Below are 141,664 nucleotides of genomic sequence, written 5' to 3' on the forward strand. Positions count from 1 at the left end.
ATGCCCTGAATTTTGAGCCCACTTGGAAATGTTTCTAACTTCAGTATTAGCACACGCTTGGAACTACTACTATGCGCCAGGCACAGTCCTCCGAGCTTTGTGGACATGAACCCATGTCATCCTCTCACTCCTCTGTATGAGATGGGCACTAACGATCCCCATTTCACAGGGGAGGAAATTAAGGTTCAGAAAGTGCCCCAAGGTCACAAGCTAGAAAGTGGCAGAGCTGGGATTTGAACCCAGGCCATCTGGTTCAGTCCATGCTCTTAAACGCTATGCTTTATTGCTTCATATTTTAAGTGAAAAATGCTTACCTTTGATCTACATATTTCCGAACGTTGTATTAGAAATCATTGTAATCGACTCTTTGGCTAAACTGTGTTTTAAAACAAATGCCTGCTTTTACTCATCAATTTGAAGCTTGTATTAAATCATTTATTGTCAAATAAATACAAAACTGACATATTCGTGTTTAAATATATCTATGAAAAACACAGAAACTTCTATCATGAGCTGATATTTAGAATACTGGTCTTTTACATTTTTTAAATTCAGTATTTTTTTGTGGTTTTGTTTCTTAAAAGCAAAAGAATGGGTTTTAGGCTGCTACTTGCAAGCACTTCTCTACGACGCATTTTGTACGTGGACCGTCTTTATTTCCAATGAGTAAAAACCCAAACTGATATAATCTTCACTACATTTTCCGTTATAATATTGCCAGTGGCCCAATATGGGTATAAATTAAATAATATGTGATTAAGAACAATTAAAACCGCTTACGTTTCCAAACCAACGCGCAGAGGTACTGAATCATGAGCAAGCTCATCTGACCCCTCCTGGATTTTGGCCTGGAGATGGAGGTACAGGTAGATCTCTTAATGGGGCAGACAGAAGTAGCAGGGGCAGGGGGCACCAGGAGAGGCCCTGAAGCCCTGAGTATCCCAAGATAGGAAAGGTGAGAACGCGGAGCCCTGAGGTAGAGAAAATAGAAGCTCAGACCTCCTAGACATCTCTTCATCTATCACCTCAATTAATCTCCGCCACCCCAGGGAAAGGAGGAGGAGAAAAGGAAGAGAGATTAAGCAACTTGCTCAGCAGAGGGACATGTCCACAGTATGGCACGCAACAGGCCAGGGGAGGAGAAGGGACCTGAGAGCAGCGGGTCGGTCTCCCCAGTGAAGACCAGCCACACCTGCAGCAGCTGGGGCAGCTTGGAAACCAAGCCCCCGCCCAGGTTATGATCCTTCTGGTCAGATTTCACTAAGACCCTGACCCACTCCCCAGCCGTGACTCCCAGACTGAGAGGCCCCCTCTCCTGACAGCCCGCACGGCCTCCCACTGGCCCATAACCTCCCTGGCTGGTGAGAAGAGCACTCTGCTCACCTCCATTCCTGCTCTTCGCTGCTTTGTGGAAGCTCAGCGGGCTTCCCCAAATGCCCGAGTATTTCCAGGGCCCCACGCCTTTCTGCCTGCCACTCCCTCTGGGGGATGGTGCTAAACACACCTGCCCCTCCTGAGTCCCACTCCACGCCCCCACCAGCCATAGCCAAGCTAGTCTATCCTTAGTTCCCTCCACACTGTGCCTGCCAGTAGTGCCGCCTACCCCAGGGGTCGGTGACTATGCCAGGGCAGTCTTCCCCCTGGACCAGCGCCTCCTCCAGGCCAGTACTGTCTCCACAGCGCTGAATCCTGACCCTGCCCTCATTCACATGCCTCTCCAAGCCTTAGTTTCTCCACCTACAAACCACAGGTGACCCCAGTACCATCACCCACGCCTGCTGGGGGGTTAAGTGCATCCCAGTTTACAAATGGGGGATGATGGGGCACCAACCATCTCTGGATGAGACCCCAGCTGAGCGTACTCCCTGCAGAAAGATCCTTCCAAGAAATGTAAACTGCGACTGCTGGGTTAAAGCTTGCTCTAGTCCAACACTCCACAAACCAAGAACAGAGGACCAGGTCTGCGAGGGATGCAGCCCGCACACCTGAACAAGATGAAAGGTAAAGAGGAACAGGAAGTGTTCACATGCACTCAAGAAGATCGCCATACAAGCAGGACAAAAAGCTGTTCGAAAAGTTATCAAAGAAATGGGCTTTGAACACGAGTGAGTCAGAGGAAAGTGGATTAGCCCCTCTCATCTCTCCATCTCCCTGGAAGGCGTAGTTGGAGAGCTTCAAGCAGCCGGAAATTGCTGTTCAGAGACACACGATTCCACAGTGACCACTCACCAATGCACCAAGTTTTCCTGTTTTTGTGTTTTGGAAAGATCAAAAATATGACTTTTCAGTTCTTCGTGACTCTCCTCATTTTCACATGGTGGTTATTTTTAAACATTTTATCTGCCAATAATTTATTAGAACAAAATGTTTAAAATATATTTCTACTAAATTCCTGTTTTGCTTGAGGCTTTCTATTACTAAATATATTTTAAATATATTTATTTCACTGATTTTTCTTTCATTTTGTGAATTCCAGATTTTTAAAAACAAAATATACTTATATTGGTATTTCAATATCAGGCAAAATGATGACCAAAAATACTGGCATTGTTCACTTTCTCCAACGTTACCATTACTAGTGATAACTCCTCTGGCCTCCAGTTTACTGATAACAAATTCAGGTGCACAGAAGTCAAGTGCTTCACCCAAGGCCACACAGTATGTGGGCAGCACAACAGGAGAGGACCGGTCTACGGACGTCCAGCGCCTCTGCTTGTACCTGCTTTACTCTAAGGCCTGGTGGGAAGCCTTGTCCTCAAATACTAACTGCCATCAATCTCGCCGCACCGCCAGGTCCTTCTTGAGCACTTCGCTGACAGTAACTCATTTATCGTAACACAACCCTGCGAAGAAGGAATTAATGTCATCCCTGTTTACGGATGAGGAAACTGAGGCACAGAAAGGTTTGTAGAATCCAGCTAATCTGACTGCAAAACCACGGCTCCTGCCCAATCGCCAGGCTGCTGGGGAACAGCTGAGCCCACCCGGACTTACCCACTTCACAAAGCCGTCCACAGACACTGGGTCTTGCTCGACTGTCACCAGCACCAACGAGAAGCTGGCTCTATCATTCCACGGAGCAGGTGAAGAACCCAGAGCACAAAACTAAGAGCCTCGCTCAGGAGCCCAAGTGGCAGATGCCGGTCAGAAGCCCAGGTCTGCCTGGCTCCAGAGCCTACCCTGCCCTCGAGAACAGTATGGGGTGCGGGTCGGGGGTTGACAGGCCACCTGGTAAAGAAGCCCACACACGTCCAAACTCTTACGGCTTTATTATTTGAATGATCTCCAAAAGCACATTTCCTGGACCTGCGTCTGGAACAGAGAGCAGAGGCAGTGAGGTGGAATAGGGTGGCTCCCTCCTCTAGGCCAGGTGAGACTCTTCCCTCCAAGGGCAGAGAGGAGGGCACGAGGGAAGTTCAAGGATATGGCAGTAGAGAGGCGAGAGGTGACGGCGACACTCCTGCGGTGGGATGCGTGGGAGGCAGTGGGCTCACTTGAGGCGGTAGAGAACCTTGCGCTGCATGCGATGCTGGACCTCGCCCCGCCGCAGCATGAGCTGCAGGACCTTGTGAATGGCGTGCTCTGGGTATTTCTGCAGACACAAGCTCAGATGCAGGAGCATGCCTCCCAAAGAGACCCCAGAACACCCACCAAGCCCCACTTGGCCCTGCAGAGCCCCCAAGAGAAACCACACGTCCCCCATTCACAGGGAACTGTCCGTCACACGTCTCCTTTGATCGTAAGGAGGGCTCACACTTCCTGAGTGCCCACCAAGTGCCAGGCATTGTTCAAAGCCTTCACATACACCAGCTCATCCCATCCCCACAACCACCCTATGCAGCTGGAACTGGGATCATTCTCACTTTACAGGAGAGGAAACTGAGGCATGTAGAGGCTGTCACTTGCTCAGTCACACAGCAAGCAAGTGGTAGAGCCAGGACTTAAATCAAGTCCATCTGACTCTAGTACCCAAGCTCTTGACATCCCCAAACCTCTCAGCCTCAGTCTGCTCGCCTATAGAATAGGTATGGTACCAACTACTGCCTAAAACTACTCTAAGGACCAAAATCAGATGATGTACACGAAAGGGGAGCCGAGACCAGAAACTAGGATTGTTCCTGAGATTTTAAAGATGATAAGTTCTCCATAGCATCCAGAAGGCCAGTTCCTCTCTATGGGGTCAAGAGCACTGTCCCCAGTGAGCTGGGAAACTCACCTTTCTGGCTGTCCCTCCCCTACCCCACAAAAGCCAGGCAATGGGAGGAAGGGGTAAATGGGAAGGGCTGGGGGAAGCCTGGGTGTGGTTCCATGAGAACCTGTCCCCTCCCCCTAATGGGATAGGGAAAGTACCCCTGCCCCAGACTGAAGCTGTCCCAAGGGAAGATGGACCAGGTCTAAGATGAGGAACAGCTGCCCCGCAGCCTGTCTGCTGAGCAACCAGGCACTGGTTGCTAGGTGGGAGGGCAGCCACCAGGACACCCCCTGCATCTTTCCTACCTCCACCCAGCCCCCAGGAAGGCCCACCTGCTTGGTGAAGTCCTGGATGATGCTGTGCTCTGACACCTGGGAGCCAATGGCAAAACGGCGCTTGAGCTGCTTCTCGATGCGGCTCAGCATCTCCTGGTCCTCCTGGCTGGTGAAGCCCTCCACCCCTGTGGGCACGAGGAGGGAGATGGGTGAGCAGAGGCTTGGAGACAGAGGCCTCTAACCCAAGCAGAGTGGCCGGAGCCAGGCCCAGAAGACAAAATTAGAGAAAGAGTGTGCCGGGGAAGGAGGGCCTAGACAGACAACTGAACAGAGGCTTGAAGTCAGGGAACAAGACAAATACGCGAGGAAGGATGCTCCAGATCTCCGCATCCTCCCACACATCTGGCCTGCTGGGACTCTGCCCTCTGCACTGTCACTCCCTGAACTTGACCTGTTTGCTGCTTTGCTGTCTCTCCCCACCTAGAACGAGAGCCCCACACACGGGACTTTTGAGATCTGTTTGCTCTTAGACTCTCAGCACCTAGAACAGTACCGGCCAAATAGTAAGCACTATGAAATACCCACTGGGTAAAAGAACGAATTTATTCCAGAGAGCCTGGCACGTGATCAGTGCTTCGAAGAAATCTACAGAAAGGCTGAGTCTGTAACAAGCAGTATGACTTATGGCAGTATGGCCTATGCTGGCCTTGGTGATGAGACCTGCATGCTAGCTAAGGAATGACCTTGGGCACCCTGAGAAGGCCTGAGTATCGGTTTTCTCATGCCTAAGATGAGAAGAGCAAAGTGCCCAGCCTGGCTGCCAGGGGCCAGCTGTGATACAAGTGGAAGAGCTTTACAGTGATGCTGACTACTGTTCCTAACCAACAATAAAACTGGAACTATTCATAATGAACTGGCTCAAGGCGACTGTGTTCAAGGGTCTGGAGAGAAGCCATTTCTTCCCAACCTGGAGGAAAACATCCTTGGGGTGAAGGGCAGTAAACGGGGGGAAAGCAAATGCAGAGAAGCAGCACACACCCAGCCCACGGGGTCCCCAGCCTGTGTCCCCACACCTGCCCACCTGACAAGGTGCCCGACAAGGCAGCATCCAGCGTGGACACCTGGAAGAGCCTCAGGGCCTCCTCCACGTCTGCCTCTGTGGCGAAGGGCTGCAGCTTCATCTTGCTGAGGGCCTCAGCGATGCGCACGATGGCCTCCAGCTGCCTGTGTGGGGCACCAGGGAGGCCTCAGCCCATCTTCCCTTCCTTGCCCACCCTGACATCAGGGCAGTACCTGCCCGAGATAGTAAGATAACTGGGGAGACTGCTGGCTGTCCCATGACCTGTCTCCATTTCCTCCTCAAGACCAGAACCCCAACTTTTATTTCAGCACATGGCACCCAACTAAAAAACACTTCATAGCCTCTCTTGCATCTAGGTGTGCCTGTGTGACTAAGGTGAGGCAAATAATTAAATTCAAACAGTTTTTGGGAATTTTAAAAAGTGTCTTTAGAAGGTGGACCTTTCTTTTCCTTCCCCTCCTGTCACCTGGAATGCAGAGGTGAAGGCTGAAGTTTCGGCAGCCATCTTGGACTATGAGGATAAAGGTGAGCCTGGGGGAGCCAGGATGCTGATGACTGAGGCACCATCGTACCAGTCCTGGACCACCTACTCTCAGACATTTTTACCTGAGAGAAATAAACTTCCAATTTGCGTAAGCTACTTTATTTGGGTTTTCCATTACATACAGCCAAATCCACTTCTAACTAATCACTACTGAAGACAGGATTCAAACCAAGTAGGTCCACGCTCTTAATCACAGTACTCGGCTGAATAAACTCACAAGAACACAGAGTTAGGAGCTAAGAAAACTGAGGTCCGGAGACGGGACAATTTCTCCGCAGTCATATAGTGGGAGAGGGGAGGACCCAGGACTCCTGACTTCCAGGCCTAGACCTTCCCTCACCCTCGGCCTTCCCCTCAATGGGGGAAGCCAGATGAAATTAAGAAAAGAAGGTTCTAGGGTTTCTTGGCATTGAACAAACCAAGAAATACAGATAATCAGGGCGACAACTATTCACACTCCAAAAGGACTGCTCCCTGCCCAGTGGGCCTCACCCAGGGTTAGCGATGGCCCCAGCCAGGGCCTGCCAGGCACGCACACCCGGTGAAATGGGGCCCATGGGCCACAGCCCTGCCCGCCTGCTCACCGCACAGTGATGGGGATGCTGGAGCGGCGGTCGCTGTCCCTCTCGTGCTGACGGGCCCCGCTCCGCATGATGATGTACCGGTTCTTTAGTTTCTCTGCGGCCTCTGCCGACAGCCGGGGGCCACATTTCCTGCAGGAAGAGGAGTGGCTGCCATGAGGCCAAGAAGGAATCTTGGGGCAGTCCCCCAGACTGGCGCCCTCTGCTGGCGTACAAACATGGGTTGGTGCATCATTTGGAAGAGATTAAGTAAAACCTAGGGCGATGGGCAGGTGCCACAGAGATCAACATCGGAAGAGAAAAACAAGTGCTTTTGTCAGAAAATAGGTGGAGAAAAGCCAGGTCCCATCGTAGGGAGTGAAGATCACTCCTTTCTTACTGTTGGATGACATGTGGTTCATCATAATGTGGGCACATACACAGTACAGAACAAAGGCACCATCACAAGGCACTAGATGGCAGGCTCACAGCAGTCCTCTACCCAGAACTTCTCTACCCAAAACATCTGAGGATGTGATATGCAAAGATGCCCACAGGGGGCTGGGCACTGACTACTGTCCAGGGGCAGGGAGCCCGTCAGACTCACCCAGGAGGGAGGGTGGGCAGCAGCAGTGGCTGATCAGATCTACCTGTCCTACCCACTCCTGCCTCCCTTCAGGTCAGCTGTCACTGGTTTACACAAAGCCTTTAGATCACCTAATCCAACTCTCATCCTGAGGATGAGGACATCAAGGCCAGACGGAGTAAGCTCCCCAAGGCCATGAGGAGCTCGGAACCACGATGAAGACCCAGGAACCACTGGGCACTGCTCCACCCATTACCCCAGGGGAGGTGGTGAGCCAGGAACCCACCCAACTGCAGCACTTCCCCACCCACTGGAGGGGCACCAGAAGATTCCTCCACCTTCTGGTTTCAGCTCTAAAAGAGACAACTGACGTGTATGTCAAAAATCTTGGCATAGTGGCTAAGAGCACAGCCTCTGGAACTAGGTACCTGGGTTCAATTCCTGGCTCCAGTAACTCCTACCTATGACCTTGGACAAGCTAAATTTTCCTTGCCTCAGCTTCTCTATTTATAAAATAAAATGATCATACATCATAGATTTTGGGGAAGATTTTGGGGAAGAGCTCAAGTTAAAGTACTCAGAATACCTGGCAAATACGATTACTCTATGTATGATTACTATTATCGGCAATCTGTGAGAATAACAATAATTAAAGTTGCAGCTGCCATTAACCGAGTGTTTACCTGATGCAGGGCTGTGCCAAGCACTGACTCATCGCCTGGTACAGTCCTAAAAAAACCCAGGAAACCCCAACCTAGGGAAAGCGAGGCTTAGGACAAATGACTCACCCAAGGTCACACGGTGGGGATGTGCGCTACCCAGAGCCTATGTCCACAATGACCGCACTGCCCTGCCTCCCTGAACGTCAGTCCAGGGTGGGTCTTTAGCACTAACTAAATCCTACACTTTCATTTTGGAGACAGGAAAACTGAGGCTGAGAGCCACTGAGTGACCTGCGTAAGGTCAGAAAGACGCAGAACAGATTCAGCAGAGCTAAAACCCAAAGAATGGCATCATCTCAGGCATCCTGTGTGAAGACTGGGCCCAGGGAACAGGGTTCTCTCCCACCCCAGGGGCGCTGGGCAGAGCCAGCACCCAGGACTCACGCGCGGCAGTAGGCGATGAACTTCTTCAGCTTGGTGAGGTCAATCTCGCCCTCCACAGCCTGCATCTGTGTCAGCGCACTCACGTGCAGAGTGATAACATGTTTGGCCAGCATCTGGGGTGTAGAGAGGACACTGGGTCAGCCTGCAGGCCATCAGGAGCCTGGGTCCCAGCACAGAGGTCAAACAGGCAGGGCAGGAAGAGCTGGTAGGGCTAGAAAAAGTAGAAAAGGCTCCCTTTTTCCCTGGGGGCTGCTAGCTGCTAAGAATATCCTAGGCCTACTCTGTCACCCAGGGGGAACAGCTGCCCCAAGAACAAGTCTCCCCCAAGGGAGGCAGAGCAGAGCAGCAGAGACAGAAGGAGCCTGACGACACCGAGACCCAGATCCAACTGGGACTCAAACCTCTGGGCCTGTCCATTACATAAGCCACTAAGTTCCTTTCAGAAATTTACAAACCAGAACTGGGTGGGGTTCTATCACTTGTACCTAAATGTCAACTCTGCATTTCATGTGGAAGGAACTGAGGCCCAGGGGAGAATGATTTACCCCAAATCACCCACACGCCTAGCTCAATGCTCTCTGCGGTCCCCAATCACAGCCTCCCTGGCTACCTGCTTTCGGGCCTTACCTGATGGTCAGGACTTTGGCCACGCCCCTCGTTCACCCTCCCCCCAGTACCATGGGTCTGGCTGGAGCCTGGCCCCATGCACCCCACGGCCCCCAACGTACCATATCCCTCTCCTCATTGTGCTCGTCCTTGACAATGAAGATCATGTCGAAGCGGGACAAGATGGTGGGCATGAAGTCGATGTTGTCCTCCCCCTTCGTCTCATCCCAGCGGCCGAACACCGAGTTGGCAGCAGCCAGGACGGAGCAGCGGGAGTTGAGGGTGGTGGTGATTCCGGCCTGAGAGGGAACAGTGAGGGGGAGCCGATGACAGATCAGAGATGAGAACCCCAGGACACACCACTCCTGCGTGAATGCACGCACACAATTCTAGGCCCGCTGCTGCTGCCGGTAGAGGCCTGGGCGGACAGGACTCGGCCCCAGCGCTCAGAGCACCCTGGGCACGGCTGGGCCAGGCCGGATGCTGGCCGAGTGTGCTTGCCAGGGAGGACTGCTCACCTTAGCAATAGAGATGGTCTGCTGCTCCATGGCCTCATGGATTGCCACACGGTCATCTTCCCGCATCTGTGTTGGGGAGAGAAATGTCCATGAGAGCCAGGCAAGGGAGTGGCAGAGCAGTGGCAGACAAAAAGATACAGCAGCAACCATTCCCAAGTCTTGACTCCATGCCAGGCCAATGGCAGAAACCGGGTCATCTCTAATCCTGGTGACAACTCTGTGGGGCTGGCTCTCCTCTCCCCACTCTCCGCATGTGAAAGCAGGCTGGGAGAGATCAAGCTACTCCCCATGGTTACCAAACAGTGACAGCCAGGGACTGAATACAAGACTCCAAGTCAGAGGTGGTTTCTGCTGTCCAAAGCCCTGAGACCACTAGGTGCCACCACCTAACAGCCACCGCCTCACCGTGTCAGCCTCACCTTGTCAAACTCGTCAATACAGACGACCCCACCATCGGCCAGGACCATGGCTCCACCTTCCATAATGAAATTCCGGGACGAGGGGTCCCTCATCACTGAGGCTGTCAGGCCAGCTGCGCTGCTGCCTTTCCCAGATGTGTACACCTGGGCGAGGTAGATTAGAGCAGGTGTCAGGGCCAACACAGCTCCATCTCCATACTCTGACCCCAGTAAGTCAAGGAGCCCAGAGAGCTGTGGCTTGCCCAAGGTCACATATCACAGCTGACTGCAGAGCACAGAACTCAGGGCGCCTCCTCTTGATAAGGAGGCCACCCCGGCCCCAGTCTGGCCTGAAAGTTCACTCCTGGAAAGGCATTCACATCCATCACTCACCTGAGCCCTGCCACAGCACCATGAAGCAGCGCTTAGGGGTCCACTCACACAGAAGCGAACTGAACCCCGAGGAGAGGCGTGACACACATCTAGGGGCCTAAGAGCTGGGTGGACTCCTGACTCCTAGGAAAAGGCTCCCCTCACCCCGAGTCCCTTGTCATTTTTATACAGACCAGCACAATACATGCTGCCACTGAGCCCTTGAACTGTGGCACGTCTAAACCAAGAAGTGCTTAAGTATAAATACAAATTTCAAACTTAGTGCTTACAAAATAAGGTAATGTACCTCCATAATACTTTTTCATATTACGCTACATGTGAAAATGTTTTAGACATATTGAGTTAAGTAGACTAAAATTAATGTCACCTATTTCACTTTTTGAATGTGGCTACTAGAATGTTTAAAATCACATGTGACTCGTATCTGTAGTTTCACATGCATTTTTACTAGACAGCCCTGGTATAGAGCACTGGGCACACTTCAGCCCTATCCGGAGACCACGCCTCCGACCTGTACCCATCCCACTGACCACGGTAGGCGTCCTCACCCTGCTCTGACACCCCAGACACATTCATCACTGCACAAAGGCCTCAGCTTACCAGACACTTGGGGGTTCAATACACTGTGCCTGTGCTTACTAGCTGTGGGACCTTGGCCAAAACACTCAGCTATTCTGTACCCCAGTTCCTTCATCCATAAACGGGGTCACAGTACCTACCTACCAGAGTTGTGATGGCATTAAATGAGTAAATATATGTAAAGTATGCTCTTCAAACAGTGCCTAGCCCTTGACTTCAGCCATAACTTTTATCAATGTAAAGATTTAGCGAATGGAAAAACTGAAGCTCAGGGACCTTAGGTGACTCACTCAAGGTCCACAGCCATTTACTGGCCAGGCCGAGATCCAACCCCATCCTGCCTCTCAGTCCAGTGCTCCGCCCACGACCCCAAACCTACACCCACTTGTTGGTTTCCTTCCTCTTCTCCTCCTGTGCCACCTGACCACACTCAAGAGGAATGAGGAGGAGATTCTGGGTGAGCCTACCCACTGAGAGGGTCCCAGGGACCTGGTGGCCCTGCCCTGCAGCCTTCCTCCCTGCTGGGACGGCCAGGGAGAGAAGCTCGTCCTGGCACTCACCCCAATGGGAGAACACTTCTCCACAAACTTCAGCAGCTGGGACTTGGCTGTCCCCGGGTCTCCCAGCATCAGCAGGTTGATATCCCCTCGGCGAGTGAGTCCATCGGGGAGCCTAGGAGAGGACGGGCACATGGGCAAGGCGAGAATCTACCAGGGGCTGGGACTCACTCAGGCTGGTCACGATGATGGGCTGGCTGGCAGTCGGTCCCCTCCGACCTATCACAGGCCTCAGAGCAGGCAGGGGCTCTGGGCTGAGACCACATTCATACTCCACTGTGTTCCCTCGCCTCGCCCGTGGTAACTTGCCTCCCAAGGAGGGGAGGGTCAAAGGAAATGTCGCCTGGGGCTGGGCACACAGTGAGCATCTGATAAGCAAGCATCCCTCACCGCTGAAAAGGAAAGGAGGGGAGCCAGCAGGGGGCTGTGCACGAACACCAGGCGGGCAGGCTCCGGGCCCACGCGTGCCTATGACGAGGCCCGTGCAGTCTCTATGCCTCAATTTCCTCATCTGTGAAACGGGCATGACCCTAACTTTCTCACAGGGACTGACTGGATTTCAGGACACACAAAAGCACTTAGAAGCAAGCCCGGCACATAGTAAGAATTCAGTAAATGGTAGCTGTTGCTAATATTTTTTATACCCCTATTACTTTACAGTTTCAAAGAACACGTGATGTTCTTTGTTAGGTTTTTCACCCGTCTTATTTATGTGGAAACTTGGACTCAGAATGGTGGCATCTCTTGCTCAAGGTGACACAGTTAATAAGCGGCACAGCAGATTTAATCCCTGGTCTCCAGGCTCTGAGCCCAGAGCTCTCCCCACTGGCCCTGTCAAGTCCACCAGAGTCCATCCCTGGCCAGAGTCAGGGGTCTCCCTGGAGAAGAAAGCATGGATGAGCCCCTGGCCAGCTGACGGTGAGCCCAGGAGCTGGGAAAGGTGCCTGGGAAAAGTACCAGACGGGGATGCAGGTCCTGGGGACAGGAAAAGGACATTCAAGACCTGACCACCTGGCGGCTGTCTTCCTGCGGGCCAAGTCTCCATTCCCTCCCCAGACCTGGGAAGCCTGGACTCCCACCTCTTCCGGGAACCCCCAAAGAGCAGGCAGGCGATGGCCTTCTTCATGTCTGTGCCCCCGAAGATGGAGGGGGCGATGCTCCTGGAGATGACCTCGTAGACATTGGGGAGGGCGGCCAGACGCCGGAACTCCTCCTCCTCCTGCGGGGTCACCGCCCCAGCAAAGCTGCGGCCTGGGCGGGCAGGAGAGAGAGCCGTGTGAGAGGGAGCCTCTTCCAGCCCGCTGCCCCGGACAGGGCCTGCAGGGTCCGGACAGCAGAGAGACAAGAGACCCCGGTTCTTCCCCTCAGAAGTGGGTCTGTGTGGGAAGGGCGGGGGTCTGAGGAGCTAGGGGACCAGACCATGGAGGCCCTTGAGCCCCTGGAAAAACTTCCATCTTGCAGAGAGAAGTGGACTGTCATCTCAGCTGAGTGACATGCTGTCTGGTTATGACAGCATCGCTCGCCGTGGCTGCTGTGCAGAACACAGAATGTAGGGGCGAGACCACGGAGACCCAAGTATAATCCAGGCGACAATGGGGACTCGGCCCAGGGCACAAAAAAGCCTGGGTCCCAACGTCCCAAAGCCAACTCACCGGAGCCATCTGTGTCCACCTGGATGCCCAGAACACGAATGTAGGAGCTCCGGATGCCCACGCCCACCCTGTCGCGGCCCTTGCTAGAGGTCAGGCCAAACTTCTTGATGGAGTAGATGCCCATGATGGTGACCCGATTCCCGGTACGACCTTGTCACACAGGTACCTGAGAAGAGGACAGGGAGGAAGGGTAAAAGGTGAGACCTGGTGGGGATGGCAAGTTTTTGACTTTACACCCTTCATCACACAGTAGTCCGCCTTAGCATTTTTACCAGAGGCCTCACAAGCTGAGCTGGTTCCAGACCTCTCCACCCCCAAAGGCCGGATAATGGGTCCCTCTCCCCCTCACTATGGCCCACTCACTGCTTGCAGGACAGTGTTAACCATCCTTGGTCACGGTGATGGCCCACAGCTTTCACAAGCTCATTGGTTATGCTGCCTGGGGCAGAGGCGGGGCTCAGTGCTGGCCCGCCCCAGCCTCGGAGGCCCAATCTCCATCTCATCTGCTGTCAGCCTCAACAAGGGCTCCCCTTGCCATCTCGGGCGAAGCCTTCTTCCTCGTGCCCTCTCAGCCTCTTTGCCAGGGCCACTCCCTCTTTCTGCCTCTTCATGCTCCATGAGTTCAGCAAAGTCATTTTGCCTCTAAACTTTCATTTCCTCTTTTAAAAAATAAGATGGTGAAACAAGGAAGTCTCCAAGCCCCTCTAGCCAGAGCCACGTGACATGGAGTGAACACTGGGACATCTGTACTCTGTGACGTCAAAGAAATCACTGCACCTCTCTAGACTGGCGGCATGATAAAGTGATCTGACCTGCCTTGACTGCTGTGTAACAGACACAAGTGCTTTAAACACCAGAGTCACATCAGGACCATGATTTCACTGTTAACATTCCAGGACAGGATTCTTTGACCCCTCTTCCCATGCCCCATTTCTTAAGCTTTGTGGATCACAGACCATGTGTACAATAATCTAATAAATACCAAATACCTAATTTGTATGAAGGAATTATGAAAAACATCTGACAAACATTTTCCAGTTTAAACCTCATAGCAGCTGGACAAAGGATCAAGGACTGTCATGATTGCCATTTTACTAATAAGGAAACTGAGGCTCAGCAAGCTCATGTAACCTGCTCGAGTGTCTGACTTCTACACTTTCTGCTGCCACTGATAAAACTAAAGAAACCTATGGCTCCTCAGTAAACTTACATGTGCAGAACACCTGCCCATTGTTAGGGTGTGCAAGCCCCAGGTAAGATCCTGGTCAATGCCTCCAAGCCTTTTACCTGGGTTCCCGTGGGGGTACCAGGCCCCAGCCTAGTACCTTCTCCCCTTTCCAATGACTCAGCAAAATCTAAGGAAGACTCTTAACAGAAAGCTCAGGGCAGGGGCAGGGTGTCAGGCTGGGAAGAGGCTCTCTCAGCTGCTGGTTATCTAGCTGTGCTTCCCAGTTCTGGGAGGGCTGGAGAGATCCTCCCAGGAAAAACACAGGCTCAAAGCCCGGCTCCTCCAGTCACTAAGTCAGTTACATGTCCTCATCTGCACAATGGGGACTGACGTGCCCCTGCAGGTTACGGGAAGACAAAATGACAAGAAGTGTATGTGAGGCACCAGGCAGAGGGCACGTGTCCTGTAACCAGTCATCCTCTCCTCCCCCACTCACTATGCTGGACGGTCCACACCCAGCGCCAGTTCAGGGCCACAGCCAGGGATACCCAGCCCTGTAGACGCCCACCCCCAGCCCATGCCCGCCTCACCTGTCGCAGTAGAGCTGCGTGTGTCTGGGCATCTCGCCATGGGGCACGGCGTCAGGCAGCTCCTGCAGCTTGAGGGTCTGGAAGTCCACGCATTTGCACTTGTCGGGCATGATGAAGTAGGGGTCCAGTGGGCACTTGGGGCGGCCAGCCTGATCCCTGTGCAGGAGAATGAGAAAGGGTCACCAGAGCTACCCTGAGGACTCAGGGCCTGGGGAGCCCATCCCAGGAGCCCAAAGACGTGGCCAGCAGCAAATTAAGGGTCTTGAAGATAAGCTGCGGAAAGGCTCTGAAAGGGGGTGGCTCTGAGGGGACCACACACCAGGCTAGGAGTGGGGAGAGCTGCTCCAGGCCTGGCTTTTCAGTGCACTTGCTGGGAGGCAAATGAGTCACACTCTTAGCCCCTTTGTGAGGTCTGTGTCCCCATAGGTGAAGAGAGGCCAGATTGCTCATGACCTTGCTAAACCCCGACTCGAATCCCAGGATTTCTCAGTGAGGACCTGGGCACCTCCAGACCATTCTCAGGGTCTAGGTCTCTATGTACCCCTATGGAATGAAGGCATCATTCAACTACTACAGCAATAGCACAGCAAAGCACCTACTGTGTGCCAGGCACTATTCTAGGTGCCAGGGACTTCTAGATTGTTTGGATGCAAAAAGAAAAGAAACATTATGAGACCAAGGTTTCGGTCTGACATCTGAAAAGATGGCATTTCCATTTGGGGGTGGGTTGGGGAAACTAAGGAAGGACAGATCGAGGGATAGGATGGAATCAGTTCGGTGTGGGATGTGGTACATGTTCAAATCTGCGATGCCCACACACGCCTTCTCAGAGGTGTCTGGCAGGCAGCTGAATTTGAGTCTGGAGTCCAGTGGAAACACACATATGAGTGTCTGTGGACATGGACAGTATTTAAAGTCCGAGGTCACCTAGGGAGTGCGTGCAGAAAAAGGGGCGGCTGAGTCCGGCAGCACGGCGACACTTAGGTCAGGAAGCTGAGGAGGAACCAGCACCGGAGGGGCCAAGAGCAGCCAGGGAGAGAAGGTGGGCCCATTAGATCCGGTTGGCAATGTCTTCTGTAGGGCCCAGACAGTAAATATTTTCAGTTTCTGGGCCAAGAGGCCACACATTGCCTTTGCAATGCAAATGCGATCTTGGGCAATATATAAATGAATGAGTGGCTGTGTCCCTGGGCCCTCAGATCCAGCCCAGCAAGCCACAGTTTGCTTCAGAAGACTCTGGACAGACTCACTGCCCTGGACTGCTCTTCTCTCCCAGCCCTGTCTGGCTGTCCTGGTGGGAGAGGAACTCACCAAATGCAGAGGGACACCAAGCCTGGTTCATAGCCTTGAGCCCCGGGGCGTCGGCTCCGCATGTTCCCACTAGGTGCCCCTGCCCCAGCCCTCCGCCCCCAGCCCCGCGCTGTAGCATCCTTATCTTTCACTTCCCCACTCAGAGGTCAGCTCCTTGGTCTGTGGAGGCCGCTCGAGACCTACTCACGTGTTGCACTTCCTGGGCAGCGCGTAGCCCTCCAGGCCGGGGCGCATGGCGATGTTGGTGAGGGTGTTGCGGCAGCTGCGGCACTGGATGGAGATGCGGGTGGCCTTGGCGCGGACCCCAGAGGCCGCGATGATGATGCCGGGGATCTTCACCAGGTGTGACATCATGTCTGACTGTAACAGAGCCATCGGAAGGTGACCGGTTAAAGGGGGCCGGGGATACAAGAATATGCTTGAAAATCTTTTAATGCATACTGAAATATTTAGACATAAAGTGCCATGTCTGCAACTTACTACAATATAGGAAAAAAAGAGAAAGCAAATATTACAAAACATTAACAACCATTAAAACTAAGTAAAGGTATATGGGACTTGTTACACTATTCTAATTGTGTAATTTTTTATAATAAAAAGCAAAAACAAACAAACAAAAAAAACAAGAGAAGTTCCTCCCATCACCTTTTCTTCCCATTCCCAGTAGGTTTTCTAGGACAGACAGGCAGGCTACAGGTGCATGCTGATTCCCCCCACTCCACCCCTAAGCCTGAAGACAGGAGGGGAGAAGAAAGCAGCAGCACAGGAAGGAGGCTGGCCCCTCTCTGAAGGAGGTAAGAGCCACGTGTGCCTTCCATGACCCAGAGGACACTGGAACTGTCGAAACAATCAGAGCACGTTTTTGGAAAATGGTCTACAAAGCTGCAGGTATCCTGGCACTCCAGAATTTCAGAGTTGGAAAGTTATTCAGCACATACTGGCTGCGACACTCCAGGTGCTGGGCTAGACCCTTACTATGAACAGACAGGACTTTCCCATGGATCTTACAGGGAGAAACAGACAAAGAGCGTCGAGATGATTTCAGGTAATGGGATATAAGTCACGGAGAAAAGAAATCGGGGGCAACGTGACAGTGGCAAGTTGGGGCTGCCTTAACCCCTCCCTCTACGGTACCCTGACAAGTCATCCTTCTAGAGCAAGCTCCTCCTCGTTATAGGAAACCCATGGCCGAAGCAGGCCCAGGCCTAAATAAAGGGAGAGTATCCTGCAAAAGTGGTTTGACTCCCAGAAAAAGTGATCTCTATTTTACTAAAAATAATTTTAACCTTCCTCTGCTACATAAATCCATTCATTGTGTTTTCCCATGAGTCTGAAAACAGGAAGCTTGTCCCTGGGTGGAGCTGAGGCTGGCCTCTCTGATGAAACAGCTGCCCCACAAAGCAAGTCCAATGCCACTTTCACAGACAGGCAAAACGTGTGAAACTCATTCTGGTCTGAAACAGGGTCCCCAAGCCCCTCCCTGGTGCTGGCAATACACAAGTGAAGCCGAAACACTACTCCACCTTCAGAGTCCACAACCCTGCTTCTGGGACAGATCTGCCATTGTGCTTACCAAGGAAGGCTTGACAAGACCCCAACAGAGCCAAAGGACTGCAAGGATCCGACCCAAGACCAGAGCATGGCCTCGTGGGTACAGTGCCCAATGAGATGGTGACAATAGCTGAACGAGCGCTACCTGGGCACCACTGTAGAGCTCGCCAAGCACAGCCATGTGCATCATTTCATTTGATTCTCACAATAACCTCATGACAGAACAACTGTCACGACTACCGCTTCCTTTCACTGCTCTCCTGGCTTCCACTCCTGCCTACTGTATAAATTCTCCCTCCACGTGGCAGCCAGAGGGACCTTTTAAAAATGAAATCTGGCTGTTTTATGGAACCCTCCACAGGTTTCCTATTGTGATTCAAAATCCAAGCTCCTTTCCACAGCTGGAAAGGTCCGGCCATCTGGCCCCTCCATCTCTTTCCTCCCTTCCTTTCCCACAACCCTCACTCCCTGGGCTCCAGCCACACTGGCTTCTTCCTGTTCCTTGAAACATGCCATGCCCCCACCTCAGGCCTTTGCACCTGTCTCTCCTTAAGCAGGCAACGCTCCTCTCTCAGGCTGCTCATCAGACTCGCTCCCACTCACGTCTTCAGAGGCCTTCTCTGACCACCATCCGCCTTCCTTGCCACTGTCACGTTGCCCCCGATTTCTTTTCTCTGTGACTTATATCCCATTACCTGAAATCATCTCGACGCTCTTTGTCTGTTTCTCCCTGTAAGATCCATGGGAAAGTCCTGTCTGTTCATAGTAAGGGTCTAGCCCAGCACCTGGAGTGTCGCAGCCAGTATGTGCTGAATAAGATAAATTAATGACTAGATAATAGGCTCTACCAACTTCTCCCGCTTCTTCATCAATCTTCAGCCATGCTAGCTGGCTTTCGACATGGCCCTGAACATTCCATGTCCTCTTCAACTCTCAGGCTTTGCAGTCTTTGCACTAGCTGTTACCACTCCCCGCCCCCATCACGCTCTCTTCCAACTGTTTAAATGCTGCTCATTCTCATCCTCAGGTCTCCACTCAGATGTCACCTCCTCAGTGAAGCCTTCTCTATCTTTTCCAGAGAACCACCCCCTACTCATCACTCTCTTGATTTCTTCCATTGTGCTTACAATCACCTAAAATTATTGTGGGTGATGTTTTCCAGTCTAAACTCCACGAGGACAGGAGTTTGCTGTTCAGCTCACCGCTTTCTCCAGGAACTCAACTCAATACCCTGCCCGCGAAGAATTCAGTAAACATCTGTCCAATGAGTTAATGTTACAGAGGAGGAAACAGGCTCGGCAAGGTCGAGTGAGCAGTTCGGGATCACACGGCTGGCACGCAAGTGTGTCTGACTCCAAAGCCCCTCTGCACCATGCGACAGCCACCACTCCCCTCCAATTGGCCTCTAAGCAAACCCACCTTCAGGCTACGAATGCTGGATGGGCTGGCGTCTGACTTGAGCATGACCTGGATGTCTTGGAGCACCTCCTCACCAACAGGCCGGGGCCGGGTCACCTCATCAGCCACCTCCTTGGCAGCTTCCTCCAGCTAGAGGAAGAAGGGGACAGGCTGTTAGTGAATGCAGCAGGGCTAAACCTGAGGGGTTCGGAGAAAGGGTCCCACTCACCAGCTGCAAATGCTCGGTTGGCTGCTTGTATAAGAACTCAGCCAGGTCCTCATCAAAGCTGGCCAGGTCCTCCATCTCCACCTCGATCCAGTACTCCCCCAGGTTGTAATGCCGCTTGAGTTCATCCCTGGAGTGGGCGGGGGGCAGGGTGAAGGTAGGGACGGGAGCAGAGAGGAGGAAACCAACACTGGGAGAGGTGCACCCGCACCCCGGATCAGCCCCATCATCGCCAACACTGCTCCACCCCTTCTGTTCCCAGACACACATCGAATTCCAGGTGGTTCGATGCTGCACGGTCCCTACTGCCAGCAGAGGCGTCCCCCAAAGCAAGCTCTGTGGAAGGACGTTTCAACGCTGAAAGACGGCGTTCTGCACACAAGTCCGTTTGGGAGACTCATTGCAAATCAATTTTCACTGTAGGGCTCTCTTGGGAAACTAACAAGGCACACACCTCAGACTTTGGAGACAGAGGACAGTAAACATCGTGTCTGTCTTGTCAACCACCACAGACTCTTTCCGGGGCATCTCACGGGACTACTGTCCCAAAAACACATTTAGCGACCACAGACCTATACAGAGGGTGTTCCCCAGCCTCATCTCAGGCCTCGTCCCCATACATGTGCCCATGCGACTGCCATCTGGAATGCGTCCCATACCACAACTCTTCTCTCAGCTCAAGGGTCACCTCGAACTGTGGCTCCTCTGGAAGTCTCCCCCAACTCCTTTTACATTCCTTTGAGGTGATTACCACTTCATAATTTATTTGTTGGTCTCTGCCTTGCTCCCACTGACCTCTTACAGGCAAGTTGTATAAATCTTTTCAGGTTTGTAGCTCGGTGTCTAGCACAGCACCTGGCACACAGGTGATCAATGTCAGTTGGTACAGGAATAAATGGAAAGAATGGCCATGCCCATTTTACTGATAAAGAAACTGAGGCCCAGAGAGACTGTCACTTGGAAGCCGCTCCATCCAAGCTTGGATCTGCAAACTCACGTCCTCTGCACTTGAAGGGCCTATGATGATTTGGCATGATGTCAAAGGTTGTACAATGACTAGGAGCAGAAATCTTGGCCAGCACATTCAGTGCTGGAGCCCAGCACCTGAAACAGTGCCTGGCATGCAGCAGGTGCTCAGTCAGTAGAGGCTACAAGATTGGAATGAATGACTTAGTGAAGTAAGTCATAACTCCCACTTCACCTATCACTCCCATAGAAAGCTTGAGTTTACCTGGTATCTCTGATGTTACATGGAAGAACAATAAGAAACAGACAAATACGACCTGGAAAAAGAACCAAAGGGCTCTAGCTGCGTTGGAGGTGGCCCACTCAACAGGTGCCTTACTCAAAACATAACTTCAAGGATAAAATATAGAAAACGATATGTTATATGGGTGCAGGGCTGATGAAATACTATTGGGACCAAAATCCTTAGACCCGGGACAAGCCCCTTCACCTCGGCCAGGTTCCCCGTCTGTGCCCCGACTGTCTATGCTACTAAACGACTCTGCGTGGAGACGTGCGCCCAGCTCCTCAAACAGAGGAGTTTGTAGGCACATCTCCCCTCCCGCCCCGCTGCAACCCGCACCTGTATTTGAAGGTGAAGCCGGTGCGGTCGGTGCCCACTCGGTACTGCCGCAAGAACTCCTTGAAGCGTCTCTGCAGCTGCGATTTGCGGGCCTGCCCCTCATCGCCCCCGGTGTCGCCCCCGAAACTGTCGCTGTAGAAAACGCCGGGGTCGTCGAAGCCCGACATGACTGTACCTGGCGCGGGGACGAAGAGTTGGAGTGGACTGGGGGCAGCGCGCGGCCTCCCCTGCGCCCCGACGCCTGGGTCTTCGGCTCCAAAAGAGAGGCGGGGGTGTCCCAACTCCGACTCAGGGGTGGGGGGCGCCAGTTGTCGCAGGACAAACCCCTGCCCACCCTTACTACGCCCCCATATGCAGACGCCTGCCGACCTCCCGTGGTGTCGGCTCCCGGGTCCCGGCCCCCACTACCCAGCCTCCCTGGCCTCACCTCTCCCCGAACTCCAATGGACCAGAAAAGACAAGAACCACCACAGTCGCCGAGTTTCGCGGGGAAAACCAGACGCCGCGTTCGGACGCAGCGGCCGCTGCACCCTCATTGGTTCGCCAGGGCCCCGCGACCAGCGATTGGACCGTTCTGCGCCCTCGAGCCCCGCCTCCTGGACCCGCAGCCGAAGCGGATTGGCTGCGCAGCGCATAACGTCAAGGCTCTCGACCTGTTTCCGGGCTCCATTTTGTGTGCCGGGAAATTTGGCGCGAAATTTCTGCCGGGGGGCGGGGGGATCGGGGCGGGACGCAAAGATGGCCGAGGGCCGAGGGCCGAGGGCCGGCGCGGACTTGTTGAGGACTCTTGTGCACTCTCCTCAAGCCTTTCTAAAGGTCGCGCTGGAGAACAACCCCTTTCAGAGCCACGGGGTTAAGGAATCAGGGGTTCAGAAGCCATAAGTTCCTAAGAAGTGCACGCTTGCCCCGTGCGAGCCCGCTGCCCCCTAGCGGCTGGGAGGACGCGGCCCCCTGCACCCCTCCTTGGTGTTCTCACCGTCTATCACACTCTTCCAAAAGTTGGAGACTAATTAGATGCGAGACATCTCTGGTCTCCCTAATACCTCTAGGGCCAAACTCGGCCCAAAGTTGGGACTCAGGGATATTTTCTTAGACCCAAATGGGGATTTTTTTTTTAATCGTAGAAGATTTTAAATTATTTGGAAATGCTTTCAATTTGCAAAAATTCATGACCAAACACCCAACGTAACTTGAAAAATGAGAAGATTTGGGAGAACTTGACGTGTTCTCAAGCAGCAATAAGGGCTGCGTTATCTCTTTTATTCCCACCCCCCAATATGAACTAGAAACTTCTTTTTGCCACATTCACTCAAACATATATTTGCAGAAAGTGTTTAAAATGTGTTCTTTCACAATGTATAAAAATTACATCAAGTGATTCTGAAACTGGCTTTTCTCATTAATACTTTATGGAAGTTCATCTGAGTTGAGACAGATTTAACTCATTCTATTTAAGTTATTTAATTTTCCATAGTGTGAGTAGGATGTAAATTTTTCAGCTATTTTCCTATTACTAGAATAAAAGACAGTTTCTCTCTCCCCTCCCTCCATTCCTTCCTTTCTGTGTCACTATAAACAATGACTCTCCATGCTCCCTTCACAGAAAACTGGAAACTGAGCCCAGGGTGGGAAGAGCTATCGTTGCTGTTTGGATGCCTACTTGTTGCCTACGCAGACTCATGAACAGTGGCCCCTGGACCTGGTTGCACTTCAGAATCTCCTAGGGAGCTTGTTGTAAATGGGATTCCAAAATCCAGTCCCAGGTTTCCAGAATCAGAACCTCTCAGGGTGGGGCCCAGGATTCCCCCGTTGATTCTGATGCCACCATCCAAAGACTGCTGTTTGGACACCCCTGGATCCTCCCACTAGCCGTGGGAGGTAGGTATATTGTTCTCTTTTTTGCCAGTGAACAAAAGGAAACCTGAAGTGGCTTGCCCAAGGTTCCAGACTTAGTGACACAGCCAGGACCAGGGACAAAGGACCTTCTGACTCTCAGTCTTCACAAATAGTTGTCTAAGGAAACTTCACCTTGTACCCTGCTTCCCGAATACACCTTCAGCAAGGGGCTTTCACTTTCCCACATTGAGAGCTTGCATTTTAAATATTCCAGCGACCTCCCTGACTTAGGGAGAAGGCTTGGGTTATAGAGCTGGACAGACCTGGTTTAAATCCTTCCTGCCCCTCAGAGTGGTTCCCCTCCTCACAGATTTGCGGTGACGATTAAATGAGATGACATGAGGTGAGTTGCAAGAGTCATTTAGCAAGAATCACAAAATCCTGATCTCTGTTTCATAATAGGAGCTAATGTACAATGTTGGCATTTTACATGCATCTCATCTGCTTCTCAAGACAGGCATGTGAGGGAGATCTCACTGAATTCATGTTACAGGAGACAGGACTAAGACCCCAGAGAGGTTACTAGCCAACCTCAAAGGCAGGGCTATGAAGCAGAGTAGCAGGGACTTGAACCTAGGGTTCTAACTCTAGTCCCTAAGATTCACTGCACGGGACTCATAAATTTTATCCCAGAATCTGCTTATTTCAGCCTAACAGGGCAACCCCATCCTCAGTAAAGTTGAATCTTGCATCAAGCAAGATTCACCACAAAGATTCGCCCATCAACTGCTTAAAGCTCACCCCTCCACAAATTCTCAAAGCACAACATCCAAAACGGGCTTTTGCCACCTGCACCTTCACCCCTTCTCCCCACCAGACATTCAAGAAATAAGTGAAGAAAGGGTCAATTCTCCAAGAGTCACAGAGCCCAAGAAAAACACTTCAAGTTACTATCAGGCAATGTAGTTTATTATTTTACACAAAAGTCAAGGACCAAGGTCACAGTGCTATTAAACATTTCCCCCCATCCCCCCACCCACTTCAACCCTGCTATAAAAACAACTGAACACAACAAAACACCACAGTCCAGGCTGGGCCGGAAACAAAAAGTGGCTCCAACAAAAACAAGACAAACGCAAGACACAACATCTTGGCACATTTATACGAAAATTGCCACGGCCCACAGGAAAAGCAGTCCTGGCACGTCAACAAGGGGATCGCAAACCCAGGGCTTTTGGAGGTTCAAGATGGCTGCTACTTCTGGCCACATCTTCTGGGCTCTGGTGCAGGAACGTGGGAAGGGAGGGGAGGGTTCTGAGGGCTGAGAAGTAACCCTCGTCCCACTCTGGAAGGTCAGGTCATCGGCTGGATGTGCTTTTGGTTTGGAAGACACGGGAGAATCTCTCCTTTCCAGAGAGGGATGGGGGGCTGGCAGGCTGGCAGGCCCCCATGCCCAAAGGGAAAGAAGCCAGCCGAGAGTTTCCTCCTCTAGAAAGAGGACCCTCCGCTGGACAGAGTTCATGGCCCCGGGAGCCAACACGCGTGCATTCACATGGCATAAAGCCCCATGGCAACCGTTGCCACCAGAAAGCTGAAGGTGAGGACCCATCGGACTAGCGGCACCTGGGAGAGGATGTTGAGCTGGGACTTCCCTCTGGGAGTCTCCGTGGGAGTCGAGACTGAAAGAGAAAGAGGGTCAATGTCAACAACAGGTGGACAGCGGTGGGGTGTGTCTCACACCGCAGAAAAACACAGCAGAGGAGCCTCGGCAGTCTCTAGTACAGACCCGCCCAATGCCAGGATCCTGCTACAGCACAAACAGGTGGCCCTCTAGGCACTGCTTGAATACCTCCAAAGACAGGATGCTTACTGCCTCTCCAAGCTGTCTAACGCCTCCCTTTTCAGCCAGCCCACACTGCGAGACCATGCCCTCCATGGGGACTCCAGGGGACTAGACTTTGAGAACTAGTGCCTTAGGGCAACATCACCTCACTCCACCAGGTAGCCAATCCCATGAGGACTGGCCACATCCCATGCTCCGAGGCACAATCCCATGAACAGAGGGGTCCACATGGTCCTGGCGCACGTGGAAAAGCCACAGGCAGGTGGGTCAGCGTGGCACCGGAGCAAAAGCAGCTCGATGGGAGCTTCACCTCTCCACTCCCCCGCACTCCCAAAGCCACACACCCGCCCGCGTGTGTGTCAGGCTCAACGAGCATCATTTTGGGGAGCACTTTGGTCTTTCGGGAAGTTTCCCAGGTATTCTCTCCCAGCACAGTCACAGCCTCGACAGCTGTCTGAGGCACACGTGGGAGGGACTAACACGCGACAAGACCCAGAGGCTGCATGTCTTCCTAGCGTCCTGTGGCAGGGAACAGCTAAAACGGGTCCCGCATCAGGGCATCTCAGGAACTATTAAAGGGCCCCAAAAAGAACCCAAGTTAAGAGGATGACTTCGCCCCTGACTTCCCAGGTTCTTCTGTGTGTAAGTCTCCACTTCGAGCCCATGAATTAGAACTAGCTCAACCACTCTTGGTTTTGGAATTAGGGAAACTGAGGTAGGGAATGGTCACATGGCTTGCCCAGAGTCACACACTGAAGGTTGACCCTGTGTCTTTTTGCCTACACCCCAACTTCTCATTTACAACATTCAGAAGACAGAAGCGTCAGGAGATACTGGAGTCAGACATCTGGGCCAGGTGTCCCCTCCATGGAGCCCAGAGGAGACGCTGTTCCCCAGAGGCCCTCACCTTGCACCCTGCTGCCAGCCCTCCGGCGAAGCCCTGGTGCCTGCGAGGGGTTCTGGTCCTCAGCTTTTCGGGTCAGGCACTCCTGCAACTCCTCAAACAGCTGAAAGACAGAAGACACACATACCCATCTCCGTGAGGGATGGCGCTAGGCCCCAGACAGCAGTGGAATCTGAAGTTTTGTTGTGATATATTAAGGACATAACAAAATCATAAGAAAAACATTGAACGTTTGTGTACTTTAACCGGGCTTAAGAGATAAGATATTACAAGGGAGGGGCTTTGTCTCCTAACAAGTGCTTGGACCAGTCTCTGCTGGTCCAAGGCTGGGAGCAGGGAGCCAGAGGCCATGAACGAGAAGCCCTGGTTCCCATAGTGCCTCCAGGTATGGGGAGCGCAACAGGAATCTACAACCTCTGGGTGCCAAGGAACCATTCAGAACGCCACCCCCCAGCACCACCCAAGAATTCATCCTTCTAAGCTTTCTCAAAACCCGTCTTTCCCCTGGACTTGAGACACTTGTAGAAAGATACATCCCGCCTCTCTGGCTAGGCCAAGAGGCCCTAGAAAGCAGAGGCCATGTCTGTGGCACCTGTAACCCCTGCAGTGCCAACCTGGCTACACGCAAGCGCGCACACAACTTGAGTGCTGTCACAGAGGCTACAACTGTGACACTCACGCCCCTGTAAAAAGTGACTAGTAGTAGAGGGCTGAATTGCACCAGGCCCTGCTATGGAGACTTTACAGGTATAAACTCATTTAACCCTTACGACAACTCTAAGAGGTAGGAATGACTATATCATTTTACAAATGGGGAAACGGAGGTACAGAGAGATTAAGGGATTGGCCCAACATCACCCAGCCACTGAGTGGCAGAATAGGAACGCTGGGGCCTGCATCCCTGCATGTAACTGTGACCCTCTGCCCCCTCCCCTGACGTAAGAGACAAGTCCCTTGGAGGACTAGCTGGGGGAGGCGGCGGCCCCCCTGAGGGGCCAGACCCTCACCTGGATGTTGAGCAGGAATGCAGTCTTGGCTTCTTCGATGACCCTCTGCCTGACCTTGGGGGTCATCTCCAGAGAGTTCATGCGGGAGCGGTAGAGCTGCTTGAACTTGGTGGCGCTGTCGATGTTGGGGAAGGTGAAGAAAGCGAGGCCCTCACCGGAGCTGGGCAATTCCAGGGCCTTCTGAGCAATCTTCTTGAGGACCTGGCCCCCGGACAGGTCGCCCAGGTAGCGGGTGTAGGCGTGGGCCACCAGCAGCTCGGGCTCCGTGCGCCCCACCTCATGGAGTCGCTGCACATAGCGCCTCATGGCGGGCGTGTAGGGGATGGCCTCCTGCCAGCGGGGCCCGTACCAGAAGGCCAGGTCCTGCTCCAGGGCAGCCCTCCGGTGCAGCTCTTCTGGGAAGTAGAGGGGAGCATAGACTGGGTTCTCCTTGTTGTGCTCGATCTCCTCCTCCAGGGCCTCATAGATGTGGAACAGGGAGGCCATCACCAGCTGAAAACCAAAGCGAGCGGGTCAGGCCGGCCGAGGAGAACCACCCCCCACCGTGCAGCGCCTTCACTGCTGCCCTCGTCCCCTCCCCAGGCTGGGCTCCCACCTCCTGCCGGCCCCTTCACGCAGCAGCCAGAAGGAGTGTCGCACGAGAAACACTCGATCACGTACTTTTTGAGCCGAAAACCCTTTTATCTCACTGGGTAAAACACGTGGCCTTAATCCTCATAAAAATCCAACACAGTTGCTATCCCCACTTTACATAAAAGCAAACCAAGGCTCAAAAAGGACATGGACACTTGAGGTTGCACAGCTAGTTAAGAAATGAAACTGGAGTCAAGCCCAGGCCTTGCTAGGGAGCCAGCCGTCATGACTCGGAGGCAGGGGAATGAAAGCGCCAACAGGAGACAAAAGCCTCTGGCCTTTGACCTCTGGGTGACTGGCTGCAGGGCCTAACTCTCCTTCCCAGAGGCCCATTCGGAACCCTGCCACCTCTGGACGCTGAGCTTGCGGGGGACAGGCCCAGCATACCTTGGCTCAGGTTACTCCTGTTACACATTAATATTCTAGTTTGAGTTCTTAGGAGGATAAAGTTTTCAGTTGAGGTTTTCGGGTTATAAACCTTCACAGCAGCCCCATTTCTCAAAGGGGCAGAAAGCCAGACATCCTGGTACAGAACAGCCTAGGCTGCTAAGCGTGACCGACCTGCTTCTAACCTCAGCTTGGCCGGTCGGCAGCTGTGTGACCGTGGGTGAGCCACACACCCTCTCTGGGTGATCTGAGGTCTGAGCGACTGTGCAAGTCAAACCTTGGTCCCCGCCCCTGCAAAGGGGATTCTCCGACCACACTATAAATGGGCTTGGTGTGAGGGTCCAATAGGATGACACAGGTAAAGCACTAGGTGCAGCCTGGCACTCAGCACGCAAATCCGAGTCTGGTGATCAAATGCCACTTCCTTCAGCATAATCTAAGTGAACCCTGGGTCCTCTCAGGGACTTTGAACTCTGGCTTAGAGGCGAGATCCAAATCTACGATGGCCAGCGATGGGCTATTCCAGCAGTCACCTCCCAGCTCCCGCTGCCTCCAGCCACATTACAGCAACTGGGTATATGTCATCTTTTGGGGTTGGGGAGGAGCATGAAGAAGGGGCAAGGGCTAGACCCAGGGCCCATGGGATGTAGCCGAGGGCCCCAGCTCCCTTAGAGCTACATGTTAAATCTCCCTTCACTGGAGCACCTTCTGGGTCGGACATGGGGAAGCGCCCAGACTGCAAAGATGGTGGGATATGGCTCCTCCCCCGCCCACCCGCTCTGTTCAGCCCGAACGAGCCTCTCCTCCGCTGACACTTTCATGCCCACGCTCGTCTGGTTCTTTGTCAAGTGTCTCTCTTCCGTTTGCGTGAACTTCACAACAGCGCTGGGAAATAGCAAAGTCAAGGCCTGGCCTAAGGTGAGAGCTTCGGAAAACCCTTCTGTTGAAAGCTCTCTCCACGGATGAAGGAAAGGTGCCTTTGACCTCTCAGAAAGGTTAGGTGACACGTCCACAGTCTTTTTATGAGGAAAAGGTTGGGCTATGGCTCAGACCCACACTACCCCTTGCCTTCAGAAGCAGATTAGAATTAAGTCAGGAGCACAAGCTTTGAAACAAGACCAGCCTTGGCTCGGTTTTGGCCTTTCCCACTTACTGACTGGCTAGGTCCTTAACCCCTCCGAGCCTTTCTTCTTCTTTATCAGGGTTGAGGCACAAATTAGAAAACAAATGCATAAAATGCCCAGCGTGGAATAGGTGCTCAGTTGACGGCACTACCGCCCCAGCCCTTCCAGAACACCACATGCGGGCTGTGAATTTGTTGTGTGACCTTAGGTAAGTCACCTCCCTTCTCTGATCCTCAATGTCATCATCTGTCAAATGACCCTCTCAGACATGCCCGTCTGGGCCCTCAGCATCCCTAGTCCTAGTCCGCACTAAAAGCACTGGCCTGAGCCTTGGACACACCCATACCTGTCATACCCTCCAACAGGACACATACCTTAAAGCCTTCTCTGGTCACCTGACCCTTCTGAAAGTTCCTCATGAACTCAGCATTCTCCGCCTGGGTGTGCACCTCCTTGGTGGCCTCCTTCAGGGCCTCTGACAAATCCTGGGGCATGCTGGAGGAGGAGAAACAGAGTGACCGTGAGCAGGGTTCCTCCCGACACTGAGCTGAGCCTCCGAGGGGGCTGCTCGCCTGCTGGCAGGCCCTCAAAAGATTTTGGCTTTATCAGGCTTCTCTGCAGAAGTAAGTCCAGCCTCCCATCTAATACACAGGCCATCAACACTCTTTGATAACTAAAATACTATATAATACGGTCCCCAAACCAATGGGGGAATCCTAGCAGCAGTTTTTCTCAATGGAGAGGAGGCAGCACAACCCAGCGAGAAGCAGCAGAGGGCAGGGTGAGCATTTGGATTCAATACCGCAATTGCTGTGATGCGCTTTTAAACCCAAGATTTAATTCATTTATTCTGTTGAGGTTTCAGGTACAAACCTCACAACCCCCTATAATGTTATGCTCATGGTAAAAGCATTTGGGTTAGAAAGCCTGAGAAAAAGTTTCTTTCCAGAAGTACGTCTGCCATGTGTCTTTATCACACCTCTCACATAATTCTCATCTCTGGTTTCTCTCCTGCACTCCTTCCAGAAATATCACCCCCCCGTTCTGTACGTGCAGGTCAAATTCTTGGTAGAAGGGAAGCAGCCAGACTTGGACATTGACAAACAACCAAGATTCAGATCCCAACTCTGACACCTGCGAGCCTGGCCACCCTGCGCTTGCTGCCTCCTCCGTCTGTAAAATGGGGACACAGTGGTGTCCCCACTGACGGCTAATGAGAGATGGACTCTGCTAAGAGTGGGCTCTGGAAATAGAACCACACACTCACCCCGGCTCCCAAGGAAGCAGAGGGCACCTCCAAGCACACTCAGAAAGGTCCAATACCAAAAACAAAGCGACACTCCCAGAAGTCACCCGCCCCGGGGCCAGGGAGCCGGGCGTGTAAATCACCTTTCATCTCTCTAACTACCCGCACGGGCACAAGCAGGATTAGAACCCAGCTCGTCCTGACTCCCAAGCCCAAGGAACTGGCGGCTTCTCGGCTCTGTCCGGCGGGTCGGGAGGGCAGGGGCTCCCCCGCCGGCGCCCCCGCCCCACCGCCCCGCGCTTGCCTGTCGGGCTGCGGGCGCTCCATCCGGCCGGCGCTACGGTCGCTCGGTGCTGACTTCGGGTCTGGATCCGACGTCTGAACACGCGCGGAAAGAGGCAGGCGAGTGACTGTGCCGAGAGCCAGGTCGCTCCGTCAATTTATCCCCGGGGCGGGTCACGTGCAGCCACCCAACAGCTGATCTCAACTTTCTGGCCCGACGTTGCAACACCCAGCCCGGCCGGACCACGCCTGCCCCTAGCCGGCGAGGGCGGAGGGGGAGTGGTCACATGAGCCCTGGAAGACAAAGCTTTTTAAAACAGGACGTTAAAAAAATAAATAAATAAAAGACTCATCTGGAAATCTGAGCAGCTGTGTGATTTTGCCCCTTCCAGAACCCTCCAACCAGTGATCCGACTTGGAACGCCCTAGGAATCTGAGGGTTCCAGGGAGCTGGGAGGCAGTGCTGCTTAAAGCTGGATTTACCCTCCCCAGCCCACTCCCTAAAAGTCACCTTCTCCTGAGACCTTAGGCTGACAGCCTGCCTACTCATACTCCCTTTAGAGAGTTAGGGCCTGTTATTTGAGGACCTCCTAAGTGCTAGAGACTACACTGTTTTCATGGTTCATCCCTACAACTATCCTGTGGGGGAGATCATTCCCATTTACAGACGGGGAAACTGAGGCTGGGGGGAAATGAAGTGGCACGCCGAGGGTCACACATAAAGTAGGAAATTGGGACCCAAGTCCCAGGTGAGTCCAGGTCTCTGCCTGCCTCCTCAAGGCTCTCTTAGGACTTGGTACACAACTTGACAGGGACAGATGCTTGTCATACAAACTATCTCTCTGCTTAACGTAGGGTGCCCTTCCAGGGCTTGTCAGGTCTGGCTCATCTTATCGCCAGTAGCCCCTCCAGGCCGGGACCACATCTGGCCCTCACTGATCTGAATTAATTCTGCATGAGATTGATCCCTTAGGACAGGGGGAAAGACGGTCACTGGGTGAGCCCAGAGGACAAAACAAACGAACTGGACAGTTCCTCTAGTCCCTTCCCAATGCCACAATTCTGGGTTCGAGATTTAAAAAAGAAAGAAAGAAAAGAAAAGAAAAGAAAAGGTGATTTGGCTCATTACAAGGATATTCTTTGGAAATGCAGGTAGCAAGTGCCCTACTTCTGAAGGAACGCAAGGATAGGCTGGAGGATGGCCTGTCAGGCATGGGTTCCCCGGTTGGCGGACTGGGCTGGCCGAGTTCAGAGAGCCCTTCCACTCATGCACATCAGGAGTCTCTGATCCTTGGAGACAGTCTAGGGGAACTAGGCAGGTACAGGTGGGCAGTGGGTCCGTCCAATTCAAGGTCAGAGTTCTGGCCCATGATCTACCCCCTTCCAAGGTCACTTATCTGAGTTTCAGTCACCAAATCAATCCAATGACCTGTGAGCTGCTGAGCCTTCCAGATAGATGGGCGACAGCAAAGAATTTTGTCCTTTGCATAAACTATATAACCACCTTTTGCTTCTATGAACAACGATAACAATACTAATAGCTAATATTCACTGAGCATTTACTGTGTGCCACATACTATACTAGACACATGTATTAACTCATTTAATCCTCATACTAACTCCCTAAGATTTGTATTATTATTATCTCCCATTTTACAAATGAGGAAACTGAGGCAGAGAGGTTAAGATAAGGGTGCCAGGCAGTCTGAAACAAAGATTTCAAAACTTACAGGTGGGGTATCATCTCTCAGAATGCAGCAGAGGGTAAGATAAGCCAAAGGAGTTATTTCCACTTCAGTCCAGAGGGCACCTCCAAGATCGTCTTGGAAAGGCTCATTCTACAGTCAGAACTGTTGCTGCTAGATGATTTCAAAAAGAGTTGCCAAGAACTTTCTGGAAATGAAGACTATTAGAAACCAATGGCCTCATTAGAATGGAAGCTCCAGGAGGGCAGAGACCTTGTCTGCTTTGTTTTGTAAATCCCCAGAGTCTAGAACTGTGCCTGGCAGGTAGCAAATGATCAAGAATGAATGAATGAATGAATGAATGAATGAATGAATGCCACAGATCTCTTTCTGGTAAAAATGATAACATTGCTAGGCTGCCGGAAAGGGCTGGAGCCAAACTACAATTACAAACTGCAATCTTAGCCAACCTTAATTGAGCACTTACTATGTGCAGGATCTCATTTAATCCCGACAATAGCTCTGCAAGATATTATCATTTTAACCTCCATTTTGTCCACATAAACACTGAAGCACAGCGAGATTAAGTAAATTTCCCAAATCACACAGCTAGTGATGGCAGAGTCAGGATTCAAACCGTGGCACTTTGACACCATAGCCCATGTTCCTGACCCCTACATATGCCCTCTCATCAAGAGGAGAGCTCGTCAATTCAGGAACCCCAGAAGGTAAGCTCATGGGATCTGACCCCTTCCTATTGAATATAGGGGAGCAGAGGCCCCAAGACTTGCCCCATTGGACACAGAGCCTCCGAAGACCAAGCGTTCCTAGCTTGCAGCCCGGGCTTGCTCCTCATTCCAACTGGGAGCCCCTGACTTGGCTAGAACAGGCTCCCCACCCCCGAGAACCACCCGGGGGCAGAGGAGGCCAGGTCAGAGTTGTTCTGGTTCTCCCCTCTGTCTCACTGTGGAGCTTGCAGCCCTTCCCCAGGCTGATCCAGTTTCCTGAATTCTCTTTCCCTGTCTTCAAGCAACAAGAATGATCCAAACAGTATTCTTTCTCCTCCTATGGTCTGTTGAATAAGGGCCCCCCAGGGGATGTCTACATCCTAATCCCCAGAGCCTGTGAATATGTTATTTTACATGGCAGAAGGGATTTCACAGGTGATTAAGGATTTTGAGATAGGGAGATTATCCTGGATTATCCTCATGGGCCTAATGTAATCGCAAAAATCCTTATAAAAGGGAGGCTGCAGGGTTACAGGTTCAGAAAAGGATGTGACAAAGGAAGCAGAAGGACAGAGAGACTGGAAGATATTCTGCTGCTGGCTTTGAAGATGGAGTTAGGGGCTGGGCGCCAAGAAAAGCAGACAGCCTCGAGCTAGACAAGGTGAGGAAGCAGATTGTCCTTTGAACTCCAAAAGCAATGCAGCCCCGCCGATCCATTTTTAGGACTTCAGACCTCCAGAGCTCCAGAGAATAAATCTGTGTGTTTTAACCCCCTATGTTGGTGGAATGTCATGACAGCACTAGGAAAGAATACAGGCCTGTCTTCCTCATACCCAGGGCAGAGCCTCAGCTTTCGGGAGCAGTAGAGAGTGTGAATGGGGAGGGGCCCTCCATGGCTCCCGTCTGCCCTCTCCCAGCAGGGGGCCTGGCACTACCTCCCTTAAAGCTTTAGTCTGTCAGAGAGCCCCCCAGAGTCTGGGCTTTCCTTTCAGAGTCACCGCTTGAGCAGCTAGACTGAGTCCATCTTGTATGAGCGCTGGAGATACAAAGCAGGAGAGGCTGGAAGCCCACCCTGACAGAGCATGCGCACTCAGGATCCCAATGGAGGAAGTCTGGACGCATAGGGACAATGACCCAGAAAAGGGGCAGAGGGCACGGAAGACAAATGTGGGTGGAAACTGGAAGGAAACATTGAGGTCTGAGCCAGCATTCTCCCACTCAGAGTCTAGTTTCATCCTCACCAAACCATGAGGTGTCCATGCCCTAATATCTGGAACCTATGAATATGTTCTATTACCATTGCATAGGCTCATTAGACTTTGTGGATGTCTTGAAGGTTACAGATTTTAAGATAGGGAGATCATCCTGGATTCTCTGGGTGGGCTCTAGCTAATCACCTGAGCCCTTAAAAGGGGAGAACTTTACCTGGCTGAGGCAGAAGAGACGTGGCAGAAGTCAGAGAGATGCAAAGTGTTCGCAGGACCCAGTGACTGCAGTGTTAAATCAGGGGCTGGTCAGGCTGGCTGGCTGCAAGGCGTGAGAGGGGGCTTGTTTTGGGCAGGAGAGCAAAGGGTTCCCCAGATCAAGAACAAGTCAAGGCCCCCAGGTGGATCAAAGCAGCAGAGCGGAGGTCAGCGTGACTGGCACAGAGAGAGGGGGAAGGTGGGCGGGAGGTGAGAGCAGGGAGAGACGGGACAGATCCCTCAGGGCCTGCGGCTGCTGCAAGGACCTTTTGTGAGCAGGGGGAGACTGCAGGTTTGGAGTGGAGGAGTGATGGGATCTCTCTTTGGTTTTGCTGGGATCAATGGTGAGACTGGACTGAAGAAGGCCAAGGGCGGGAGGCCACCTACTGCAATAATCAGGGGCGAGAAAACGGTGGCTTAGACAGGACGGGGTGAGACGTGGCTTAGGACATCCATATTTTAAGGGCAGAGCCGTCGAGATTTTCAGAAGAATAGGGGGTGGGATGTGATAGAGGACTGGAATTAAGGATAACTCCACTCAACTAACTGGAAGATGGAACTGCCAGTTTACTGGAACTGGGGGTCGGGGGACAGGAGGCAGCAGCTCAGTCCTATGGACAAATCAGTTTTGAGATGTACAGGACAGAGCTTGCAAACAATGTGATACATAGGAGGCTGTTGTCCTTTTCTAGAAGTTTTGCTTCCTCCTGCTTGCCATGAAAGCTGACCTTTCACCGACCACCACCACCCCGAGGGAGGCTGAGGAAGCAGCTGGTGACTCAGCAAAATCTGCCAGCCCTTTGTCTCCGCGAGTCCCTCCTCCCAACCGTGACACAGCAGAAATGCAGCTGTGAGAGAGGAATGAGGAAATCCAGACTCAGCACTCCTCAGGCGCCGCGGGCTGCCGCCAGCCACCCGCCTGCCTGGAAAACAGAAGTGGTTTGGGCTGCAGGGAGGGGCCACGTTTGCCGAGGTTCTAATAGTGAAGCAGAGCCAAGCCCCAGCTGAGGCTGGGGGTGTGCGGGGGGAGTGTCTCACCTCAGCTGGATGGTGTTCGGAGATCATGGGAGCCCCACCTGGGTATCCTCAAGCAGGGGGCACCCCAGGTAAACAGGTCACACAGGGTGTCCTGACCCCACTGCTCCCCATACAGACCCAAGAGGACATGCCTGCCACCTAGCAGGGCAGCGAGGACCCTAGTGGTGATGTGTAGTCTAAGTAGAGCACAGCCTTCCTCAGCAAGGCAGACAAGCTCAAACCATAAAACACATCCTCAGACTGGAAGGCACAACACGGAAGCTTTCTGGGTTGTTAGCAAGGTTGAAACCCCACGACAGACCCCGGGGGAAATGTCTGCCACACGATGACAGACGAAAGATGAACGTTCCTACTAGAACAGCTCCCCAAAGCAGTAAGACAGACAGTCACCAGGAAATATTAAAATGTAATACAGGGTGCTTATCGTGAGCCTCCTGGGAAGGCTGGGAGCCAAAAAGAGTAGTAGGAGAGGGCCGGGCCGGCTGGGGATGGGACACCTTCCATCTGTATCTGTTTTACTCCTCCTCCTGTCCCCATCGCCCGATTTCACAGATAAGACAAACGAGGTGACAGTACCACTCTTCTGCCCGACACCCTGCAGTAGCTCCCCATTGCCCTTGAGATAATGTGCAAGTTCTTTAGCCTGGCACACCTGGGCCTCTGCCCTGGGCCCTGGCCACCTCACTGGCAAGAGGATCTCACCTCCCTCGCTCCCTTATATCACACGTGCCAGTCTCAGAAATAGTTACCCCCCAACCCCCCGATTATCAAAGAGCACATCCGGCTCTGGGCCTTTGCTCGGGTGGCTCCTCCTCACCCCTCTCTCACCCCTTTGCCAGACTAGTCATCTTTCAAGACTCAGCCCAGAAACAGACTATAGTCCTCAATGAAAGAGATAAACCCACACAACAGAATAAATCATAAAGAGAAATCTTAGTGACCTTAGATTCGAAAAGATTTCTCAAATGCAACACGAAAAGCACAAAACATAAAAACAAAAAAATCGACCAATGGGGCTTTATCAAAATTAAAACCTTTGGCTCTTCAAAAGGCACTTTATGGAAAACAAGATGCAAGCCAAAGACTAGGAGGAAATATTTGCAAACATGTAGCCAATAATAAAAGACTTGTCTCAAGAATATGTAAAGAGCTCATATGATTCAATAATAAGGCAAATAAATGAATTTTTAAGAATGGATAAAAGTCTGAAGAGACAATTCACCAGAGGAGACATATGGATGTTAATTAAGCACATGAAAAGATCTTCAAGTTCATAGCTCATTAGGCAAAGCAAATTAAAACCACAACGAGATACCACTACACACCTATTCGAAAGCCTAAAACTAAAAAGACTGACTATCCCTACTGTCGAGACGCAGAGCAACTGGAATTCTCACTTCCTGCTGGTGGACACATAAAATGATACTATAAGGGGCCACACAACACGCCACCCCGACATACGCCACTTTGGCATAAGAGTTATTTTGAGTGGAAGACAATTGAGAAACAGCTAATGCCCAAAAAGCTCTCTGCCTTCCCCCTCATTTGCCCAGGGGCTTAGATTTTGAATCACCTGAGACAACTCTAGACTCTTATCAGCCCAGAGATGGCACCCAGAGGAATGACACAGCAAATGTTCCCAAATTAACCCAGTACACTCCATTAGTTTCCCCCGTATATTCCGGGGCCACAGCTTGCTTCCTCTCTGTCTTGTCACTTCCCTGCAAATGTATTGTTCTCTGTTAAGATACAGATCCAGTTCTAACCACTCCTGTTAGTTACTCATCACTGTTTCTCCCACGGGTATGCGCGTAGCCTGTGTTCATAAACTGTTTTTGTCTTGTTAATTTGTCTTTTGTCGGGTTGGTTAACAGGGCCCCAGCTGGAGAACCTAGTGGGACAGAGGAAAAAAAAAAAAAGCACAATCACTTTGGGAAACAGTTTGGCAATTTTGTAAAAGGCAAAACATACACCTACCATACAACCCAGCCATTCCACCCTTAGGTATTTACCAATGAGATACGAAAGCCCGTGTCCACACAAAGACTTGTCCGCGAATGGTCACAGTGGCTTGATTTGTAATCGTTCCAGAATGGCAGCAACCCTATGTCCATCGGCAGGTGAATGAATAAACAAATCGTGGTGTAACATACACTGGATATTCAGCAATTAAAAAAAAAAAAAATGATCCACTGATTGATGCAACAACATGAATGGATTTTGAAATGATTATGCTGATTAAAAGAAGCCAGCCTGTCCCACTCCAAAAAAGGCTTCCTGTCTAATTACACTTACATAAAATTGTACATAAGATGTATATAGAATTATATAAAATTCTAGACAATTCAGGCTAATCTAATCAGATCAGTGGTTACCTCGTTGGAAGGTGGTGGGGGGATTTGAAAAACCATGAGGAAACTGGGGAGCGGTGAGTAACTTCATTATCTTGATTGCGATAATGGTTTCACGGCGTACTTATTAAAATTCTTTAAAAAATATACTTTAAATACATCACATTTTTGTATATCAGTTATATCTTAATAAAGCTTTAAAACAAACAGACTCTGCCCAGACTTTCCTGAAGTTTCCCCCTTACCTTATGGGGTCCTCCACTGAGCTCCCCGTGCCCAGAGCTGCCCCTACCCCAAAAGTGAGCTTCAAGAAGGCAGCAAGGATGGTGTGGGGTTCATCTTCCCATGCCCAGAGCCTGGCACAAGGCAGGCAGTCCCTATGTATTTAATGAATGAGGCTTAACAGGGTTAAATTCCCTTCCCATGGTCGCACAGCTCACCTGAGACTCAAGACCATGTGTGTGTGTGTCTCTAAAGCACACTCGAGTTCTACGACAACTAGCTATCCAGAGAGCCTGTGCCTGACGCAGTAAGGGGTATAGAAAGCACATCTTTCTCAAGCACTGCCTAGCCCCCACTAGCCCAGGTCCGGTGACTAAAGACCTATGGCCGGACCAGGCAGAAATTCAGAGTTTGGGAGCTCCGACTGCTGGGATGGCCTGGCCGGCATGGAGCCTAACTGTGGCTCCAGGACCTGGTTCAATCTGATCAAGGCACTTCCGCTAGGTAGTGCGGCCTGATTAAAGCAGTGAACACTAAGCAAAAGAATCGCGGTCAAATCTGGCATCCATGACTTCTGTGTGTGCACTTGAACCTCTCTAAGCTTCTATTTCCTCATCTGACAGAATCGGCTCAAGGGGATGCGGTGAGGATTAAATCAGTCTACTATCTGTACGAAGTTCAGCAGGGGGCCTGGCACAAAGGAGCATCTGTGAGCATCAGCTGTCTGGTTGGGTCAGAGAGCTGCATCCAGTTCCCCTTCCATGATTCTGCTAGTCTTTTCCTATCTAGAACTTTCTGGATGGTTCTGAGTAGGGTGGGGTCACTAACATCTGACAAACCTGGCTCTCATTTGGGCGTTTTAGACCTCAGATTCCTCATCTTTATTTTTTTTCTCAAAAAGTAAACTTCTTAGAAGTTTGTGACATGTGTGTGTGTGTGTGTATATATATATATATACACACACATATATATATATACACATATATATATACACACACAACTGGAGATATATAGATATATATATATAGATATATATATAGATATAGATATAGATATATATCTATATATCTCCAGTTGTTTTCTGTCTTATTTGTTAGTAAGTTGCAGACATCATCATACCCCCCCTTTTATCCCCAAATTCTTTAGCTGAGTAGTCTCTTGTAAGTCGCGGTTCAGTTATAAACATCAGGAAATCAGACTTGCACACAAATTCTTTACGTAAAGTACATATCCAAATTCCGCCTATTCCCGCAGGTTCCAACCCAGATCCAGCCCCTCATTTCCAGGTCTTGCTTCTTTGCGCTCAGCAGCCTGTTTCAGGACCTTGTCGTTTGGGGACACTTCAGGCCGGTCATTTCGCCGCTGTCCCTGCGTTTGAATACGTCCGCACCTCTAAGTGGGATCCCAACGCCACCCCACCCGGCTCTGCGATTTCACGAAGCCCCCAGCGCAGCGCCTGGCCTGTCAGAAGCTGAGAAATATTAGCTCCCTAGTACAGGGATTGGGAGGACGACAGGCCGAGGACCAGCGGGAGGAGGGCGGAGGGGAGGCTTGGCTTTGCCAGGACTCAGAGGTCGGCCAGAATGTGCCGCCCCCAGGGAGTCGCCCCCTCCGCCTGCCCCCAAGGCCCCGACCGCCAGGACTTGGGCCCAAGGAATTAAAGCGGAGCAGCTGGAAGCGTGACTCAGCGAAACAGACCTCGGGACCGTGACTCAGCGAAAAGCTGCCCGGGATCGTGACTCGGCAGGAAAGATGCCGCCCCGCGCTCGCTGGGGAAAGGATTACTCAGCAGGGCCGGGCGACGCAGGCGGTCCCCGCGATGGGGACCGTGTGCTCTTTACGCTCTGACCCCTGCCTCTTCACCTCTCTGAGCTCCGTGCAGGGCTTTTGGGGAGGCTTAAGTGAGCCCGGCAGTGGAAAACACTCACTGGGGACCTCAACAAATAACCTGGAGCAAGTGACTTCGCCACTCGCAGCCTCGCCAGCAGCGAGGAAACTGCTGTAGCAGCCAGGGAGGGTGTTGGCACCACTGAACAACGGGCTAATTTCTTTCTGCCCGATTCAGTGCACACTTGGTGTCTCTCCGGGCCTCAGTCTCCCCATGTTAAAACTGAGGGACGAAGATAAGCTCCCTTCACTTAATGACAGCCCATGGGTCTATTACCATCCTTGACTTCTAAATAAAAAGTTTAAATAATCCATTTTTATCTACCAATTAATAAATCCTACATAGCCACCTTACAACATTTTGTTGTAGCCACCAGCCCCCGAAAGACACATGGACCACCAGAAATCAGTGAGTTATAGGAAACACACTCTTTATTCAGCCAACTGGGTCTGCCAGGGGTACACAGACCCCAAATTAAGCAGGCCCGAAATGTAGAGGTACAGGGTTTCTAAGCCCTAAATCCCATTCCTTATTCCACCTTAACACAAAAGTCTATTTTTCTTCTATTTACTGTCAACCCACAGGTAGGTTGTGCAAGCGGGGGTACAGAAGCAGAAAGCTTATTGTTAGAATGTTATGTTCCCATGGGTGATAACCCATGTTCCAATGGGCGATAGTCTATGTTCCCATAGGCGATAGCGAAGCAGTAATTTTCCAGCCAGCACAATTTATGCCTAATAATCCCACACCTGGAGATAATTAGTATTCTAGTGTTTTTTGGGAGTAAAGAAACGATAAACTATCATACTCACAAAACAGTATATATACAATGTGCAAAGAACAATGACAATATGAACATAGCTTGAGAAATAGGTGTCTTTTTTTACAGTCTTTTTCTATGCAAATTCTATATGGCTGCCACCATGGTTATGGCGCGAACGATTCTGAGACCCACGGAGTCAATTGAGATGAATTATGAGCCTTTATTAGCTGGCCAGCGACTGACTCTCTACCATGCAGGGCTGGAGGAGATCAGCCCCGAGCCCCGAGCGTTCAGAGGAGGCAGCTGATAAAGCTTAAGACCATATCCTGGTGGTCTCCTGAGCAAGCAAGCAGATTACAGAAGTGGAAGTTGGCTGTTAGCATATCTTTGCCCGGAACAACACCCTTAATTAACAAGTAAATGGATTACAGAAGCGGACATTGGCCATCTTCATAGCTTATAGAATACACTTCCTAAACCACACACAAGCAAGTAGGACAACTTCTGGTGTCTAAAGATATTTCTTCCCTGTAGCTAGCTAACTTAGCTAGTTGGCTCACTTGAAAATTTTCCACCCTTAACACCATAATGTTTACTTTGTACTTTTTTAATCCCCTTTGTTTAACATAAGTGTTTTCCCAAATCATTACAAGCCCTTTGTAAGTAAGCATCATTTTAACGGCCGCACAAAAATCCATTCTGTGGACATATTTATTCAACACACGGTATTCTAAATGCCCTGCCCCCACTGTTAAACCTTTGGGTTGCTTCCTTTTTTTATTTCCTCCCCTGATGAAAGAGAAAGATAAGGAGTATCTAAAACAAACAAAAAATAATCTCAGGGCTTTCACATGCTAGGGGAGGGGCACGATTCACATGGAGAATTGTCTTTCTTATTTTGAAAACATGCTGCTTGCCTCCCCTTCGCTGTAAAGTCTTGAAGGAAACAGGAGGCTAAAAACGGAAGAGGGCTGAGGGAGGCGGGGCTTCGAGGCCAGGGACCTCCCGTAGTCGCTGGGGGGCAGGTAAACGACTTCTCCATGAGGCAAAGGAGGCTCTGTGCCCGGAAATGATTTAATTTTAATTTCTTTTAAAATCAGAAGGAAAAAAAGAATATAAAAATAATAAATAGAGAATAATGAATCCAGATGGATATATTAATCTTTATACTACTGTAGTCTTTAAATGTAAATTATTATTTTTTTTTAATGGAGGAAAGGACCCTCAAAAACAAAGGTTCTTGAGCCCGTGGGAGTCAGAAGACAGCCCAGCTGAGAAGCTGCGGTCTCTGGTGAGAAAACGGTCAGTCAAAGACATGCCCGGGGTGGAAGCGACTTAAGTGCCCGTAAATAGACAATTGGATAATGGAGATGTGGTACATATATACAATAGAATATTACTCAGTCGTAAAAAAAAAAAAAGAAATCTTTCCATTTGCAAGAACATGGATGGGACCTAGAGGCTATTATGCTAAGTGAAACAAGTCAGACAAAGATAAATATCATTTGATTTCATTTATATGTGGACACTTAAGAACAAAATAAAACAAAAACAGACTCATAGATACAGAGAACAAACTCGCGATTGCTAGATGGGAGGGAGGGATGGGTGAAAATAGTGACAGGATTAAGAAATACAAAATGGTAGTTATGAAATAGTCTCGGGATGTGAAGTACGGCATAGAGAATATGGTTAATAGTATGGAAATACCCGTGTATTGGGCCAGATGGGTCCTAGACTAATCAAGGGGATCGCTTCGTAAATTATATAAATGTCTAACCACTATGCTGTACACCTGAAACTAATACAAAATAATATTGAATGTCAACTCTCATCAAAAAAATTTAAATTAAGAAAGAAAGAAAAAATTCCCAGGGGTGAGAGATGGCGGCTGGGCTTGCAAAGTGGAGAATGTGAAACTTTGTGGAGCTACTTGTGCTGTGTGCACCGTGCTTCACCTCCACCCAAAACCTCAGTCAAGATCTGCTCTGAACCAACGGCTGGGGCCGGGGTCTGTGAGAATGAGGGAATGGGCTCCTGAAGCCAGAAACGAGAGTGAGGGGTAGCCTGCGGGCTGTGAGCTTCCCCCAATGAGAGGGCGCCCTGAGGGTGAAGTGGGGGCTGGGACCTTGGCATTTGAAAATTATTATTATTATTTTTTTTTTTAGGCGAGGTAACCCTTGGTTGACCTCACAGATCTCAAGAACCTTGTCGGCTTACAACCCCTTATTTTTTATTTTTTACACCTACAGCATCTGGTCTTCCTAGGTGGTCTCCCATCCAAGTACTAACTGCCCGACCCTGCTTAGCTTTCGAGATCAGAGGGGATGCATTTGAAAATTAAAGGACAGGGTGTTCCCACCTAACTCAAGAACTTGGGGTTCCAGGGAGGCACACGCCAGGCTGCATATCATTGTAAATAACAAAGGAGCATCGTCAGGCAAAAAAAATGTTTCATGCATTTTTAATGATGGGTTCAGATGGGAACCCAAGAGCAAAATTACTGGGTCAAGCGTACAAGTATTTTTAAGGCTCCTGGAGTCTTTTGCCTAATTATGAGTAAAAGTAAATCACTCCTTTTTGTACCTTGAATATTTCCTACATTTCTATAATAAATATAACTTTTATCATTGGGGTTAGGGGTAGGGGTGATTACTTTAGTTTGAGTGATGGCCAGGAGGAAGGACCACCTCAGCGTTCTGCAAGAGGGTGCACGCAAACGGTGCTTGGAGCGCAGGCACGGAGCGGTCCAGGACTATCCCCTAAGGAAGGAAGGACACTGGAGCACCAGGAAGAGGCCTGTAACGCTGCATACAGAGTAAGGAGGAGCCTCGTCACAGGTCACTTGGCTCGACTTTGCCCCTGAGCAGCTGGCTGGGTGTACGTGTTGTGTGTGCGTGGGGTGGAGCAGGATCGTGCGGAGGGTGGCACGGAATGGATGAGAAGGTCGGTGGAGTTGAAGATGGAGGCAGAGGTCTCCCTCCCTTTCCCTCCTAGCAGATGCGGCCCCGCCTCCCCCCCCGCCCCAGTTCCCTGGAGCTCAGCCTCAGAGCTCTCTCTGCAGGAAGGAGAAACAGATTGACTGGAAAGGCCTCTTTGTGTCCCTGTGGAGTTTGGGGTGAAGGTCAAGGTCGCCTTAGCATCTGTTATGGGCAGAAATTGTACCCCCTCCAAATTCATATATTAAGCCCGAACCCCAATGTCTCAGAATGTGACTGTATTTGGAGATAGGGCCTTTGGAGAGGCGAGGAAGTTAAAATGAGGCCCTGAGGGTGGGCCCTAGTCCAGTGTAACTGGTGTCCTGGCAGGAAGAGATCGACAGAGAGACCCCGGGGGCAGTGAGCACAGAGGAAAGACCAGTGGGGACACGCAGAGAAAGCCGCCTGCACGCTAAGCAGCGAGGCCTCGGAGAAAACCAGACCTGCCGACGCCTGGACTGACAGCCTTCGGGACTGAGCGAGGATGAATGTTTACTGTTTGAGCCACACGGTCTGCAGCATCGATTATGGCCCTTCCTGTAACTAATACAGGGTCCTAGACTCCAAAACCGGAAGGGCTCTGAACGGTCAGGCTCCTGCAACCACACTTTCCTCTCCTTTCTCTCTCCCTGTCCCATGCCGCCCTGTGTCACCCAACACTCCCAGGAGGCCACGGGCTGCACCTCCCACCAACGATCCGTGTGCTGAGTGTTCAGGGACCGGTGATGTAGCTGTCATTATCCCATCCAGTGAGGTCTTCAGGGATGGGTCATTGTGGGTCCATCCCACAGGTATTTAAGCAGCTGGGCCCAGTTTCGTGGAGACTGCAGTTCTGGGGGTTTCTACCCAAAAAATCTGATTGTTCCCTATGTGTCCGGGAGGACAAGGACTGTGACTCGCTCTTCGAGGCAACCTCAGAGCTTGGCACATAGTAGGTTCATAGCAGGAGAGGGGCACAGTGACTATGGCCCCCGCAGGGACAGAGGCAGGATCTGAAGCTAGAAATACTGAGCCCAGATTTCTGGGCCGGGGAGACAAGACTGAAACAAAGCAAATCGGGATTAAAGAGGGTGGGGCGCGCCTCAGAGTTTGCCACAAACTGCCAATTAGATTTTTTTTAAAGTGATCTTTAAAAAGGTTACTTAAAACGTACTCAAAACCACAGTTTGAGAGTTGTGAGGGCCGCAAGTGGTACACTTTTTTGTGTGTGTGGTAACATATATGCAACATAAAATTTAACATTTTAACCTTTTTCATGTGTACTGTTCGGCGGCATCAAGGACATTCACATTGTCGTGCAGCCATCACCCCATCCATCTCCAGGATGGTTTCATCTTCCCAAACGGAAACTCTGTCCCCACTAAACAATATGCTACTTGGATGTTACGGCTTAATTGATGGGGTCAGTATTGTGGGGCTGGCCAGGTGACATGGGCTCCCACAGGAGAGAGCGACTATCCCATCTCGGGAGGTGTGCAAAGACTGGCCACGAGCCACAAGGAGAAGCTGGAAGGAACGACCAGTCTACGGCTGCGTACCAGTCTTTGCCAGGTGTCTGTGGAAGGGTGAGACAAAAAGCCTTACCTGTTATGGACGGAGGTGGAGGTTTTGCTGTGTGTGTGTGTGTGTGTGGTGTGTGTGTGTGTGTGTGTGTGTGTGTGTGTGTGTGTGTTCCCACATGATTGGAGCCTGCAGTTTGTGTATTAAACACAAGCTGTGCAATAATGAGGCTCCATTTTACCTCACGTAGCCCCCAATCTCGTCAGCCCCCAAATGCGGTGAGTTCATTCATGCTCCTTCCTGTTCCGTCACCTTCCAGAGATGTCTCAGAGCCACCCCCCACCTCTGCAAGGAGGGCGAGTTGGAGAGTACGCAGTGTACGGTCACACGGCTGACACGGTTGGTTGTCTACTCAACAGCGACCCCGCCCCCGTGACGGACCCCCAATTTGTTCAAGATTCAAGTGGAAACTGCTCATGGAAGGCGGGGCCAGCGCCAAGACACGCATCGCGGTTGGGCTGAGGTGTAGACTCTAAGTCATCTCGTGGTTATCCCATTACTCCTTGTCGGTGTGATCGGGCAGGTGAGTTCCACGCTGGATGAATGACTTGGTCAGGAAGTCAGGAGTCACTTGTCTGAGCTGAACCCTGAAAGCTGAGTACGTTACCTGGGGGTGGAGGAGAGCAGGCCGTTCTAGAGGTTACTCACTATACGTAGAAAGGCCCCGTGATCAGGCGTGAAACAGAGGTGTGAAAGGCAGCCTGCGTGCCTGGAGTGCACAGAATCTGGAAATCGCGGCAGGGCCCAGTGGGGGGAGGGCAGAGCTGATGCTTTAACCCCCAACTTCACGTCCAGTAAAAGTCGCAACTCCTCCCAGTAAGTTCCGAGATCCCCAGGCGCTTATGTTGTTACCACTTCCCCCGCTGCTCCCGCCCCTGCCTGAGTGATTTTTGCTGCCACTGTGCTGACTCAGACGTGAAAGTTCACCCCCCGTTCTCCATTTCCACAAAACCCTTCTCTTGACAAATACTTGTAAGCAGAGCATTTCCCAAAGATCTCGGGGTGACATCAGGCCCTACACAGAAAACCCTTCAACAAGGAACCTTCGATAGCTCTGTTCCTCTAAATCTTTTCAGGACATGTTGTTCCCTTCCCTCCCAGCCGCCCAGGAATTCCTCTGCGATCTCTGTCCCCTCTGCCTGGTCTCCTGGGGCTCGCCCTCATCCTGGCTCCTCTTCCCTCCCCTCCCCTCTCTTGTCTCTGAGCTCTCCTCTCCTCTTCCAGCTGGCACTGGAACTGTAGGATCCGGCTCCCTCTAGCTTCCTGCCCAAACTTAGGGATCCAAAGTCACAATTCACAAACCTGACTGTGACATCCTTTTGTTTTCTCCGACCGCCGCCTTCCGCCATGGCCAGCCTCCCATTTACAGCCTTTGTGACCCCTCGAGCAGCAAAGTCCAGTCTCAACGTTTGGTCTCACATCGGATTTGACACCTGCCTCCTACCCTCCCTCGGCACTTCAGGGCTTTGCCAGGGCCTTGGAGGGGGTGAGGGGAGCCTGCTCCTTCCCTCCACTGCCCTCTGTCTTGATCCCTTTCTTCTATCGCGGACTGTGATGGGGGAGCAGGGAGACAGAATGAGTTTTATCTCTTGTCGGCTGGTGCCGCCATGGTCCTTGCCGTGTGATGTCCCTGCTTCTGTGGCCCTCACTGGTGGGCCCATGGCAGATGTCCATGCCGGCTCTGGATGGACGGGTGATTGAAAAAAGGATGGCTGTATTGGCATATGTGTGGGATGAACGAATGGCAGGATGGTAGAGGGATGGGTGGTGAATGCATGGGAGGAAAGGGACCAGGAGAGATGGAGGAGGGGCCAGAATGCGCTGGCCGTTCTCAACCTAGGGGCCTCTGCCCGCCCCCGCTGGAGCCCTTCAGCCCCACTGAGACGTCTGAGGAAACTCAGCAGAGTCTGCCCTCCATTGTGAGCTGGTGGCCATGGGTGGAGCTGCTGGTGGGAGAGTCTGAGGGGTGAGCGAGAGCAGGGAGAGGGGCGTCTCACTGGAAGTCGAGGTCAAAAAGCCAAGACCCCCAAGTGCCAGGGAGGGTGGGACAAATGGGAGCAAAACAAGGAGCCCACCCTCAGGCTGGATTTACAGAGTCGAGGTGGGGGTGTGGGGAGCAGAGCGGTGTCCACGAGGGAGCAGTGCAGAAGCCACGGGGGTCCGGAATGGTGGCGGATGATGCAGGTAAGGCAGAGGCCTGTGGGAGCCATGGTAGAGGCCCTGGCCAGGGCGAGCACAGCTCTTCTCAGCTCCTGCCCTTTCTGTCAGGGTTCAGCCCAAAACTGTGGGTGGGCCCAGCAGAGCTGGATGAGTAGGTGACGTGGTTAGTTCCCAGGAATGTTTGTGGCTAGAATGAGAAACTGCTTTGATGTGTGACACTGGTCACCAAGTCTGATCACTGTGCACAAAAGGGAAAATATTAACTCCTCAATGCATTGCAAAATATTTTGTAGACAAAAAAAAAACAAAACCGCTTCAAAGTCCAGGGTCCTGGGGACAACCGTGGCACAGGAGGTCCTCGGTAAGAGAGGTTTACAACTTGCTGGGCCTGGTGGTCTCTGAAGTTTAACATCCTGTGGGAACCCGGGGAAGGGTGCTGGGGAGCTGTTTCTGTGGAAGGACTTCCAGCTGCCTTCCATTGCCCGCTTCCTGCGGGGCGGGTTCTGTGGAAGACCTGGATTCTAGTCCGGGTTCTGCCATGGATTTGCTGTGTGGCTTTGGCCAAGTCTCTGCACCACTCTGGGCCTAAGAAAGGGATGCTGGCCCATTCTGCCAGCCTCCTGGACCCTGCAGGTGGCCAGGAAGCTCCTGCAGACTAAATGATGCCGTCTAGCCCACCAGACTTAGGGCCACATACGTTTAGCTGTGCAAACCTGTACATACACACAAACACACACATGTATACACACGGAGTGGCTTTTCTGGCCCCAAAGCAGCCTCAGGCATAGCCCCAGCTCCAGAATAACGTGCATCTCACCCCAACCCCTACAAGGGCCCTTCTTCCCGAGAAAAGAGGACTCAGGGAAGCCTGTCCACGTCCCAGCTGTGTGACTTTGGATTGGTTGGCGACGTTTTCGAACGTCACTTCTCTCCTCTGTAAAATCGAGATTCCTTCCCTTTCTGCCTCCGGAGCAGCAGGGCAGGGCGCACGCACAGCCTCCTTGCCCTCCTCCTCAGTGGGCCATCTGTTTCCCGTTTCCATTTCCGGGGGCTAGCCTGGGCCAGGGGGAACGGGGGTGCAGGATGTTCCCAGCTGGGGTTTCACTTCCCTCCTGCCCTGAGCCTGCCAATCTCCCCAGCAGGCATCGAGCAAGGAGGTCGCCCAGGGCCTTGGGACCCACAGCGCCCCCTGCCTCCCACGCTCTCCCGCTGACCTGCCAGCAGTTGTTCCCCTCCTTTGTGGGTCCCAGAGCGGGAGAAGAGCCCAGGGGCCCCATGTCCCCATCTCTGTTATTAGGATTTCTTGCCTCACTTTCTTTTCTGGAGGGAGGATCGTGGACTATGTGAGTTGCGTGGGTAGAATAGCAAGGTGGGAAGAGGCATCGGGATCACTTAATTCACTCTTCCTGATTAATAGATGGGGAAATTGAGTCCCGGAGAAAGGATAGGGCTTGCCCCAAATCAAACAGTGGGTCAGTGGCTATGTGGGCCAGAAGCTGGGGCTGCTGACTCTAAGCCAGTGCTTGGTCCCCGCAGCCCCTGGCCCGACAAAGGTGGCCCCCCACTGCCCTCCCTGAGCTCTTGGGGTTGCGGAAAGCTGCCTCTTCCCCAGGCCAGGCTGGAACAAGGAGCCTTTCGGGCCCCTGCATTGGGTGGATAGGCAGCACATGGGCTGAGGCAGTCTCCTCCCTTCCCTGGGCCTATGTCCCTGTCTGATAGCACAGTGGCCCTGCCGTTGAGCCTCTGACCCACAGGGGATATGGGGTCCCTCGTCAGTCTGGGCTTTTCTCCTCTGCTGGTCAGGCGTGGAGGTGCAGCCTTAGCACAGAGCCAGCCTGGACGGTGGTGGAAGGAGGCTGCAGGCTGGCCTAGGGCGGGGGTAGGAAGAGGCCTGAGTCAGAGGGGAAGTGAGGACTGGTGGGGCTCCTGGCCCAGTGTGGCGCTGCCCCAGGAAGGGGAGAAGTAAGCCCGGCCAGCTCACTGCCTTGGGTCTGCTCTAAAACAGGATGGGTGGGGACCAGGAGGACAGCTTCCAGCCCAGGCTCTGGACACCTGTGGCCTCCTTTCTTCCACTCTCCCCCAATTCTGACTTCCCCTCGGCCCCAGTGGCTGGTGCCTCCTGGGTTCCCAAGGCCAGGTTGGCCCAAGGATGGATCTACAAGCCACCTTTGCACTGCTACCAGGAGAGGAGGCAGGGGACGGGGGGTGGGTGTTACATGTGACCACCCTTTGCAGAGCCTGTGTGGGTCAAGGGTGATGGCACTTCATCCTGGGACTCCGTCCAGAGCAGGTGTGACTGGGAGAATGGCCGAGGGTTCCAGAGGTAATTAGTATATCTGACCATGATGGGCTGAGTGTTTCCTCCCTAAATTAATGTTGAAGTCCTAACGCTAGGTACCTCAGAATCTGACTGCGTTTGGAGACAGGGCCTTTAAAGAGGTGACCTGTCCCGAAGCCATTAGACAGGGCCAAGCAGGGCAGGTGGGAGTGGAGCGGGGTGTAGGAGCCTGTGCTGCGTGAGGAGGGGCTGGACTGGGGTTCTGGGGGTTCATCGAGGTGTGTCGGGATCCAAGGAAGGTGAGGAGGACGTCGGCTACTGGGAGACTGAATAGGCAAGTCCATACAGGCAGGACGATGGCATCCAGGTTTCTCCTGCTGCAGAAGGAAGTCACAGACATGGGAGGGGAGGGCTGGACGGAACCCCTGGTGCTGGACTAGAATTGGTTGTTGGCGTGAACACGTGCTTTTCTACGTATGGGTAGAACTAGGAACGCACACAGATCTGAATGCTGTGCCCACTGAGAAGGCGTGTGGGGCACCGCCCCACGGGAGGGAGCACACCCCGCTTTGTAGGAGGCGCCCGCAGCTCCGGGGGCTCAGAGGGGACAGGGCAGGGGGTGCCTACCCAGAGCTCCTGCTAATTGGCCCCCAGCTCCTCTCATCAAATCCTCCCCATGACTCTGTGGGTTAGGGGGTGCAAGGAGGGGCTGGGGTCCTGTCCAGTTCCCTCCCACATCTCCCAACTCAAGCTCCCAGCCCCACCAGTCAAGAAGCATGTGCAGGGCTGGAGAGGCAGAGGGCAAGCGAGTTTGTGTGACATTTGGGTTTGGGGATAAAGTCCCTGTGCAGCAGCAACTAGGGCAGAGAGGGGCTGTGCTGGAGCTGGCAGCCACCCTGCCCCTCTTTGGCTTGGCACTAGGGAGAGGAACCCCACCTCTGTGCGCCCTGCAGGCCCCAAACGTGGGGCACTGCTGCCATCTTGCGGTCACCAGGGGACAGACCCGAGCCTGTGCCACCTCCAGAGAGTGGGCCTCCAGAAATACCCAGTGGAAGTCCCTAGAGCCCAATCCGGGACCTCTGGGCAGGCCCTGCCTTGCTCACGTGCCCCCCCCCCAACCTTAAGGACAGCGGCCCAGGCCCAGGAGACAGGCCCAAGGTTACTGTTGCAGGAACGGAGGCTGTCCTGGTGGCCGCCAGCACCCTTGATAGCCGGGGACCCTGAAATCGCCCACGAGTCAGGGGGCATTGCCCTCGCTGGGTGCCTGGGTGGAGGGGGTACCGTCTGTGACGACACGTGTGGAGCATTTCCTTGAGAGGTGCCGTGCTCCTGGTCCTCTCGCACCCCTATGAGGGAGCGACTGCTGTGGTGCATTTTACAAGTGAGAAAACAGGCACAGAGAGGTTCAGTCATTTACCTAAGATCACACACTCAGAAGCAGCCACGCCGGGATTGGATGCCGACACTGGGGCAAGGGACAGGTGGGCAGGAGAGGGGGTCAGTGCCCAGGCCCGGGGCGTGGGGCTCTGGTGGCTCAGGGAAGCCAGGAGTGGGTGGAGGCTCTGTCGAGAGGCTAGCGGCTCTGGACTTCTTCGAAGTCCCCAGGGACTGCCTCCTTGGCTCCCCCTTGCCCTGCCCTTGGGCTGGGCTCCTACTCAGCCTCCCCATGTCCCTGGCCAGGTGCCACCTTCCAAGGCAGCCTGGGCCCAACAGGTGCTCTTGGCACCTCATTCATCCTTTCCCCGCCGTCATAGCCCAAGGCCCTCACCGACAGCTGGTTCTCTTTTATGCAGAGCCGGACTTTCTGCCGCTGTTGTGATCAGCCCAGACAGCCTGCGCCAGGAAACCCAGCCTGGCCAGCACTGATGGCTTCTGCCAGGGCTCCCTCGCCTGCCCCCAGCCCGGCAGCCTTCTCTCTGGAGGGGCCCCTAAGGGACGCCCCGCGCTGCCATGCCCGGGGGAGGTCCGGAGACCTTCCTGGCCCCCTTCCTGCCTGGCTCTCTGCGCCTGCTCCACCTTACCTCTCCAGCCGTGGGCCGTGGGCCGTGGGCAGAGGCCCTTCCTGACCTCCCAGCTCCCATCACGCTGCACGCTTCCCTTTCCTTCATTCCAGAGCGCCGTCGCTTTTCGAATTTACACTCATTGTCATTGTCCCCTTCCCCTCCACGTGACCCACCCGAGGCGGCACTTGGCCATATTCACCTCTGTTTTCTCAGCACCTAGACCATGCCTGGTGTGTAGCTGGTGCTCAGGGGATACCACACACAGGAAAAGCAGAAAGACGTGGCCACTTTAGCCGCCGACAGGGCTGTGAGCCCCTGAAGCCATGTACTGGAGGTTCCCTGGGCTTCCTGCTGCCACTGGGAGAGGCCTGGGCTTAGGCCCTGGTGAAATCTCCATTCCTCCCTGAGGGGCCTCTGTTGAATGGTGCTGTTGCTCGCCCGGTGGACGGTGGACGGAACGACAGAACGAGGCAGGCAGGCAGTGGGTGTGGGCTGGGCAGGGAGAGGCAACAGTGCGTAAAGGATCGGGTCCTACTCTTCCATCGCTTAGTGTGAGACTAGCAAGTCTTTGCTTCCTGGAGCCTCAGTTTCCCCGCCTGTAAGTGGTCAAAACCATCAACCCCACAGGGCTGTTGTGAGGTAGGGAAAGGCCCAGGCCAAGTACGGCACACAGCAGGAGCTCAGCTGAATGTGGGTGGGGAGGGAAGGGGAGGACCTGGGAGAGCTGGGGGCTGCAGAGGAAGGGGAGGGAGCCCATCCCTGACCTGTCCTGTGAGATGGTCCCAGGCCTCGGGTCAGGCCCTGGGACACATGCCTGTGATTCCTGAGTCAGAGCTCACCAGGACAGCTTGCCTCACCGCACGTGTGCATGAGTGTGTGCGCCCAGCAGTCCTGCCAAGCCAGGGGAGGGGGAGTAACTGATGGATCGTTGCCAGAGTTCTCTAGTCTGACCACCAGATGCTGCCAACCACAGCCATGTAGGAACCGACTGAAAAAGGTACATATTATGAAAAAGATAGTCACAAAATCCAACTGCTTTAGGGGCTTTCTTTCAACATGTGGAATCAAGCACAAGACTCCGCTTGCTGCTCCAGACACTGGAGGTCTGGTGTGTTGTTGCTGGCAGCCAGCCAGAAATATTCAAGGATGGGGCCTCTGGAAGCAATCTGACGTCACGAGCACTGACTGGAGGAGGCAGCGGGCCAGCAAGATAAAGCTGTCTGGGGCCATTCGGAGTAGGGCCAAAGTCCCTAGCACTTGGCCACCTCTGCGTGATGTAAAGCAGGATCAGATGGAGTAGGTACTGGTGTCTACGTGCAGCCAGGGAGAAGTGGCCAAGTGACAGACAGTTTGGCACGTGAACTTTGGTGTCTTCCCAATTTTGAGTAACAGCAGCCTCTGAGCAGGGCTGGCAGGCTCCGCCCCCTCAGCATGGTGGTTACCTGCTGAATAACACTGGGTTAAAACCAGAGCCTTCCTGTGACCTGGGCTAGCACACGGACAATTTATGCAGGATGTAGGAGGAAATCTCCAGTGTGGACCAGCTGAGTGTGGCATGACTGTGGGGCAAAGACCCAGGGTGCCACCGTCTCCCAAAAAGCTGATGGCTGGCTGCCTCAGGGAGACGGGGATGGCTGCTCTCCCCGACACAAAAAGAGGTAGTTTAGGTTGGGAAATGGGTTAGATGTTAAGGTTCGGTGGTCACCTTCCTCTAGGCCTGGCTGGTTGGCAAGCTCTGAAGCTTGGCCTTGACAATGAGTCTCCCTCCTCCCGCGCTGAGAGGATGGATAAGCCTAGGGTCTCATTGTACCTGTCCCCAAGCTGCTTTCCTTGCTCAACTCCACCTGGAGGGCTGGCTCAGCCTGGTCTTGTGTGCCCAGCTCCAGGCCACACCTCAGAATGCAGGTGCTGACCGCCTGCTGCTGATGGGAGCTGGTGGCCGCTCACAGAGACCCGGGCCACACTCACGGCCCAGGTGCCCCTGGGCCCAGGCATTCTGACTTCTGCTCTCTCCACGGGCTACCCTTTCAGCCAGATCTATCTCGCTAGCCCCACGCCAGCTCCCTGCCCGTCCGCCATGGAGAGCTGGGCCAGGAGGCGCTGACAGGCCTCACGTGTGACTCTCAGGAGCCTGGTGGAGACTCCAGACTGGAGAAGGCGGTACCCGAGACTTGGAGCTCTCGAGCTGCCAGGACTGAGATAAGCACCGGTGCCCCGTGCCTGACCTGTGACCCAGTTCCTTGAGCTGTGGGCCAAGTCACCCACACGGAGCCTCAGGGCTGTCACCTGAAAAATGATGGCAATGAACTGAGGCATGAGGAAGTGCCCAGCATGTGATAAGAAACTGCACCTGTGCCCTTTTTCCTGCGCTGGGCAGCCCACATGACTAACAGCCTCAGTGTCTGAGACCAGACGGTAACCACTTCGCCCAGGGTTGTGACGGTTCCATGAGCCCGTGTGCATAGAATGTCTGGTGTCCGCCGGCAGGACCACTCCCCGACACGCCGACACCGTCCACACGTGTTTCTGCCCCGTGACTGCTGCGTTGCTGCTGCAGGGCAGGAGCTGGCCTGAGGGGGTGCAGCAGTGTGAAGGTGCCCCGAGCGTGTAGGGGTGTCACTCAGAGGGAGGGCAATGGGGACTCCTGGCAGGGCAAATCGTGGCTGGAGTCTGTGTGTGAGGTGTGAGGGGGCCGCACCCACCTGTCCCTAGGGAGTGGTGTTGCTGCGGGCCCAGTCCTGCCGCTCCACCTGTGCCACCTGCGGATGCCCACCTCCTGGACAGCCCCCAGCCCAGCCCCAAGTAGACCCTGCCAGCTGAGACCGAGAGGTCACCTCCCACCTGGAGACTGAACGCCGCTAGCAGGGTGGTTTTCTACCTTTAATTGGGGACACAAAAGGCACCTCTCCCAGTGTAAGAGCATCAGCCGACAGGTGGGCGGGCCCATGCCTGGTGGGAAGAGGACAGATGGAGGAAAAGGCAGTGGAGGAGACTGTGGGGGCCGCAGGTGCTCCAGGCGCCCCTGCAGCCTCCCCTGCAGCCTAGGGTGGAGGATCTCTCGCCCCGCCATGTGCAGCTTCGTACCTGGACAGTGTGCAGCTCAGCAGAGGGACACAAACCCTGCCCTTGACAGCTGGCTGAGGCAGGGGCCCAGGCAGAAACCAGAGGCTGCAACAGAAGCTTCTGTCTCTGGCCTCTAGCTAGGCCTCAACTGGCAGTGTGGGCTCTGAATAGGGTTCTTCTGGGGATGATGGGTCCAGGGATGGGACCACCCAGGACAAGGAGAGTCACCTTAGGGTGACCAAGCAGCCAGCATGTCTGTCCCAGGCCTCCCAGGTCTCAGCAAAGTCAGTGGTCGGCTGGGGTGGGGAAGGAGGCAGGAATGGCCAGGATCCCAACGTAGAACCGACCTTTTCCCCCATTCATCTGGTTGCCTCCTCACAGCCCCAAACAGTATGGCCCAGCCTCAAGGAAGAGAGAAGGGAGCAACAAGCTACCCCCAAAGCAGCCTTAATACCGAAGGAGGGAGAGAGGCCCCGGCCAAGGGGTGTGGGAGCAGTGGGGGTTCGGGCTGCAGGGTGCCAGACCCCACTTATAAGGCAAACAGCATGTCGTCATCTTTCTCCTGGGTCTTCTTTCGAGGGACAGTGCCAGGAGGGGGACCTGGGGGGCCCTCGGCTGAGGGGCTGGAGAGGTTGGGCAACTGATCAGCCACTTTGGCCCGTTCTTCCAGGAACTTGTCAAATTCTAGAGAAACAAGAGAGAGGCTGGGGGTGGGCTCTGAGGCTGGAGCAGGGGATGGAGGCTGGAGCAGGGGATGGGCAGGGCCAGGGTCCACTACCTTCACTGGTGACACCCTTGGGCTCTTCTGGGTCATTCCCCTGAGAAAGCAGAAGGAGGCAGAAGTTAGCTGGGTGTGGTGGGGCAGGGCGGAGCCTGGCAGGGTGAGGTGGGGCTCAGGCTGCTGACCTAGAGTGAACCAGACCTGAACCACGGCCTCCTACCCTCAACCCGAGTCAGCTGGCCTTGGGTGTCACTGAGCCTGTTTTCTGCTTGGTAAAATTCGCAGTGCTCTTGGGAAGCTAAGACGGAACACTACAGGCAGAGTGCCAAGCACAGTGTGGTACCAGTGGACGGACTCCCGTATGGTAGACAGACACCCAGAGACTGAGGCCAGGCACACTCAAGTTGGGGACTGGGGAGCGGGTAAGCCTCTGCCACCACCAGACATAAAGACATGGACCCTTGCTTGACCTTGGGCAGAAACATGCTCTTGGTGCCTTGCAGAAGGCGGCCTCTGGGCCTGGACGTGCCCAAGAACTTGGTTCTTGGTGCCCAGAGAGGGGGGTGGCAGATGCTGGGGAGGGAGCTCGGTGGGGCCAGCAGGGCTCCGGAGAGCCCTGACACCCGCTGGGACCCCACACTGGCAGCTTGCTCCGGGAAGGGGAGGTGCCCAGAAGAGGCGGGCACCTAGCAGGGGACGGGTCACTTCCAGCTGCTGAGGTGTCCCACAGCAATGCTCCCCTTGTCACCCACTAGCTGTTTACCCTGCCCCCACGACCAGCCACTTCCTCACGAGAAAAATGGGAGCCGTCAGGTGGGTGAGGAGTGGGCCTGGGCCTTTACTCCTTGGCTGAGCAGACCCCGACTTACCACGTCAGTGGACAGCCACTGCTCGATGTCCTCCATGAGGCAGGCCTGGGTGACGGGGATCTGGAAGGAAAGGAGGAGAGTGAGGCAGAGAGGGGCAGTGCACTGGGCGACAAGGCCCAAGACCCCACCAGCTCGGGGTCTACCGGCTGGGTGGCCTGGGGCAGTCACCCACTTCAGAGACTTCTCACTTCGGAAATGGGGCCAGTCAGACCTGCCCTGCTCCCTTCTGGAGGGGGAGGGTCAAGATCCTGGCATTCCCTCTGAGATGGCTCCTGCCCAGCTGCCTGGGACCCCTGATTCCAGGCTGTGGGCAAGGGGGATGTAGGACTAAGAAGGGATGGGGAGGGGTCTTTTAACAGCTGGAGCAGAAACAGGGGAGAGAATGGACATTTAGCTTCCTCACACTGAGGGCTCCAACCCCAGGCAGGCCCAGTGACAGAAGGATGCACTGAGCCCAGGGAGGGGCCAGCCATCAAGGTTGGGGTGGAGTCATAATTGTGGGACAGGGGCCGCTAGGTTCTGTCTTCTTGCACGTCCGCAGACACAGAGCTCATGGTGAAGGGCTGGAGTGGAGGGAGGTGCCGAGGTGACCTGGAAAGGGAGGCTGTGGCTATGCATGGGGACATTTCACTTTGGGCCACAAAGACATAGGCTCTGCCACAAAGTCTCCTGCGCAGGGGCTGGAGGCTGCCTTCTCTGAATGCTTCTTCAGTGGGAGATCTGATTAGAGGTTCTGGGCACAGACTTTGGAGTCAGACTGGAATCTGGCTCAGCCCCTCGGTACACTGTGAGTTTGGGCAGGTTACTTAACTTCTTTGAACCTCACTTCACTCATCTTTAAAGAGAATAATGACAGTACCTACCATCCAGGTTGCTGTGAGGATTAAACGAGATGATGGATATAAAGAGCTTAGCACAGTGCCTGGCACAGAGTAGATGCTCAAGAAATGCTAGTTACCAGTTAGCTAATTTGGGAAAGAGAGGGAGAGTGAGTCTTTCTCCAACCAAGCCAGTTCCATCCCCAAGCTCTGTCCCCAGCACCTGAGGCCCCAGTGGGCAGCAAGAAGCCCAGAGAAGAGGCAGGAGCCGACTTCCCAGCAGCAAGCACTCTGGGCTTCCCACAGCAGCTCCCTCTGCCACTCAGCTTCCTGCTGGCCCAGAGCCAGGCGAGCCCCAGGCCCCTCAGCTTCCCTAGGCCTTGCTTCCCAGTCAGGAGCCGGAAGTGGGCACCGAGGGTCCCTGGAAGCAGGAGTGGAGCGAGTGGGACCGTGCCGCGTGCCCCCAGGCGGCCCTTGTTCTCCTCTGGGTCTAACGGTCCCGTTCCCTCCGATGGTGTCATTTGGTGGGACCCTGCGAGTGGCAGCCCCAGCTCTCTGGTGGCCCCTCCTCACCATGCCTTGTCTCACCATCCAGTCACTGAGGCTCTTCTCACCGCTGCCTCCCATCTGGGTGAGAAAGGGTCACACTGAGCGGTGGCAAGGGCAGGGCCAAGGCCACTGGTGCACTGGCAGCCTTCTCCAGCATGGACGCCCCTTTTAGGTCAGCCGGCCTGCTACCACCTGAGGAGGCCTGTGTGTGCATGTGCACGCTTGTGTAGCTATGTGGTGGGTGTGGTGGCCGGTGAAAGGGGACAGGAAGCAGCAGAGGGTGTCTCGCTGTGAACCACAACATCTCTGGGTCCCCAGAGCCCTAAAAGGGCTGGGCAAAGCCTTTTCTCCCTTTCCCGAAAGATCCCGAGCATGGGCCTGAGTAACCCCAGGATGGCAGAGCAGGCAGCCACTAGCCTGCCGGCCGGCTCTCAGCAAATTCTGATGAGCATCTCAGGCTTAGAAACACTGGTTTACGCAGTCCCCTCACGTTTTACTGACGGGTGAACTGGAGGTTCCCAAGGGGCCCAGAGCAGACAGGTAGGAGAGGGAGATGAGAGTCCTGGCTCCTGATCCATCACCTGTGACTGCCTCCCCACCCTGGTCAGACACCGCACAGGGCCTGGCACACTGGCTGCCACGGAGCTGGCACTGATTCCATTCTGGACGGGGCTGCTTAGAATCACGTTCTGACAGTTTCATGGGAGCGTCTTGCCACCAGCCAGACCCGAGTACCTTGGGAACAGCTGTTTACTGATAGTTTTAAGAAGGTCATATCCTGATCTGGTAGACGGCGCCTCACTCTCTCAAGTCATCAGAGATGAATGAGCCACAACTTATCAGCTTCTGCTTTTCTGCAAGTGTGTGTTTCCTGCTCGTGGCCAACTGCGAGTAGCGGAGGAGCCAGGAGACCTGGGTTCTAGTTCTCGCCGTGTCCCTGAGTAGCTGTGTGCCCCTGGGCAAGTGACGCCCATCTCGGGGCTGCAGCTCCCTCACCTGCAACAGGAAGGGGCTGGGTGGGGTTGTTGCCCGCTGGGCTGTGGAGTCAGCCCCTGCCCATGAGAGGCCAGGTGGCCCAAGAGGGAAGTGCTTTCGGCAGGCTTCCCGAGGGTCTGGATTCAACTGAATTCCTGGAGCCAGAATGACGGCTCTTGGAAAAGAAAGGCTGAGCAGGGGAGCGTTCATTTCTCCTTCGAGCTTTGCAGGCCATCTGGAGTTCTTGTCACCAGCAATGGCTTCAGAGTTGGACAGACCAACAGCTGTGAGCCCCTGGGAGATGACCTCACAATCCTAAGCCTCGGTGCTCTGCTCTGTAAGGGCGATGACCACACAGCAGTACTATGAAGATTACACACTTCGCTATGTGCCAGGCACCATGCTAAGGATGTTACACCTGCTGTCTCTCTTAACCTCTCTCGGGACTCAGTTTTCTCATCTGTGAAAGGGGATAATAACACACCTCAAAGGTCTGGGTGATGACTCAGTGAAGGGGAGATGCAGAGAGCTCAGGACAGGACCGAGCACAGACTGCAGACTCGACAAAGGACTGCTTACAAGGAAAAATGACAGGAGGCTCTGAGACGCGGCGCATAGATACGCTCTGCGGGGTCACACAACGCACACAGGAGGCACCTGATGCCCCTGCTGGTGCTGCCTCCACAGCGTTCCAGGTCTTGCCCTGTTGCGGCTCCTGTGGGTCTGGGGACGTCTCTGGGGATCAGCTGGGACACCCAGTAGAGTGGGTGGCGTCTGCAGCTTCCTAATTGCTTTCCCAGCTTCCATGCCGGACCCTTCTAAAATAGCAGTTGGATCAATGTTCTCTGCTGCTTCAGACTGGCCTCGGACAAAATAAAACCCTCAGTCTTCCTGGTCGCCCCTGAGGTTTCGTCTCCCACCAGCCAGTCCCGCCCTGGCCTCAGAAGCCCTGCGCTGCCACCGACCTTCTCCCCTGCCAGCCCCTTCACTGCCCCTGCCTGTCCCACTCCCAGGTCCTGCTGTTTCGAACCACCTCCCGAGCGGCTACTCTGTCCATTTACCGGGACAGAAATTGTCACTGCCTGAAAGGCATCGAGAAACAAATTCAAAGACAGGAGAACTGTGCTTGGAGTTGTTGCCAAGGGGGATGGGTCACCCACAGAGCATGCTCAGTGGCACGTGGCTGTCACTCACTACACAGTCAGCAATGAAATGGAACTAAACTGGTGCCCAGGCTGCCTCCCTGTGGTTGTAGGCTTGTGGTTGTAGGTGGGAAGGCCGGCGGGGAGCTGGGAGGAAATGCAAGGCTGACGGGTTGGGAGAAGCAGGGGCTGACACTGCAGCTCTTGTTCTCTATTCTCTTGGCCCCCTGTGTCCATTCTCCTGCAGAGAACAAGTCTCTAAAGAGGCCGTGAAGTAGAATACTGACTGAGCTCTCACTGTGCCAGGCACCTTAATATACCTCCTCATGCATCCTGTCATAAACACGTAGGTTCTACTATGAGCCCCAGGACACAGACGGGGAAACCAAAGGTCAGGACGGGGAGTCATCTGCGCAAGGACACACGGCTGGTAGGTGGAGCTGGGGAGGGAACACAGGCTGCTGGACTCAGCTCCGTCACAGATGGAGCCCTTGCTCCAACCCTTCTTGTGTGTGAACTTGGCCACATGACTTAACTTGTTTCTTCAACTGTGAAACGGGAACAATTACGTTGGCTACAAAAGGCCAACTGGAGAACCACATGTGGACATGCCAAGCCAGGGCAGGCCCTCCCTGGCCTTCCTGCAGGACAGGCCCCAAGTGGCAGCAGGGCCCTCTGCTTACCGCTCCAGTGCTCTGCTGTCGGGCGTCCAGGGCGCCGGCCAGGCCGTCTGTAGCTTGGGGGTCTTCATACTTTACCCTGAAACACAGAGGCCACCACAGCTGTTAGATGCTGCCCTTGCTGTACCAGGCATGCCAGCTCACGTGAGGATGGAGGCGGGTGTCTGTGGCCCCATGCCCAGCTGAGGAGGGAGGGCCGCTTCTCACATGGTCCCAGGGAGGCTGGTGACCAGGGACTGGACTTAGGGACACTCTGGGAGGAGGTGGAGCACGTTCCCAGAATGATGATACGGAAAAAGCTGAGGAAGAGCCTCCTGCTTCCAGCAAAGCCTGACTAAGGCGTCTCTGACCTGCTTGCTCAGGTGCCCCTGGCGCTCTCCCTGGTGTCCCAAGTGGAAGGGCATGGTCAGGTGGAGAGGCTGGGACTGCGTCAGCTGTGTGTCAGCTGGAGCAGAAACAGAGGGGCTGACAAGGAGCTGGCTTCCAGCGAGCAGAGACAGAGCCGGCGCAGGCTGGAGGGAGGTGTTGGCCGGACACCAGGTAGATGGAAAGGGCCTGGGAGGATTCCAGAGTCCCAGGGGACAGGCAGGGCAAGGTGAGGAGTCCAGAGGCCGCTCAGGTGACCAGGGCTAGAAGATCCAGCTGGAGCATGAGGGAAGGACAGTCAGGCCCGAGAACAAAGGAAAGCGGAGCTCCAAGCTAGGGCCCGTTTCTGTCCCCTGCAGGGCACTTTCTACTGGGGCAGAAACCAGTCGCAGGCAGGACTGCAGGACGGCCCGCGACCTGAGAAGGTGCGTGACCTCGTCTTAGTGCATCCGCCCTACCGCCGGTGTCTCATGCTGTCCCCTGCATCTGAGCCTTTGTACGTGCTGTTCCCATGGCCTGAAATGACCACTTTGAGCTTCTCCAGCCACTGTCCAGGCCGCGGTGTGGCAAACCTCCAGGACAGTACTTCGCACAGCATGGCAGTGGTCTGCATGCACGTCACTCACCCAGAGTTGGCAGGCCCTGGAGAACATGCTCTGGGTGTGCTTTTCTCTGTCACTCAGGGCCCTGCTCCCCAATGGAGTGACAGTGCACCAGCAAACCTCAGCCAGCCTGAAGAGCTGGACCAGGTGCCAGGGGCTCTCTGGTGTGACCAGTGTGCCGCCGGCTGGGGCGTACATGGGTAGGCCACCCTCCTGGCTGCAAGTCCCACTGGCCTCATTAGTTTCCACCAGCACAGTAGCTAATACTGCCCCTAACTCCATGGCAACCATGAGCCGCTGGTCCCAGAGCACCTGGGCTTGGGAGTACAGACTCTGCCCCAGGCCAATGATGTGGCTCACAGCTCAGGCGGGCTGCGCGTGGATTTGCCAGTGCGAAGACGGTGTCTCTGGCCCTCTGGAGGCCCATCAACAGTTCCCAGACACCAGAACGATAACCAGGGAGCCAGGGGTGGGTGGTGTCCTTAATCTGGAGCTTTCCTTGGCTGTCCATCTTGGCTGCCCCCAGCTCAGCCTTGGAGTCATAAGCAAGGGACTGAAAACAAGCCTCGGCACACTGCCTCCCGGACACACCTGTGTGCAGTCCGTCATGGGAAGTTGAGGCAAGGGGCCAGCTCTGGTACACTCGGCCACGTGCTTAGACTGCTGAAAGCATCTCCCTGAAAATGGACAGAACTCTAGCTCTGGTGCAGAGTGGGCAGACCTGAGTGGGGCAACGGGGACTTCTCTGGAGACTAAGGATGGCTATGGAAGAACAGAAATGCCTAGACAAGCCCGAGGATTTATCAGGAACCTCCCCACCTGCCCCGGAGGGCTTGGTGCATTGTGCACTGTGCAGTGGGGACCTGGGTCCTATCGGAGACAGTTTTGGAACCAGACAGCCCTGGGCTCCCAACCTAGTAAGCCAATTAGCTGCCTGACCTGGGGAAAATGGCCCAGCCTCTTCGTGCCTCAGTTTCCTCATCTGGTCAGATTAGATAAGATTCTGGCACATAGCTGATCAACTTACGGCGATCCTTCCCCCATCCAGCCTTGCCTTGTGGGGCACAGTCTGCCACCTGGCCTCAGACTAGCGAGACTGACTTAGGGGGCAAGAAACTCTGCCATCCTGAAGGAGTGGGGGCAGGCGGCTGCATCCTTTTCTATATAATGTGCCCACCAATAAGCCAGGTTCAGGGACCCGGAGAGAGGCTCTCTCCTGATAGGGAGTGACTCACACTGCAGGGGACCAGGATAGGGCCAGGCCACTCACTCTTTCCGTTGGTCAGCCAGCGAGCTGCCTCGTGTCAACGCGAACATGTCAAAATCATCTTCCAATCGGCCAGAGGTCTCCAGAGACTGCAGGCCAGCCCTCACGCTGCTGGAGCCCAGGTCTGCAGGGACAGAAAGGCCACGTAAAAGTCCTCCTGGCTATCCTGCCATAGCTGAGCTGTTCCCTGCCAGGCCCAGGGGTGGTTCTGGATAAGTGGCATGGGTAGGAGTAGAGACAGGGTGGGACGTACGGATGGGGCACAGTCACTTCCTCTCTCATTATCTCCTAGGGCTTGGCATGAAGCAGGCAGTCAGTAACATTAATTAAAACCCATCACGGTGATACAGTGCCGATTGCTAACATGTAGCAGGAGCGCCCTCTGGGCCGGGCACTGGTCTAAGCCTGGCTCATGCACGAGCTCATTCAGTCCTAATGACGACCTGTGAAAATGGCCCGTTCCTGCCCGTGACAGAGGAGAAAGGAGGGACACAGAACGTTTAAGTGACGTGACCAAGCTCACTCAGATGATTCAGGCCATGGAGAATTCAGAGTCAGGGGCAATCTCAGAAAGGTGGGGTTCTGAGATTCGAGAGGGCCCAGCAGTGATGGGCTGTGAGGGAGAGGCCCATGCATTTTGTCTTGGGTGTGCAACCTTGCAGCAAGATTCAGCTTGGGACCCCAGTGAGGTGGGGTCTGGGCTGATGTTCTGCTGTACTCCGAGAACTACAGGGGTGCCCCGTACTCACTCATTCCCGCCAGCTGGGAGGAGAGGTTGCCGGTGGCTGCTGGGTCAGGGCCCATGTCGATGAGGTCAGCTGCCGCCTCAGCCTCGCCTGGGGCCTGTGGGGAGGGGAGATGCCAACGCCATCCTCCCTGTAGCCTCCTCCCCTCCTCCCCAAGCACTGGCACTTGCATTCTTCGCCCAAGGAGCTGTCACCAGGGCCCTGACAGCTATGATTTAAGTTTTTCTTCCTCCCCTCTAGCTCCGCTGCTCCCTCTGGGAGAGTGAGGAAGACCCTTGGGCATCAGCTGGTAGCAGAGCCTTAAAGGGCAGTGATATAGTTAGAAGGGGATTTATCTAGGAGCTTAGATAAGAAGGCACATCCTATCCAGGATATCTGGTGGCGGGGGGCAGGGGGAGGTGAACACAGACTTCCTTTTCTCTATTAGCCCGGGCACAATCAAGTCACGGGAAAGAAGCCATTTACCTTGGGGGTCTGGCCTGTTCGGAACCGCTCAAACCTACGGGACAGAGAAGAGCCGAGTCAGGGAGATAGGCCGAGAGGCCCCTGGGCCCTGCCCGGGCAGAGCTGTTCCCACTGCAGGCCTCACATTCAGCACAGTGGGTCAGGGAGGGTGAGGACACATCTTGTTTGTCCTGGGCAGACCTAGCTGATGCCTGCTGTCCCCAGGGAGTTATTAACAGTGCCTCTCTTTCACTTGCAAAAGTGTCCCAATTTGGATTATCAATTACCTGGCCACTCTAGTTGTGACCAGCATAAGGAAATGAGCAAGAACAGAAGAGAAAAGGAAAGGGGACCGCACAGCCCACGGCAAAGGTGAGTAGCTTCATGAAAGGTGTTCAGTAACGTACTCGTCCACTTGTGTGTGTGCGAGCGCTCGCGGCTCTCTGAAGTGGTGTAAGAAAGACACACACCCTCACTCTGCGTGGAGCCACTCAGACTACCCTCAGCAGGCCAGGCAGCGGGTGAGCGGGATCGAGAAGACCTTGGTCTGGGGTCTGTTCAAGTCCTAACCCTGTCACTTGTTAACTGTGTGACTGGGTCTCTTTGTCTATTAAAAAGGGGGTGACAGTGGGGACCTATTTCCCAGATGTGAGGATCAAGCGAATACGCCAAGAATGAGTGACTGTGAACAGCAAAGAACTAGGCCAACTAGGCCCGGTCTGATAAGAGTGGGTGTCAGAGGAGTTCTAGTCACCCTGATTTGGCCCTTGGGCCATCTCAGAGCCCGCACCCTGAAATGACAGGGAGGGGACTCTTTTATTCCACTGGGCCGCCAAGCAGGAGCGACCAGGCGGATGTGGCCTGCAGCAGCCCCACCCCAGTCTCAACTGATTTAGAATCAGAGTGTTTGCTAACGGATGAAGATACGAAATAAATAAGGGCCCGGGGCGGGGGTGGGGAGCTGAGAAGACTGGTACCCTGGACTGGATGCCCTGGCTGCTCAGCACTACAGGCCCCACCGTGGACTCCCAGTTACCTACAGGTAGGAGGGAAGTGTGGGGGACGTGTCATTTCTGCAGGCCCAGTGCCCCTTTCTCCCTCCTTTTCTAAGAGCACCTAAGTGCTCCTCCGAGGAACTGTTCTACCTGTGACCCTGGCAGGACTGCCATCAAGGGGCCCTCGCCTTCCCCAACCAGTGAGCACAGCAAAGCTGAGGCGATCAGAGTTTCTCTTGGGGAGCTGACACCCGAACACAATGACACGAGGTGGCAATACCCCAGGGACATGGTCCAGTAGTTTTGGCCCTTGAGACCCTGAGCCGCCCTGGGACCTGACCTTCCTGCTCTGTTGGGAGGCTTCACCGTTTCACACTTCTTTGGATTCTAAGAGCTACCCATTTAATAGAGGTTCTTTTCCTAATCAATTCTTTTTTCTGCTTAAGTCAGCCAAAAACGCTTTATGTAAGTAGCTTGCAGTCAATGAGCCCTAATTAAGTCAAGTAGGTCCAAGGCCCCAGAGCCAGGCAGCGGTGAGGTGAGCAAGGCCAGGCCAGGCTGCGGGCTCGCAGTCTCAGCCACCACCACTGCCACCTCCGGGGGCTGGACCAGGGACACAGGTGCGCGGCTAACTCTGGCAAGGAGGTGAGAGGTGGGTGGGAGGCTGGGCAAGCGTGTCCACACTGGAAGAAGGCAGGTGAGGACACATGCGCCGGCTGGCCGGTCTGGTGCTGGAGAGGGAGACGAGGGGACAGCCGGTGAAAGGGGACCGGGAGAGAGAGGGAGGGAAGGGAGACGGGTGGGGCAGTCGCGTCAGCCGGGGAGGGGTGGGCTACCGTTCGTGGCGCAGGAATACGTTGTTGAGATTGTCGTTGACGATGAGCAGCTCCTCCGTCAGCTGCTCGTTGGCGATGCGGGGGATGAGCTCCAGGACCCGCTGCTGCATGGCGCGGCACGTCCGGTTGAGCTCCTGCGGAAGGAAGGGAGACAGCCGTGGCCGCCGGACCCAGAGTGAGGCCATCTCTAATGGACGGCTCCGGCCTCTGGGTGTGCCTTGGAGGATGGAGAAGCTTCCAGACTGGATCTCGAGCTCCACAGGACAGCTTCCAGGATTCTACACTGCCAAGTGTCCCACGCAAACACTTAACACGCAGGACACAACCAACACGTTAAGACACAACCAGCACGTTAAGCGGTGCTGCTGGCTGAACTTGGCTTCGCGCAGACTTCCGAGGAAAGTTCTTCCTGCTGCCATCTTTGCTAAGTTGAAAAATGGAGACTTCCAGGGGGCTGGCAGAACAAACTGCAACTTCTCCGGGTGTACTTGGGTATTTGTAACCAAAACAGAAAAAGGAACAGGATGACTCCAACTATTACCCACAAACTGTGATTTTGAATTTTTGCCTCATTATTCTCACCGACTTATGTCTTTTTTAAAACTTTTACTTTGGAATAATTACGTTTACAGAGAGGTTGCCAAGACTACGGAGAGTTCCCGTAAGTCCTTCGCCCAGCTTCTCCTTGGTTGGCACTTGTCAAAACCAAGTTGCTACCACTAGCATAATGCTATTAACCAAGCTACAGACCCTGCTCAGGCTTCGCCAGTTTTTCCACTAATGGCTGTTTTCTGTTCCAGGGTCCCACACGGCACGTAGTTACTATGTCACGGACTGACTTTTAATCAGTAATATTACATATTTAAACTTGTTTGGGGAAAAGAAAAACATTTAAAGCCACAGCATTATCAGTTTCCCATTTGTAGGACTGAGTGTTTCCTCGGGTACCCACCACCACATGGACAGGTGCCTGGGTCACGGTCTTGAAGTCCGAAGAGACAGTCATCAGTCATTGGTGACTGTGGCCGCACGCCAGCCCTTTTCTCCTAGAGGTGTGATTAGGACTAGGTACTGCCCCAATATGGATTCTGGTTCTTTTCTGGACCCCGTTACCCACCCCTTCGCAGGCAAGGCCTTCTTCTCCCGGGACTTCCTTATCTGCCTTCGGGGAGGGGCAGGGTGGGCTCGAGTGACTGTCAACATCTGGCGGGCCTCCCCTCTCTCTGTCCCATGACCGAGCAAACTTATGGCTTCGGTCCCACTTCCTGGCCCTCTCAAGAGCGGAAGAGGAGCAGCTGGAGCCAGGCCACTGGGTTCAAATCCCAGCTCTGTTGCTTACAAGCCACGTGCCCCTGAGCACGGTACATGGCCTCTCTTTGCCTCAGTCTGCTGACCTGGAAAATGGGGATAAGAAGAATACCTACCTCATGGAAGAGGGCCAGAATCAAGTGCGTGAATGTATACCGAGCGTCCACATCAGAGCCTGGCACGTGGGAAGTGCTCAGGGCATGTGCGCTGTCCCTGTGTCGACCCTGCCCATCTACTCCAGCAATCACTCACACCCGCACGGCCCTGGCTTGGGATATTTTACCAAATTATATTTACCGAATTAATACCAAACCGACTGCACTGCAGCAGCCCTGCTGCTTCCTAACTCACTCAAGCTTCTCTCAGAAACGCTTGTGCAGTCCTCATACTCATGTGTTCCTTCAACTCCGAGATTCCGACTTTACTCCTGTCCGAAGGCCAGGACCACTGAGCAAGTACACCGCATCAGCTCAGTTACACGCAGGGACACAGGGATGGGGACAACACAGCCTTGCCCTCAAGGAGTTGGAGGCCGAGCAGGAGACTGACATGAAATGAGACAATCACACCAAGCGTGGGTCCTGGTGACTCCTGGTCCTTGGGGTCTGTCCCCGAGCTTTCTCGGAGTGTCTATGAATTGATCTCCATGGGGAGGGTGCCTTTCCCCAAACCCAGCTCCTTCTGCTCCAGTGCCTCCCCCATCCCCAGCTGTGGATGGGACTGTGGGAATATCATGTGACAGACAGGAGTGAAACCCCACAGCTCCCACCCGCCTCAGCTCCTGAGACCAACTGCTCTCTCCTTTCAAAGCCAGCACTGCTTTCTCGTGCCTGCCTGCTTATTCCTCACCTTCCGGCTTTTCCTCAGTACTATTATTGGGAGCTCACTCTGAACCAGGCACAGGGAGGGAAAAACCTTATTTGTCATGTCTAACTTATACCATAAAGGCTATTATTAGAGCACTCTTACAGATAAGGAAACTGAGGCAGAGAGGCTAGTCTGTTCAACCCAGAAAGCTGCAGAACCCTGAATTCCAATCTGATGGAGTCCAAGGTCCCCGGTTTTAACAGCTCCCATGGTGACCAAGTTGTTCAGAGGAAGCGTGGGTGCGGAAGGAACACGTGTAGGCAAATGAGCAAGAGGTCACCTGGGGGGAGGATGCGTGCTCACCTGTAGCAGCTCCAGGTCTGCAGGCTCTGCCTGGGTGGGCACCAGCTCCGTCAGCATCTCCGACATCACCCGCACGTTCCCGCTCACCATCTCTAGCTCGCTGCGCAGCTTCCCAATCTGAAACACACCATTGGCCCCAGTGAGAGAGGCCAGCGGTCTGCAGGTATCGCCACTCACGGGGACAGAGCCTGGCACTACTGGCCCTGGGTGTGGTGCCTAGAAGAGCTGGCCTGAGAGCACACTCTCTTGGCTCCCGGGCACAGCCCTGCACTGGGGGACCCGTGGTGGGCTTGCTTCCAACCCCCACAGAGGCACTACCAACCGTTACCATCTCCAAACCGGGGAGCCTGGTGCAGGGGGTGGCCAAGAGGAAAGAAGCGGAGGGTGAATGCGCCGCACAGCACAGCCAGAAGGCTGCAGAATCTCTTGGGTCCAAGGGTAGCTAACGAGGCCCCAGGGGTGGCTCCCCCAAAGGGGAGAGGGGGAGTCAGCAGGCCTGATTCCCTCCTTGGTTGATGGAATTTCGTCTTGTTCCTGGTCTGCTTTGGTGTCCTAGGTTCTTCTAAGGATGAGTCCCAGTGCTCCTACCTTGAGTATGAAACTGAGATTTAGCACTTGTTAAAGGGATGTTCACAAGTTTTCAATGATCAAAGGATCCAAGGTCTTGGCTTGGAAAATCCTTGTAAATCAGGATGTACAGGCAAGGTGATGGAAGGCCAGTGTTTTCTGCTGTGGGACTCTGCAGGGTACTTAAGTCTCTTTTATGTGTACACTGTGGATGTCCCAGGAAGGGATCGGTATCAAAATTCCAAAATTGACCTGACCGAAGCACCCTTTCATCATGGAATATCTCATGGGTCTGGCGTTAAGTGGCTTATATCTTGGGAAATGCTCATGCATTCTGTGTGACCGAGTTGGTTTCAGAATATGAATTCATGATGCTTGTGATAGCTGCTGCCTTTTATTGACCATCTACTAAGTGCCCAGCATTTAATGTATATTGCTAATAAAACTTGACCACCGTCTTACGAGGTATTTATCATTATCCCAGCATTTACAGATGAAGATGTGGGAGCAAAGACATAGGTAGCATATCTGTGACAGTTCACTGACACCTTCTAAAACCCGAAAAACGTTTGATACATTTGGCCTATTTAATGAACGCTCTGGGTATAAGTGAGTGGAAAATCTACTGATCACAAACCCAGCGTGTGCAGGTCAGATGGGACCCAATTACAGCGGGGTCTGGGAGTTACACCACTGTGAGCTTCAAAGTCATAACATGTCCCAGGAGACAAAAGGGGACTCTGAAATTAAACAAAGACTGTTCAGTTGTGTTTAGTGAGAACCTTCTTACACTAGATGTAATCAGTCTCAATCCACAAAGATACTAGCTTTAGGCAAATGGGTTAGAATCATAAATAAATTCTGGATCGCGGGGCGCTTTTACAGTTTTTATGTACGTCTAATTATTTGTCCCGTTAGGAAAACCTTTCTAGTAATATCTATAACTCTGGGAGGTAACTTTATAGACTTGTCATAAGATATCAAAGTACAGAAGTTTCTCTTGAAGTAGGTCAGGGTGTGAAAGGCCGTCGGCAGGTTTACTTATTTATAAATCCGAACAATGCCGTGCAGAGGATCACTGTGCTCTGCAAAGTCAGGTTTCACTTTTGTTTCCATCATACACCTGTGCCTTATCAGCGCTTTCAGCAACCTAGCTTTTGCATTTAGCTGATGAGACAGGTCTGAAGGTTGTAAAACACATTCTGACAGTACGCAACGTTGACTCATAACAAGAGCCCAGTCTAAAATGACTGAGCACTCGGCTAAACCTGGTTATGGCTGTGGACGCACCTTATAGGGAGTAGCTTCTGCCCGCCACAAACTTTTCACAGTCAACAGGCGGGTGACTTTGCCTCCAGCTTCAGGAGGAAGAAACTGCAGGACAGGGGCTGACTAAGCCAGTGTGCCGCTTAGTCTGAGGGGGTGATCATCCATCGCCACTCTCAGGGTCCTGGGAAAAGCTGGCCCGGGCTGGCCCCCGAGGAGCTCACACTATGCCTCCAACCTTCTTGGGGCTTTGTGGAAGCATCATGATGCAATGCAGAGGTTTTTGAAATTATTTTTTGTGTGGATGTCTTAAAACTGTTTTTAGTCAGAACCTCTATTCACATGAAGTCTTATAAGCAAACCATACACAGAAAGTGGAGCAGCTGTGGTTGGAGAGGCCGCCTGCTGGGCACTTCCTTTTCCTGGTGCTGCCTGACGTGCTCCACAGAGAACATGGCTGGAGAGCAGCCGAGGTACAGGACAGAGCCTGCTTGGAGTAAGAGACGTGAGCTTGAATTCCAGCACTGTCTGATGAGCTGTGTGGCTCTGGGCAAGTCAGTGTATCTCTCTGAGCCTCATCTCCCAGACAGGAAATACACACCTGTGGGGCTGTTGTGAGGACTGACTGGAGGCTCCACAGCGGTCATTTCCATACTGACAGGGGCCCCTCCCTGACGAGCGGGTGGGGAGGGCCGGGAACACGTGACTCTGGCCCAGGCTCGGTTACCTGCTCAGGGGTTGGTGCTATGGGCGTGTCACTGGAGAGTACAGCAGGGGCGGGCAGAGGGGCCGTGTGCTGGCTAGAGTCCCCTCGATGACTGGCGTCGATGCCCACAGAATTCTGTCCTGATGGTGTCTCTGAGCTGAACACGGTCTAGAGGGCAAACAACTGGGTCAGTGAGGCTGGTCAGTGAGGCCCCAGGTCAGGCGCTGACAGAAAGTGGGGCAGAGACCCCCTCTGCTGACCACTGCACTCCCCGTGAGTCTCCTTACCCTCTGGGGCGTGTGGATGGGTGACAGCATGTCTAGGTCAGTCATCGGGAACTCCAGGCCCTTCCTGCGCAGGTCCTCGTAGACAGCAACAACGCCTGTCAAATCGGGCGAGCTGCGGAACGCGTCAGCCCAGGACTGAGAGGGGACAAGGGGACATGGCCGGTAACTGCAGCTCACTGAATCCCACGTGAGCTCAGCTACCCGCCCCGCAGAGAAGAGAAGTTCTGTTTCTGACTCGATGGTCCTGTGACTATGTCCCCAGCCTCCACTCCACATTCCCCACACTCAGAACGTCCAGTCAGCAGACAACCAAGGTGGCCGCAGACAAGAAACAGGCTAAAGCCGACAGAGAAAGGACAGCGGTGGCAATGGGCACCTTTCTCCTTGGCCAGGAGCTGGCACTAGCTTATCCCTGGCCCGCCCGCGCTCACCTGGATGAGGTTGAGCACCTTGTCGTGCACGATGGTGGGTGGGTTGTTCTTGGGCAGGATGGTCCTCACCAGCACACCCTCCACGAAGTCCTGGCTGGCCACCAGCACGTGGAAGCGGTGCCCGCAGTTTTTGACGCAGGTTTCCAAGACCTGGGTGCCGTGAGGTGCCCGAAAGCACCGGTCAGAGGAGGGGGAGTGCCCAGGACCCCCACCTCGCACTCATGTCCCAGAGGGCAGCCTGAGAGAGTGGGGCTTCCTGGGGTGAGCCCCAGCACGTGGACCAGCAGGGACAATGCGGGATTCGGGGACTGGTTGATGGGGACTGGGGTGGGCAAGGGCAGTGTGCGGGCATTGCCCAAAGAATTCTGTCCTGATGCTGTTTCTGAGTGGAATAGAGTCTGGAGGGAAGGTGGCTCTCTGGGTGGAAACCAAAGAGAACTTTCAAATGAGGACCCTGCGGCCTGAGGAAAAGGTGCTAACCTTCCCTCCCACCCCTTGTTCCTTGGCCCAGCAGAAGCTGATTTCGCTTTTCAGAGTAGCCAGATTCACCTGGATATGACAATGCTGTGGAGGAGGCTGGGACAAAGTGCTTTGTCCCCACTCCCTAGACAAAGCCACCCCAACAGCTGGGATGCCCACTTACACCTAGCTAGTCCTGTTGTGGGCAAGGACTGTCCTCGGCCACTGGCATTTGTTTTATGTTCATTTTTCTGGGAGTCCAAGTACCAATTAGCACCAACTGGGCCTGCCAGGCTTTCTGTCCCCTGAGAATTTTGGGTTCATTGAACTTCTGTTATCTAGCGGGTCCTGTGGCCCAGGCTCTCCACGACTGATTCTGGAAAAATGTGGGCCTCGGGGTGCCTGATCCCCATGCCAGTAGGTTGGACAGAACTTTTTTCCAAATGGCCTTTCTTGCCACTCATCTCTGCCAGCAGCGCAGACAGGACAACGCTTTGCCCACAGACCTTTCCTCCCAGCCCTTGGAAGAGGAGCCCCGTGGTGGCTGGGAGTCCTGCGGGGCCCGGGGGAGGCCATCCCCAGTGGACCCCAGTCCTGCCATGGACACACGGACAGACAGGGCACTCACCGTGAGAGCCAGCATCACCTCGTGGAAGTTCTTATTCCCCACGATTCTCTTCTTTATTGCTCGAAAGGCATCTTTGGGACTGGGCAGAAGGACAATAGGATGAGCGGAGGCATGGGACCTTCTTATCCGACATGGAGGCTCCTGCCCAGGGTCAGGGGGCTCTGGGAAATGGGAATGTCCTTCCTGGGTCCCATCTGTTTTCTGTGTTTCCAGGTTCTAATCACGTCACTCTCTGCTGCCCCACCAAAATCCTCCCGGGGGACCATGAATACTTGGCAGGGATTCTCAGTGTGGTCCCTGGGCTCCATGCACCATAACACTTCAGGGCGGAGGTGTGTTTGGTAAAAATGCAGAACCCCAGGCCCCGACTCTCGACCACCTGAACCAAACTCTCAGGAGATCTGCTGCTTACCATGCCCCAGGGGCTTCTTATGCAGACTGGAGTTTAGCAGGAGCCCATGGGCACAGAACCCTAATGCCCCACCCCGGCTGGTTCCCCTACCCATCCATCCCTCCACTCAAGTCTTTAGTACCCACATGTGCCGGCACCGTTTTGGGTGCAGGGGATACGCTGAGGAACAAGACCACGTGGCCCTGCTTTCAAAGATCACAGGTTCCTGGGAGACAGGCATAAATGAGGGGAATAAGTGGGTCCTGTGCTAAGAGCGAGTGGGTGTGGGGAGGGGTCAGGGAAGTCTTCTCCGAGGAGGCGGCATTGCAGCTGAGCATGAAGGATGACATGGAGCCAGCCGGTGGGACAGGGGAAGTGGTTAAGGTAGAGGCTGGAGCCCGGACCAGGGCCTGGGGAGGGGAGGAACTGAAATATGGGCAGGCCGAATGTGGAGGAGGGTGAAGGGAGGGTGGACGCCCCTACGTGCAGAGGGAGCCCTGAAGGCCTTGGTGGCAGCTGCTCTCCCTGTGCCATCTGTACCTCCACGGCCACTCCCCATGCCCCAGCCCTGCTCCCTGCCCCTCAGTCCCATACAGGTGAAATCAACGTTGTCTCAACAGACCGCTCTTGCCTAAAAGGCCTTTGTGGTGCCCCAACGTCCACGTTGTCCCCCGCCACGCCTTCCCAGTCCCCGACTCGCCAGCATGCACTGTCATGAGGCACTCACCAGGGCCTGCTGGCTACAGAAGATCCCCCCAGAGGGCAGGGACAGCAGCCTATTTGACACCTTGCCTCCCCGGGCCCAACATGCTGCGGGAACGCAACATTTCCCAGGCCAGCAAGTGGCTGTTGGGGACCATCCTGCTGTCTGACCGGTGTCTGTCGGCCTGTCAGTGCTGACCAGTTAAGGGCAAGTCAGGGGAGTCAGCAACCCTGACATGGGTCCCTCAACACGAGAGGAGGTGGTGGGAAAGCCTTCCCAGGAACAGACTCCATGAGGGGGCAGAGCTGTGGAGGCCTGTCAGGGCTGTGATGGAGAGGACACGCAGGGTGAGGGACCCTGGGCCCTAATGGGGTGGGACCCTGTCCCAGCAGCATGAGGGTAGTTTTCAACCCAATGCCTTGGGACAGGCCCTCACCCTCCAGGCTCCTTCTAGTGGAAGCTGGTTTCTGCCCCTGGCTGGGCTGCTCACCTGTGGCCACTTCGGCTTCAAAGGGGCTTGTCTCCACTTCTTACAGAGCGGCCCAGAGAAAGGGCATGGCACTGGTAATCAGAAGTTCTGGCTCGTATGCCACTGCTGTGGGCCTACTGTGTGTCTAGTACTCTGCTAGGAGCACAACGTGGATGACAAGAAGGCCACAGTCCAATGGGGGAATGGACAAGAGACCAAAGTTTAGATGACAAGCTGACTTTGCTCACTGCTGGGTCCCCATGCCTCGTGATGTGCCTGAAACACAGGAGGTGCTCAGATCAACAGCACACACCCGAGTGAGTCTGAGCCCCAGTTCTGCCAAAGTTTCTAAGGGAGATGGGGACTTGCCTCTCCAAGGACCCAGCAGTGACTCAGCCCCGACGTTCATGAAGCCCCAGGCCTTCTGAGAGGCCCCATGAGGTTTTCTGCCTCCTATCTTCTCTCTGGTGGCCCTGCCATCTGTCCACCACTCTCTCCCCCAACTCTTATGAGTTTAGACATGGGTACAAATGTCCCCTCCTAGCTCCTTGACAAGCCCATGGAGCACCACTGGGGATACTGGAAGGTGTCCAGCAGCCACTGCACTCTCCTGATTGGCCTCGACTGTGATGCAGACACCCACAGTTTCCCTTGGGCTCTGGGCTGGGCGCTCCCAGCCCCTGCCTGCTTCCAGCCTGCCCTCTGCATGCAAAGCACTGCCTGGCTGAGAGGACCCAGTGAAAAATAGAGTTCCTGCTCCAACTCTTGATCCTGATTTTCCAGAAAAGAGGCCTCGTCTGGGTGCACTTCCTGCTGGCTATGGTCATCACGCCCCTCCCTGCCCTTCCCAGGTTTGTCCTGAGAAGGACAGTGGATCCTGCATCCCCTCTCTGCTCCCCTCAGGGCTTTGGGCTTAGGACTGAAAAGAGCTTGCCTCTGAGGACAAAGACCTAGAGAGGTAAAGTGACTTGCCCAAGGTCACACAGCTGGCCTGTGATGGCTAGTCAGGGATCAGGAGCCAGGCCCGTGACGCCTCCCCCTCACCATGCAAGTACCTTGGCAGAGCTCCTCGGCATTGAGCAGGACACGGTGACCTGTGCACCGGATATGCTTAGCAAAGGTCAACCATAATTAGCCTCTCAGTTCTGCTTCACTTTCACTGCCCTCCCCGTGATCCCCGACCCTCCCTGCTGGATTCAAATCTTAAGGAAATGAAAGTCTATTCTTGCTCACCAACAAAGCCAGGAGAGGCTGTGTGGGCTGGCAGCACCCCGTGGCCAGCTGCACGCCCGGCATCTCTGGGCCTCTCGTCCACTTGATGAGAGGGCTGGACAGGATCTCGGTTCCGCAATGTTTAAAATGCCACATTCCTGCCTGGGGTGGGGCCCTGACAAGCTCTGCAGCCCCTCCTGACACTGAGGGCCACAAGCGGGATCTGCCTATGTGTACGGAAGTGGCGGGACGGGGGTGGGGGAGCTCTGGCAGGAGGCGGGGAGTCGCAGTGGCCCACCCCGCCTGGGCCCCAGCCTCACCCTTCCTCCGTCTCGTTGATGATGTCGCAGATCTCCATGTTGAGGGCCCAGTCTTCGCTCTGCAAGGAGCCGTCTGTGGCTTTCTCTGAGGAAAAGAAATCATAAGTCGCAAAGGCATGTGGGGTCCCAGATGACAAACTCAAATAGTGGGGTGGGGGGTGTGTGGTAGGGGGGTGGTGTGGGAAGAGATGGAGAGGAGGGATGACAATGGATGCTTTCTGGGTGCCCGAGATGGGCCCGGTGCTATGTACACTGTATTACCTGCACTGTCCCATTTTGTCACTTAATTCTCACTAGTAGCCACGCGAGGCTAGCCTACCACTGTCCTTTGACTGCTGAGGAAGCCGTGGCTCAGAGCGCCAAATGGATGAGCGGGGATAGGAATCCAGGAGGCATGGCCTCAGAGTGCTTGCTTTTGATGTGACAATACGGAATACGTATTATTTTTATAAATAAAATATTTTTGATTTGGTAACCATTCGCATGGTTCAGAAAGTTCCAAAGTGGCATGCAGTGGAGAGTAAATCTAGCTGCTTCACTTGCCCCCTGCCCTGACTTCCCAGAGGCCCCACTGTAACCAGCTTCCTCTCACATGGCCTAGAGACGTTCTTTACTACCAAGGCAAGGACATGGTGTAGTTTATACCCAGACTCCTTTATCAACAGTGTCCTGGCCTTGGCTTTCCCGTTGAGCCACTTTCTGTCTGCAGACTGGGTAGACCCTGAGCCGCCCTGCAGACCTGCCCTGAGGAGTGCGGATGACACAAACGAGCCATCCAGGAAGTACCTGGAATAAAACAGGGGCTCGGTAAGTGGTCGCAGTTCTTTTTTTTTTTAATTAAAGTGAAGGTCATATAATATAAAATTAACCACTTTAGAATGTATGATTCAGTGGCATTTAGTACATTCGTGCAACCATCATCTTTATCTAGTTCAGGTTGTGCTGATTCTTAGGGTAAGATTTCCAGGGCAAGGGTCAGCTATGAGATTCTCAAGGCCTGTCAAGGCCAGGGTCCGTGGCCAGCTGCTGAAGCTCTGCTCCGTGCAGGGTCCGGGCTGGCCTCCTCTTCTTTGCTCTAGTGTGAGAGGCAGTAGGTGAATGATGAATGCAGGAAGTGACGACGCCAGGACATCCAAAGATGTTCTTTAAAAAGTGACGTGCCATCCCTCACTCGCCACAGACCTCTGAACCCTTCTAGATTCCGTCTGCATGCAGACGAGTTTTTAAGATATGTTCCACCACAGTGTGCGTAGACAATTTTGCACACTGCTTTTTCTAGGCGACATTCCATCATGCACATTCACTCCCAGCTGGCATGTCAGGCACACACGTACATTTTTCCATATATAATAGGTGCGTGACAAGACAGGATTTCATTAATGTTTTAAGGTTCAGACCGTGAGACCCTTAGTGTCCTAACACAGGGCGCTCTCCAAGTCCCTCTCCATTATGGCCGTCTCCTTGGCTTCTAGACCCTGGCTCCGGGCGAGGCGTGCTCACCTACTTGCTGACCTCAGCAGGCCCGTTGCCATAGCAGTGTCAGCCATCATCTACCAAGAATGCTGGATGGACCAGGCACGCAGAACGTGATGTGATGGTACAACCATCCTACAAGGGAGGCTCCCTCTGCACCCCGTTCACAGGGACAGCTGCGGCCCAGGGAGGCTAAGTCGCCCCTTACTTGCTGTACAGGCACTGATGTGTCAGGCTGGCTCCAGGTACTAGGAATGCAATGGTGGACAAGATGGATGAGGTCCCCACCCCGTGGCACCCAAAGAGGCAAGGCTCTGAGCCTGGGCCTGTCAGGACAGAGGGGGGCTGTCACCGCGTGACTGGGCAGGGCCCTCTTCTAGCTGGGCAGGCAGGCCCCTCCTGCAGGGCATTGCCTGGGCTGGGCCAGCACAGTCACCGTCTCCTAACTGTGGCTTCCGTGACCTTGCTTTTGAAATCAGCCTGACTTCATTCCACCACCCTAGGTCCTTCCTTGGGTCCTGTGGCCAGATGGATGCAAGGGTGGCCCAGGACACATGCCAGGCGGCTGAGGCATCCAGGTAGGGACCCAGCAGCACGGCGGGCTGCTTTATTCCCTAGATGACGGCTGGGGGAGGGGATGAGGAAATGCTCCCTTTAAAAGCACGGGAAGACGAACGTGTTCACCTGACAACTATGTCCTGAGGGTGGCTTCTTTGTGTCACACTCCTCACCCTTGGGGACTTACCGAGCCACATGGGGATAGCCAAAGAGAGCAGGACAAGTGCCCCTCTGAGCAGAGAGGGTGGTGAGTTTGGGAGGCGGTGGCTAATCACCAAAGCAGAGCCTGCACCTTCTTCAGAAGCCACTTCTCAGTGACCCCCCGTCACATGGGCCTGAAGGATTAGTCATCCTTGACTCCTGGACTACCTCTAACTGGCCACGAAGCTCTGCCAATTCCAGCTGCTGACTTTCTCTATATCCTACCCATTCCCTGGTCGCCCTGCCCTCTGCCACTGTCCGAGCCGGCCACCATCCCGACCCTCTCAGCCCCGCCTCAGCCCCTCCTGCCTCGTTCCTCCCCATCCATTCTCCCTCCTGCCCAGAGAGAACTTTCTGAAACTTGAAAGTGACCGTGTCGGCCTGTGCCCCAAACCCTTTAAGCCCCCCGCCAGCCCTCAGCCAGGCCTCTAGGCCCTTCCACAGCAGGATCGCTTTGACTTCCCAAGTTGTACGCTGCTGCGTAGCACTGAGTGCCATTAGCTGTTACCATAAGGAATGGGATTTGCCCTCACAGCCCTGTAAGGTGTCCATCATTGCCCTCATCTAACCAATGAGGAAGCGGAGGTGTAGCGATGTCACACAGTGGTAAGGGAGGAGTGGCCACTGATGTCACTGGCCCTATCTCTCATCAGAGGTCAGGGAGCTCTGCTTTCCCTGAAGGGTCCTCTGCAACACTCAGGCCACTTGTCCCCTCCTCCCGGACCCCTGGCTCCAGCAGCAGGCCTCGTAGTGGTTCCTCAATCGGATCCCCGTATGACCGTCCCAGTAACCCCTGAAAACGAAAGACACCTCTCTTCTCCTGAAGGAGCGAGGACAAGGTTTTAGAAAGGACTATGGTCATTTTTGAAAGGGGGCAGCTGAGACACTTATAAGTCACGAATGCCACCCCAAGGGATCAAGGTGGGCGCAGAAGGACCTGGAACATGGGTCTGATGCCAACCTGAACACAGCTGACAAGTTCTTTAGTCCTGAGTGCCAGCAGTGGGCAGAGCCACTCAGAGGATGGAGTGTTTTGGCGGGGACGAGGGGAAAAGGGGAGTTTCAGTCAGCCTAAGCAGCAGCGGGGAGGGGGAGAGGCAAAAGAGAGACAAGACCCATCTGAGCAATTTCAGAGGAAAGGCGTGCCCAGACCAGGACGGGCCCATCCACCCATCACTGGCCGACTTCCTTCAGGTCTGGGAGTGGACTGACTGCAGGACTGGAGAGTTATACGACTTCCTTAATAAAGGTTTCCACAGGGTAGGTGTGTTCCATTAAGGGCAGAAATTTAAACCCACAGGAATCTGGGGATATAGTTTTGTTTCTGTCTTTAACCACAAAAGTAACTCAGCTTGCTATTTTAAGAAAGAGGAATCAAAACACCGACACTGGTTACCAGTTCCCAAAGAATGGCAGCTGACTTCCTGACTCTGAGTCGGGAAGTCACCTTGGCGGTCACCTTCAAAATCCTAGTAGCAGTTCTGCTCTTGTCCCCAGTTCCTGAGGAAGCCAAGCGCTGCGAACGTCCACCGGCTATCAGGCCACACTGTTGTCTAGGGCTGGCTGCCCTGTGGGTTTGGATCACTGGGCACCTGTCTGCTCAGTAGCCTGTCTTCTCCATGTTGGGGCTGGTGCAGACACCACCACCCCAGAGGGCTCCAGGCACAGACAGGTTGGGCAGTGACATGGGTTTAGAGTGGGACCGGTCCGGCCCCGCCCCTTCACTCGGAGACCACGGTCAAGGATCTAAGCCCTCTGAGTGTCTGTTTCTCATTTGTCAAACTGAGATAAGACTGCCGGCTTCACAGGCGTTGAGACTTTTCAGCCAGACAATGTTATGTACAAAGTTAGGTAAAGAGCAGTGACCAGTAACTAAGTGCCATGGCCATGACTTGGTTTGAGAACAGGAAGGGGTGGCCATGAAAGACATGCCAGTTCCAGGTCCCTACTCCCAGCCTGTTCATCCCCGGGGGGACCCCAAATAGCTGGAGGACAGCAGGCCCTCCCAACCACAGGGAAAGCCCTGCTCCTTCTGCTGCTCTGGAGGAGGCCATTTCTGCAGTACTCAGTGGAACTGTGGTCAGCGTCACGGCTGTGACCTCCTACTCCCCAAGACAGCCAGTGGTGGAGCAGCCTAGAACCTTCTCCTCACCCTGCACATTCAAACGGTCTCCGAGTCCTATGGATTCCAGATGCTCAGCTCAACATATCTCAGAGTTGCCCCCAACTCCATCATCACTGTGACAGCTCTGGTTCAGACCCTGTCACCTCCCCCAGGCCTGGACCATCACCTCCACACTCTTCAAACATAAATCCAAGCAGTATTTTCCTCTGCCTAAAAATTGTCCAGGATCCCTCTTCCCCCTACTGCCTGAGGGTCAAAACCTAAACACTTTAAGGACTGAGAGGGACATCTGGGCCTGACCTCGGCCACAATCAGCTGTGTTCTCCTCATTTTGCAGGTCTTGTTCTTTCTTGCCTCGTCCTGGCTTCCGCCAGGAATGCCATTCTTCCATTCAGTCAGGCCCCGGTTCACAGATGACGATGATGCCAATGAGGACACCATCCACCGCTAGCAGCACACTCACTGGGCACCAGGCATGGGACTTGGCACCTTGCACCAAGTCCGTTACCCCTCCGCACACCCCTCAGACCAGGGGTGAATAAACTGAGCGCAGAGATGTCAGCGACTTGCCCCTGGTCACACAACTCGTAAGTTGCAGAGCAGAGATTCGAACCCAAAGAGGTCTGTCTCGCTCCCAAATCCTTACTCTTAACCAGTATGTTATGTGCCTCTCAAACACACCTCAACACTTGTCGTCCAGGCCCTGGGGAGATACTGGGGAGCAAAACCGACCAGGTTCTGCCCTCAGGAGGTTTACAGCCAGTGGAGGCCACCACTGCCAATACAAAAGGCAAAAATGCTATGACAGAAAAGACCAGGTGCTCAGACAGTACAGGGGGCGTGAGATTTGGATGCAGACGCAGAAGAGGAAATGGTGTTGGCCAATCCATGCTCATCTTTTAAGGCCCTACCCCAGTGTCAGCCCCTCAGCATTGCCTCCAGCTGGACACACTACGTCACTTGTCATCCTGCACTGTGACAGTAATATCACGAATAACAGTGACAAAACGACCAGCACTCACTGAATGTCAGCTTGAGCAGGATGCTCGGTGCACCTCCTCCCGTGTTACTTCCCCGCAGTCCCCGCCCACCATATTCAGGGGCAGCGGATGCCCAAGGCCTGGGGGTTGACTGGTCACTGGGGAAGGGGCGAAGCAGGGCCTGTGCGGCTCTAAACCTGTGTGCTCTCACTCTGCTCTGCCCTGCTGGAGGACATCCCTACCTGCCTTGGGTGGACTCTGAGCTCCGGGGACATCTCCATCTCACCGGGCCTACTTTCGTTCAACAAGTGTGGAAGGGCTGGCAGCCTCCAGGTGGCCTTGCTGCTCCAGTTCACGCTGAGTCCCCTTCCACCGCCAGCCTGGACAACATTCACGTGTTTCACTGACCGTGAGCGCCCCTCTTCTACGTCTGAAACCCTCTGAAACTGGGATGCTTACGAATGACCTGTCAGAGCTCGATTGGCGGCTTTTCTTTTTTATACTCCAATGGTGTTTTAGATTCAATGAAATATGCTTTGTAAATAAGGAGCTCTCTCTCTCTCTTTTTTTAACTTTTTTGTTTGTTTGTTTATGGTGACATTGGTTAATGAAATTCATCAAGTTTCCGCTGTACATTTTAAGAGTAAGGCATAATAAGGAACTGTCTTAAAGGCCAATGCTAACAGCAGACCTAGTCCTACCCTAGACTATGACCAAGTCTAGGGTGGGGTTCACTGACCCAGGGGATAGGGACAGAATAGGAGTGACATGCTGTGTCAGCCCTAGGTGGCTCCCGCAGGTCCTCTTTTGAGAGCGTCCTTCTACAGCTGGTGCCCCAGCAAGGGCATCTACAGCCATTTCCTTTTAGGATCACATTTACTGAATGCCACCTTTTCCTTATAAAAGTCACCTCTTCTTATCACTCAAAGGCACCACAGTGAACCTTTGTAAGATTTCTTTCTAGTCTTTACTATTTTAAGGCTTTAAAAAACACATCTGTACAATTTTTTAAAATGTGTAATGGTATAGGGGTTATGGTTTATTTATTTATTTTAAACAAAAACGAACTGGAATATTTATGAATGAAATGATGTTTGGAATTTGCTGTAATACCCACCCCTCTGTTCACCTCCCCACCCATCATCTGCCTCCATCCCTTAGTGCCCCCGTATCCCATCCACCCCTCCCTCTGCCTCCTGCATGACGTCTTCCTGCCCATCTAGTCCCCTCCCATCCACCTCTCTGCCCGTCCGTGATACTCTGGGCTGCTGTTGTTTGTCCAGCCCTGTGCCAGGTGCTAGAGAAGCAAAGATGAAGTAGAAGGGAACTCCTGCCCTTGAGGAGGTCCTAAAGAGGTCAGGGTAACAGCTGGACAAACATTTGCAGTACGAAATGGATAAGCGAGATGATGGAGGTCAGTCCACAGAGGTGTGGGAGCCGCGAGAAGGGGTGAACACCTGCAGAGGGAACCGGAAAGGTTCGGCGAGGAGGTACCGTCTGAGCTGAGAACAGAGCATGAGTTGCCAGGCTGGGGAAGGAAGAGGAGGGACGCTCTGGTAGAGGAGTGGCATCTACCGAATGAATGAATCAGTGATGAATCATCGAGGATGACAGGGAGGAGAGAAGAGGGGCTTGAGGGTCAGTCTCAGTGACTGCGAAGAAGTGACCTGAGGGAGGCTGAAGGTCCCAGGAGGGAGTGAGGCAGCCGGAGGAGAAAGGAGTGGCTGCTGAGGGAGAGGGGAATGTGCCGATGGTTCGGGACAGTGCAGCCTTATGCTGGAAAGATGGAATCGGGGACGGAACCACATCAAGACCCACAGTGGCCGACGCCTTCCTGGCCTACCCGACAGCCGTCCCTTCCTTCTCACTTGCCCAAAGCATTGATCTCATTTCCTTTGCAGTGCCTGGTCCCAGAGTGGGCAAGCGACCAGCTCTGATCACTGAGGAGTAAGGGGGTATCTGCTGGACAGCAGTGAAGGGTGGAGCTCCTCCTGGGATACAGGGCACAGCCCAGGGAAGGAAAAGCCTCTTCTCCCCCTCTCCTTCCTTCCTCTCTTTTGGGAGGCCAGCATGGGAGCCATGGCGCCTGGAGCTGAGGAGGTCACAAGCTCAAGACAAACCACCAACGTGCTAAGGACAGAGAAAGAAAGAGCCTAGTGTTTAAAGACATCCCCGAGCTGCCACACCAACCCTGAAAGCACCAACCTTCAGCCTTCTCGTTAGGCAAGTAAAGCGCGCGGTGGCGGGCTCGGCCCGTGGTGCCTGGGTCCCCCGTCCCCTGCAGCCAAGGTACCCCTGACTGATATTCCTCATTGTGTACTACTGAGTTCTGCTGCTGGGCTTCCCCATGGGACTGCTGTGCTGTGGAACCAGAGCCACCCTGGACTTGGTTGGCAGGATCCTGGGGGAAGACCCGGCCCAGCCCTTTTCCCCACCAGCCCAGCCTTCTGCTGGCAGCCCCGGTCCTACCCCTTCAGGCGTCCATGCCCGTGAGCAGGGATGTGCTCCTCCCCGTCCACCTAAACTCAAGCTCCTAAGCCCAGCTCAAGGTCAGGTGGCCCGGTGGGGCCTGCCCTGACCCCCCAGAGGGCCTGCTCTTTCATTCGTTGGGCCAGCAACATTTTGTACAGACTACAACTATACGCTCTGTTTAGTGGAGTTGTTAAAATAACTCCATAGTATTGATTTCTTGTTTCTGTTTGTGTCTCCCATTAGGTTGTGAGCTCCAGGGTGGAGATCACAGCTCATTAGTCACCAAATTCTTTAAGGAGATGAGACTGGGCCTGTGACAAACCTGCAGTACATGTTTGCCGAGTGACTGAATGAAGAGGCCGTATTCACCAGGATGATAAACCTTTATAACTCTTTAATTTAAACGAAATACTCCTTCCCTTTGGCCCCCATTGATCCCTTAGCAGCTGATGTGTAGAAATCCTAATCTTTCTTCTAATTGGCAGTCCTTTGAATATTTTCAGGAAGTATCATGTCCCTCTTTAATCTGTCTTCCATGCTAACACCCCCAGTTCCTGTGACCACTCCAGTCAGGACATGGTCTCTAGAGCCTTCACCAGTCTGCTCAATCCTGCTGGGATGCAGGCCAGCGGGGCTGTCCACCTGGAGATGCAGTATGGGAACTCGCTCGCCTGCCCACGATGGAGACGGTATTTGTATTAACGCACCTGGGACTACATTAGATGTTTATTAACTGCACCGCATGGAGCTGACTCCAACAGTTTGTCGTGGTGAAAGACACTTTCCGCTGGCCTACAGCATTTAGCTTTTCTAGTCTCCAAGTGGCCCTGTGACCCAGTTCTGGCCACTGAGACACGAGTGGGAAGCCCCTGGGGAAGGTTTTGCTGCAGCTGGTGCTTCATCTGCGCTTCCTGGTAAGTGAGGATGAGCACCAGGATGAAACCAATGTGCTAACTAACGGTGGTGGGGCGCGGAGAAACAAAGAACCATTATAAACAAATTCGCTTGGGATAAACTCAGACGCTCACTCAAAAGGAAAGCTGGCAGGTCCCTTTCAATTCTGAGGGGAAGCGATGAGGTGGACAAGTCAGGAGTGTGGGATTTGGCCATACGCAACTCCCAGTTCGAGTCCGTACTGGCGCACTCACCAGGGGTGTGCCGGCGAGTGACTCTCTGTGCCTCACCCCCTCCCCTGCACAATGGGAATAACTAAAGCACTCGGCCCGCACGGTTGTGCGAGGAGCAAACAAGGGAATGCACTTCGAGCGCCTCGCATCCTACCCAGCACACAGCGAGCCCCAAAACAAAGATTATCGACTGCAAAAATATCAACCGAGAATTGTTTGAGAGTTTCAAGCACTCTCATTAAAACAGACTTTTAAATCACATACGTGCAGAATCCATTTTTTTGCCCACAGCCAGCAAACTCCTGAAGCTGACTTTTCAAATGAACGAACAACTGTTTCCAGCCCTGGCTCGGAAAGTCCCACCAGTTTCCTAAGTTGCTGAGCAGTCCTTCGAAACCGTGGCTGCCTCTCCCCTGCCATGCTGTAACCACAGGCCACAAGACGAACTCTAAAATACTCTACAGAAGATAACCTGCAATTTTAAAGTTGATGTAACTAACTATAGTACCTAACTGAAGAATATTTCAGTTAGATGGAGGAGGGTTGGCAAAACCTATCCAGGTTGAGAGAGAGCAGAGAAAGGCTTGAAGTGGCTGGCCAAGGTGTATGTGTCACATTCTTTTTTCCTCCCCTTACTGAGAATGTGAAAGAGGTTACTGATCTCTCTTCCACTCCTTCCCTTACCCCACCCCCATTTATTTTAAGGGACTGGCTCATGTGATCATGGAGGTCTGGCAAGTCCAAAAACTCAAAGTAGGCTGGCATGATGCAGACCCAGGGAATAGACACGGCCTAGGTCCAAAGGTCTCTGCTGGCGGAATTCCTCTTTTTTTAATTGAGGCCTTCAGCTGACTGACTGGCTGAGGCCCATCCACACCATAGAGGGTAATCTGCTTTACTCAGTGTTAATCTCATCTAAAAAATACCTTTACAGAAATGTCTAGAATAGTATTTGACCAAATATCTGGGTCCCAGGGCCCAGTCCAGTTGACTACCCCAGGGGTTTATACTAACAAGTTCCAACCCAACAGAGGACAACTCGGTCCACCCTCAAACTCTCCCAGGCTCAGCCTCGCGTGGTCGGGCCAGCTCCTCCTCCCCTCCTTCCTCCCTGTTCTACCTTCCCCATCGGGAGCGAAGCGGTTCCTGTCCTCCTGTCTTGCACAGCAGTTTGGCTTTCCATGGCACTTGTCAGTGCTCTGTCAATTGCCCAGTTTCCTATGTCCATTAAAGGCATGAGTCCCTTGGAGGTTTCGTCACTTGCCTGGAGGACACAGCCGGGAAGGGGTGGAGCTGACATTTGAACCCAGACAGATCTCCTGATGCAGGGTCCAAGCTCTGACACTATTCAGACTGCTTACATCCAAGTGATCAAAATGTGCTCTCCAGGATTGTCAGGTGGGCTCACGGGCAAACTTAGACATTTTTAGAGTTACATATTTAATTTAATACAGAATAAAAAAACATGAACTAGCTCATCGAAGTAATGGTTTCATGGATATAATCACCTAGGATGAGGTCAAAACTGAAAACCAAAGGAAAAACTCTAAAGATAAAACTAAGGGTGGCACGGGGACACAAGCTCTAACGGTGGCGCAGGAAGGACAGAAGTCTGGAGAGCGCTGGCCTAGATCGAGAGCTCCTGGGTAAGGAGGTCAAGAGTTAACTTGTCCTGAATCCCCCTGCTTCTCATGGGGTGATGGCCCCAAGCTAATTAGAAGACATTGAGGGTTTTTGTTTTCTTTTTCTAAAACCAAAAGAGCAGAAATCCGGGACTTTACTCTGATTCTTTGAGCTTAGTGAGGGAACAAAACCTATTTACCAGTTCCATCCCTACAGTCAAGCAAAGGCTCTAATTCCCAAGTGAGAACCGGCTCCACCCCAGGGCCTGAAACCTGACCTCCGGTGAATGTGGCGGCCGCCCAGCCAGTGGCTGCTCATTTCCAGTGACGCCAAGACCAACACAGAGGCTGCACTGGAGTCAGCCCTGGGGTGCCACCTTGGCTCTGCCACTAACTTACACTGTGCCCCAGCGATGATGATCACACCAGTGAAACATCACAAGCGCTAACAATTATGGACACTTACTGTCTGGCAGGCACCAGGCTGTTTCACCACAGAACAACACGACAACCTCCCAACGCAGCCACACAACTCCAACTGATACGGGCTATAATTATCCTTACTTTACAGACAGGAAACTGAAGATGGGAGAGGTTAAGTAACTTGCCCCAGGTAACAAAGTGGTGAAGGCTGAACCAGGACTCAAGCCACCTGGTCCGATTCAAGAGCTCATCCTGGTCGCCTCGCTATGTGTATATGCGGCCAGCAGACACGAAGCCCTTTCTAGACGTCATTCCCTGTGATTCTCAAGACAGAGACTTGGGCTCTAACCTGGCTCCAGCACTTTGGCTTCACAACGTGAGGGCTCCCCAGGGCACACTGTGGGAAATAGTGGAGCTCTGACTCAGGGGGCCCAGGGCTAGAGGACCCTCAAACATCTCTGATGTGGGTGCTCTGGGACCCTGTTTTGAAGAACTCTGCCCTCCATCATTCTGGCTCCGGTCAGCTAGTCTGACCCAGAGGGCAGCAAATTATGAACCCACATGTCAAATTCAGTGTGTTTTTGTATGGTCCACCAAGCTAAGAATGGTCATTCCATCTTTAAATGGTTGAAAAAAATCCAAAGAATAATACTTCATGACATGAAAATCATATGAAATTCGAATTTCGGTGTCCATAAATAAAGTTGATTGGAACACAGCCACGCTCATTCATTGATATATAGTCTGTGGCTACTTTTGTGACACAATGGCAGAGCTGAGTATGTGCAACAGAGGCCATAAGGCCCACAAAACCGGAAATAGAAAGTTTGCAGAAACTGGTCTGGTCTGGTCCACCCCACCAGGCAATGCAGGGGATCCTCTTTACAGCTCCCCGACCCTCCGGCCTCTGCTTTCACACCTCCAGTGGTGGGGAGCTCATTACCAAACAAGGCAGCTGGTTCCAACTTTGGAGGTGCTGGGGACAGGTATCTGTGCTGGCACCGAACTCCTTCTCCTGTGACATCACACCCCACCCTCCGAGCCTTGTGGAGTCAGTTCTCTCATTCCTCTCCAATGGCCATCAGTTTCTTTCTTCCCTCTAGTATCATTCCTTCTCTGTCCTCATCTGTCCCCTCATTTATTCCTCACTGGCCCTCTAGAAACCAGCGGAAAACAGATAAGGGCACAGGCAGCGCAGAGGAAAGATGATGCAGTTAGGAACAGAGCTGGAGCTGGACCCAGGGCCCCTGCCTTCCAGCCTTGTGGCCCCTCGACAACTCTGCTTGAGCGTCCAGTTGGTTTCTAGCTCATCACCCCTGAAATGACACCACAGAGGGCCCGAGGTGTCTCTCCTCCTCGATTCCTTCAAGTGGCCTGGAGGGCTTCGTGGATCCCAGGGCAGCTCTCCCTCACCTCTCCCCTCTCTCCATTCCGCCCGAGGGCTCAGCCTTAGGCTCTGAGCGCTTCTCCTGTCACATTTGGCCACCTCCGCCCCAACCAGTGGGGGCCCGGTCCCCAGGGCTGCCCACATTGACAGTCTCTGCTGGTTTGCCACTTGCTTTCAAGAGTCAGTTGGGTCTCTGGCTCAAAGTGCTGGGGTGAGCTGACAGCCAGAAATGGAAAACGGATTCTTGGGCTGCCTTCTGACATTTGTCTATAAATGCAGCCGGTAAGACGTATCTTCGGTGAAAATCCAGAAAGAGTTCTGAAATCCTTGGAAGGAGAGGGTTGTGTCAACACCGCCTTGTACTAATTCTCTGAGACACTCGTGGCCCCAGGCTGCTGCCCCTGGGAAGCGCTCCTACTCACAGAGAGGATGAGTGATCTGGAAGTCTGAGTCAGAGTCAGAAAAGCTTGTCTGTGGGTGGCCGGGAACCCTGGAGCGTGGGAGTAATGCAAATTCAAACTAAGTACTGGTCAGCCAGAGGCAGCCAGGAGCGGGGCTCTGCGTCCAGATTCCAACCCTGATGAGCTGTGAGACCTTCCGCAGTGATACCTTCCCTCGCATCTACTTTTGGTGATATGGGGAAAAAAAAGCCAGATCTCATAGGGCCACCATACCTAGGAGACTAGCATGGCACCTGGCACTGGAGCACAAACTGTTACTTTCCTTTTCTCCTTTTTCCCCTCCTACTAGGAGCCAGGCATCGTGTTAGGTGCCGCGGGTCTGGATGAGTAAGGTACAGTCTCTGCTCGCAAGAAGTCCAGTCTAGCTGGGGAGATACGCGTGCACAACTACTAACAGAATAGGACAGCGCTCTATTTGTGTGATGATGGTGGAAACGATACAAATGATGGTGACGGCAAGAGCTACTGTTTCACACACATTCACAATGTGTCAGGCACTCTCCAGGGAGTACCCCACTTCGTTCTCACAACCGCCTAGAGGCGGATGCTGTTGTAACTGCCACTCCATCCAGAAGTGGATGGAGAAGCAGAGGCTCAGAGCCCAAAGGCGGTGAAAGAGGCCAGGGAGCTAGGGTGACTGGAGAGCACGAAAGCAATAGCTGGACCTGAAGGAGTCAGAGAAGGCCTTGGGGAGGTGACGATGCCTGGGGTTTTGAAGGATGCGCACAGGAGCAGGGAGCCCAGGCAGAGGGAGCAGCACCAAGGCGTGTGTGTGGGGGGTGGATGAGAACTCTGAGAACACCGTTAGAACCTGCTGTGCTCAGGATGCCAACTCTATGGGGCTCTACCCTTAACAAGGGGTGGAGCCGGCAGGCTTGGGGAGAGATTACTCCTGTAGTTTACAGAAATACAAGCAGCTAATACTGCGTCATCAATAATCACAGCCAATCAGTGGTACTTCTGCCTTTGTCTAAAAGAAACATATGAAATCCTGAGGGCATCAACTCAAATGGCAGATAGTCTTCATTTAATTTCTGCTCTAAATTTCAGGGGCTCTGGGAAGTTCATCTCCGCTTTCTGATCATTACTGGGGTCCTGGGTGAAAGCAGTCATAGTCTCCAGCCTCCTCTCACTGGGCCTCATCTCCTGTGAGAAATGAGACCTCTGGGGGATTCAGATGAGAACCCTGGGTTTGAAGAGCCCCAGGGTAAGGATCCTTCCAGTAGTAAAACTTGGTTTGCGCTAAGGTATTATGATTTAGCAGCATTTTCTTTGGACAAAATATTTCTTGCCGAAGGTAGGCAACCTTTCAGGATTAAAAAAAAAAAAAAAAAAAGCTGTTTTCTTTGACCATCTAAGGCCTAGAGCCCAGGTGAGCTTTTCTAGGAAGCCTTAAGAATACGTGGTTGACTTAGAAAGACAGAGTTTTTTGTTTTTGTTTTTTTTTAAGTAGTAAGTCTCAAACTTGGCATGTGACCAAAGCACTGATATCTGTAGTTGGAGAAATAAAGATGAAAGAAGAGCCGCCTTCTCTTTTCAGCTCCAAAACAATGACTCACTGGGGAGTGTGTGTGTGTGTTCAGCCTCTGTGTGTGTTATGTGGGGAAGGTAGGGGTTGGGGGTGGGGTGGGAGCTGGTTGATGGCCGATGGTCGATGGTCGTCCTGAGCTGGTCCAGGAGCTTCCTGGTGTGTAAACCCTCTGCCACACCCCTTTCAGAGAGATTTGATTACAAAACTTCGGAAGAGCCACAAACAGACACCGTGGCAATTACGACACTGAACTGGTCGACAGACTTGTTAGGTTTGGCTTCCAAGATATTAAGAATGGAAAGAATGTCTTGTCTAAAAGATACAATTTTCCCAGTCAGGCCCTCAGGCTAAAAACCACCACCAAAATGATGAAGAGAGAATTTCTTAGTACTACCTGCAGTTTCCTCATGCAAGAAGGAGGCACTGCCAGACTGTCGCAGAAGTGTTAGCTATGTGGTTCCTCCCATGGCGTGCTGGTGTGCGCAGGAGTGAGGCCCTGTGAGACCTACTGCCCAGCCATTCGCAGGGACGCCCGAGACTCACTGGGTCCTAGCTCAGTAACACTGACAATAAATATTACCGCTTTCTTGTATATAGCATTGGCCATGTGCCAGGCACTGTTTTAAGTACTTTATTAACGAGATTAATCTTCGCAACAACTCCATGGAATTAGGGGCCTTTGTTGTCCCCTAATTATAGGTGAAGAAACCTCAGCACAGAGAAACAGCGTTAAAGAACTAGTAAGTCTCCCATCAACACGGAGCAAGAGTCAGATCTGGGCTCTGAGTAAGCCGGGGTCTCTGGCCAGAGGACTCGGCTGTCTCATCTACTGATAAACGCGGGAGGCCCAATCAAGTGCTTACTAGGATCGCCCGCAGCTCAGAGCATCGGACACTCTACGCGGCCGAGCTGATGCTGGTGGGTGAGGGCTGCCAAGAGAAGGTTCGTTCTGAGACCTTGGTCTCTAAAGCTGGCCACCTGGGTCAAGCAGGTTCCCAGTGTAAGGCGGGGCCCGGGGGAGGCAGGGTTCCTTGACCCCCACCCCGCAGGTCGCCGCCCAGACGCCAAGCTCTAGTCTCTGATCCTGGGAGAATGAACTTCTAGCTCTTCTCAGGTATCCGTGTCCGGAGGGCCCCGCAAGACAGATGACAGGAGCCCAGGCGGCGCAACCCGAAGTGGAGAGGAGACGAGGGAAATAGAAGAGGAGCTCAAGGACTGGAAAACCACGCAGCCCCTTTAACCCTCTAAACTTTATGGATTCGCGACCCCAACAGCCGCACATAGGCTATGCTGCGGACGCACCCGCCCTCTGTCTTTGCCTATTGGCTGCCATAGACATCCATCACAATCCAAGGCTTCCTCGTGGACCACAAATTTTGTCAATCAAGATGGGCGGGAGACTGGGCGGGGCCAGGTAGGGGAGAGAAGCGCCAACCTCGTTCCCCTTCCTTGCCTCCCTCTGGTGTGTAAGTGGGGACCGAGGGGCGCCCCAGGGGGGCAGAGCCCTGCGCCGGGGCTGGCCGAGGCTCCAGGGACTCACCGATGCGCTGTCCCACCGGAGAGCTGAACGGGTTCCCTAGGAGAAAGTCCATGGTTGCGGCTGCTGCTGCCACCAACCCGTGGAATCAGCTGACAGCAACCGCCAGCGCTGCCGATCTGTCACGTGACTCGCCGGATGGTCCGCGAGGTGGCGCCGGTGGGGGCGGGGTGGAGGGAGTCTGGAGCTTGCCCGCAGGCCCCGCCCCTGACGTGGAGGGTCGGGCGCCCCGAGGCGGAGGGCGGTGACCTCACTTCGGCTTACTCAGCGTCGGCGGACGTCACGCCCGACGTAGCCCGGTAGGGGGCATGGGGGAGGACGTGGGCCTCTAAGCCACGCCCTCAACGATTTTTAAGGCTTAGGGGCGTGGCCTAGCAATTTCTTAACACGCCGGGAAAACCGGATCTTGGACCACAGAAATGGCTTGGGTAAGGTTACAGAGCAAGCTCAGACTACAGCTGTCACTCTGAAGTGTCTTAGCCTTTGGGACTTACTCTTTTGACTATACACCCACCGCTTAGGTTGACAGCCTCTCTAGCCTGTTGTCTCCCTGCACTGACAGGACTCTTCCTCTCTGAGGTCGGAGATCCAGGGGTTTGAGACCCCTGGACACTGAGAGCCAACTCAGCGAATTGCAACTTGGGACGGCGTAGACTCCAAGGTAGAACAAAGCATATAGATGTAGTCACGAGTAGGGTTTGGGACCCATCTCTGCCATTCATTTACTGTGTGATTCAAACAGTGAGCATCTATTTTCTCTGGATGCTGGAATTAGATCAAGGACTCAACTTTTCTTTTTTTAGGACACAGGCTCCTTTGAGAATTTGAAGCCACGAGCCTCTCTGAAGAGAAAAGGCAGAGGCACAATTTAGCTTCGAGTTTCTGGGGTCCCTGAAGTACAGCTGTGTACCTCAAGTTATGAATTAACCCAAAAGCCTTCCCCAGCTTTGTAATTCTATCTCCTTTAGCTTTCCTGTCGCGGCATGTTTCAGATATGTCACTTGCACATTAGATACCTGCTGTATTGGTTTTTCTTCTAATGATATGCACTCCAAAAGATACAATAACTTCTGCTTTGGTAGTTTTTGAGGCTTTACTATTTATTGATCATGATGTTTGTGATTCTTAAATTTGTAAGGCTGGTAAATTGACTGCACAAATTTAAGGACGGAAAACCTAAATTAGAACTTAAAGCACTTCTCTGTGTTAACCTGTTTAACAGATGTGTCAGCCTGTTTGAGGGCTGTTATCTTCACTGCACAATATAAAACCTTTATGGAAGTCAGGTACTCCTGTGCTTTGAAGTGCACGAGACTTGTTAATAAATGCCCTTCCTCCAGCTAGTCTAGATGCTCCATGAAGGCTGGGATACTATGTCTATTTTGCTCTCCACTGTAGCACAATGAGTAACATAAGAAAATTTAAATCAGTCTACCTTTCACTAATGGTATTTGGACATTTAGGATGTCCGTGTACATTTAGGATGCTCTTCATGTCAGGTACTACCCATATTTTTCATTTAAGAATATTGCTTGGTTATATGGAGTTTATTTAGCATGAACTTCCTTTGGATTCTTCCATTAGTTTGGGTGGTGACTTACCAGAAGTTCTTGCCTTCCTGCATCACTCTGGTTTAGAGTGATTATGGGCAGAAGATCTTAGCTTTACTGCCAAGAATAAAACAGCCGTAAGTTTTATTCTTCATAGTAAAAAGGCAGAAACAACCCACATACCCCCGCCCCCTAACTTGGAGTGGAATCATGTTGACTCCATGCAAACAGCATACTATATAGCTATTCAATTAGAAGTGTGTGGATTTTGTTGATAGGAATATAAATGGCAAATATTAAATACAGTACAAAACTGATGTTTTAAAGCTTTTTAAAGTGCTAACAAGAAACAAACTCATTTAGTAAAAAGTGTTTTAAAATTTCCCTTTGTTTTAGCGATATTAATATCAAATGCCTTCCTGAAGGTAAAAATGTTTACCTCCCTTTAAATGGACATACTGCATAAGTGTAACATAACCTCTTATATCCTTTAGGTACGTACTGTTAGACAAAAATCAAGATACTTTGCCAACAAAGTTTAAAGACAGTAGTATGACAAGAAGTGAGGCCTTCCAGGTAGGACAAAAGGACATCTGAACAATGGAAAAGTCTGATAGTTTTCCTACAATCACATTTGCTCAGTAGTGTAGGTAATGGAGAAAGAGTCTGATGAATTACGTATAAGATTGAACTTTGAAGTGGCTTTGGGTCTGCTTTGCCATTTACTAGCTGTATAACCTTAAGAAAACCTTTCTGCATCTGTCTCATTTATAGACGGGGATAATACTTATAGAGCTTTTGAGAGGATTAAGTGAGATAAAACATGCAAATCACTATCTATAATATGGCTTTCTTGCTACCTCTCCATGAGAAGTTAGCCTTTCAATCATATTTCACTATGTCTATTAACACCTTGTGTTTGCACTGAAACATTTACCTTGAAAAAGGTCAAATTTCCATATATTAAATGTTCCCAGTATTACTAAATGTTCACATCAGGCTGCCTGGCTTCCGGCGTGGAGACAGGGAAGCGACATTAAATCTGTTTTTACAGATGGGACTTTGGACACTTATAAAGCGACTTATCCAATATCACTAAGTCAGGACACTACTGAAACAGCATGAAATATACTTAAGCATAATTCAGATGTGAACCTTACCAAGAGTGATATTTTCTTAAGGAAACACCGTAATGTACATATAATTTTATTTGCCAATGAACAGAGCTACACTTATCAGTCACTGGGTTTGCAGTCTGCAAAAGAGAACACTTAAAAGTTAACAGAAACAAAGCAAGATGTATGTTAGGAAAATGGCTAAGATCAGAAACTTTTTTTTTTTTTTAGGAGAGGCAACCCTTGGTTGACCTCACAGATTGCAAGGACCTTGTCAGCTTACAATCCCTTATTTTTTTATTTTTTATGCCTGGTCTTCTTAGGTGGTCTCCCATCTAAGTACTAACCAGGCCTGACCCTGCTTAGCTTCTGAGATCAGACGGGATCGGGCTTGTTCAGGGTTAAGATCAGAAACTTGACCTCTATTCCAGATGAATTCCTCTTTTTAAGAAAATTATCATAGGCTATAGTGTGAAAAACAGACAGATTTTATAATTTTGAAGCAACTTTGGTTGGCAGCAGGGAAAAGATAGCTGAGACTGGACTATAAATATTAAAAATGTGATTTTTAATAATATAAGTACAAAATTTTATATCTTTATACAACTGTAATGGAATTTGGATCAAACCACTAGATTTTATTTAAAAAAACAAAATAAAACAATGATATAAAACTGCAAGAAGGTCTGAATCCAAAGTTTTTCCTCTAATAGTACCAAATACCACAAGGTACGGATTATCATACAAATGTATACAAATTTTTAAATACAAATACAATAGGACTGGATTTTAAAGGAAAACAAACAAAAAGCAGGTCCTCATCAGGATGTCATTAATGTGTACAAATGACAATGGCAGGACTGACTTCTTTCGGTACTAATCCATGTCTTCCTTCATACCCTGTGTCAAACAGGAAACCTCCATGGGTACAGATGAGGCGTGGTACAGGTTCTAACAACACGAAATCAAAACAAGATTTCTGTTCTTGATTTTGGTTTCCAAACATTCCTGTTTCCTTCTGTTTCCCCCATTAAATCTCAAAACTTCTCTGAGCTGAGAAAGACATTCAGCAGCCAGAACACCTTTATGAAACACAGCCCCGTGACCACACCAGAGGGGAGAAGGGGAGGATGCAGGCTGGCTGCACTGTCCTCAAAGGTCTACTCTGATGCTTGGAGCTCCGTCCAGGCCCGGGGAGGAAAGCAGTTAGCTCAGAGCTGGGTTTTGGCAGGGAATCTCACACCACATGTAAAAACGACCCTGACACGCTCAACTGTCTTCTTTGGAACTAGGAAGCAAAAGTCTGGTTCTTTGGAAATAAGGGCAGCTGGGAATGGAAACATTCCTTTTTATTTTACTTTCTTGACATTATTGAATTATAAAGAATTAGAATCCTGACATAATAATTCCTTTTTCAGGCACGATACCTTAAAATGTAAATGATTTGGAGTTTTCAGAGGAGGCCAGAGAAAGGAAGGGAGGAAGAAAAACAAATCTGTATCTTCCACATGCTGTTGCTGGTGGAGGCTTTTGTTATTAAATTATATATACAGAAATTTACAGGATAAATTAAAATCTAAGAGATTTTAAAGAGTTAAATACACATAATTAAAACACACATTCACACACGTACATAAATAAACCTGCATGAGAATCGAGTACGTTTTTTGCAATTCACTTATGTGTGGAATGCAGAACACTGTGTATCTGCCCACCAGGGGGGCCGATAAGATGAACCCAAGAATCCCGCTGGGCAAAGTTCATCTTCCACAACCACCAAGTAGTGAAGCAGCAGAACCTGTGAGGACCTGGTGGCTAAGCAAATGCTGCCAATGGAAGATACTAGCCCTTCGTTCTGCAGACCAAAGATTCTGGGTCAGCTTACAATACATGCAGTTCAGCTGGTGGCACTGACAGCTTTGCCCTCTCCACGGAGCTGCCAGGGCTCACGAACTCAGCCCCTCCTGAGGCTGCCAATGGTACCAATGATTACAATAATTTTCGAGACATGGACACCTATATAGCAGGAATTGGAATGAACCCCCTACCAAGTTTACCTAAGCCGCTGCAATAATTCTAAGATGGGAATGGTTTTATCACCTCCCACCTGGGTCGCTTCAAGTTGAAAGGCTTTGCACTTTCAGTCAACTGGCCTTTTCCCATAATCTTTCCTATTACATTTCAGACTGTAAGACAGGTAAGGCAAATGGTCAGAGATGGGTCTGGAGGTACAAGTGAGTTTGGAAAAAAATCACATTTTAGCTGTCCATAAAGAGATGCACTTGGCACCCAGAACAAGCCCCCAGCCCCTAAGTTACATTGATTTTTAAGGCAGATTTATCCACCACAGGAGAAAAAAATCCCAAGCCTATATTCATGCCAAGTTTTCCTCTTGGCTAAACCTTTGCCATTTCATAAAATTATTAAAAGCAGAGTAGTTACAGTCCTATGTATATATTGTACATTATATATATATATGTATGTATATAAAAATTTAAAACCTACACCCAGGGGCCAGTGAAGGGATCTGGAACAGCCATATATACACAAACCAGCAATGGGGTAGGATAAGGTTTCTGTCCCAGGATTCTTTGCTGTCACAGTCCAGGCATGATGTAAGCAATGTTGTCTAGAGTGTTTGACTGCAAAACACGAGAAAAAGGTTCAGTTGAAGAGTACTATACCTTAGCTCCCTGACACATATTTCTCTGTTCAGGGGAGAGAGATGAGAAAGAAAAATCAGAATGAAGATGGCACCCTGTCGTGTGTTATGCTAGGAGCTTTTCTGCTGACTTTTCCCAATTATCCCAGTAAAAAAGGGGCAGAGGACTCCTGCACTTTCTTTGCGTGTGGAAGAGCGAACAGGAAACACAGGAGTTGCATTTAAGGGCTAGAATGCTTCTCTCCAAAGGACTATTTTAGGAAATGGCATGTTTTCGAGTTTCACTGAAAGCATGGCATGCATTCAACAATACAGTACCGTGTTCCTGGGCTGATATATGAAGGGAGTCTATGTGTCGTGCCAGGAAACCTATGGCTTTGTGCCTGATAGGGCTCATCAAGGCAGGGCCTCTCTGGCTCCCAAGGGGTCTGGCCCCTAAAATCCAAGAACAAGGAAAACTCACCAAGACCTGTTTGGGACAGCCATTCAATTCAGGTAGTTGTGTGGTCAGACATGCCAAGGGGCCAAGCGCACAGATAATAGAATCCAGAAGCACTGACAAACTGCCAGACACAGCCACCATACCCTGAAACGGAGAACGTTAAGGAGAGTGAGCTGTAGCTCGAATCACACCCCTGATGCTCCCTCCACGTGTGGCTGACCTCCTCACGTGGTTCTTTAAGCCTTAGGCAGTTCTATGAAACTAGTAGCAGATATGGGAGGGATCTGCTTTGAGAAGTCTGTAGTTGTTTAAAAAGAAAACTTTTATGATACATTCCCAGGTTTCTTTTCTATATTCCTTACCCATCTTATCTTCTATGTGACCTTGGATTAGTCACGAATAGTTAAACAAAAAAAACCCCTAAGGAATAGTAAAAAATGCCTTACCTACTTCGGAGAGCTGCTGGGAAGATTTGTGGGGATCAAATATGCAAAAGTATTTTTCTTTGCAACAAATATAGCTCAAATGTGGTAACTGAGAATTCTACAGTCCTACATGTTAACATTTAATATAAGCATGCACACATGTGGCTTTTGAAAGCTGATGACAGTACTTTTCTGGGTTGTTATTCACTCTCAAAAAGAAGTAAATATGGTTCCTTTCAAATTTTAACTACTTGTACAATTCATATTGTTTATATCTTTGATTCAAAGAGAGAAGAAATAAGATTGCTTGCTGCAAATACCACTGCTCAGCTCTTGCATAATCCGCTTCAACTACAAGTACTGTGAAGATGTATCGACTAGTGGGGCCGTATAGCAGTCTTTCTGAGACTGAGCTCTGGGTCAGGACTGCTGGGGCCAGAACCTGGCTGTCCCACTCGTTTTTCAAGCTGCTTACTTTGCTGTACCTATAAAACAGAGTACTAATAGCACCTGTAGCATGGAGGGGGTTAAGTGAATGATGGATATAAAGTAGTTGGATGGTGTCTGGTACACAGTAAGGGCTCGAAAGTATCAGTAATTATTACTATTATTACCAACATCTTCATTGCCAAAACTGCATTTCTGGCTGGCTGCCTGCTAGGTCTCTCATTTTGGATGTTTCTCAATTTCAATGTGCTGTAATGAGAAATAACCTACCCCTCATCCTAGCATCCCTTTCTCTGCTAAGGTCACTGCCATTCATAGAAGTGCCCAGTCTCAAGGCCACTACTGATTCTTCCTTCCCTCGTACTCCTTGTCCAATGTACAGGAGGAGCTCTCCCCTCCAAGGGAAGCGGTACAGCAAGGGTTTAAGAGCACGTACCTTGAGCCACCAAATCCAAGCCTCTGTTACAGCATTTGTGGGCTGAACTCCAGAGCTAGTTACTTAACTATTTTCTTGCGTAAAATAGGAATAAAAATTCTGCCTCTCATAGCTGCACTGTGAATTAAATGAAAGAATCCATACATAGAACTCTGAACCAAAGCTGATCGAGTAAGCTTTCCATGAAAGTTAGCAATTACTTTTGCCCTACAGTTAATTATAGCTAACATTTTATGTCCGATTCTCCTAATGGATTATAAGTAAGTTGAGGGCAGGAACCATGTAGACTTGTAATAGTCACTTAATTTCATTAGACTTCAGATAGTCAATCTTTTAAATCAGCAAACTATAGAAAGACAATGTTCCTTAAAGGATAGTATGTAATTGCAGGTGGCACATAGGTGAACGTAAGTTATTTTGCTATACATCCATTTCGATGTATATTAGAAAAATAACATCACAATGATATTGAGAATATCATTCTGAAAGCATGGACAGATTTATTTACATAAAAATATAAAGCAATACAGTATAAGTGATATGTGAAAATTGTAAAACTGAGGATATATGCAAATAATTAAAGTCGGAAAAAGTGAAGTAGAGGGGGAAATGGGAATGACAACTAATGGGTATGGGGTTTCTTTTGGGGGTAATGAAGATGTTCTGGAATTAGTAATGAGTCCACAATTCTGTGAATATACTAAAACCCATTAAGTTCTACATTTTAAGAAGGTGAACTTTATGGTATGTGAATTATATCTCAATAAGACTTATGTAAAGAAAAGTGGACTAGAGATTCTGCAAAATTCTTTCCCTTTTTTGGTCACTATGAACTGTAACTTAGCAAAGGCTCACAGAAGCTGGCTTCTTTTAATTTTCTAATTATGTATCTATTCTCTTTCTAATTAGACTGCAAGTTTCCTGATGACGGGAATTAATTGGGAAGCTATTCAGATTTTCTTCTCCCCCAAGTTTGTGGAATAATGCCTTGATACTCAACAAATTATTTGCTAAACTAAATGGACATATGAGGAAAAAATCTAGAGTATGGACAGAGCATATAATAAACCATGCTTAATTCTAACCTTTTAGAAAACATAAGAATGTCTAACTATGAAAATAAATAAGGATTCCATAATATTTTATTCTGGAAATATCTATATCCATTCAAATATCTAAGCCTACATGAAAGTACTCTAGCTGTTTCAACACCTGCTAAATTTTTGAAACTAGCCAAAGAGCTCAGATACAGCTTTATCTCTTATGGCCTTTGGCATTTTATTTGTTGAATAATAATTCAACTTCCACATAGAAGTGAACAGTTTTATATTCCTACAGATTTCTCGCTTAAAAACAGTTTTAGCAGCTTAGCCTGATTTCTTTGCTGCAGTCTCCTATTAGAACCCAGAGGAAAACTGACATACTATACTCCTGAGTTAGCCAAGGGGGCAATATGATTAGAAACTGAATATGGTAATAGAAATGGAACATGACAGCTTTGCAGGTTAAGTGATTTTGAAATTGAAGCTTAAAAGATCTCCCTAGGGCACATACACTGTACAAGTCAAGTAAAGTACAGAGTAATGAAGAGCTTGAGAACCTCAATTTCCCTATTTGCTACCAATTTTCAAAAAAGTAGAGGAACTCTTAATTCTTTATAATCTAATCTGTCTATTCCAAACATTGCTGGAAATGTGCAGAAAAATTCAAACTGTCTTAGAAGTACAAATGATCAAAACTTCCATGAGATTTGTACTTTTTCCATTGCATTTTTAAAAAATAAGTTACACAGTTATATCAATTATATCTCAATAAAACTAGAAAAAATGTTATAGGGTGTTCTAATTTATTTTGTGCTGCTGTTTCAATAGGATGGTATTAGTGTAAACTTTGATTCTAAATCTTCAGATGTTTTTGTTACTAAATATCTTCTTTATAACTGTATCCTGAATACCTGGCATAATCTAGCATAAAGTAGTTGGCTCAATGCATATATATGGACTGAATGGATTCAAATTATGTCATTCACGGGCGTCATGCTGCTGACAGCTGTGCTCACCTCAGTTTCCTGCAGGCGGTGTCCAATGAGGCTGAGGGACTCTCCCAACAGCTGGAGATGAGCAGCGACATCTATGGGCTCTGTCTCAGGAGCTTTGGCCGGTGAGGCTGGTAACAGCATGGTAGTGGGCGGGGATTTCTTTTGGGGTGACAGTACTCCCACAGAGGAAGCTGAGAACAGAAACAAAATAAAGAGATCAAGCTTGCTATGGCCTTGAACACCACAAAAATGTCTTTCCTGATTTTCCCTTTTTATGAGCTCTACCAGGCATTAGCAAAACTGTGGACTGTTGGCCAAATCTGGCCCATAACCTGTTTTTGTATGGCTTGTGAGGCAAGAATAATTTTATATTTTTAAATGGTTATAGATAAAACAAAGAAAATGTGATGGACAATACACAAGGTCTAAAATATTTACACTCTGGCCCTTTACAGAAAAAGTTTCCTGACTTCTGATTTCCATTTTCTAATTTTTTTGTTTTTGCAATCTATAATATTCAGTAATAATACCTAGGTATTAAGATCTGCTTCTCATATAGTCTGCTCTCCCAATTTCTCAGTAAGGAAGGAAAACTGACAGTGCTCTAAGGAAAATAATTAAAAACAGGAGAGGGATGCGGTCACTACCTTTTACTTTCATGGAACTTTCTGAGCTGGAGGCTTTTCTTTTCACAGTTGTAGCTTCTGCTTTGTTCTGTTTGTGTTGTAGATATTGGGCTTTTTGCTTCCAAATCTGCAATCAGATTAGGGCAAAATAAATAAATTAAAAGGGACAGAAAAGTAAAATGGAAAGCAGGCATGGAAGAAGAGAATGAAGAAAAGAATGGGAATAGTGGAGCGGGGTGGGGGGACAGACGGACGGTTAATGCTAACCTTTAAGCTAAGGGTCACTGAGCAGGCTTCAGACAGTGATTACAGGACTACAAACATTCTCAGTGCCAATGGCCAGATCTCAGCATTGAGTTTTAGATAATTCTAAGGTCCTAATGTAAAATCACGGAGTAAACATCTGGTTCACTGTAATGTCCATGTGGTTTAAATATTTCTTCTAACCTGCTGCTTAGCAATAGCAATAGCAATAGCAGAACACTGACATAAAAAACAGAAACTAAAGATAATCTACCTGAGTGAAAAACATTTCAGTCGTTTCACCTACATGAGCTGTACCTTAACGCAAGATGGTAATTTTAATTCCCAGACCACTTTCGTATCATCCAATTGGAAATTGACTCTGAAGGACTCAGACACGACTTTGTCATTGTCTTATTAGCGTCTGGATTGTAGGGTACATTGTTTGGTAGTAGCTGATGAGGATGATGACCTGGAACCTGATTACCTAGTAAACATAATCTCCATGTTTTTATTCCTTTCAGTGACTATTACTGGACGACTTTCCTCAGTTCTCAGACCTTGACTGACTAGTAGGTATTTGTAGTAATAGGACTTGAGATTCTCTTTTAACACTTTAATCACTGCCCAAGTTAGGTCATATTTTGGCTCAAAGGCAAGGTTGTTGTAAAAAAAATTAGAAGAGGTTAGTTAGAAAAGACAGCTTCCCTGCAGCTAAATCTTCACCTAGAATACACTGGCACCAACCAACGTTGATGCCCTTTTCTACTAAACCATTTTCCATTGATTTGTCATTTTTTTCACTATTTTCAGCATTGCTCAGCTGGGTGGTCTATAGGAGGATCACACATTTTGGAAGGCATAAAGCAATGAAAAAATGTGCTCATAAGAAAGTGTACTTACCAATTTGTCCTTTTCTGGCAATTGCTTCCATACTTCAGCCAGTTTTTTACTAAGTTCCCCAAAATCTGGCATAAAAGAGTAAAAAACCCATAAAGTAAAGGTTTTACTATGAGCAAAACAGAAGATTGATGAGAGCAACAAATGGAAAAAAGCTGTGAAAATCGGATTTAAATAGCATAAGATTTTTCAGAAATGCAAACCAAACCAAACCAAACCCCATCAGTTTTCTTGATTCTTTTCTGTAGGGAAGGGGCTGTTCTGGTGGTCATGAGAGGCTCAAATCCTCACACACCTACTCTCTGGGAATTTATTCCTTAAGCATCTTTATAGTGTCGTTTAATTTGATCCCATGATACAGGGCTTATCAATTTAGGTCAAGGAAAATAAGTAAAATTTGATACAAGGTGTTAGATTTTTACTGAATTTCTGAGAGCTCAGAACCACACAAGAATTTCCCTGGAGCATCTCAGAAGCAGTCCTCCAGCTGTGTATGCTGCCCTTCCACTGGTATAGCAAGGCCAGTCTATAAAGCTCCTTCGTATCTTTTATAGTATTTGACCTGTGCCTCATGTTGAATAGCAGGCTATTTTACATCTTAGGCAAATGAGATTTATAGAGGTTAAGTACCTTGTCCAAGGTCTAGAGTGTTGTGTTTTTCTCACCTCACTAACTTCTAATATAGAGACAAATATGAACAATGTAAGTCATTTCACTATTTCACTATAACTCCACACCCAAGGGCAGTTTAATGAAAAGGCCAACTGTAGAGTTCTAGAAGTAAACTGCATATTTATGTACTGTGCCTCACAACATTCAATTTTACTCCGTTTCCCATTCGATCAGTTTAAGAGATATAAGTGAAAAGCTTATCTCTTATGGCTGGGGTGAGTGACTTGCAGAACTGAGAAAAAAAATGAGTTCTATATTCTTTTAATACTATGGGAAGAAGATGCCTGCTGACCGACTGAATTAATTGCACTGCTTCAGAGATACAAATGGAAAGTAAAAAACTAAAGATCAGAAATGTTCTTACCTATACCTGGATGGTCAGCCACAATGGTTACACGATACTCTTTACAGAACACCTGGTAGGCTGACATGTTCTTCTTTTTTGGCTAGTGCCACATAAAAATAGAACAGGGTAAGACTTAATTAGAACCAAAGTCGAGTAACCCTGAATCTTGGTCACAAAATAGGAAAGATATCTACACTTTGTCATAAAAGAATTCTAAACTACTAACCAGCTTTCCTAAACAGGAAAATTAATTTTTAATCCATGTTACTTATCACTCAGAGATGACTATCAGTTTTACTTCTAGAAGGTAAAAAATACATGCTAACTTAGTTTTAGATGTTTCAGACTGTTGCAGCTGCGTGATAATTATTTGAAAAGCCCTTTATTATTCTTATATAAAATCCCATTTTACATATTCTTTCAGAACTAAGTGCTAAGAAAATGCTTTACTTCTCTTGGGATGTCACTTTTCTCATCTTTGAAAGTAACAACCACGTAATTTCCCTTTAAACTTTGAAAACCAAGAGCCAAATCTATGTTTCTTTTGTTCCTCTGGTTTTGAGTTCTAATCTTATAATTTCCCCAATCTTGTTTTCACTGTCACTTGTAGTTTATAATTATTTTATTGTTCACATTCTTGTGGTGCAAGATGAGAGGTAAATAAATAACTAAAGACAAGTCTTTGGTAGTAAATGTAAGATGAATGAACCTCTTTTGCTTCAACAAACTGCTTTGTACTACTGGAAGCATGTTTATTCTTCACTATATCATGACAATTCCAAGAGTAAAGCATGGTTTTTAAGAGAGAGCCAGTTCAATGAGGGATACTTAAAACAAAGATTATATCCTATTATACATTCCATTTACAACTATCCATAGACTGATGGAAAAAAGTTAGGGGTTCCTACCTGAAAAGATACATTAGATGGCATCTGTCAAAACCTCTCATTGTGAGGATGAGAAAAAGGAAACTCAGAAAATGGTGACTTGCCTGGGTCCCACAACTATGTTAGTGATAACGCCAGAATGACTACAGCCTAGGTCGCCTGACTTCCAGGCTCTGCATGATGGGGCCAAAGAAAAAAAAATATGTTGCTTCTTTAATGGGATGGGGAGAAAACTATTTAAAAAGAAGGGATTATCCCTTTATAATCTTTATCTAATAAACTAGATGTTTTCAGTATGGTTTTCCTTTAAACCTCATCTTTGAGTATCGAAATAAGATCAGTCCTCCCAAGATAGTCCTTTCTGATCTTGCAGTTATTAAAATGACACGAATGTTTGGTGCTTTAAAAGTTACTGGGAACTTTTGTTTGCCTTAAAGGTCAGATTTTATGACCAAAAACAGACTACCAAACAACACAATCGGTCCTGTCTCACGACTCTGTGGAGTTGTATCTTGTTTTAAACTAAGCCTGATCAGACACTCTGTTCACCTGACTCAGTACCTAATATTGTTCTCATAAAATAACTACCAAAGACTGGCTGGGACTGATGGCAATTAAAAAGCTTGTGGGATGGCTCTGACTTTAATTCTAAAAGGAATTCTAAAACCATTTTGAGGAATGGAAACACTCATATAATTCCTTCCACAGTAAATGCTTTGCATGAGATGGTACTTCTTTGGAGATAAAAATTGTGGCATGTTATAAATTTAGCTTCGAAAATTTTAAACTAAAAAAAAAAAAACAACCTAATCTTTAAAAATGAGTTATCAAAAGGTCTGACATTTAGAATACAAGATGAAAGAATAATTTGTGGAAGTCTGTACATAGCCAAATCTTTCTCAACTGTAGACTCAATCTCACTACTAAATATTGAGAACAGTAGAAAGGATATGTGCTTGAGAAGATTCAGAGCTCATTTGGTTATACTATAAAACTTGCAAGGGTTGTAACAATGTTTTCTCAAACATGATATAATACTATAAAAGGTTACTGCTCCCTATTCTCCAAGGCTATCTACAGTTGTAATATAAAATTAAAGGTAACTTGACACAACTCATTAGAACTCCTGGCCAAAATATTAGATCCAAGTCCACATACTGAAGAAAGGATTCCTCTTGAAAATAAACTAGTATTTATTGAGTACTTGTACTGGGTATAGTAAGTAGTTAAAGAGGATCTGCTCAAAGCCCAAATCTTATTCTAAGGCAGTCATGCAGCACAAAATAGTGGAAAACACATGAACTTTAAAGTTTAAAGGCCTACCATCTTTTCCCGGCTTCAACTAATACTATATACTATTTGATCGTGAATAAAGTACATGAGAAGTGGATGGCTCTTCTTATGTGTGATATTAAAAGTATTTCAATAGCAAAGAAAAAGCAGAGACTAAAAAGGAAAGATTTCAAAGGTAACAAAAAAGTAACCTATCAAAGTACTTTGCCGTTCATTTATTAATACATACATGATTAGTCTGGGTGATTCCACTCTAAGAACCTGTTCCTTGAAGAAAAGTGTGACATAGAGCATAGATCTTTCCCCAGATAGTTCTTGGTCTCTCTCAGTGTGTGCAACTCACTACCAATCAAGTGTGATTCTGTCTGGAGCTAACAGTATTCAAGATAATTAAAAATTATGGCTCCTGCACATACACCAATGATTTCATCTGGTGCTGAAGAGGGAAAAATCTAGCTGCATCAGGCTGACCTTCTACTGGACTCAGAATCTGCTGGCTTCCATTGTGGAGCCTTCCTAAGGGATTCTCAAGAGAAACTAACAGTTTTCACCTTCTGTGCTGACCTTAGAACCTAACCATTGTGCAAGATGCAACTTCAGTCTGTGGACCTAAAGTTCAAAATTCAAACTTAAGGGGTTAAAATTTTTCCAGGGCAGACATTTAGTAGTTAGAAATACACAAACAATGGGTGATCTATATACATATAAAACATTTCCACATGATTCAAATGCAAGGCCAGTATTTCCACTCTAGACTTTCTTGTGCAAGAAAACATACAGTTCTGCAAGTGAATCACAGTGGCTGCATCTGGAATAACATGGACTCGCCTTTAATAAAATGCTAACATTTTGAAAGCTTGGATACTGTTTTATTAGTAGCACATGCCTTGAGTCCACTTACTAAATGACTCTCAGAATGTTGTAACTTTATAACCAGAACATCCTTTTAAATGTTCGATGACATCTGTCACAATAACAAGACCTTTCAAAGAACAACTTGTTAATGCTCTTTATAAAGCAGCTCTGCTTAACTCTTTGAGGTCACAGGACTCTGAGAATTTGATGAAAACCCTCTTCAAGTCCATCCATAACTCCAGTTTAACAACCTGTTTTAAAGGATAATACATATGGGGTTTAAGGCAAAACATAACCTTGAATCTTAAAAATACAACTTGGCTTTTTTCTGATGACTGGAACCCCACTTCTTCACTGATACTAATACTGCGAGGAGACACTGTTATAAAAGCTTTACCTGTAGGAACTCATTTAAACCTCCTAACAACTCTAAGTGCCATCACCACTGCCATTTTAAAGATGAGGAAACTGAGAACTACAGTCATACATTTAGGGAGTGGCAGGGCCAGCATCTGAACTCAGACAGTCTGGCTTGGGGCCCCTACTCATAACTATTACAACCATCTGATGTTTTTCTGAATGAACTTGACTGAAATCCCTAAATCTGATCTGGCTAAAGGAGATGGTGCCAGAGAAGTAAAGTTTTCGTGCCAAAGCTTTTATTTTAGCCACTCTGAATGGAAATCTTTCTAAAATATATTCTATACTTCTTCTATCTCTAATACACCAACGAATATAAACCCTGTATAGTGGAAGCTGCATGAGCATGGGTCCTGCAATCATAAAAACCTGGGTTCGAATTCCTCTTCTGCCACTAAACAGGTGTCTTAGGGAAGGTAATTTCACTTCTTTGAGCTTACTTCTGTGAAATGGAGGTAATATCTACACATCATTAGGTTCTTGTGCAGATTCACTGATATATCATAAAAAACTTAGTATAAGTAGAACACTCTACAGGGTGAAACCTCTATAAATATAGCTACTATTATTGTAATTTACTAATTTTTACTCAGTTCTACCACCGTCTTCCTTAATTCCTATCTGGCCTCAAGATTCGATTCAGATGACACCTCCCCCAGGAAACCTTCTCTGACACTCCCAGGCTCTCCCTGTGCTCCCTCAGCACACGTCTCTGATGAGAGTCAATGTACCGAATACTTTCCAACCTCTGTTTCTACACCCAGAGCTCTGAGAGAGCAGACACTGCCTTACTCATCTTTGTATTCGCAGCATTTGGCCCAGTGCCTGGGGCAATGTGAGTGTAGAATATGCACTGAATGAATAAGAGTGTCAGAATCCTGTGTAAAAAGGCCAGAGCGTGCATTCATTTGTATTACCTCATCTGACCTTCACAACCCCCTTGCAGGGGAAGTAGGCTGAGTACAGGTTGGCTAGTCTGAGAGATCAGGCTGGAGAGCCCGGCTCCTTCCCCCAGCACCCATGAACCTGTCCAAGCAGCTGTAGGAACTCGCTTTGCAATACCTGCTTCTGTTCCTTAGAGAGCCTGTTCTCTTTCTGGTTCACTATTTTCCAAATAGGTGAGATCACTGCCGAGTTTGCTTCCAAAAAGGTGGGTGTCATAGTAAAAAGCAAAACAAAACCATAAAAGCAGAGTTTTCTTCCCTAGTCTAACATGAAATGAGTGGTTAAAAAAATTTTTTAAAAGATGTTTTCAAGTGTATTTTGTGCCTTTGAAGAATTTAGGATGAAAGCAACAGTAATTGTAACAGCTATTCACTAAGCCATGCTCTGTGCTAAGTGTGTTGTTACACGTATCACCTAATTTAAACCAAATAAGCCCATCTTACAAATGAGAGAAGAGAGGAAGCAATCTCAAGAGAACAAAGCTAGTAAGTAGCAGCCTAGACTAAGAACCAAGTCTGCTCAATTAAGAGTCCACGCTTTCAGCCACTTCATTATACTCTGCCTCCTTAATTTAAAAACATCTATACGTCTCAACAGGACTAGTTTCAGACAGCATCACACTATTTTGGTTTCTTCTGACCTAGAACCTACTTTTAGCTTTGCCAGAGGCATATTATGCCACTGGGTAGCCATCTCTTAAAGCTTTAGAAAGGCACATGGTGGTGGCGGAACAGTACAGGTTTGGGGTTAAAGAAACCAGTATTCAAATTCCTGCTCCATGTCTTCTGCTCTCAGCCTCTTCCGCTGTCAGATGGGGCTAATAACAGTCACAACCACTGTGCATGTGAGATGCCTAGGAGAGCCCGGCACACGGCAGGCACTCAGGAGATGGTAGCTACTAGCTTAGGCTTAGCAGAGAAAGGATTTATAGAGTATACCATCACAAGTCTAGTTATAGTTCAGAACCCATCTTATTAAGAGATTGGCAACAATGCCTGAGTGTGCCAGGTGCTGGGCCACCTCGACAGCCTTAGTTTCCTTTGGTGCAAAAACTTTACTTCTCTGGCACCATCTCCTTTAGCCAGATCAGATTTAGGGATTTCAGTCAAGTTCATTCAGAAGGGCCTTTGAAGTGGCAACATCAGAGACATTATTTTAAGAGGCAGTGGATGGGCTTTTACTGATTTAGTAAAACCAGAAGGCATCTTTGAAATGTCACCTATCCTGCTCCTCCAAAATACACAAAAAGTTCTACTCCAAAGGGATGGTCTTTAAGTGGAAATCATCAGGATATCAACATGTGACCAATCTGCTCCTCTTCAGAAAGCAGGGTTCAACAACAAGCAAGCAAACAAACAAGCAAGCAAACAAAAACACACCCTAAACAAAACTCCACTGAAAATGGTACCTTTCACCAGGGAGACAGACCCATTTCCCTTCTTTGTATCAGTCAAAATTCTCCAGTGAGAGTTCCACCCCTGCTACCTGTGCTTCTCACTCTTCCATGAACTCTGCTCAACTGGCTCCCATCCTTCCCCACTACACTTGAACTCCTGTCCTCTCTGGCATGAGCCCAATCCATTCTCGAAACCGTCTGTGCCCTCGCTTCTGCGACACCGACCCCACTCTGGCTTTCCTTCGACACAACTGCCCCTGCTGCCTCCTCCAGTGCCCTCATGTGGGCATGCTCCAGGATTCTGCGCTGGGCTCCATTCCCTCTCACCCACTCACACATTTCATTTATTGCACATGAACTGTTCTTCTAAATTCTAGGTCTTGCATTTCTATTGCTCTCTGGAAATTCTCCCGAGATGATGATTATAACAACTAAAGTTACTGAATGCTCACTAATGTGCTGAGCATTGTGCAAAGCCGAAGTTCCCACACTTTGCTGGTTCACGGTGCCTATGTGGCTTTTCACGTGGTACTTGCTTTTGATCATACCAATCACGGAAAACCCAGCTTTGAAAAGAAATGGCGTTACTGAAAGGAATGTAACGTGATAAAATGCTGAAACTGAACTACTTTGAGTTTCTTTTGAAAATTTATTTAAAATATCTAGTGGTGCCCCTTTGAGTTTGCTGTGGCACCCAGGCCTTGCCACACGGAAGCCCTAAACACTTTTACGTGTAATACCTCATTCAATCCTTAAGAACCCCATTAGGCAGGTCTATTATCACTCCCAGCGTACAGAGAAGTTATGCGACTTGTCCAACATCACATAGCTTGTACGTGGTGGAGCCAGGGTTTGAAGCCAAGGGGTCTGGCTCCACAGCTCGCTCTCTTAACCGCTTAGATATGCTGACTCTCTTGATGCTTCTATCTTAAAATCTAAACCTAACTTATCTTGTTCTCCCAAACTAGCTATTCTTTTTGCTTCTTTTTCTTACGGTCCTGGTCATAGAATCTAAGGTAGACAGGGTGCACAGAGGCCGTGAGCATCTCCAGTGGCTCTCTGGTCTCGGCTCACTACAGGCGGAGGGACACTACTCCTGAAGCATTCTAGGCGAACTTTTAACCTCTAGGCGAACTTTTAGGTACTTCTCTTTTATACTGAAACAAAACCCAAGAAAGGATATATTTTTAAAACTCCACAGGAAATTTTTAGGCATAGGTCAGGTTTGAGAAACACAGCATGTATCCTTACATATTTAATGGATAAATGAATGACTATGTTCAGAATATGACTACTTCAGGTTTGAACAGCCGTGATCAAATACTGATTCATAATAAGTTTTTTTTTTTTATTTGCCATTAACTAGAATTCATTTTTCACTAGCAACTGCTAGGGTAAATAGTCTCTACCCTTGAGGAAACTATAATTTTATTTTCCAAGGCACCCGGGTTCAAAACCTTAGGGGACATCATTATACTTATGTCTCTGACTTCCCAGATCCAAGCCCAGTTGCCGGATCTTGTCAGCTTTTCCTTCAGAGTGCCCCCTGATTCTGTCTCTTCAATCTCATTTCTAAGGCTTTTATTAGTGACTTTGGACTATAAAAACCTCCTGGGTGGTCTGTCTCAAGTCTCTCCCCAGTCTAAACCCCCGGTACGACTCTATGATTTTATTAAGTTATATTTTAGAGCACGTCTAAACCGTGCTCACAAGCCCAAAGTGCCCACTGCCAAATCCTTTCTTTTGGCATTTAAAATTCTCTACAATTTGCTCCCGACATGCTTTTTCGATACGTTTTTGTCCATACAGTCATTCATTTGACATATATCACAAGATGCGTACCAAGGACACTGAAGAGTTGAAGGCACTATTAAGGTGACTAAAATAGTTCCCAAGGAGTTAAAACACCTGTAAGGAGCTTATAGTCTTTAATAGGGGAAATGGAACACGTACAAAGGTAACTTCAACATTAGGAAGAAAATAAGTGCAACGAAAGAGAGACAGCAAAGTGTGATGGGAGTACAGAAGTTAATTCTGACTGCAGGTGGCATTTGGTTAGGTCTTGAAAGGAAGGCATAGCATCAATATATGGAGGAGGGGAAGAAGGTCACTGAAAAAAATGAACAAAGGAATGGAGGTAAGAATGTATGGGAAACAAGTTTCGTCCCCACATAGTGTATATAAAGCAGACCAGTAAGAGGTAAAGTTGAAAAGGGAGGTTTAGGCCTAAGTCACTGATAATTATAAACGTTTGGCCAAGGGTTTGGACTTTGATATTCAGCAAGTATCTACTGCCTATCTACCACAGGCGAGACTGCGGGTTAGGTACCAGGGATGCAGTGGAGAGCAAGACACAGGATCCTGGTGCTCTCGGCGCTTTCAGTCTAACATAAAGGCAGTAAGGGTCCGCTGAGGATGCTGAACAGAGGACTGTCATCAAAGTGGTACTTAAGATTATTCTGGTATCGATGTGTAAGATTAACTGCATGAAGAAATGGAAAGGAGGCCATTTATTGCATTAAGTACAGGGAGGGATGAGGCTCAAGATAGTGGTGTGAAAGTTGTTGAGGAGGAGCAGGAATATCAGGCTTAACACTCGGGTGGAAATAGAGGAGGCCAGGTAAGAGGGAAATGTAAACATGAAACATAAAAAAGGTGAACCTCAAGATGAAAAAAATCATAACAGTGGTTGTCTCGGGGGGCGGGAATTGGGAAGGGGTAAGACAGCGCTCTGTGTGATGGTGGTAAAGTCCCTATGTTGATGGAGGCTTGGTCACACAGGTGTGTGCATGTATCAAAACTCATCAAATGGTATACTTAACATTTGTGCATTTTATTGTATATAAGTATTGTGTAAAAAAGCTCTGAAAATAATGTGGGCTTAAGTTAACGATATGCAAGCCGAAGTATTTAGGGGTGACGTGAATGATATCTACAACTTACTTTGAACTTAACATTAACAAAGACAAGATGGATTCATGGATGGAAAGATGTATGATAAAGCAAACAGCAAAATATCAACTGCAGAATTTCAGTGCATGGCATATAGTTCAAAAAATTGAAATTCTTTCAATTTTTTGTTCCAAAAATTTCATAATAAAGTGTTGAGAAAAGCAACATACATATATGTTTGTGTGTGGGTTGACTGGTAGGACACGGGGAAAACAGAAAGAGATGGAAGAAGAGATGCAGGTTAGAAGTCTGAGGTACCCAAGGCATCCAGGTAGATTTATCAGGCAGTTACAAACACAGGACTAGAGTTCACTTGTTTTGCAATGCTACTTCCTAAACATCTCTCTGCCTCCATGCATTTACTTCTACTGAAATCCTATTTCTTCTTTAAGCTGTCTTTGACTACCCTTCCTTCCCCCACTCAGCTGTAAGATTAGTTGATGACATTATCATATATCACTAAAATGGAAATTCCTAGGACAAATAGAATCTTACACAAAATATATGCTATTTCATGAAGAAATTTTCAAATAAACAAATGAACAAAGCCTGACTTAGTATGTGACTATCTGGTTCTTTAAGCTCACTTTGATTCTTGGCTCAGAAGGTATAGTTCTGTTTTTTCTTTCTGAGACATATATACTTTCTTAAAAGGCACCTTTTGAAGTGGGGAAAATAACTTGCACCTAGATTACAGACTGAAATGAAATTGTCATTCTCAAATTCTTAACATATTTGATTTTCTCTTTCTTAGTAGCTTTTCTTTCAGATTTCATCCAACATTTCATTTTGCAGAAGTATAAACAAAGGAAGAAAATGGTTGTCCTTTGGTGGCAAAACTATGACTTTTTTCTACTATTCTGAATTACTAAATTTCTACAAAAATGATATATTACTTTGATAACAGGGGAAAAACATTTTTTAAAAAACGAAACCTTTAATGACATAGTCATCATGCCCAAAAGTACAACTGCTAGAGATTTCTCAAGTTGCGAAGAAAAAGCAAACCAGGGTGGCTGATTTATCATTCCTATCTCAACAGTGCATTTGCTAAGGTCAAAAATGAAGTCCTGCTCATCTTTGCCCTCTTAGCAATTACTGCAGCATTGGGCTTGGCAAACAGCAAGCTCTCAGATGGTGAAAGAACACCCAATGGACACTAAAAATGCAAGAATGTAGCCAACACCAGTTAGTGGAAAGCCGGTAGCTTATTCTGTTAACTTGGTCATTATTCTTCTAATTTTGAAAACTCATTTTTCAAAATGAACTCATAAAATACCTTTCATATCTCTCAACTGCCCCAGGCAGGCAGTGAAAGAAACCGAGCTGCTCAGAGTGAAAGAAACGGGGTTGGCTCATTCTATGAATTCTAAATACCAGCCAGAATAAGCCACAGTATTTCTAAACCTGTGCTTGGCACAATGGGACAACTCTGTTAAGGAAACCCATGAATAATTATGATTGCTCCTATTTTTATAGCAGACAGACCTGGTCATTGGTAGTATTTTATACCTGGTATCATTCTAAGAGAGTTGGTTTGCTACACTTCCAGTGGTTCACCTTAGCTGCTTAATTCCAAATCTGCTCACTACTATCAAGAAAAACCTGTTTCATCTCTTACCCCCAACCACACTTTAAAAAATGTTTTACCTTTTCTCCCCTCTCTCTCTCTTTGTCCTTCTCCTCCTTTTTCTTTTTTTTCTCACTATGCCCCTCGGTGTGGAGGCCAGGAAGTGGTGGGGGAGGGGCGGCTGTTCCAGTGTAGGGGATGCTGGGAGGCGGGCCAGGTGTCACTGTGACCTCTCCCACTGCTGCCGCAGAAAGTCCTGAACTTCTCTTGGACTTGGAGTGGCGTTTCTCTTTATGCTTCTCCTTGTCCTTTTTCTTTTTGCTTTTCTTCGACTTCTTTTTCTTCTTGATTTCCCGGTAAGAATCATCTATCACTAACTCGCCAGCTTCCAGCTCCCCACCAGAGGACGAGTCTGAGTCTACTAGGATAGGTTCAAGCCCGGAAAGCTCCAGGTTAGCACTGTGGGGTTCTGGGAACTGGGAGGCGTCAGACCCACAACCTTCGGGGCCAGGAGATGCACGTGGGTCTGAGGATGACTTGTGCTTCTTCCGGGCTGTTTTTAGAAAGCTCTGCAACTCGTGTCCTAGGAGTAAAGCACCTTGCTCATCCCGAGCCGACTTCTTAGAGGATTTTTTTACAGTCGCTTGCTGAGAGGGATACTGAAAAGACTCCTCGTCCACTGAGCTGCTTCCCTTCTCCTTTGGTGAGAGAATAAGCTTCATCTTTAAGCCATCAGGCTCACGGAGGGTCAGCGTCTCTGTGTTCACGTACAGCGGTTTCATTTTTTTGGATCTGTGGGAACCACCATCCTCCAGGGATAGCTCCCCACTGCTCCCACTGACTTTCTTCCTGTGGTGTTCCCTTTTGCTCTCTGAATGGCTTGAAGAACTAGAAGACTTTTCCCCTGTCTTTCTGGAGGGCTTGGAGCTCGCGGCCAGTGGGGAAGTGATAGCTTTCAGCAGATCCATAGCGGTATCAGCAGATTGTGGGCTGGATTTTTTCTTTTTCTTCTGTGACGATTCCAAAGACGAAATATCTAGAAATAATTAAGAGAAGTAGTGTCCATATGACAGAGCAACTTCCAACAAGTTTCCTGTCTCACCAAAAACACCCAACTAACACGAAGAAGAAGCTAACAGGAATAACTTAAGGGGAGGCCCTTCGACTGGTTCCTGACATTCAGAGATGATGTGCTTGGTAGACATTCAGAGATGAAGAGGCTTGGTAGACTCTGCCTCTGACCCCGGAGACAGTTCTCACCACTAAAGTTGTTTTCTTCACTGAGTCTTCACAAGCAACCAGAGAGAGCATACCCGGAAGAATGGACTACAGCGGTGGCGTTACAAGGACAGGTGACCCTTGAACAACACGGGTTTGAACTGTGCAGGTCCACTGACGTGCAGATATTTTTCAATGAATGTTATAAATGTGTTTTCTCTTGCTTATGATTTCCTTAAAAACACTGTCTTTTCTCTAGCTTACTTTATTGTAAGAATAAAGTACATGATACGTATAGCATACAAAATACACGTTTACTGTTTATATATCAATAAGGCTGCCGGTGAACAATAGGCTACTGGTAGTTAAGTTTTGGGGGAGTCAAAAATTATATGTGGATTTTCAACTGCGCAGGGGTCGGAGCCCCTAACCCCCACGTTGTTCAAGGGTCAACTGTAGCTATGATTTAGATTACACTGCAGACAGAGTACTGTTTGTGTTCGGGACAAACCCATTCTAATAGAGAGTTAGTTTTGTCAGCTCTGTGCATAATACAGCTAAGAAAAGCTGGTCTGTGAATGGATATGTACTGGCTTGAGAAGTAACCCACAGGTGCAGGCCAGAGGGCCCAGGACTACATATGGCAAAAGGATGCTAGATAACAATGGGCATAAGATAAGTGGATGATTGGGGAGAGAAGGAACCTGGTACCTGGTGTATCACAAATGAAGACTGTTCTTCTATGCTGAATCCTCCAAAATACCAGCCCTCCACCTCTCTCCTCCTTCACACTGGTTTATCGGCACTCAGAACAAGAACCACTGTCCTGTTAAATAGGCCACTGAGTCAGCAACATCTGGATCCTTCCCCTACCCCGATTCCAAGAACCAGTGATGTGTTTATCCCACCTGCTGCCCTTTCCCATCCTCACCTCCATAGTAGTAATCATCAGAGGAGTGCTTCCTCTTCTTCTTGTGTGTGTCCGTCCCCAAGAAGTAAAGTTCACTATCCTGGAATTAAAGAGGAAGAAGAATTGACCAATGAATAAGATGATGAGGCAAAAGCAGTTTGGAACCAATCTGGTTTTTGATGATCTGACTTTGAAAAACTAAGTAAAACACAGAAAATAATAAAAATAGATGTGGATGATGTTTATTTTACTTCAGAGTTTTTAAAAGAAATTGCTTTCTTCAAATATTAGGAAATATGATATGTAATAGTTTAAAACTTTCCTAATTCAAATGTTTAGAATTTACCTTTAACTTCTTCTTGGAAGAATTCCTGACCTGAGCAGCGATTTCTTCCTCTTCCCTTAAAAAATCCTTGTAAGAACGTTTCTTTTCTCGTTGACTTCGGCCAGCTGCTAGTCCTATGTCTTCAAAGCTGTGATCACCATCAAAGCAATCTGAGCAGCACAGGTTCATTTAGGAAAGGAAAGCAATGAGAAAGTAAGTAACAACCAAATCATCACATATGTCATGCAACAGTCTCTCCAATTCCAAATTAAAATAATCTTAATAAGTCCATGGGAATAAAAGGGGACAAGAATATTCTTGATGACTTGGCTGCAAAATCAAACCTGAAGAAGCAATGGTTCTATGCTATGCAAAGGCCCAGTGTACATCCTCAGACATGGTTTCTTAGTTGTGATTTGGTAGGCGAACACAAACTTGCAGAGGTAAGGCTGAAAAGAATAAGGATTCAGGCGCTGTGCTGCTCTGTGGGAGTCCAATGTGATTCCTATCCCCAGAGTCCTGCACACTGGAGCTGGCAAGGACCACGAGTGCTGCCGGGGATCACCCCAATACACTACTATATTTCAGGCTCTCGTGTTGGAACCCTGTCTTGGTTTTCGTTTCCATGGGCCCAGTCTGGGGATGACGTGGAGGCTTAACAGTGCTCTGAGTCATCACTTGGGAGTCCAGGCTGTGATGGCCAGTCCTGGCCTCTATGTCCATGGGCTGCAAGGACTGAAGAGGACACCCCCTTCGAAATGCTTCTCAGATTAAGGGGTCATACCTTCTTTCTTCACGGAGTCATCATAAGCCATGGCGGTCCTGCAGGGCCTTTGAGAATGTCACTGTGTCCAGGCTCCTTCCCGTCTACAGGACCAGGTCTGAGAAACAAAGAAGGAAAACCCTCCTGTAATGCGAAATCACTGTGGAGAAGCAACCTTCCAGATGGAAATGCGTAGTGATCCAAGGGCAGACTGGAAGGGCAAGAAATAAAGGAGTGTCTTGTCACCTCCTCATTCTACTTGTCAATATACTGGGGTTGAAACTGCAGGAAGTACACTTGGCTTAATTTGATTTGATTCATGTTTTAAAGTTGTTGTTTGGGGAAGTATATAAAATACCTCACACATAAAAATATTTCAAAATTAGTGAGCTTTCTGAAATGCCAACAGGACTGACAACACTGAGAAGGTAAAAACCGACATTAAGTCAGAGTGAGAGGTTCAGGTATGGTCACAGAATGCATGGATAAAGCAAGATGCAGAGGAAGACAGATTACACCACACATTCAAGACTATAAAATTCTACCATTTGGATTGGTGACAGGCTAAAATCTATTGTACTGCACTTTAGACAGAAATGATAACATAGGGGTATTAAAGATATTTAGAGCATTTTTTTTTTGGTACGCATTTTGTTGGGCTACATGAATTTGCTCAAAGTCACAATAATGTAAAAGCAGGTATACTTCTTTTATTAGTTGGCCATATGATAGCTTTCAACACTACCAAGCCTCTCTTAAAGGCTAGGTGAAAGAATTATCATTTGTCCACGAGTGATGAAATTATTCACTAATTTGAATGACTGTAATTTAAATGTTCTAAGTATTGTCTTGAATTTGTTAAAATTATTTTTTTGGCATTCAAATTGACATGTCCATTTTGACTTTGAAGGTGACAAGCCATAAACTATACTCTAAGGTAAAGTTCTTAAAATACATATGGACAGGCAATATCACAATTCCTGCAGGAAAAGTCTTTGCAGGGAATTTAAAATGTCATGCATTTAAAATTTTAAGGATTATTGAATATGTCCTCATTTAGTTAGCGAAATGCTTAAAAGTTGATCAGACTGGTCGTTTACTTAAATTTTATTTTACCTTCATTACTATAATGGATCTAGAAATGCTGAAGGACACTTCAACGAGACATTGCCAATCCCTTCACATAGGTGTGGCTAATACTGAAGTATTAGTAACTTTTGTGAAAGAGATGAATTAACAAGGAAAACTTTCATAAATTACAGTTAAAATAAACAAAAAGACTTCATTGCACAAGTCAGATAAAATACAATGCACAGACATGCCTAAGTTGAAAACAGAAAGTGTTACCCAGAATGACTTACAAATAAGATTAAAGAAAGAAACATAAAAAAGCATTTCTTTACTTCTCTAAGAAGCAGAATTAAGAGTAGATTTGGTCAAGGTAGACGCTAGAGTGAAGAAAAGAAATGCAATGAACTGAGTTATTTTAAAGATAAACTGGAGAACTGCTTCCTTAAAGGCTTTTTCATAGGAAGGGGATGTGATATGAGGCCTCACGTAAAAATACAAGGAGGCAAGATACATAATGTAGCCAGTTTTTCATGTTTAGCATTAAACTTTCTCAAATAGGTATTACTGTTCTCCCCTTTCCACCCAAGTGGCACTAACTCCAAAAGGGGTAATGGGAGGGGGAATGTCATCTGCAATTATATCCATTCATTTGAAAGGAGTATATCATTTCACTGACATTGAAATATCGAGTTTATTAGAAAAATATATAGATCCCATTAGTTTTCATATGCTGATAATGCCAAGAAATATCACAACTTGAGACCTCAAGTTAAATGTTTCTCATGCCAAGTAAATTTTGGCAAAAAATGTTTGAGAAATAATGGGGGAAAAATCATAAATATTCATCATCATCAACATGGCCACCACCTACTGTCAACAAAATGTACTTCTATATGAAGTAGAGGCAGGACCTGAGTTTATAACCAGGCCTTCCTTTTGGTAACACCGAAATTAACATAAAACGGAGTTGAACAACTAACAGAATAAAGTTCTGAATACAGTATGAGAAAGAAAACAATGGCCACTTACTAAACTATGAAAAAGTGCTCATGGTCTCATAGGTGACTGCTTTGAAAAACTACCAGCAAATATAAAAAGTTGTGAAAGGGAACAGAAAATTAGGAGCTGATTCTCAGAAGCACAGGCCAACACAGAAGACATGTGCTGCCGTTAGCATCATGTATTAGAATTAGGCCTGCTACTATTTAAATTTTGATAAAAAACACTAAAGGGCATTTTATAAATTATAGGAGTAAACAACCCATAAGAAAAAATAAACATGGTCTGAAGACAAGTCCAATTCACTAAAAAATTGGGATAGCCATGAGCTTAAAAAAACTGAAATTAAACACAATGGACTGTGTCACTCACAGCTGGGAACTGATGGACCCTGAATTTCTAAGTTCTTTAAAATCAGGATACTATTGCAGCCAAGGAGTTAGTTTTGGTTGCTGGCTCACAGAAGAAAGATGAAACCAGATAAAGTCTTAAGCAACAGTGTGGAAGAAAGGCAGAGTTAGGGCAACATTTATATAAGATCAAGACTCCCGATATTCCTTCTGGGTCTTGCAAATTCAGAGTGCAGGCTTAGGCAGCAGATTGTGAGGATGAAAATGAAAAATATTAGGTTTGATTTTCGCATCAGAAAACAGGTCATAATTAAATGTTGGCAAATATAAAACAGGTGTTAAAACCCATTCTCCTGAATTCCATAATTTTGGTTTAAAGAATTCGATATTGTCAACTTCCAAGAGGCAGGGAGAATTTTACAATTCTGTTCCTCTCAGTGTGTAAAGACTTGACAACATAAGTAAAAGTTCATTATTTAATATTGCTTATGGAAGTAAGAAACATGCCATCAAAAAAATGTGTACTTATGAAATGTGCAAATTGTTAGATGGCACTTTTGAGACTTTTCTTCAGGATTTGAAAAAACGGGGGGCAGAGCGGCTTTCTTCTTGTAGATAAGCATATGCGCATCTTGTCCAGGCACAACTTTCTGGATTACCAAAGTCATTAGGTTAAAACCTCAAATCCTCAATACAGTACTTTGTTATTTTGAAAGTTCAAATTGTAAATACTGAAAAAAAAAAAAATTTTTTTTTCAGATGTTTTTGATGTAATCCAAGCCTGGGCAATCACTAACAAGTTTCTTTATCCCAGAATGTGCATGAGTATTGAAAGAGTGAACGAAGTGAACCAGGAAACCCGGCAGTGAGTGAAATCCTAAATCCAGGTCTGGTCCAGGATGAGAGCCTTGTTCCAGATTCCGCCTTCTCTTCTTCCAGAACTCCTTTCAGGAACTCAGATTGCCAGTCAGCGTAGGAAAAAGGAAGATGCACATCCAGCTGTTGCCAGTGTCTGAATTTTTGGTATTGTTACTTTCAGAATATGAGCAGGTGCTATCTTCTCATATTCGTCGCGGTTTCCTCCAATCTCAGAACAGAGCGATTCCGAATTCTTGCCACTCCCTTCTCCAAGAACCTACCTATGCAGCACTCACAGCCCCTGCCAGCTCTGGAAACTGCAGAGATGCCGACAGCCCGGGGTGGGGACTGAATCCTCTCATTGCAGTGCAATTAAGCGGAACCACGACCACCGCACAGATCGGCTGACAACACACATTTCCAAAAAACCAGCAATACAAATTTTGATTAGCCTCCTCCAATCAACAGGCTCGACTTTGGTTTCAGTTTTTTTATTTATTCTGCTATGAAGATATAGAATCAGCCAGCAGCTTAACCATTAGAAAGGAGGGAGATGTTTCTCTTTTGCATATCAAATAAAGTGAATCTACAAGTAAAAGCGGTAGGGGGAAATGGGCCCTTATGGAGAAAGCAGACCATTACGAAGGCACGTTCAAACTGGGTCACACGCAGAGTGCCAACACCTGGTTATTATCACAAAGAGCCCCCCAGGACCACCACTTTTGTGGTCCCCACGGCAAAGCAATGGGATTCTCCCGGCAGTTTCACAGCAACAGCTAGTTCAACAAAGCTCTGTGCAAAGAAAGCTACTCGCATCCTCCCCTGCCAGCCAAGGACCCAGTCCTCCCGTTGCCCCGTTCCCAGCGCCCTTTCGCCTTGACAGCCCCGGGGACCCCGCACCCCGGGTCCGCACCCGCGCCGCGGCCGGGACCCGGGTTCCCGCGTCCCCGGCGGACTCCCGGCGCCCCCGAGGGCGGAGACGGCGCGGGCAGGGGGAGGGGCGGCCCCGGCCCGCAGGCCCCCGGGGCGGCCGCACGCCCCCTCCCGGCCCCGCAGCTTTCCCGCCTTCCCCATTTGAACAGCGCCCGCCCGCCTTCCTCCTTCGGCCCGCTCCAGCCCCTTCCCGGGGGCGGACTGCGGCCGCTACTCCAGTCCCCGGCTCGGCCCCTGGGCTAGGCCGCGACGGGCCTGGGGCGCCCCCGGGGCAGTGTCGCGGGCCCCGGGCGGCGGGTGGCGGCGGGTCGGGGCCGCCGCCGCCTCGTGGTGGGGGCCCAGCCCAGTCTCGTGGGGGCTGTGCTCGCCGCTACCTTCACTTGGCTCGCCCGGATCCCGCCTCCGCGCCGCCGACCACCGCCATCTTGGAGAAGGAGAGAAGAGCGCGAGCGGCCAGGGAGCCTCAGTCGAGCCCAGAGCGCAGACTCCGGCTCGCGAAGGGGAATCCCGGCGGCGAGAGCGCCGAGCGCATCGAATGCACCACGGCGCTCGCCGAGCGCGACGCCTGGCGCTCCTAGAGCATTTATTTATTTGCTATGCGCCTAGCTTGGGCGAGGAGCTTTACAAACATTTTATCATTGACTCCTCACTGCATGCTACTTGAGGTAGGTTTCGTCACATTTTACAGATGAGAAACGGGCTCAGAGAGGTTACGTGACTTGCCCAACGCTACACAGGTGTCTGGAATGGGAGGCAGGTTACTACTACCCTTGGTCTTCTGGTTCCAAATGCAGTGCCCTTTCCGGAAGACTATGTGTTTCTTTCAAGATAGTCTTATACTGTAATTCTCCTCTTTGCAAAACCTAGGTCCATGCACATAAATGCAGTGGTGCCTCTTAGGAATTTAGCATCTACGTTTGGGTGTTGGGCATATTTGGAGGGAGGTGGAAGAATACTTTATAACAGTGCACTGTAAAATAATTTGCATGGCAGATCATCTGCATTTCTCCTCATAAGTTATTTGCATTTAAAAGTTAGAAACAGTCTTCAGAGAAATGAAGAGATGTCACATACAGTAGAGAGAGGCGTTTTTCTGGTTTGTCTGGAGAATTTGGACCAATGGGTAGAAACTACAATGTGCAAATCTTGGTCCAATATGAAGATGAACTTATTTTTCTAGAGCTGTTTAACTGTGTTTGGCTACCTTGTGAGATCGTGAGCTCCCGGACACTAGAGGAATACAAGCAGAAGTGTCCTAGTTACCGTAGAGTGGAGCAGTTAGAGAGATAGATGGGCTTCTAGAGCTGTGAACCCCATGAAACTGTATGCATAACTATGTGTTTATGCACATGGGTATGTTTCTGGGGTTTAGATCTCATCGAAGATTGGGAAGCCCAATCCTAGTGGCCTCGCCATTCCAGAACTGGACAGGTGCCTGAAAGCGATATAGTTATACTGCGCTCATTTTACAGACTTAGAAATTGAGGCCAAGAGAAGCAAGATGATTTGTCTCAGACCACACTGCCAATCGGTGATCAGATGAAGATTAGAAAGAAACCGGGTTATTGGACTCTTAGTTTGGCGCTCTTTTCACCATATCCTGCTCTTTCTCCCTTTGCACTAAGTAGAGTATCGCATTCTGTTTAATCAGAGCTCTTGCAACTGTGAGAAGCTGAGATGTTCAAACACTTGAGACAAAGTTGTTGACTTTACTCCTAAAACATAGCAAATAATAAAACTAGCATCATTGCCTCTTTTTCCTCAACCCCCATCCTCCTCACCAAAAAGACAGGCAATAAATTTCACCAGAATGTACAGGGTTGCACTCCTGGGACACCTCGTCTGATGTTAGGCTTCCCTGTGAAGTATCGAAGAGCCTTAAGAATGTATTTTTCTCCTGTTCTTCAGTATCGTCAGGATGTTTTCAGTTTAAGTGACAGAAATCCGATTCAAAGTAGTTCTCAGAAGAAGAGAATTTATCGGTTGACTTTATGGAAATGTCCTGTACCATCAGGTGTGGCTGGATCCCGGGAGGGGCTCAGGTCTCTTGACCTCTCTCGAGGGTGCTTTCCTCTGAGTTGGCTTTGTTCTCAGGTTCCAGATGGTGATTCCAACAGCTCCAGGCTTTATCGTCTTTACTACTAGCAGTGTCCCTGGAGAGGAAGTGTGTTTTTCCCACTCGTTTTGGTAGACGTCATGGTATTATTCCTGTTGGTGAATTGGATCAGGTGTCCAAATGGAAAGCAGTCACTGTGAACAAGGGTGTGGGCTATGCTGACTGGCTAAATCAGGTCCCATGTTCTTTCCCCAAAGTAAGGTAGACTCAAGGAAAATCAGGGGTTATTGTCAGCAAGGAGAATGGGTGCTAGGTGGGCAAAAGCGATAGCTATCTACCCAACTGTGCCACTAGTTTTGACCTGAATGCCTCATGAGTCCCATTTGTCCCAGTCTTTCTTTTATCCCCCCTGAGGATGGACATATCAAGTTATCACTCATCTTAACCCCTTGTAGACCTGAAAGTCACTCACTCCTCAGTCTGCTCTCTGCTGAGTTGCTCCCGGGCTTGTGTCGCTGCATGTACACTCATTCATTCATTTAACAAATATTTATGGAAAACGTGCGTGGGGCACTGTCCTAGGTGTTGAGAATAGGGTAGTGAACAAAATTGAGTATTTGACTTTCTGGAGCTTCCATTCTAGTTGGGCTTGAGGGCAGAAAATAAATAAACAGACATACCATGTGAGGTGATGATCAAAGGCAGAGAAAAAAGCCAGGAGGGAGTGGAAGCGGGAAGGGTTGTTCTTTAAAATAGTGATCAGGGGAGGCTTCTCTGATGAGATGTACCCTGGAGGGTGGCTCAGTCAGAAGTGGAGGGATGGTGGGAGCCAGGAAGTCATAGCTCCTAGAATGGATGCAAAGCCTTCCTCTAAGGCTCGGTGGGAAAATATTCTCTATTGGATATCCTGTTATGATTCTTTTGTTTCTGAAACTTGGAAAGAGAAAAAAGAGGATTTTCTCGGTAGCCTGAGATGGAGAGGAACTTGATCGCAGTAGGCTTTGTGAGTAGGATGCCTTGTCCTGTGATGAGTTGAGGGTGGCATCTGAGATATGTGAAGACTGGCCACTTCTTGGGCTGGGGCTGTTCTCTGGTCCACCTGACCCAAGTCACACTGCTCAGTGCATGGCAGTAGCCAGTGGTAGCCCATCCAGTTATGGCTCGATTTGGACCTTTTCCTTTTCCAACCATTTTTCCATGCTTGGCCCTTTCCAGATGTGATGGGAGCAGTTTCTTTGAGCTAAGTCTGACAGGTGATTCAGTGATGGGTACACACATTAGTCAGGGCCCTTCTGACTGAGATTGATGGGACCTAATTAAAACTACCTTAAGAGACAAGAATAAATTTATGGCTCATGTAAAAAAACACTCAGAGCCAGAGAGAAGCTGCCCCTCTAGACAACTGAGGCCAGGGACTTAGATCCCTCCCTTTTAGCGCTCTCTCAGGCTGGCAGTCCCCTTGGCCACAGACTTATGTCTTTATTGTCTGTCTCCTGGCCAGAGAGGAAAGAGGGCTTTCCCACACTAGTTCTATGGAGAAAAAAAATCCCAAGGAAGAACTTTGATTGGCTGGCTTGGGGTCATTAGCTCAGTCAGTATTGTGATGGATTGTTCTTGGCAGAATGAGGAATGGGGCAGGAGTAGGTCCACAAAAGAATGGAGGACTCTATTCTGAAAGATGAATAATAAATCTACTACAGTGAGGCAGTGATACTCTGTGTTCCTGCTTTTGAGGAGCTAACTCTCGTGTGTGTGTTCATGCATATGTGTGTGTGTGTGTGTGTGTATGTGTGTGTGTTGTGAGAAATGTAAAACAAATCCATAAAGAACATATACAAATTGAAAAGAAAGATGCTTCACAATAGATGCCCTCATCCTTCATTGGGCTGTTAACAACAGTGTCCTAACTCATTCTTGTCCTTCGGGTCCCCCTCTCCGCTTCTGAGTCTATTCCCCACTAGCTTTCAGGATAAAGCACTGCAAAGATGAGGTTATGCTCTAGTTAATGAAATTTTAATAGCTCCATGTGGCCTGCCACAAAGAGCAAAACCTTTACCATAGAAAGTCACGGCCTCTCTTATCCTGTCTCAAATTCCTCTCCACCCTTAATTCTCACATCCCTTGAAACCAGCCCGAGCCCCAGTGACCCCTCACCGTCCCCTAGGCTTGCAGTGCCCCATCGTGCATGCATGCCATTGTGCACTCATTTTCTTGTCTGTAGTGCATCTCCCAAACTCCACGCCTTTTGCCGACTCTTCGCTGAGAAAGCTCCTATTTATTCTTCAAGATGTAGCTGGAATGCCCCCTGTAAAAGTCACTCTCTGGGGTTCCCACACACTTGGTAACATGCTTCTATTCCTGACCTCCCACTTTGCATCGCAACAACTCTTTTGGGTAACCTCAGTTCCCTAGTCCTCAGGGATAGGCTCTAAGTCGTCTTTGTCTCTCTGGGCACATGGTAGGTATTCAATGGATCCTTTGATTAGCTGTTGAATGAAGACTGGGGCAAACCATTTTTCCTGGGACTCAGGAGACAGAGATGAACATTGCTTGGGAGACTTACAGAAGGTGTAGTAGTGATGGGTTTGGTCTGCCCAGTCCATCTGTCACCACTGCCCAGACTTCAGGTAATCATAATACCTTTGCCAGAGCTTTTCTGGGGCTGTTTTAAAACTTCAGATGATGGAGGCAAGAGGTCCTTTGTGTCTCTCATCCAAATGATGAAGATATGAACCTGGGACCACCCATAGCATGCCTCCCACCTTGGAGAGGAGCTTGTCTGAGAATATGGGAAAGACACAGGGAGGCTCCATCAAGCTGTCCCCTGCTCCTTCCGTGCTTTATTATCCTTTCCCTTTTGGGTAATCTGGCTGGTCCCCAGGCTTCAGGAAAGAGGAAATCTTTGAGCTGGTCCTTGACCTTGGATTGGCGTGTAATGGGATAGGATGGGAGGGCATTCCTGGAGGGAAAAACCCTGTAAAAGGCAAGGAGGCTCAGGGCTGCACCATATCCTCAGAATGACAAGCAGTGGCATGTCCTTGTCCATGGGGACAGTTCCTGAGTGGGCTGGGGGAGGTCGGGGCCGCATAGAGAGTTTGTACTTAGTCTGGAAGGGGTGGGGCCAGCCTCTGCCTTCTCCTCCTGACCTGCCTGCCCCTCCCTTCTGTTACGCATGTCCAGCTTGTGATAGTGACCCTTTACTTCGTCTTTCCTCCCCCCCCACAGGAAAATATTTAAAAATTATATTTCAAAGTACAAATATCCATGTACCCACCTCCCAGACTGAACAAATGCCAACATTATTCTACTTATAATAACCTCAGCTTTTAAATTTTATTTTAAATTATTTATTATTTTCTTTTAGGAAGCAAAACATGTGAACACAGTTCAAGCTCCATCCCTATCCCCACCACCCATAACTAATTCCCCTTCTTCTCTTCTCAGAGGAATTAAAATTGGTGTGCGTCCTACCTGTCCATGTTCTGATCACAGATATGCATGACAGGCAGAGCCAACTAATGGTTAAGGGCATGAACTCAGGAGCAGGACTTCCTAGGTTAAAGTCTAACTCTGTTACTTTCCAGCTGTGTGACCTTGAACAAGTTACTAGACATCTCTGGGCCCCAGTCCCTCTCTTCTCAAAATGGAAATAAGGTAAGCACAGTACTTACACAGCAGTGCCCAATACCTGGAAGGTTTGTTTTCCTGAATACGGGGTGTTATGTTCTATTGCACTGTATGGCACCATTTTACAAAGATAACTTAAGTGGTGTAGAACCAGATGTACCCGTTGGTAACAACTAGTGTTTTTCACTCATATTACATCTCTGGGAGACTTTGCTTCTAGCCAAGTCGAAATAAGAGGGACCAGATTTGTCCTGCTGCCTGAAACAATTAAAAAAAAACTAGACAAAATATATGAAACAAGGGATTGGAGATACTGAACATCAGGCAGCACAGGACAGGGGTCTCCGAGATTTGGGAGGTGAGGTGAGTCCTATGGTTGTCCTGGCTTCTGGCCTGAAGTTTCCTGACTACGGTGCAGGGAGGGGCAACCCAGGTGGGGCCTGGGCTGAGATGGAGCTGGGAGTTTGGAAAGTCAAGGTGGCTGGAACTCTCAGGCAGAGTATGGAAGAGGAAGTGCTGCTCAGAGAGAGATCCAGGGTGCTACGGAGAGCCCCCCTGAGTCTTCAGCTGCAGTGCACGTGTGCAAAAAAACTACCAATGGTCGGGGAAAAAAACCGCTCAAAGGATTAGAGAGAACAACCTCTGTAGCTCACGCAGGGCTGGGAGAGTTCAGGTTACCATCAGCCAGAATGGAAAAACCTCAGAATTCATGGGATATTTGCTAGAGCGCTCAGTCATGGGGGGACATTGGTCCCGGAATAAAGGCTGTGCTGATCCCACCTACCAAAGCTTAAACACGAGCCTTGAAAAGATCGGACTGTGTCTGAGTAAATGAACTGTATCCTACAACAGATTGCAAGACAATCTATAGAAATACGAAATATCCAGTGTCCAACACGGTAACATTTACATTATCGAGCGTTCAATAAAAATTAGGAGGCATACAAAGAAGCAAGGAAATGTGACCCGTAGTGAAGAGAAAAAACAATCAATATAAACAGACCCAGAAAAGACAACGATGATAGAATGAGTAGACAGGGACATTAAAAAACTAATTAAATTTGTATGTTCAAGAAGGTAGAGGAAGATGAAGCATACTAACCAGAGGCATGAAAGATGTAAAAGAAACTCCCGAAGTCGTCTGGTTCTGGGAAGATGGAGTAGACATACTTTTCCCTATTCCTGCTGCTAAGTATAATTAAAAACTGGACATTCTGTGTGAAACAAATGTAAGGAGACACCGAACATTGGCGAGAAGAAGGCAGGCCAGCCGGGGGAGCTTGGAACCCAAAGACTGTGTCCTTCCTTATCTTATATCATACACAAAAATCAACTCAAAATAGATTAAAGACTTCACCGTAAGACTTGAAATCAAGAAACTCCTAGAGGAAAACAAGGGAAAGCTCCCGGACATTTGTTTTGGGAAGTTTTCTTTTATTTATTTATTTATTTTTGGGTACATGACACCAAAAGCTCAGGCAACAAAATTCAAAATAAACAAGTGAGATTACACCAAATTAAAAAACTTCAGCATAGCAAAGGAACGGTCGAGAAAATGAAAAGGCAACCTACTAAATTAGAGAAAATATTTGCAAACCATATGTCTTGTCAAGGGGTTAATATCCAAAACCTAAAAGTAACTCATATAACTCAGTAGCAAAAAATAAAATAAAAAACCATTAAAGAAACTGGTAAAGAACCTCAACAGACATTTAACAAAAGAAGACATTCAGATGGCGAATGAGCACATGAAAGATCTCAACATCACTAATCATCAGGGACGTGCAGATCAAAACCACAATGAGATATCACTCCACGCCTGTTAGAATAGCTATTACCAAGAGTCAAAATATAACAAATGTTGGCAAGACTGTGGAGAAAAGGGAACCCTTGTGAACTGTGGGTAGGAATGTAAATTGGTACAGTCACTATGGAAAGCAGTATGGAGGTTCCTCAAAAAATTGAAAATAGAACTCCCGTATGATCTAGCAATTCCACTTCTGGGTATTTAACCAAAGGAAATGAAATCAGTATCTTGAAGAGATATCTGCATCCCCATGTTCATTGCAACATTGTTCGCAGTAGCCAAGACATGGAAACAACCTAAGTGTTTGTTGATCAGTGAATGAATGGATAATGTGGATGTTACCAGTAATGGAATACCACTCAGAAGGAAATGAACCTAGAGGACATTATGCTAAGTGAAATAAGCCAGACACAGAAAGACAAAAATGGCATGATCTCATACGTGGAATCCAAAAAAATCCCACAAAAACAAAAAATAAAACCCTCAAACTTATAGTAACGAGTAGTTACCAGAAGCGGGGACGGGGGGCAGAGTGAGGGAAAAGGGGAGATATTTATCAAAGGGTAACTATGGGAGATGATAGATATGTAAGTTAGTTTGGTTGGTAATTTCACCGAGCATATATCAAAACATCATGTGAAAGATCCTAAATATATACAGTTTTTTATTTGTCAAATACAAAACAAAGCAAAACCAAGAGTCCCAAACCTACAGACACTAAGAACAACTCTATACACAAGAGTTGTATGTAGAGTTGTTCTTAGTATTTCCTTATTATTTGTTTGGCATCTGCAGGGTAAAATCCAAAGACTAGCGTTTAGTTAATAGTTACGTATCAGCGCTCGTTCCTTAGATTTGACAAATAAACAGCAGTAATGTGAGATGATAAACAGGAAATTGAAAGTGCATGAAGGGTGTATGAGAACTTTCTGTACTATCTTGGTAAATCTAAAATTATTCCAAATAAAAGATTTATTTTAAAAAAGGTTGTATTTGGAGAAGATCAATGAAATCGATAAATCTCTAGTTGGACTGATCAGAAAAAAAAGGCATAAAATACCAATATCAGAAACAAGCTATAAAAGGCACACACACAAAATTATGTGTTTGCTATCTATCTATGTTCACACTTGTATATTTAGGTAATTTATTTTCACAGCTCTATAATATTCTATTGTGGCAATGTACCAAATTTTATTTATTTTCATCACTATCGGCATTTAAATCACATCCATTAAAAAATTACTATAAGCAGTAGCACACCATCTTGTTCAAGCCTCTTGTGCTATTGTGTGAGATTTTCCTTGAGAAGATTCCTAGGAGTGGAAATGCTATGTCTTAGGGCAGGTTTTACCAGATGTTGCCGAGTTGTTTTCCAAAATGGTTGAATGGACATCTGTATTTTTCCTGCCCTTGGCTTCCCGAGTTCTGTTCTGTCTCTGATTTGGGGGCCTCTGTCTCTCGCCCTCCTCTCTGTGCCTCCTTTCTATGAGATGACTAAGGTCGAACTTAGATGATGTTCAACCTTAGATGATGTACCTCCTGCGATAATGTTAATAACCTCTTGAATTTTGCTTTCAAAATATTCTCAAAGCTGCAACCATCTGGTAAAGTCTAGTGGAAGAGAAATCGACGTGGTGGACACCTTTGTCAATTTTCCATACTACCCAGCAAATGCAGAACTCGTTCTCAGGCGCCGTCTCTGCTTCTGCATCAGCTCTTCTCAAGGAGGCCCACCCAGGGCCCCGGTTACACTGTGCAGGGTAGAGGGGATGGTTTGAGGTCCACATTTTATGCCCCTTTTGATATTTGGTTGGTCTTATCCTATCGTTTTCAGAGGAGGAGTGTGACATTCAGGAGGGTCGAGTGATATCTCCAAGGTCACACAGTACATCGATGGCACTATAAATTTTTTGGTATTCTTCCCGAAGATGAGCAACCTGAATCTAATTATGAGGAGACTTCAGACAAACCCCAAATGAAAGACATACTACAGTTCGACTGGCCTGTGCTCTTAAAAAATGTCAGTTTAAACCTCTGCACTTCCCTCTCAATTTTGTTGTAAACCTAAAACTGAGCTAAAAAAAGTTCAAAAATGTCATAGACATGCGTGTGCAGGTGCGCGTGCCCAAGACCGAGGAACTGATGGCAAATTAGCGACTAGAAACACATAACAACTCAGTGCGATGCATGATCCTAGATTTCCTTTTATATAGATGACATTATTGGGATGATTGGTGAAATCTAAATAAGATTCATGCAGTAGACAATAGTATTATGTTTATGTTAATTGCCTGATTTTGAGTAATTGGATTGTAATTATGTAAGAAAGTGTCCTTGTTTTTAGAAAATAAGCACTGGAGATTTGGGGGCAAAGGAACATTAGATCTTCCGCTCACTCCAGATGGTTCAGAAGACAACACATACGCCCTCCCCTCTCTGGAGAGTTGAGAGGGATAAGGCACGGGAGGCACACGTGCACATGTGGGGAATTTGGGGGAAGGGTGCCTGAGAAGTCTTTGCACTATTCTTGCAACTTTTTTCTAAATCTGAAATTATGTCAAAATATAATTAGAAACAAAAAAAGAAGAAAATGCTCCTTTAGCTCCATCCATCTCACATCTGTGTTGGGGCCCCCTCCAGTCATTCATCATCCTGAGGTTTTCTAAAGCCTGTGAGACACGGAAATGCTGGAGGCGACTCCGGCAGTGAACAGACTCCCTCCTTACTCTTCTGGGGTCTGCAGAGAGGTGCGTGAAGTCCCCACACATACTGCATAGCGTAATTGGGGCCCGGGGTGGGCCTTCTTGAGTGCATAGGAAGTGATTTCTTCAGAAGAGTTGATGCAGAAGCAGAAAAATATGTCAACGTCAATAAATTTTCCTTGACAAATAACTTACATATCAAATGCCCTTTGTGTAAAGTACTTCCATGTGAGTCAGCTTATTAAATCCTCAGTACCACCCTCTGACGTACTCACGTACTTAATCTTATTCAGATACATCTTATTTACGGGAAAGGGAATTGAAGCTGAAAAGGGTAGTTACGTGCCTCAAATCAGACTACAAGTAACTGTACGACTATAGGCTGATGAGAAATTTCCTGGAAGCTGATGGCCAAATAGACCAGTCTGGCTTTGTGATGTGTAGGTGGGTGTGTCTGAGAGGTTGTGGGCTCTTTGAGGCTTTCCTCCTTGTGTCCACTAGAGGGTGCTGCTGGCCCAATTTTAGAAGTACTTTCCCTTCGAACTTAGTGTGGTCAGAGAAGAAATTGCTGTAAAAGCCAAAAAAAACTTAAGCTTCAGGGTGTCTCACCTGCACGGACCCATTGTACTTTATTTTTAAAACTCAGTTTTGCATTATTTTTCCATAAGAGGGCTCTGAATAAGCTTCAGGTCTTCAAAATCTGTATTCACCCCGTCTCATGCAGATACTTTGATAATTCAGAGCTAGGAACTTGAGACACTCATACTCTTGAGCAGCACAGCTAGTACATTTCCGCAGGATCTGTCCATTCCCACCTTTGGGCTGTGGGCTCCCACAGAGCTGGACTCTGCCCTATTTGACCTTGACTCCCGGGTATGCAGACCACAGTGTGCTGTCTGAAACTGGCTGTCAAATAAATGAATGACAGGTCAGCACCCACCCACTGCTTCCCTCTTTCCTTCCTCTGGGTCTCAGTTTCTCAGCTTTAGATGTGTGTGTGTGAGGGAGGTGGGGGGTGTGTTGGCCTAGAATTCATCTCTGTAGCTCCTTCCAGCCAGATATTGACTCCTCTTCCTGCCCTCGCCCCCCTTTCCTATTTCTTTTTACTTCTCTATTTCTCTTCTCCTTCCGGCCCTTGCAATAATGTGGCCAGAGCTTCCCTGGTTCTGTTAACACGCTTGGGGGAGGTCTTGAGTCCTCAGTGGAGTCGGCGTCTGAGGAACCAGGGATAACCTGGGCGAGTACAGCAGGCAGAGGAAGAGAGGGTCAGCAACCTTTGCTCTCGCTCAAGCGCCAGGGAAGACTCTGCTCCCTTTTTACCTGATCCACCTCTGCTGCCTCCATTAGCTTCACTCGCCCTCCCACCTTGCCGCCATGGCTTCCAGGGCCATCTCAGCCAGGAAGGAGTTCAGGACTGAGATAATAGCCCCCTGGTCACTTCTTGGGCACCATTTCTGATTTTCCTTTCATTGCTCTGACGGTTCTTTTGCAGTCTCCTTCCTGAGCTTGCCCCATCAATTTTGGGGTTCTGCAGGGGTTCACCCTCCCCTTGCTCTGTGCCCTCTCCTTGGGTAACCTCATCCACCTCTGGGGTCTGTCGTGGACCTCCCGATGACTCCCAAATCTCTCTGCAGCCCAGTGCTTCCTCTGAGCTCCAGACTCATCTGTGCCATTATATTCCATTAGCACGTCAGATTTTCATCCAAGATTTTCATTAGCTTTAGAAAGGTTTAATTCATATACGTTGTGATGTACCATTCCAAGTGGCCAGTTGTTTTCACAAACACATACAGTAGTGTAACCACCAACACAATCATGATACAGAACGATTCTATCATTCCCCCAAATTTCCTTATGCTCCCTTTCCTCCCCCATCTCTGGCCCCAGACAACTAATCTACTTCCTGTCACTATATTTGCTTTTTCTAGAATTTCATATAAATGGAATCCTTTTGTCGAGTATAACATTTTCGAGATTCACCCATGTTCTGTCCTGTATCAATAGTTCTTCCCTTTTTACTCCCAAGCAGTATTCTGTTGTATGGATATACCGTGATGTGTTTTTCCACCTACTAGTCAGTGGAGAAGGCATCCAAAGTTAATCTAAAAGCCTGGGTTTGAATTTACAATCGCCTGTGTGACCCTGAGCAAACCGGAGACCTCTGAGTGTCACGTTCTCAGCGGTACAACAGGGACAGTAATACCTTCCTTGTGAGGTTGTTGAAAGGGCGACTGAGCTCACCCATGGCGGCACCTGGCTCTGTGTCTGGTACTCAGTAGCTGGTTGTCCTCTGGATGGATGTATTGGACCTTCTTAACCAGGTAGGGACACAGTGTGCACTGCCGTGTCCCTCTAACAACATGGCAGGCGGATCTTGTAGCGCTTCGGTTATTTGAAGCTAAGAACTCAGTTCCAAGTTCAACTTAGTGCTCACCTTCCTCTCTCCAGTTCGGGTTTGATCCGTGGCCCCAGGGACCTGCACTGGCAGGGGGCTAGGGAAGGTTGAGAGCAAAGGGGCCCTGTGAAGACATCCCCACTGTCCTGCCCTCTGGCGCAGGCCATGGCTCCGGGGGGCGGGGGGCGGCGGGAGTGGGGGCGCGCCTCTGACCACCCTCAACCCCCGTTGCTGGCAGTGGAGTGTATAGCTTCTTGCTCCTCCGTGACCCACTCCAATTCTTTTTCCCCCTGTTCAGTTAGACCTAGTGGGGAGGTCGGAAGGTCCGCGGCATCAACACAGGACGCAGTTTTCTTTCTCTCAGGCGGACTGAGCAGATGCTGGGAGCCCCGCCCACTCCTGGCTTCTGCGCTGGGAGCTCCGCCCACCCCTTGGGCTCTTCAGTGCTCATTGGCTGGTTTCTGCGCTGAGAGCCCCGCCCACCCCCTTGGCCTCCGCAGTGCTCACTGGCTGGCTTCTGCGGCGCCCCCTGTGTCTCTTTACCCCAGAGCTTTCTGTGGGCCCCTCAGCAGGAGTGGCAGCCAAAGTGCAGAGTCAACACCCCAGCAGCAACCAACGACTGATGATAAATACCCGGTTCCTTTGTCCTCGCCCCCCGCCAGGGGATGGCGGAGACTCATGCTCTTCCCTGCCCTCGGCATTCCCCAGCAGGATTCATCTCCCAGTGCTCACAGGGGCCACTTGCTCCATAACCACACCCCTTTCTCGGCCTTCCCTTCTCTAGCTCTCCATCTCACTCTCCTCCTGGTGTTTCCTGGGACTGTCTCTCAAGGATGTCACCTGTCCTTGAATCCGTCTCAAGGTCTCCTTCTGGGGAAACGCAAACTGAGGCAGAGCCCTTGTCTTTGTAAGTGGTTTTCTTGCAGTTGGCTGAGGTGTATGTGCGTGTGAGATGCTGTGTGGCAAGAAAGGAAAAGTGGCAGCCCCCTCCCTCTAGTTCAAAGGGAGCCTGAGAGTCCCCTTGAATTTCTCTAGCTCTTCTGCACGAGTCGAGCCTGCAGTGGTTTGGGGAGGGGTGATGACTGGGGAGCAGAGGTGCTTCTGTCCTCTCTTAGCTCATCCTTGGCTGTGACACAGCCCTCTTTAGACGTGAGAGTATTTGGTGCTCATTGTCTTCGGTTTGGGGGTTTATGCACAATTTGGGGACAATAGGAGAAAAAACCCATTCGTTAGCACAATATGGAGTACTTAGGTATTAGTTTGCTTGGCTGCCACCACAGAATACCATAGGCTGGGTGACTGAAGAGCAGATATTAATTTCTCACTGTTCTGGAGGCTGGAAGTCTAGGACGAAGGTGCTGGCTGATTCGGTTGCCGGTGACAACTGTCTTCCTGGCTTGCGGCTGGCGTCGTCTTGCTGTGTCCTCACACGGCAAGGAGAGAGCTCTGGTGTCCCTTCCTCTTCTTTAGGGTCATTCATCCCAACACGAGGGACACACATTCATGACCTCATCTAAACCTAATTATCTCCCAAAGGCACCATCTCCAATACCATCGCACTGGGGTTCAACATATGAATTTTTGGGGGAACACAATTCAGTCTGTAGCAACTTACTAAAATAATGATTATTTACCTCTGTCCACTGAAACCTGTTTCTATTCCTCTGTTCCTTATTTAGGGAAAGATATTCATTTTTTATCCCTGATTTTCTCCTGTCATGTCCAATCAGGCATCATGATATCAGTTATATGCATCCTATATATCTCTCCTATGTATCAATTAAAACAGTTACATCTCCTATCAACTATATCTCCTACGTGTCACCCACATTACACCCTTTATTCCTCCACAACTTCTCGGGGTCAAGCCCTCATCATATCAGCTAGGATTCAGAACAATAAAACTGCTACAGTGGCTTAGAAAGGTAAAAGGTATATTTATTATGTGCAGAAAGAAATCTGGGGTAGGCAGTACAGGACTGGGACAGAAGCCCAAGGGTGTCATCAAGGACCTTGGCTCTTCCTGCTTTTTCTATTCCACCATTCTGAGTGTTGGCATTGGTTCTCATGGTCCCAGAGTAGCCGCTGCTTCTGCAAGTATCACTTCCACATTCTAGGCCATAACTCTTCATTGACAGCCTTTGTCTTTTTATTTGGGAAGGGAACCCCTCTCTCGGGTCTTCCATCTGCATCTCGCTGGCCAGAACTGTGTGGCCTGACCTCCCCTGGCTGCAGGGGGATCAGGGTAGGTGACTATTTCACTTTAGAGACTCTATGGTAGAGGGAGGCAGGGGAAAGGAGGGTGCAAATGGCTTGGGTAGCCAGTCCTGGTGTCACTACATCATCTCTTACTGCAGTAAGCACATTGGGAAAGGAGGACAGGGCAGAGAAAGCCAAGCAAACGTGTGGCTAGATGAAGCCCCAGCATCAGTCTGATTCTGTGGGAAGCTCTGGAGTGTACACTAGACCTCAGAGCTTGTCCCAACTTGTCCCCACTTGTCCCCACTCATCCCCACTCCGAGCGAGGTTGCTGGGCTTTCATCCGCTCACACGAGACAATCTTTGACTAAGAGCTGCCTCCAGGGGTTTGCAAAGCTGCAAAGCCACTCCAGTAGCCCGAGGCAGGCTTCCAAAGAGAGTTTTCAGGCATGGCCTTTGGATATGGAAGATGGGTACTAGACAGGACAGGTAAGAGCCTTGAGGAGGGATAAGGGCGGGGCACCGACAGTGCCCCCAATACACTTTTTACTGGGCTGGTTTTATGTCCCAAGCAGGTTTTTCCAGCAGTTAGCCCCTTTGTTTGTCCTCATAGCTTTAATCTTTCTAGCATCCTCCCTTTAAAACTCCCTTCTAGGAGGCTGAACTCAGTTGCAGTAGGAGGAAGAGCATGCAGTGAGTGTCTCTGCCTGAGGCCACCTCCATTGCCCACCCACCCCTTCTCACAATATCCATCACTACTCGTCACCATTCACATAAACTTGGACACACACTTTGTATATTTCCCTAATGTTGTCAGCTGCCCATATAACATTGAGAATATATTTCCCCATTTTTAGAGTGCTAGTAAGTCAATTTATAGCAATTTATTCCACAGAAGCAGACAGTAACTCAATTGGTGAGAGAGGAAGAAAAAAACCCTACCAAGCCACCACTGTCCCTACACTGGAAATCAAAATGATAATATACAGAATAGGTTACTGCAAATAACTGACGTGGTCGACAGACATGAGAACCGAGTTAAATGCCCTTTAAGCAAATCTCAATGTGAGTTATCCGGTCACTCAGATGTGCTTACAAGGGGACGGAGGGAGGTTGTGTGGACAGACGGCACACACACTGAAACTTTCATTATCCCACACTGAGATTCTTTGTTAATAACCACAGTCAAAGAGACTGCAGATTTACTGATCACTGTGGCAGGTGGTTGCCAGTGTGAGGTTGAGGCATTCATACATTCATTCATTCATTCCCCAAGCCTTTGTGAGGTCCAAGATGCACCAGGTGTTGAGCTAGGCATCAGGGCACAGAGATGCAGAGACGGATCAACAGATCAGTCTAGGTCCCAGCCCTGTGGAGCTCAGAGATTGGTGGGGGGAGACAAAATTGACAGACAGGTCAACCGATAAAGTGTTCATGTGCTATGAGAATGGATGGGGTCGTGGGCTCTGGGGTCAGACCGCCAGTGTTTGAATCTGGGCCCTGCCCCTTGGGCAAGATGCTCAACTTCAGGCTCCTCATCTGTGAAATGGGGATAGCGGTGCCTCTCTGAGGGTGGATGGGAAGATTAAATGACAAAGGTGTAGCAGGGAGCCTGATTATAGTAAGTGTTCAATGCACATGCATCAGTTGCTGTCTTATTATTGACATCATTACAGGGCCAAGTAAGGAGGGTCAGGAATGTCTTGATAGAGGAGGTGATGCTTGTTTAGAGAGTTGAGTGGTGCTGGCACACTTAAGCCAGGAAAGGGACCTAAGTGCAGAGGAAGTAGGATGAGCAAAGGTTCAAGTTTATATTCTCTCCACCCCCAGTTTTGTTGAGATATAAGTTTACTTAAGTTATCCCCTATTCTGTGACAGTGGCCATCTCATATCTGCTCCAGTCTCTCTAGGAGATCCTTAGAAGCCAATAGTCCTACATGAAATTAACTGGGAAAGGATCATTAGGATAAGAAAAACATCTTACATTTGGAAGTCATCTGGTCCAATGTCTGGGAGCAGATTGAGAGCCCCTCTTCCCTGCCTGCAGTGTTCCTGGAATCACCCAGGCTTTGTCTTGGCTTTTCTGGCATATCATCTCCCACAGTTAGTTATCATTTGTATTGTGCCTTGAAGTAATCCAACACCGGGACCAGTAGGTGCTCAGTAAATCATTGTTAACTTTTGGATGAGTCGGGGAACTCCAGATTCTATGAGGCAGCTCGTTCCATTATTGTACGACTCAAGCTTTACATGAAAATTCTTGATATTGAGCCCAAATCTGCCTTCTATTGCATAGCCCCATTTTCCCGAGTACCTCCTGCGTAGCCGGGCAGCTGCCAACAGAGCTCTCCTTTCTGAGATGAATTCTAAGACAATTTCTGAAGCTTCTCTTTGGGAATTGTTATTGGTACTTATTTCTGAGCCACACAGTGGAATTGCATGTGGTGCTTTGTCCTAATTTCAGTGTCCTGGAGTCTCGTTCTGTTTCGGGATTTGCGATGATCCCACAGTTAGACGGAGGGAATCCGGTGGGGGAGGGCATGGCTCGGTTGCAGAAATTTCTTCATAGGCTGAAGCTCTTCCAGGATTCATCTCCATCTGATCAATAGATTGAAATTGGATTTATAGCTATTGTTACAAGGCACTGGACTTTCTCTCATTCGTTTAGTTATTCATTCAATCATTTATTTACTCAACATTTATTTAGTACTTATCATGTGCCAAGCCCTGTGTTAGTCACTGTGGATACTGAAGTGATGAAAAACCTTTGTTTTCTTAAGAAGCTCTTTGGCCTCAGACAAAGAGATAAATCGTTATAACATCGTGATACATACTATAATAATCATCTGCATAAGGCACAAGGCAGGTTCCAGAGAGGGAGGGTCCATTCTGCTTAGCAGATGGGGTCAGGGACATCTTTACTGACGATGTGACACTTGAGTTGTGTTTTGAGGGAGACCAGATGGATAGGTGGCATTAAGGAAGGTGTTGGAAGACATCCTCAGGCAAAGGTTTGGAAAATGGAAAAGCCTGGGGTGGGGCCATGCAGGAGCTGGTCTGTGTCGGGGAACTAGGTGTGGTTGGATGGCAGGGTCAGAGCACGTGTGTGGGACAGTGGCAGGATGGAGAGGGGAGTGGGGACAGACCTTCGAGGACAATCCTGTCCTCAGCTCAGAGCCACTCTTGTGTTCTCGACACTGTTTAGCTCAACCTCATGTATTTAATGTGGAGTTTTTGGCATAAAGGAGGTTTTATATAAAAGGAGAGCCAGATTTTAAAAATCATTATAAAAGATTTGAACATACTCAAAAGTCGAGATGTAGTACAATGAATTCTTACATATGCATTATTCGGATTTAACAATGATCATGTTTTTGCCACATTTGTTCTATTCTTTTTTAAACTTTTTTCCCAGCTGAAAGACTTGAAAGTAAACTTCTGTATCATGGCATTTATATACATTATTATGTATTTCTAAAAAAATGATCCTTTTCTTATGTAATCACAATGCTATAAGCACATCTGACTAAATTAACACTATTTTCTTCATATTATCTAATATATAGTTTATATTCAAAATATCCCTTGTACCTCAAAAGTATTTTTTAGGAGTTGGGTTGTTTGACTTGGGATCCAGGCAAGGTGGGTGGGGAGGATTTTAATCTGAATGGATTGGATAGATGCATCGATAGGGATGAGGTGCTACGTAGGCCATAGGGTGGCATCAGTCGTTGCCACCCCCTGGTATTCAGGCCCTTGCCTAATTTCTTCCATATGAGTGAGTGGGACCTGTGACTTCCTTCTAATCAATGGGATATGGCAAAGGTGAAGGGATGTTACTTCTGCGAATAGATTATGGACGATTCTGACCTCTGTCACGCCTGCAAACTCTCTCTCTCGCTGGCTATGATGCAGCCAGTTGCCACATTGTGACCTGCACTGTGGAGACACCCACGTGGCAGGGAACTGAAGGTGGCTTCCAGCCAACATCCAGGAGGCAGCCAAATCCTGTCAGAACCAGAGCCCTATGAGATGAGACCCCAGGCCCAGTAGATACTTTGCGTGTAGTCTCCTGACATCCTGAAGCATAAGACCTAAGTGGTGTCCAGATCCTTGGCCTCCAGAAACTGAGATAATAAACGTGTATTGTTTTAAATGGCTAAGTTTGTGGTAATTTTATGCAGCAGTAGAGAACTGACACAGACGAATGTAGCTGCTAGTAACAGAAAACCCAACTACCAGTGGCTTAAAGTATAAGGAGCTTATTTGTGTAACAGGGAATTAGGTAGTTAGTTACAGGGCTGTTTCAGCAACTCCGTGATGTCATTGGACCCAGATCTTTCTATCTTTCCGCTCTGTCACTCTGTGTGTTGGCCGATGTCTCCTCTCATGATCGGAATATGGTTGCTTCAGCTTTGAGCGTCACGTCCTTGCCCCAGTGACCCAGCAGTCAGGGAGAGGATCTCTCTCTCTCAATTGTTAAGGAGAAATTGCTTTTCCAGGAGCACCTGTAGACTTTCCTGAGCATCTTATTTTCCATAACCAGGTTGAATGCCCATACCTGGCCTGTACCTGGAAAAGGGAAGTAAGATTGCATGACTCATTTGGACCAATCAATCATGGTTCATCTCCTGAGCGGGTCACTTGCCACCTGAATGAAACCGATGTATTATTAACAAGGGGGAGGGGAGGGATGGCGCCTCTGCAGGCCATCGTTGGTATCTGTCAGAACAACACTGAATGTCAACAGGGGCTACGCATGACCTTTTCTACACATCGAACTTGCATAGCAGGCTTCTTCTCTCAGCCTGGCAGGAGCCAGCAGGAACTTCCTCCTGCTCTGGCTGACAGCGCAGTCCCCATGGAGCTCACCGCATTGTACTATGATGGATCTGACGATAGCAGACGTCCCAGAGTCAGGGCTGAGACCCTGTTAAACAGATTTTTTCTAACTCAAAAAAAAAAAAATGCATATGCAGAAAAAATGTACATGCATCACAATGTAAGGAGTCAGTAGGTGTCAAAATCTGATTCTGTCGTTATCTGCAGTGTTAATTGGGAAGATATAAGATATCCACTGTGAGTTTCAGTTGCTTTACCTATGAAATGGGGATAATAATATCTACCTCAGGGTTATTATGAGGATTAAATAAGAAGATACGGGTTAAGTGCCTAGCACAGTGCCTGTTGCATAGTGACTGCTTCCTATAGCAGTTACTTCCTGTATCAGTCAGGTGTCTGCTGAAATAATGGTGAGTAATAAATAAACACAAACTCACTGGCATACAACAACAAGCATTTGCTTCTCTGGCTCTGGTTCTTCTAGGCCATTCTGGGCTTGGGTGAGCTTGGCTCCAGGTTCATGTTTGCTTCAACTGTCTCTGTTCTGGGATCAGCATCTCCCCAGGGCATGGTCCTTTTCCAGCAAGGATGGAGCACAAGAAGCCAAGCCAAACCACACAAGGCCTCTTTCTTTGCCCCATCTTTGCTTTGTCTGTCAGCTCTATTCTTTCAGTCTGGCTTTGTCCCCATGATGAGATACATAGTTGCTGATGCTTCTTCCCTCACAGAGATCAACCTTGCTACCAGAGAGGGATGGAGATTAATTTTTTTCTGCCCCAGTATCTCAGGAAAGGGCTCTGATTAGCTCAGCATAAGTCAGAAGCCTAGCTCTAGGCCAGTCCTCTGAGGCCAGGGTGCTGGGATCCTACAACTGGCCCAAACTGAGTTGGGCTTCTTCTGGAGCTGACACCCGGTGGCCAGGAGCACAGAGGCTGAGGGACATGGTGGCTCTAATGGTCGGGCAGGGTGGAAGGATCCTCTAGAAGGTAGCTGAGATTCTAGAATAAGGGGGAAAGGCCTTCGAGATAAAATAATATATACCCACCCACGATCTCTTGAAGTCCCCAAGGTCAAGAATGTGTTGTTGAGAAGTGGCAGGACTGTTTATTTGTTTATTAGAGCAGTTTTAGGCTCACAGCAAAACCGTAGGTAGGGTACGGAGATCTCCCATCTACCCACTGCCCACTGCTGCGCCCGTGCAGCCTCCCCCCGCCCCCCGGTTATCAGCGTCTCCACTGGGA

At 49.6% G+C, this 141,664-nt stretch overlaps 4 protein-coding genes across 9 annotated transcripts; all 4 read right to left on the reverse strand.

Annotated features, from left to right (window-relative positions):
• Positions 1-3,250: 3,250 nt before the first annotated feature.
• MCM5 (minichromosome maintenance complex component 5) lies at positions 3,251-21,529 on the reverse strand. Its single transcript, XM_039877837.1, is given in 18 exon segments — positions 3,251-3,592; positions 4,525-4,652; positions 5,549-5,691; positions 6,677-6,805; positions 8,345-8,457; positions 9,073-9,249; positions 9,469-9,534; positions 9,888-10,031; positions 11,399-11,510; positions 12,475-12,646; positions 13,048-13,188; positions 13,191-13,213; positions 14,806-14,961; positions 16,304-16,476; positions 19,087-19,215; positions 19,295-19,421; positions 20,880-21,054; positions 21,307-21,529. Coding segments are annotated over 18 exon segments (2,418 nt in total). The 5' UTR covers positions 21,515-21,529; the 3' UTR covers positions 3,251-3,490.
• Positions 21,530-23,662: 2,133 nt separating this feature from the next.
• HMOX1 (heme oxygenase 1) lies at positions 23,663-30,315 on the reverse strand. The gene is made up of 5 exons (XM_039877838.1): positions 30,164-30,315; positions 28,988-29,108; positions 26,470-26,961; positions 25,466-25,565; positions 23,663-24,394 (listed from the first exon to the last, which is right to left on the reverse strand). The coding sequence occupies exons 1-5, from the start codon at positions 30,184-30,186 to the stop codon at positions 24,264-24,266; spliced, it is 867 nt and encodes a 288-aa protein (XP_039733772.1). The 5' UTR covers positions 30,187-30,315; the 3' UTR covers positions 23,663-24,263.
• Positions 30,316-54,120: 23,805 nt separating this feature from the next.
• Positions 54,121-91,314, reverse strand: TOM1 (target of myb1 membrane trafficking protein). 2 transcript variants are annotated; one of them, XM_039877839.1, is made up of 16 exons: positions 91,149-91,314; positions 75,249-75,333; positions 72,154-72,232; positions 71,067-71,216; positions 70,636-70,770; positions 70,370-70,516; positions 67,810-67,926; positions 65,332-65,465; positions 63,522-63,555; positions 63,060-63,153; positions 62,314-62,434; positions 60,079-60,154; positions 57,303-57,356; positions 55,912-55,971; positions 55,100-55,139; positions 54,121-55,005 (listed from the first exon to the last, which is right to left on the reverse strand). In XM_039877839.1, exons 1-16 carry the CDS (start codon positions 91,198-91,200, stop codon positions 54,851-54,853), a joined length of 1,533 nt encoding a protein of 510 aa, XP_039733773.1. In that variant the 5' UTR covers positions 91,201-91,314; the 3' UTR covers positions 54,121-54,850. The 2 variants fall into 2 exon arrangements, with proteins under 2 accessions (XP_039733773.1, XP_039733774.1); XM_039877840.1 differs by lacking the exon at positions 57,303-57,356 and having other exon boundaries at positions 91,149-91,309.
• Positions 91,315-94,357: 3,043 nt separating this feature from the next.
• On the reverse strand, positions 94,358-121,267 carry HMGXB4 (HMG-box containing 4). 5 transcript variants are annotated; one of them, XR_005656109.1, is made up of 12 exons: positions 121,167-121,267; positions 116,603-116,699; positions 115,840-115,988; positions 115,515-115,593; positions 113,446-114,401; positions 103,066-103,147; positions 102,033-102,097; positions 100,908-101,013; positions 100,282-100,451; positions 96,936-97,058; positions 96,316-96,452; positions 94,358-94,761 (listed from the first exon to the last, which is right to left on the reverse strand). XR_005656109.1 is itself a non-coding variant. In XM_039877843.1 (12 exons), the coding sequence occupies exons 6-12, from the start codon at positions 114,331-114,333 to the stop codon at positions 96,408-96,410; spliced, it is 1,479 nt and encodes a 492-aa protein (XP_039733777.1). In that variant the 5' UTR covers positions 114,334-114,401; positions 115,295-115,409; positions 115,515-115,593; positions 115,840-115,988; positions 116,603-116,699; positions 121,167-121,232; the 3' UTR covers positions 94,358-96,407. The 5 variants fall into 5 exon arrangements, 4 of the variants coding, with proteins under 4 accessions (XP_039733777.1, XP_039733776.1, XP_039733778.1 ...); XM_039877843.1 differs by adding an exon at positions 115,295-115,409 and having other exon boundaries at positions 94,358-96,452; positions 121,167-121,232; XM_039877842.1 differs by having other exon boundaries at positions 94,358-96,452.
• Positions 121,268-141,664: the final 20,397 nt, after the last annotated feature.

Source organism: Pteropus medius, unplaced genomic scaffold (genome assembly GCF_902729225.1).
Source record: "Pteropus medius unplaced genomic scaffold, Ma_sr-lr_union100, whole genome shotgun sequence".
NCBI lineage: Eukaryota > Metazoa > Chordata > Mammalia > Chiroptera > Pteropodidae > Pteropus > Pteropus medius.

What these genes read in the sequence shown, in the direction of transcription:
- HMGXB4 (XM_039877842.1), bottom strand. Translation starts at nt 116,633, where the DNA reads ATGGCTTATGATGACTCCGTGAAGAAAGAAG. An exon ending in TGATGATTACTACTATGGAG is followed by an intron (nt 114,402 to 115,514) that starts GTGAGGATGGGA and finishes AATTATTTCTAG; the next exon opens with ATATTTCGTCTTTGGAATCG. An exon ending in TGCCAGAAAAGGACAAATTG is followed by an intron (nt 101,014 to 102,032) that starts GTAAGTACACTT and finishes ATCTGATTGCAG; the next exon opens with ATTTGGAAGCAAAAAGCCCA.
- TOM1 (XM_039877839.1), bottom strand. Translation starts at nt 91,200, where the DNA reads ATGGACTTTCTCCTAGGGAACCCGTTCAGCTCTCCGGTGGGACAGCGC. An exon ending in CTGGCTGACCAACGGAAAGA is followed by an intron (nt 60,155 to 62,313) that starts GTGAGTGGCCTG and finishes TCTGTGTTTCAG; the next exon opens with GGTAAAGTATGAAGACCCCC. An exon ending in AGTGGCTGTCCACTGACGTG is followed by an intron (nt 55,140 to 55,911) that starts GTAAGTCGGGGT and finishes CTGCTTTCTCAG; the next exon opens with GGGAATGACCCAGAAGAGCC.
- HMOX1 (XM_039877838.1), bottom strand. Translation starts at nt 30,186, where the DNA reads ATGGAGCGCCCGCAGCCCGACAG. An exon ending in GAGCGCCCGCAGCCCGACAG is followed by an intron (nt 29,109 to 30,163) that starts GCAAGCGCGGGG and finishes CTCCTCCTCCAG; the next exon opens with CATGCCCCAGGATTTGTCAG. An exon ending in GGCTGGCAGCAGGGTGCAAG is followed by an intron (nt 24,395 to 25,465) that starts GTGAGGGCCTCT and finishes TTTCTCTTTCAG; the next exon opens with TCTCGACTCCCACGGAGACT.